Below are 144,179 nucleotides of genomic sequence, written 5' to 3' on the forward strand. Positions count from 1 at the left end.
GTCTTTGCATAAAGCGCATTTTCAACTTAGTGGTATCACCTAGACGCCCACCAGGTGTAGCTCCATTGTGCTAGGTGCTGTACAAACATGTAGCAAATGACAATTGCTGCCTAGAGGTGCTTACATTGTTAGCACTTATCCAATAGCAAATACTAAGCAAGGGGATCTTTCCTCTTTGATGCATATGCATATCAAGAGGTGAATAGACTCCTAAAATAATGGGCTAAACCTAAAGAGGTTGCACCTGCAACTCTCACTAACCTTGGGTCAATACGTCAGGGAATTGTGTTTTATTTCCATGTGGAGCCAAGTGAATCGTATTTGTCAGATACTGTATTTGATGAACATTGTGATGGTTTTTGGACAGTTCTGTTCATTTGTCCAGCTCGTTTTCCTTACAGTAACTGACTTTTTAAAACCAACTTATTTTACCCACTTACTTTAAAAAAAAAAAAAAAAAGTACTAATTATGGCTATTTTTGTACATTGCAATCCACTGGTACACAGCTTTTTGTTACTATAATGTCTGCTACTTGCATGAAGTTTACTTTTAGACAGTATTTTTTGTACAACAGTACTTGAATCACGTGGGCATGTGAAATGTATTAATTTCGGGCTTAAATATAACTGTATTCCTGGTTGCAGTGGTATACATGGACCAGTACTTTCTTGCATTAAATATTTCCCAGAAAAAGAACAATGGGCTATATTTTTAGCTTGGGAAAGTGAACGTTCCTTGCTTGCAAATGCAATTTCCGCATGCTAAATGCACTGAATATCTGCACCTCTGCCTGATCTGCACTTACAATCAGTTGATTAGAGGAGCCATTTTTTATATTTGTACCCACAACAGAACTGTGCAAAAAAAAAAAAAAAGTATGCAAATAACACACTTTCAAATGCAAAGCCACCCTCCTGGAAACACTTTTTATAAACCACTTATGCCAATATTTAAGGTATTCAATCCCTGCACTGGATACAGTGCAAGGTTGCACTGGATACAGTGCAAGGTTACACTGAAGTCAGCCAAGTTCTGTTCCTTACAATGACACGGATTGTGAAACAAGGTGGGTGAGGAAATATCTTTTATTGGACCAACTTCTGTTGGTGAGAGATGCAAGCTTTTGAGCTTACACAGTGCTCTTCTTCGGCGTATTGTGTCACTGGGGGAGTCATTTGACCTCTCGTTGCATCAGTATCCCTATTTATGTAATAGGTAGGTTAATATATACCTCACCTGGGTATTCTGAGAATTCTTTGTTTGTAAACGCTTCAAAATGTTCAGATAATATATAAGTGCAAACTATTATCTAGAAGAGGGAAGATTTACTTGGACTAGAAGAAAGCACACATGGATGCACAAAATCACTCCTCTGCCTTTTACAATAGGGTGGAATACCTACAATGCCATGTTAGGATCCACTCACTGTCAGTTTATTTTGTGATGCAAAATATACTGTGGATGATAGGAAATCTCCTCCTTGATCCCATGTATGCTGCCCAGCAGATTTGTCATGACTGCTGCGCAAGATTAAAAAGTGTGGCTAATTTTGCTATGGGAAATGTTATTTCTGCTTTAAACCCTGTTGTCTGTCTACCCGTCACATGACCCTCAGCCGTAATGTGCACCTGCCTCCGTAGAATGGTAATAGTTTCCATTGTTTGTATTCTCCTGGAGCAGGAACATAGTCGCCCCATCTTGTGTGTCACAGCTATCTCCATGTGTCCGTCTACTTTAATCTTTTACCACCTCCTTTCCCTGGGCAAACATTGTTAGGTTTTCAATAGAGATGGGCTCAAGCTGCAAGATGTAGATAGCAACAGAGGGTCCTGTGGCACCTTTAAGACTAACAGAAGTATTGGGAGCATAAGCTTTCGTGGGTAAGAACCTCACTTCTTCAGATGCAAGATGTAGATAGGCATGCAGATTTCAGAGGGTCTAAAGTAGACATGTGTGAATCTGAGTCTATGGATAGGGGCCATTTCTGGTTTTAAATAGGACCTAGGAAGATTTCTTTTTTAAATGGTTAAAAAAAGTTGCTGTCAAATTTTTTACATATTTTACAAATTGCACCTTTATCCAAAACCTTTTCAGTTTTGATAATTGAAGTTATTAAACTTTCTCAATGTATGTCCCTTAATCACTCCGGCGTTTCTCTCAGATCAGAGAGTGAGCATAACACTTCTGTTCCAATCAGTTTCTCTGTCGAGCTCTCCTTCACTAGTGCCATGCTGCAATAGCTGAATTGCTGGAAAACTGTTGTTTGTTTTGGAATTACCTTTTCCCCTAAATTAATGGAAAAATTCCTATGGGGCTTGGGCTTCCTAGAGATTTATTCTGACATAATTTAAACTTGAAGCCAGACTTGATTGGAATGCCTCGTTAACAAATATTTTTAATTAAATCACTTTTTTTGTGTTTCAGAGGAATAGTTATAGGAAAGTTATGAGTAAGCAGCTAGGCACACACATTATACCTAAGGTTATACAGGTAAGTAAAGAATGCAAAAAGGAATGAACACAAAGATGGTCCCTGTGCATTATGATATTTGGTACAAAAAATCATTAGTAAAAAATACGTATGTGTTGTGGGCGGGAGGAAATGTACCCTGTTTGTAATGATCTCTTTTTAATCATGCATAATTGAATTCCTATTTAGGTGAGTTGCATGATGATAATAAACAATATGCAATCTTAATGCTAGGATGCATCTTTGGTGGGAGGCATAAAACATCATGCATCACAATGAAATGCCCATCCACTGGTTTTTCCTGTGTTATCACCTGGCCTGCACTTTCCTTCCGTACTTTTACTGGCCGACTGTACCCACTGTTTGCAATTGCCTTTCCCCTCTTTCTCTAATGGTGATCCGGAGGTGGCTGCTGCTTTGGGTGATACAAGGGCTGCATGCTTCTTGTGCAGTGAAGGATGAGAAGTTCATGCAAAACTGGCACAAATATACAATGGATAAATAGGCCCTTTAAGTAGAAGGAAGATTCAAATGGGGGCGGGGGGGAAGAGCAGGAGCGAAAGGTGGTGGTGGTAGAACGTCACCCTGTTGTGGCATGACATGGAATGTAACCTGGGAAATCCAAGCATGATTGGTGGGATTAATCAGTCGTACATGAGCTGTTGCAATATGTGAAGCCCAAGGCTGGAGCTTTGCAAATAAAACAGTGATGATCTGTGTGTGTACAGTACTCAGAAAGAAAAGCCATGAAGCTCTCTGGTGGAATCTGTGAATCTGAGGTTGGGAGGTAGAGGGGAAGGAGCTTAATGTCTGGTATTATTCACACTGAAGTCAGTGGTAAATTTCCCTTTGACTGCAACGAGGGAAGGATCAGGCATTTTTAGGATGCTCATAGGAATTACATTGTACCCCTTCCCCCCAACTGTACATTGTGTAAGCACGGGAATGGTCCCGCTATTGTGGGGAACTTTCCTGGCTTCTGCACTACCCCGGTGAAGTGGGCTAGCGAAAGGATCTGAGTCCTTGCTCCCACTTCCTTTACCCAGAGGCCTCCCTGCCCTTGAGGACTCCCCTTCCACTCTCCTGTCTGGCAGAGTCCTCGTAAACCCCGACAAGGCTGGGCCCAGGATTCCTGGGGGGCTCGACCCCCAACCCTGCTGTGGTCACCCAGGACAGGGGCTAGGGTGTCCCCACTCCGGGGTACTCTCTCTGCACTGGGCACCTCCCTGACCCACTGATCATTTCATACAATTTAAAGCAAATACAAGTTGTTTAATTAACAATTAATTTTAAAAAGAGAATAGGGAAAAATGGGAAAGGTTAAAGGAAACACATCACCCTGCTTTGTGGCAGGGAACATCACAAACAGTGTCTCTGGAACGTCAGGGCAGGTCACAGTCTGTTCCTTGTAGGTCCCAGGCCTCCTTCTCAGGCCCCGGCTGTGCTGCAGAGACGCTGCGGGTTGGACACTTGCTCTGGCGGTGGCCACACGCTCTCAGGCTCTAGGTGGCAGGACCCTTTTTTCCAGCGTCGCCCCTGCCCGATCGGGGTTATGATCCCCCTCCAAGTCTGGCCTGCAGAGCCTCTTGGCTGAGGCGTCTCCCTGTGCTGGGCCCACTGCCCAGGGTCCCCCTCACTCTCCCCAGCTGCTCACCGCACCCAGCTCCGGACTGCTCCAGCCCCAGCCCCAGCTCCAGCTCCAGCTCCACTCTGCCTCAGCACGGCTGCTGCTGCTGCTCTGCCTTCAGCTCCCTGGGCTGCTTGTCTGGCCCCTCTGGCTCTGGTTGCTGCAGCTCTGCCCCCAGGACAGGTCTGCTCTGCAGGCTGCTTCTGTGACTCTGCTCCCAGCTCTGACCTGCTTCCTGGCTGCTTGTCTGGCCCCTCTGGCTCTGGTTGCTGCAGCTCTCCTCCCAGGGCAGGTCTGCTCTCTCTGGGCTGTGCTCTGCCTTTTGGGCTGCAGCTCTGCTTCCAGCAGCTTAGCTCGGGCCCCTGCTCTCTCTTTAGCTGGCCCCACTCTGTCTGACCCAGGCAATTCCAGTTTACACGGAGGATGGGACCCCCCCTGGCCTCCTGACTCTCTGATTAGCCTGCCCGCCCTGTCAATCAGGCTGATCTGGAGCATTGGCCTCTCCCCATTGTTCCTGGGGACTGTCAGTCTCAGGCTCCTGATTTGCCATCGACCCTTCCCCTTTCAGTGCTGGGAGCTAGCCAACCAAAACACCCCCACTGAGTGTTAGTAAGGGGGCAACAGTCCCCTTACAATTGCACTGAAAAGTCATGGGGGAGGGTTGCTATTGTTTTAAATGCACTTGGATGGTAAAGGCATCTTTTCATTTGGAAAGAGTTCTGGAGTAAGGACTGTGGCAGATTGTGATATTCTGGGCTATATTCTCCAATCTGGATTGAACAGTTTGTGACAGTCAATGCTGCAGTGTGTCCCACTTTCTGGGGAGGAAAACCTAGCACCAACCAGTCTGAGACATGCACTTGTTTTGAACTCTGGAAGAGTATTTGAGGAAATGTAAAAAAATAAATGTTCCATCTCGTTGTTCGTTTTCTAGTTGGGCTGGAGAAGTGGTGTGATGATACGGATGATGCTGGAGTCAGAGCTATGCTTCAGTAGGTTAGATTCCTGTTTAATGGAATCAAAATGTTGCAAGAGCAGCTGATGTCATCAGATTTCTGCAGTCTTAAGCCAAGATCTCACAAACAGCAGATGGGATGTTTGGCCCAGTCTAATCTGGAACCAGAGATACAGAGTCTGGCTGCCTGGACCATGTGCTGGCTTCCAAGATTTGGCCTAGGGGCTTAACACTTGAGAGGGTGTAAGGCCACCCTACAGTGGAAATGACAGGAATTCCCATCCCAAGCATGCCTCCTACAATGGGGGACAATTGCTGAATTTTATGGGTCCTGGTTTTGCAAATGTAGCTTGGGTGGTGTCATGACCAGGATACCAGCCAACATGGCCAGCCCTGGGAAAGAAAGACTAATAGATTTAAGGTTTGTGGACTTGCCCAGCTTTTTTGATGGGAGCCAAACCCTTTTAGTTTCACAGTGCAGTAATGCTTCATAGTGATGTATCATGCAATGTTGTGACCTAAAGGTTTAGTGTCATGGCATGGCATTAAACTGTAATATGACGGGTTTATATTTTTGGTCCGGTAACGAAGGTTAAAAAGCTCTAGGACGGAACTGAATACAAGGAGGAGGAAGAGCTCATACTCCCTTGCCTTAAGAGTAGTGATTTACATGCCAGAGCCCCATTCTCAATTAATTTCCAGCACAGCAATGTAATTGGGATGTTTCAAAAGTCTCTTGTTTAAAATTTCAACCCATAGATTCCTTGAGTCACTCATTGAGGTGGATTTGAAACATCGGAGAGTCACATGGCCAATAGCATCTCCATGCGTGCGGGTGTGTGCTTGCGTGCGCGTGTACGCCTGAATGCAACTCCATTCCTTTGCATTAGTGACATTCTCTCCACGCTTTCTGTCCCAGTGAGAGGAAAGGTTGTGACAATGTGGGCTGTGTTCTGCTCTGACATATAGCCGTGGGCATGCAGCAGCACTGTGTGTCCTGAACAACCCACCCACACGCACAAGCACGGCAGCAGAGGTTTCGAGATGCACGGTGAGTCATGCCCACATACCTTGGCTAACAATGGGGCTCTCGGGGATCGTGGCTTTAATGCAGGTTTTGTGAATGTGGGGATAATTTTGGTGGTGTTTGCTTATTCGCTGAGTGTTCCTGGAAGCGCTCGATGAATAGCACTGGCAATGCTGTGCCGCCTCGTTCCACGCAGTTCTCCGCATGCCGCTCGATCCAGACGTGCAGTAACTTTTGCTGTACTTCAGTGCTCTGACAACACACCACTGTCATCCTTACTCCGAACACACCCCCTGGCACCTCTTACCCCTCCCCCCGCCGACATAATTCTACCTATGCATCTCAGTCCAGAACTGTCACATCATTTGCTGGCTTCAGTGTATGATGGAAGTCCTGCACTTGTGCCATTTCTGACCCTGTCCTATAATGACTCTTTATTTCTAGCTAGAGCTGGATCAGAAAATCCTGAGAATGAGTTGAAAAAGATCAAATCTAAACAGCAAAACAAAATAAAAAACCTTTAACAATCTGTAATCTGATTGGTGGAGTTGGGACACAGAGGGGACTTACTGGTGTAGGCAGAGCAGCAGGCAGAGAACAGGGTTGCAATGCCCATAATGGAATCAGAACACTGGCCAGAGGGACGCAAAATTGCCAGCCCCAAATGTTCCAAAACCATAAATCCAGCTCCCCAAAATCATGAGTCTGGCTTAAAAGCCATGAGATCTAAATAATAATTTCGGGGGGGGGGGTTGCCTTCTGATTTCTGAGTCTGTAGCGTTCATATTTCTCAAGCTTTGCTTTGCAAGCACAAAGACTAGCAATTCTTTTTACTTTTTAAATGTAAGCAGAGATTCTCATCATCATAGGACTCCAAGAGCTGAAGCTTTAAGAAAACCACCAAATATGTGGAGACTTGTGAAAAACTTGGGCACACTAGCAATAGCGAAGGTGGAAGAGAGGAATACAGGATCTGTACTTGCCTTTATAAGTGTCAGATACCCAGATACACAGCAACTATGTGCTGAAAATTTAGGTGATGACCCTGCAACTGGATCTGCCTCTACCGAAGTCAGTCGGGCTCTGCATAGTTGCGGGTTATGAACCCAAGGAGAGCAGTTTGCAGGATTGGGACATTAAAATCTTCAATGCATCTGCGCAGGAACAACCTAACAAATCCATAAGAAGTGCCTTACTGAAAATCCCTGGCTCTTACCTAGTGCTTTCAATCGGTAGATCTTGCTCGAAGCCCTTTATAAAGGAGGTCAGTATCGTTATCCCCATCGTGTAGATGTGGAGACTGAGGCACACGGAGGGGGAAGTGATTTACCGAAGGTCCCCCAGCAAGCCAGTAGCAGAGCAGGAAATAGAATCCAGTGTTCCTGAGTCCTAGTTCAGGGTTGTTGCCATTCGACCACACTGCCTTGAATTTACCAGAGGTGGGAGTATATGCAACGTTTAATGGGCCGTACATAGCTGATGTATCACTATTGACAGCCATGGAGTTACACCAGGAATGGATTGGGACCAGTATGCTTGTCATACTTGGAAAATAAAGCATTTTTCTTGAGACTGGGATTTTCAGGGGCACTTAAGGGATTTATAAAAGCAGCAAAGAGTCCTGTGGCTTTTACAGATCCAGACTAACATGGCTACCCCTCTGATACTTAAGGGATTTAAGTACCCAACTGCCATTGAATCCCAGTGACTGTCCGTCTCCTCGCTCCCTTAAGAGTGTTTGAAATCCCAAATGTTTAATCTTCTTCGAGATGATGATATTGATCCACTTGGCCTTTCCCACTGTCATTCTGCTTAATAAACAACTTGGGTTAGTAGATACTTACATGGTAATGGGGGCCAATCCGTGCTTAATTTTTTTTAATAATGGAGATATCCTATCTCCTGGAACTGGAAGGGACGGGTCATCGAGTCCAGGCCCCTGCCTTCACTAGCAGGACCAAGTACTGATTTTGCCCCAGATCCCTAAGTGGCCCCCCTCAAGGATTGAACTCACAACCCTGGGTTTAACAGGCCAATGCTCAAACCACTGAGCTATCCAGGGCTGAGCACCAGCACCTCTAGGTTTGGCAGTTCATAGCCCTGGCACCTCTGCTTGCCACATCACTTATGAAAGTTTAAAGAAAAAAAAATTGCTTGAGCCCTGGCACTTCTTTCACTACAAATTAAGCCCTAGGGCCAATACACTACCTTTTATTTGCTCTGAGGGTGAAATTCAATTCTGTGCTGGTGGCACCGGACCTGCACATTGCTAGTCTTGCCAGGGCTTTTTTAAAATTGGGCTTTTCTTGGTTTTTAGTTCTTTGGTGGCTAAAGATATCCTACGGTGAGTGCTGGGGTGCTGGTGGAGATTCACGTTTTGTGTAAAAAAAAAAAAAACAAAAAAAACCCTATCAGGCATGTGGAGGCTGATTTTTCTCTGGTTTTGCTGGTAGGTCTCAGATGTTTGTTCATCGTGAGCTCTGTAGTAGTTGCTGCTAACAAAGTTTGGGAGACATATGCAACCTCATGCTTAAGGGTTTAATATTATCTTTATTAGAGCTTAGGAGGAGACCTGATGTGGGGAGAAGGCAGGGCTGCCCAGAGGATTCAGGGGGCCTGGGGCAAAGCAATTTCGGGGGCCCCTTCCATTAAAAAAAAGTTGCAATACTATAGAATACTATATTCTTGTGGGGGCCTGGGGCAAATTGCCCCACTTGCCCTTCCTCCCCACCCCCCCGGGTGGCCCTGGGAGAAGGTCATCCCATCACTGCCTCATGCAAGGTTTCATACACCTCTTAAGCGGCTGGTGCTGGCCACGTCTTGAGAGAGGATACTGGCCTCGATGGACAATGGGTTTCGTATCGTCTGGCAGTTATGTTCTTAACACCTTTGCCAGGAAGGTGGTGGGATCTCTGCACAAGGGGTGAATTTCATAGGTGACTATGGCACAGTACTATGAATGCCCTACATTTGAAAGCTTTCCTCTGAGAAAATGGTAGTAGCTACTTGGAGCCAGATAATCCCATGCTATATTAGAAGGAGGAGTGCTTTCAGTGGGAGTGGCTAGTACATTGGTATCAGGCAATACCAAGGCTGATGTAACACTGCAGATTGCAGTGCTGTGAGGGGAATGGAAAGATCCTGCATGGCTGCTCCTGTTGTTTACTAGTGTATTTTTCAGTGGTGTTTTCCCACATGTACTGCCCTGTACAAGCAGTTAGCAAGTCAACGTAATCATAGCTCATGAATATTCTTCCGTTTAGCAGCTGCTTTTTCTGTGGGCGGTTAGTCGTGGTATCTAGAACTACAGAAATTAGAGGTTGTCCTCTCCATTGCCTGTGGCTGGATTGTTCCTTGTGTTGGCATTCTCCGGGACAGTGCAGTTTAGCTTTAATTCACCCAAGGATGAAGCCTCCCCCATTTCCCTGGGGAGACTAGTCTGTGGATTAAACCCAGGCATTGCTCCCCCTCCCCTCCCCCCCCGATGGACTTTGCTTTTTACAACATTCAGGGACAGTTGAAGTCTTAGCAGCATCCAGAGCTGCAGCAGCTTATTTATCTTTCATGAATCTGGGCTTTCCTTGTCTGCCAGATGACCTGCCCTTGCACCACTCTCTCATCTGGTTACATGCGGGGGGGAACCCTTGTGCAAAGAGAGAGGAAATATCACATAGAAATAAGTCTGGAGATATTCTGCTATTTGCTGCCCTGTCTTAATGTTGGGTAACAGCTAAGAGAGAGCTGTCTGCACGTCTACCACTGATGCCGAATATTTATAACGCTATTAAAGACACCGTCATAACTCAAGCATGATGCAATCTCCGATGAATTATGAAAGCCCAGTTAAAGGGATAATTTATCCTCCTTTGCCTTGTCTTTTAATCCATGTTACTGATTTTTAAAAAAGCAACAAAAGACCAAACACGGGTGGGGTTGAAATGTTTCACATCGTGAAAACGCCAGAGGGTGCTGGATTTGTTGATGTGACAGTGTATGGTTGCGTCTCACAGATGTACCCTGTGTGCCTCAAAAGACTCTTATGTATGGGAAGATGAAGCAGACCTAAATAGTTAGCATGCTGATCTCTCACATGCAGAGCCGAATTCTGCCACCATTTATATCAGGGCAACCCAGATGACTTCAGTATGGTTCTTAGGTGTGACTGAAGGGAAAGGAGGAAATGTGTCTACCCATGCAGAGGTTCGACACCAGGCCTAAGCACAGTTTACGCCCTCCAAACAGGACTGGTGCATAGGCCCCTGTGCTGGCCCTCTGCACAGGGGGCAGATTTTTCCGTTTTGAAGTCTGATCTAGCTCCTATTGAAGTTACGGGAGTTTTTTCCATCACCTTTAATGGGAGCAAGATCAGACCCTTACTCTTTATATACTTGTCAACCCCAGGTGGGCCAGTTCTTTCTTCCACTCTATCTGTATAACTCACATTGGAGTTACTGAGAGCTCTGCTTGCCTTTCAGGGCAGAACTGGGCCTACTGACTTCAGTAATAGGGCTGTTAGGGAGGACAGGATTTATCTCATGAGTAAAACTCCTCTGTGTGTCATAAGCATCATAAGAAGAGGGCCATGTGGTGTAGTGCTTAGAACAAAGAAGTAGGAGCCAGAAGGCTCCCAGCTAAGACATTGACTCACTGCATGACCCCAGGCAAGTCTCTTGACCTTCAGTACCTCAGCCAGTCCAGCTGGAAAATTGAGTAAAAAGCAGAAAGCTTCCTGACACAGAGATGCTACAGCTGAGCTCAGCTTTCCTTGATCCATAAATGACCAAAAGTATTCCTGTTATCTTGTAACATACAATATGGTATTAACACAGCATAATGGTAGAAGAATAATTGTTACTGTCAATCAGCTCTGCCGAAGCATGGGATTTCCTTAGAGCTTCGAACTGTTCCCAGCATAGTTTTCTTCAGTGAAAAGTAGCACTTCTTTGATATTTACAAATAGACATTGATTTTTATTTATTTATTTAATGTGGTTGGTTGAGGGGGTGTTTGGTTTTTTTTTTTTTGTTTTTTTTTTTTGAGGCATCTTCTGTATTTTTACACAGGCCTTTTTTAATCCTATTGATTTTCCTTCACAAAATTGTTGGTTTCACTCTTCTTTATTCATTAGTTCTGAGTAACTTACAATTAGTCACCAGGCACAGCATGATTTTCCTGTTTCCATCCTGAAATGAATATCTGATTTCTCTGTATTATTCCTGATCAGAGTTGAGTTAGGATGAATGTTTATAAAGAAAATGATCAGTGGGATTGTGAACATAACAAAACCTGAGTTTGGTATCTAATTCATCAGGGTTTGTGAAAATTGTTTGCCACTATTCATCTATCTCTAGCCTTCGCATCAGAGTAACTGCGTACAAACAGAATGTTTTCCTTGAAGTGTTTGGAATTCTCTTACTTTGGATTTGATCATTGCTTGGGTTTTGAATTCTAAGTACAGTGGACATATGCTACAGTAATAGTTTGCACGATCCTCTATCTGATACTCAGGGCCACATTTTCAAGAGTTCAGTACTCGCCATTTAGCCATAAGGGTCACAACAGGAGCTGCTGACTGCTGAAGATTAGAACTCATGGGTGCTGAGCACTTGAAAATCTATCCCCCATATTTCTGAGTGACTCTATTAAGGTACTCTAAGGCCCCAATCCTGCAGTTGGATCCGTGCATAAGGCATCAGGGCTAGTCAGTGTAGATCCGATTGCAGGAGCACAGTCTGCTTTTGGTTCAGTGTGTATCTCTGGGAAATACACCTCTACCTCGATATAACGCTGTCCTTGGGAGCCAAAAATCTTACCGCGTTATAGGTGAAACCGCGTTATATCGAACTTGCTTTGATCCACTGTAGTGCGCAGCCCGCCCCCCCCCCCCCCGCCCTCCCGAGCACTGCTTTACTGCGTTCTATCCGAATTCATGTTATATTGGGTCACGTTATATCGGGGTAGAGGTGTATTCCTTGGTTGCATACAGAGAGGATGCTTTAGTTAAGTTGCTCCAGATTTGTACCCGTGTAATGGAGAGCAGAATTTGATCATTGATGCATTTTTTTAAAAGGTGCTCCAGGTTTTAAATCTGTATATTTTATTATCTCTGGTTAGGGCAATTCTTATAGCAAATTAGGCAACTCCTATTAAAGGGGGATTCTGCTGCAAGATTGGAGATGCAGATTCCTTGACTATCAAATTATTTAAGAGGAGCAGCGTGATCTGATGGAGCACAGGCCAGGAAGCCAGGACTTCTGGAGTTCTAATCCTGGCTCTGACACTGACTCATGGTGTGGCTTTGGACCGGTTTCTTGTCTTCCTCTGTGTCTGCTTTCCCCCATCTGTAAAGTGGGGAAGATGTGACTAACCTATCTCATGGAGGTGTGTTGTGAAGATGAAGTGACTGTTGATGTAAAGCGCTTTGAATAGGTTAAATTCTAAATCTTTAGTTCATATACATTTTTCCGAGTATTCTGATGATATGTCATCGAATGACTGGAAGTCAGTGAAGATACAAGAGGACTCTGTAGGGCTAACATCTCTGGAGCACTCCAATATTAAGACTGTAAGCTCTTTGGGGCAAAAACTCTCTCTTACTATGTGTATGTACAGTGCCTAGCACGATGGGACTCAGATCTCTGATTGGAGCCTCTAGGAGCTACCCCAATACAAACAATTACAGATGAAAATTGCTTCTCTCCTCGGCCCAAAAAAATAAGAAAATGAGGAATACAGAGCGCTCTATAATCAGCTCATTAATTTGTGGCTTGTGTTTATTTTGCAGTTAAGAATCCGAGGAGTACAGCTACTGTGGCAAGAGGCCAGCCTGCCCTATTGAAGGAAAGTGGAAGCATAATACTATCCAAACATTCAAAATGGTAATGCAACAGTACCTCCTAACCTACACAGGAGTAGTGTTTGCTCTGTACCTTCATCATATCATCAGAGCCATCGAAGTTCCCCTGGATCGTAAGTTTCTAGATTTATTTTCGGCTTTCTCTAAAAATCTCCATTCGGGGAGCCATGTGGTGTAATGGTTGGAGCGAAGGACTCGGGAGCCAGAGAGACCCTGGGATTTCCAATCTGGGCTGAGCCATTCACTCACTGTATGACCTTGGGCAAGTCTCTTGAGCTCTTTGTGCTTTAGGCAACTTTATTGGCTAAGGATTGGAAACTGCAGTGAATGCTGCATCTAAGCTAAGCTTTTCCTGGTAAGGAATTAATGTCACAATCAATATTAGCGCAGGATTCCTAGCCTTTTCCTGGAACGTGTCCCATGAGAACGCTGATCATTTTTGCGGGCTAAGGGACTGGAGAGTAGTTGCAAAGAGGGAAGAACAGGAGTCAAAGTGACCCCCCCCCCCCAGCGTCAACACCTAAAGTCCCGTTCCAGTGCCAACATGTACCTCCTATTTGGTTGGTTGCTTAGCTAAACTGTTCTGATTTTGAAGCTATTGGAGCCCTTGTTTAGGGGAGGATCTGATGCGACCTGGGGCTCCAATCCTGCAATAAATACACATGGTAAGACCCTTGTGCGCACCTGCAAGTGCTGCTTTGTACAATTCCCACAGGGATGATGGTCTTGGGAGAGGAGTTGAACAGGGCGTATAGACATTGTCCGTAGGTGAGAAGGAGGGGATAACCCTCTCCCTCTGAGTAGGTGAAGGTGCAGATGTCTGCAGAGATGTGCAGGGTAAGTAACTCACTGTTCTCCCTAGCGTGATATAAGAGGGGTGAGAAGTGGGGCTCATTTTGGCAGTCAGGGAAGAAGCGTGCTGGAGCTGAGAGGAGAGCCAGGGGAGAAGAGGGTTTCCTCCTCTTTATTTCCACTTAATTGAAGACCCTTATGTTGTACTGGGCTGAGGAAAACCCTGTCATATTTGTTTGGCTCTGATAGGTGTTTGAACTCCACCAAGGTGCACAGAATCCTCTCCTGCCTTTCTTAGGTACTGTGCTGCTGTGTAATTACCCTTCATTGCCAGCAGAAACATGAATTCACCCTAATGGGCTTTACTTGAAGATGAGGGAACTTCCATCCTACAGGTTGCTGCTGTGTTAAGGAAGCCAGTAGCTGACATGCCACTGATAATTAAGAGACTCTGAAGATGTATGATATGGGCAATTACTATGGAGACTGTGTATGGGGTGCTCCTTCATGGAGGAGAGAATCTCATTAGCAGTCCTTTCAGGAAGATGCTGTCACCAAGATGTAGATAGGTCTGGTCCCAACGGGAGGAGGAAACTGGGTTATATCGGGAAGGTTGCATGTACAACTCTGCAATTTTTATCTCCCTCCATCAGGCCGTTTGGGGTGAGTTATTGGGCAGGTTTTATATTCTATTCAGGAGGATAAACATGGAGGGGAAATTCAGGGTAAAGAAATTGCTGCTGAATGATTTTGTTAAGCCACCTTAACACACCAGTGCTTAGAAAATGTCTGACCTTGTGTTGTCATATTCTAGACCGTGTCGTCTAAGTGGTTAGAGCATAGCAAAGGCATTGTTGGCTCAGATTCTATTCCAGACTCAGCCACTTGGGTCACTTACTTAACCTCTCTGTGCCTCTGTTTCCCCCTCTGTAAAAGCGGGTGTTAATAACCACCCCACCCCCTCACAGAATTCATTGCAGCTCTGAGGCACATGGAAATCCTTTTATGAAAGGTGTTAGAGAAGGGTACAGTATTATTAAGGCCTAACTTCAGGCTAAGGGAGCATGACACTTCCTGATATGGGAGGTATAATATTGGTCTGTCTTAGACACTCTAGTCATACAAACTGGGCTCAAATGCTTTCCTGACTTCAATGACCAAGGAGGGGCAGGGGACTGAAAGGTTATGGGCAAGAGACAAGAGAGGTGCTTTTACGCAAAGTTTGGAAATAGGTGGAAAGATGTAGGTTGGCTCCAGGAGCTGCAATGGATGAGGCTCTCGCGCCAACTGGGTGGGTGGGTGAATGCATGGCCCCCATTCAGCAAGGTGCTTAAGCACGTGTGTACCTTGAAGCATGGAAACAGTCATGACTTCTGTGGGACTGTTTACATGCTTTAAGTTAGTCACATGCTTAAGTCTGTTGCTGAAACAGAGCCTAGATGTGGAGAGAGACTGGACAGGAGAAGAAAGAGAGAAAAGGTGTATGAGGAAGGCTTGGAGTGAATTCATAAATAAGGCAATTCATAATGGGATCTTTAAATGGACAAAAGTCAGTGATGGATGGCAGGGATGCTTGCTCTTTCTGAGAGTTTCAGAATGAGAGATGTGGGTCTGAGCTCCCAAGGATGGACCCACAGCTGAGCTTTCACGCAGGTCCCACACAGGTCGCTGCTGCCAGCTGGTCGGTGGTGAAATAGGCTGTTTGATCTAAATGTATCAGTTTTGACAACAGTTTTTGTCGGGAAGGTTTGAGAGCGAAAGAGAGTTGGACAGGCACACTCTTCTCTCGTTGTCTTCTGGAGCCTGGTGAATAGGGTCCTAGCCTGGGACCAGGGCCCAGTGCTCAAGTCCCTGCTCCACCTAATTCAGAGTGATCTGGGATGAAAAACTCTGTGTAGCTGCAGTTGGTGGTGGTGTAACATGCTCACTGTACTTTGTTGTTCCCAACAATGAGAATGTATTTTGCGCACACGATTTGATTGCGACACTTATCAGGCCCTGCTTTGTTAAGAACTTAGAGCCCTTTAAGAAATGTAAGCTCCCTGAAATGGAAGGAGAAGCAGCACGGTCAGACAAAACCTAATTGATTTTAAAAGAGCTTCCTGCTGCTGTTCCTTGTGCCTTGGATGGAGGAATCATCATTTTGCCTACTCAAGTGTAATGCGACCTTAGAAAAGTAGAGAGAAATGCTTATAACTTGTGCTGTGGAATATTACTTTCTATTTCTACACTACCTCCCATCTAAGGAACTTAAAGCGCCTGTCGCTTGTTCCTCACACCACCACCCCGGGAGGTAGGAAAGTATTGACATCTCTCGGTGAGAAGTGCGGAAGCAGATGTAGTTTTAAATACCTTGTTTTACTTTTATGATTTTTTACTTTGCTATGTTCAATGCCTATGTACAAAGGTGACTGGCACTCTATAAATACCTAAGATCGATACTAAAGTGAGTTGCCATTTGCTGATAGGGAACAGCATCCATTTACACTAGCAAAACTATGTCTAGGGATGGTGTCATAAGCCAGTTTGATATTGCTTGTGTAGACATGACCAAACTCTGCTTACTGCCCTGATTGTTAATATACTCTTGTCCTAGCTATACTGGCAGGGACAAACTCTGTTATCTATCATAAATATCCTTGGACAATAAATTATAACACCAGGTCCTTCTCCAACTCCACTGATACGATAGTTTTGCTAGTGTAGATGGTGCCTTGCCCATAGTGCCTCTGGCAGAGCAAGGAAAAGAGCCAAGGATACCCCACTGGTGTGCCTTAACCATAAAGCTGCCCCCGCTCTTGAGGGACAGCATTTCCCTTTCTGACCCTGTCCAGGCTTCGTTTGAAACCAACAACCATATTTTACTACCGTAACCACCATTTAGACAGGACCCTTGTGTGACTGCATGTAGCCAGATGAGAAAACAAAGGGGAAGCCAGGCTCTGGGGCAGGGTGTGCCTTTCTTCGCCTAATTTATCCTCTTTTAAGGAAATTCAAATGAACTCTGCACAATGTAGCAAACTTCAAAGTGTTGTCGCTCATCACAGTGACTTGCGGTGGGATGAAATCCAAAAGTGGGGTGTCCCAAATCAATGCAGGAGTTAAAGGTCTTGCCAACATCTGTCCCACCCAGCTGAGCCCATTTCAAATAGTTTCATTTAACTCTTTGAAGGCATCAAGCGTGAGCTCCATTCTCCTTCTGATGAAGCTTTTAGAGCTGCTGGGGAGTTGGCGTTTTAATCTCACTTTTAACCCAGTCAGTGATCAGGTCTCGCTAGCCCTTTTGTGGCTTCCCATTGTTGAGCTCCAAGACTTAACTAATGAATTCATCACTCCCATCTTGAATGTGAAAGGTTACAGGTTTTACTAAGTCGAGCAGGTGGTGCATAAATGGCCACAGCTGCTCCTGGGTTGTGCTGGGCCCTGATAAGTGTGCAAATTGCGAGCTGTCTGAGCAGATGAGCTTTATTCCCTGTGTATTACAAACTGCACAGGACTTCCCTCCATCATGGGGATAAGCTCTTTCTACAGGTGCATGGATGTGTATTGTAGGAAATCTCCATAGATGGGGAACACTGCCTCTTTAACTGGGAAGCTCCCTCTCAGAGAGCTTGCAAACACAGCTACTAGTGGGTTGGGTGTCCAGTTTGAGCATCCCTTGCAGTCAAGTTTGAGAAGGTGCAAAGGGAATCGTGGAGAGGTAAAGTATTTCACTTTTCAGCCTTTATAGCAATAGGGAGGCAGTGCTTGCTAGTGGTTAGCTCAGCAGACTGGGAGTCAGGCAGGGGTAAAAGTAACTCCGAAGACTTACCGGTACGGGGCTAGGGCCGGCTCCGGCCTGCGGAAGGGGTAGGGTTGGGGGGGTCAGCACACCCCAGCCAGCCCTTCCAGGCCGCCTGGCTCACGCCGGCCAGGGCTCTAGTAGCAATTTAAAAGGGCCTGGGGCTCTGGCCACTGCTGCGCGGCCGGAGCCCCGGGCCCTTTTAAATCGCCAGCCCCGGGGCAGCTGCTCCTTTTGTCCACCCCCCCGTCGGCGGCCGGGTGGGGGGCAAAAGGGACAATGATGCTAAAGTGCTGCCACAGCAGCGCTTTAAGCAAGGTTCTTTGCCATGGCAGTGCCTTAACATTGCTGCCCCTTCCCCCCACCATCGGCGGCCCTGCCGGTAGGGACCGTACCAGCAGGGCCACCGATGGGGGGGGGCGCAAAAGGGGCAGCGACGTTAAAGCGCTTTAATGTGGCAGCGCTTTAATGTGGGCTGCGTACGGGCTGGTACCGGCTTCTTACCGGTACCCCGTACTGGCTCACTTTCACCCCTGGAGTCAGGAGACCGATGTTCTTTTCCCAACTCTATTACTGACTCGCTGTGACTTTGGGCAAGTCACTGCCCCTGTCTGCCTCAGTTTCCCCATCTGTAATATCGGGGATAATACTCTTACTGTGTGACGAGTGTTGTAAACAAATTAGTGGGTTTTGAAGATTCAAAGCACCATAAAGAGGAAAGTTTTATTAACATATGTCTTTTATTATCTAGCTGCGTTAGAATAGTTACATTACTGCATTTAGAGATCCTGGGGTGAACTGTTTAATAATGCATAGCTCATGCAATCAATCAATGAACCACTGTGGCACTGAAGGGTCTTAACGCTACCAAACTATGGCTCTATAATTTAAAATATGTTTTTTGCACGTCGTCTTCTCACCCCTCCAAATTATTTCTTAAACCAATTTTGTTTTTGTATTATAGGCAATGTTGTTAATTTTTATTTGTTGGAAAAGACATAGCATATATTGGAATAATACTTGTCTTTAGTTTAAATGAATTCTAACCTTATAATGTTAATAGAATTGTATTGTTTAACCCTTTGTTAACTTAACAAAAGGTATAATAGTTTAGCCTTAATAATGTTTTATTTTTACCTGCTTATTGCTTTCAATAAAATGTGTAAAGAAATATAACAAGTTACGATAAGCAACTAAACCAAGACCATTAAAAATCCAAATAAATCAGTGACTCTCCTTAAAAGCCTAACTAGGTCCCTCTAAAATGAACCCTGTGGTTCTCACCCTGTGTTCAGGGCCGGCTCTGGCTTTTTTGCCGCCCCAGGCAAAAAAGCCTCCGGCCGCCCCCCCCCCTGCGGGGGGGGGAAGGGAGGGCGGCCGGAGCCCTGGGAGGAGGGCGGCGAGCCCCGGACGGGGCTCCGCTCTCCCCCCGGCGGCCAGAGCGCCGGGGGCAGGGCGGCGAGCCCCGGACGGGGCTCCGCTCTCCCCCCGGCGGCCGGGCGTAGGGCGGCCGGAGCCCTGGGAGGAGGGCCGCGATCCCCGGCTGGGGCTCCGCTCTCCCCCCCGCGGCCAGAGCACCGGGGGCAGGGCGGCGAGCCCCGGACGGGGCTCCGCTCTCCCCCCGGCGGCCAGAGCGCTGGGGGCAGGGCGGCGAGCCCCGGACGGGGCTCCGCTCTCCCCCCGGCGGCCAGAGCGCAAGAGGCAGGGCGGCGAGCCCGGCCGTGGCCCCGCTCTCCCCGGCGGCCGGAGCGCCGCGCCGCCCCCCTCCAGGTGCCGCCCCAAGCACAAGCTTGGTGGGCTGGTGCCTGGAGCCGGCCCTGCTTGTGTTGCAGTAGTGTCCAGAGGCCCGTCCAGGATCAGTGCCTCATTGTGTTAGGTGCTCTACAAACATGTCTATCACAAGGAAAAGTCTCCCTGCTATTAAGTAACTTGGTTATTTTGCACAGGATTATTTTTCTTCCACTTTTTTTCCTAAACAAAAGCTTTGCTAGACTCTTCTGCTCCTTTCTTCTATCGAATCTTGCTCACTGAGCCCAAAGTCTCGTGTGGGCATTGCTGAATATGGAGCTGGAGCTTCCCGCTATGATGTGTGGACAGTGCAAGTGTCACATCTCAGCGCAACAGTGATGCACCATGGGGAGGAAGGAAGTTGTCCATGGACTAGGGTGACCAGATAGCAAGTGTCAAAAATTGGGGCGGGGGGTGTAATTAGGTGCCTATATAAGAAAAAGCCCCAAAATATCAGGACTGCCCCTATAAAATCAGGACATGTGGTCACCCTACCATGGACCATTCTGCTAGCACTCATTTCCTCCTGCTTGGAATCAGTATCTTCCATATGCTTGGCTGGCCAGTCAGCGGTTTGTTCCCCATGTGCTGTGTTCAGCTTTCTCTTTACATTGGGAAAGCTTCTGGTGGTTCAGCTCTTACAACCAGGCGACGAAACTGCCTCCTTGTCCCCCTTCACCCCTGCCCCGGTGGTCCATCAGGTCTTGGCAGAGAGCCAGCTGCTAACAGCTTAAAGTATCTGTTTAAACAGCTAAATGAAGAACTTAACAGACCTCTCATGGTTCAACTCTGGAAATAAACACTAGTACCTGGAGGCAGACCCTGACGCAGGGCTGTGAGGAGGCAGGTACATTAGGCATGATGTCTCCCTTGGCAGTTAAGATGCCTTATGATCTCTTGGTCAGACACTACGTCTTACAGGTGCCTGGGTTGCTTTGGGCTTTTACTTAGTTAGCCAAATCAAGACTTATTAAACCCTACACCTGCTCCCTGATTGCCTGGAGGGCTGGCCTAAGGGGCTCAGTAACTGGCTTTTGAATTTGCCACCAGTTCAAGCCCAGACCTGGTTAGGGATCACAAGTTACCACTATCTGATAAGTATCCTGATGTGCGGTCATTGGTTTGCAGTCTAGTGCCTAGCGGAAAAGTATCTCTCTAACCCACCACCACCACAGTCGGCACCTGCGGCCTCCTTGTTGGCAGTCACAGCAGTCGAGGCCAAGGATGGAATTTGCCCAGAGAGACTGAACTGCTTTCTTATCCTTAAAGGCGATCCATCCAACTCTGGGATAGGGCATATTGGTGGCAGTGGGATAAGACATTTGCTCTGGCAGTGCCCATTCTGCGCTGATCTCATGAACAAGCTTAGCCCATCAGTCTCCAGAGCTGCCGATCTGTCACCATTCAACCTCACTAAATTCACATGTGCAGTTTTTAAAAGGCAGGTTGGGGGCAAGTGGCCTGGGACACACAATCCTCATTGTGAACATGTAATCCTCATTGTGAATATGAAAGAATCATGTTTTTGATGGAGGAATTTCCCCATGTTTAAATGAAGGTAAGTGGGCTAGAAGGCATTTGCGTTGTTTACTCTAAAGTGGCCATGTTTGGATATTGATATATTTGTAGTCCCTCTGATAGCCATGTTGCGTATGTAATCCGTTGGATTCTTTTTCAATTAACCTTTTTTGTTTCTTTTTTTATAATGCTTACACTTCGGAACTAACAGCAAATATTCAGAATGAATGTAAGTCCTACCCTGTCTTGTTTTTTGTATATTAGTCCTGCTGGTGGGCAGCAGAGGTTATGCATGGGGCTGCAGCAGGAGCAATCTGAATGGCTTGTGATGGCAAGGCAGGAACAGAATCCACGAAAGCAGACTCTGTTGCAAGATTCAGATTTTAAGAGCATGAGCTGTTCCTTGGAGGTTGGGGGAGTCTGGCCACCCCCCTGCCTCCTCGGACTGTCTGATCGACTGCATCCGTGTGTTGGCCAGTTGGCTGAGACATCTGCAAATGGTTGGACAATTCTAAACCAGGGCCCCCTCCTAGGACCATATTCTGATCTGCATTATGCCAACATAAGTGCATTGACTCTAACAGAGTTATTCTGGATTTACACTAGATCAGAGTCTGGCTCCTAATTTTAAATCGGGGCCAGTACATAACTGGAACCTGATGCCCTAATTTGCAGATGCTCCTAATGGCTCTTGCAGATGAGTGGATTCACAATGTAGGTCAGAGCTGCAAATATGGGCCACAGCTAGACACAGCAGACCTTCTTCCGAGGCAACGGTTCTCAAACTGTAGGTGGAGACCTTCAGAGAGGTTATCCTTTTTTAATGGTGGTTTATAAGGACTCATTTCCAATTCTATCCTTCAATGAGATTCTCACTTTTTTTCCCCACTATCCTCCTACCACCATTTGTCTGCTTCCAACCTAACTCCCTACCTTCCCCCTTCCTGTCCAACATAGCTCTCCTCTTTCCCTTTCAGCGGTGGGCAGTTGGTGCCTTTGAATTTGAAAACTGCCTGCAGTTCTCCTGGCATGCACAATGTCTCCTTTGAATTGTTGTGTGTTCAGAGGGCATGAACTCTGGATTGTGGGGAATAGATCTGCTGTAAGGGCAGCAATAGAATTTCCTCTGTCTCATTGCGTAGCTCAGAGATGATTGTGTATCTCAGCTCCTAAGCAGCCTGGCTCTTCCCCCTCCTTTGGCACCTTCAGAAAGGAATGGGAAGGTAAGAAGCCAGGTTGTGCTGTTAGCTGAAGGGAAGGGGATAGGGAGTCTGCTGTACTCTATCCTACACCCTGCCTTAGATTCACTGCCCCCCATACTCCATCTGACACTGGAATTAAGATTAAGAGGAATCCGGCCTTAGTTAGCCCCATGTCGATTCCTTTTCTGTACATAAGGGATGTGCGGACAGGAAATAAGCTCAACCAGAACCAGAGAGGACAGTAGCAAAACAGATATGCTCAGAAGTGTCCCCTGCAAGATGATCTGCTACAGGGAATAGCAGCAAAGAGAAGATGGAGTCAGAAATGTTCTGCAGGGGGAAAGAGGGGAAGCTAACCTTGAGTTGCATCCTGTTGTGAGGGAAGTGGACCTTAGACTGGAGGGAAATTGTAATCCATAATGTGGGGATCGTGTTGTGGGAATGTTTGAGAACCGCTGCTCTAAGGAGATTTCAGTTCTAATAAAGCGGCTATCATGTCCCAGCAAAAGCTTAATCTTGCAACACAAACACTAACTCTGTGGAGAATTATTGCTAAAAGTCTGTTTCAGAGGAGAACTGCATCTGTTGTTTTGCCGACCCTACTAAATAATGGACATGCATGTCAGATCAATTTCCTATACCAAATTAGTAATGAACAAGTATCTCCTCTTTAAGCTATTTCCAGTTCCTGGGGTAAGAGACAAGGGTTCAGATTCTGATCCCCAGTTATCCTGGTGCAAATCAGGGATAAATCTGTTGAAGTCTCTGGAGCTACACTGATGTTAAACATACAGTAATGGCTCAGAACCTGACCCTAAACTGGTCATTGGTATGTTCTTTAGTCTTTCCAAACCCTTCGCTCCTAGATACCAATCTGGAACTATCTCTGGCTAAACATGGAAGTTTTCAAACCATTGTCTTGAATGTGTTCTACCTTGATGGCTCCTTGCAGGAACTTTTATGTAAAACACGTACATTTGTGTTCTGTCTTTGAAAGCTCTTAGCTAAGATTTGCTGTCATGTTCAGTCTCTTTCATAAAGAGTTTTTTTTTTTAATTTTTAGTTCACATCAGATGGCCTGCTGGTGGCGGGGAACTGCCTGACCAGGGAGCTTAAGTCATTTAGATGAGAAATATGCGGCTCTTACATTTTGAAGGGTCTTTTTACTGACACCTGAAATTTCAAAGATAATGAATATAAACAGTGAATCCCCCTACGGGAAGTCTCAATTCCCAGGAGGATTCCGTTGCAGGACAATGAGTAAAGGGTTTCTCCTCATTCTTTTTTCCTTTCTGTGTCCTTTGCAGTGCCTCAACCTCCCACGATTACAAAGCAGTCTGTGAAGGATTATATTGTAGACCCAAGGGATAACATCTTCATTGACTGTGAAGCCAAAGGGAACCCCATTCCTACGTGAGTGCATTTTAAAGTTCTCATGACCAGTGAGTCTTTCTGGGTACCTCGGGCCAAACTCTCCACTGGTGTAAATTGGCACAGCTCCATTATACCAGCAGAGAATTTGGCTCCTTACCTTCCACAGTACAGCACTTAGCTCTGGAATTTAGACACTATAGTGACAAGGGCCATATAAATACCCAAATAGATTTAATGTGGGAATACACGAGGGGGGCGAAAGCCTGGCACTCAATGAGAGCTTGGCCCTGGCAGACTCTATGGAAGAACAACCATCTCCATCTCGTGTCTCTCTTATTAGGTAGGAAAGTTAATGGATCATACGTTAAATGTAACTGTATTGTAGCTAGTAAGGCTCTTCCTGTGCGGACACGGCACGTGGTTACATAATACTTGCAATGTCCAACGTTGGCAGTTTTTCTTGGACACGGAATGGGAAGTTCTTCAACGTGGCCAAGGACCCGAAGGTCTCGATGCAGCGCAGGTCGGGGACGCTGGTCATCGACTTCCGCGGCGGTGGGAGGCCAGAGGATTATGAGGGGGAATACCAGTGCTCTGCTCGAAACGAGTACGGGACAGCGCTCTCCAGCAAAATCCTCCTGCAGGTTTCCAGTGAGTAATGCAGACTTGTTGCTTCAAGGCTGAGCCAGGCAGTCTACAGCCTCAGGTAGCTGAGTGGCTCTGGTTTGGGTTAAAAAAGATGTTTGCATGACATAGGGTTTGCAGAAGCTGGGAAGGAAATATTTGCCACGCAAATGCCACATCTTGCTTCACTTGCAGTATGTGTGTCTGTTTTGTTTTATTAATTCGGCCTTGCAAATGGACTAGAGATATATAGTGGTAATAGAATACCCATTATCTGCATTGGCTGGTAGGCTGATCTTTTCCTTCCCACCACTTCCACCCCTGTATCCAACAACCCAACTGCAATAACTGTATCCTGACTAACTTCTAATGGGCCTGTCACTGTGTCATCTGGGTGCATCACACACACAAACATCAGTTTGTAACTGATCACAGTGGATCGCAATCTCAGCTGCTAGAGAAGGCCGCATAGTCTGGTGGCTAGGAAGCAGAACAGAGAGTCAAGAGACCTGGGTTCTCGTCCCTTCTGTGCCACTAACCTGCTGTGTGACTGTGCCCAAGTTACTTTGTCTCTCTGTGCCCCAGTTTCCCTATATGTAATATAGGGGTAATGACACCCACCTTAGAGAGGGTGTTGTCGTGAAGCTTAATTCATTAGTCATGTTTGTACAACACTTAGAGACCCTCCAATGTAAGTAGTTTTTGGAGGGAGAAATATCATCATGGAGCAGGAACACATGGACCCTGCAAGAAACCTGTGTGTATAAAAATTAAATTGCATCAGGGCCTTTCCATTGAAACCAGGCCAGGTCCTCGGAGAGGGCGATGTGATTTAAAAAACAAATCTCTCCCAGTATATTCCCTTCAACTCAACGTCCGCTATGTGTCTCACATCTTCTGATTACAGGGTCTCCCTTGTGGCCAAAGGAACATTTGGACCTTGTAGAGATCGATGAAGGATCCCCACTGACTTTAAAATGCAACCCACCCCCTGGGCTGCCGCCTCCTGTTGTCTTCTGGATGAGCAGCTGTAAGTTGGGACAGTGGTCGGGTGGCCAGGGCTCCCTGGACCATTCATTTCACTGAGGGAAATCTTTTGACCGATCGCAATATGTATTTTAATGCAGAACTTCAACCTTTTTTCCCCCCTGTTTTAATTACAGCAGAAGTGGAGCTGATGCTTTCTGGCATAGGCCAAGTGTTCTCAACCTCCTATTTTTTTTTGTTTCGTTTTGTCCTGTGACCCACAAACTGGTGAGAAATCCTGTCACAGCCCACAATCCTCTGCAGGCAGGAATTGTGGGAGTTAGATCATGGCATGAGTTTTTAGCCACTTTGTGGTTCACGGGTTTTAAAAAGGTTGGAATGGAAAGGGAGGGGAGGGATTGGCTGGGAGCTGAAGCTGGACAAATTCAGCCTAGAAATAAGGTTCACATTTTTAACAGTGTCAGTAATTAACCATTGGAACCGCTTACTGAAGGTGGTGGGTGATTGGATGTTTTTGCTAGAAGATCTGTTCTACTTCAATCACAACCTGTTGGATGTGAAGCAGGGAAGTCCCATGGCTGATGTTATGCAGGAGGTCTGACTAGGCGACAATGGTTTCTTCTGACCTTAAAATATATGAAACCGTAGAGGTTCGGTGTTGCGAGGGTAGAATGGGGAGCTGTTGCTCTGGGGGTAGCTGGGTGAGGGGAGTGTGGGGCCAGTGTGTGCTGCTGGATGGAGTAGCAGGCCTGCGATTTGGCCCAAGAACATGAGCCTCTGCTGTAACCAGGCATGGGGATGGCAGCAGCTTGAAAACAAAGCTATGGGGCAAATCACATTTTACATCGATGAGAAATGCCTAGCTCTTTAAAATCCCTCCCATCCCGCGTCATTGGTTCCATTGGAAACCAGTGAGTTCTTATAATCCAACGAGTCCCTTCCAGCAGGCCAGGAAGGCTGTGTGTTGCTCCAAAGTCCATGAGGGGCGTGGCAGCCTCCAGTCGTATTTTGTTTTCTTCATGGAGTGTTTCATGCCACTAATTACAAGAACTGGTTTGTACTCATCAGCTCTTGTTGGACTTCAGTGACCCTGCGTCAGTTATGCATTTGCTGCCCCCTCCGGATGCTTTGCCAGAAGACACACCAGTTGTTTGAAGGCAGATGTTAAGGAGTCCAGCAGCGCGATGGCTTTTGTTTTGAATTCCTGTTTTCTCTCTCTCAGCCATGGAGCCAATCCACCAAGACAAGCGTGTCTCCCAGGGCCAGAACGGCGACTTATACTTCTCCAACGTTATGCTGCAAGACGCCCAAACTGACTACAGCTGTAACGCGCGCTTCCACTTCACCCACACCATCCAGCAGAAAAACCCTTACACGCTCAAGATCCAAACCAGTAAGTGTCGCCTTGACCGGTTGAGTGGTGCTTCTTTAAGTCTTTCTGCAAGGACTTCCCTCCAGATCGTGCTGTCAGTATCGTGCAGAGAAGGCATTCCGTGCAGCTCTGAGATCTCTCCGAGGGAGGGCACTTCCTTCCATAACAGGGTTTAGAATAACCTAAGAATTGGTGGTTGAAGGTAACCGTAGCAGTTGGACCAATAACATAAAGGCGGGGTATTGATGTCTCTCTAATGCTTCAGAACTTCACTGCTAAGCAGGCCTATAGCTCATGCTATAACTGTGTGTGTGTGTGTGTGTGTGTGTACGAACCCAAAACCAGCTTCAACAGAGGTGAGACGTGTCTGCGCTTTGTAGGGGAGCTTTTATATACGTAGTTAGTGGGTGATCAATCTGTTTAATTTCCAGGCTTCTTATGTGAGAAATAGCCTGGGTTTGCTCAGAGCTGCTCCTGATGAGCCCAGGGTTAGGGTTATTAACTGTGCTGTGGCCCTCGGTTCTTTTACATTTGCATTGTATCTCCATAGCACTTTCCTGAACAAGTCTGAAATAATGCAGAAATATACGCAAGAATGCGGTAATGAGCCCCAGGCAGCCAGGGATCCTTAAAACATTCTGCGTCCAATTTTGTTCTTGGTGCTATCTCATTGAGATTTCACCAGCGTAACTGAGAGCAGAATTATACTGGGCCCAATTCAGATCCATTCTAAGTTGGTGCAACTCCTTTGATTCCACTGGAGTTTCACTTGCTTAGGGCAGGTCTACACTACCCGCCTGAATCGGCGGGTAGAAATCGATCTCTCGGGGATCGAATTATCGCGTCTCGTCGGGACGCGACAATCGATCCCCGAATCGACGCTTCTACTCCACCAGCGGAGGTAGGAGTAAGCGCCGTCGACGGGGGAGCCGCGGAAGTCGATTTGCCGCCATCCTCACAGCGGGGTAAGTCGGCTCCGATACGTCGAATTCAGCTACGCTATTCACGTAGCTGAATTTGCGTATCTTAAATCGACCCCCCCCCCCCCCCGTAGTGAGGACGTAGCCTCAGGCCTGGCCTGAATTTAAGCCCATTGTTGCTCTCATTGGATAGAGAAGATATTGTGCTTGTGAACACTGAGGCGACTGGCACATGTAGTCTCCTCGCTTAACTCACGAGCTGCACAGCACAGGGCTAAATTATTTATAAACAACCATCTGTTGTTTAGCTGTGTGACTCCCACTCACGTTAACAGGAAAATTAACCCTATGGAGCCCAAGCGATTGCATCGAAAACTTGTGCTGGCTTGCAGGTGACCTCAGTTTCAACCCAGAGAAGGGCATCCTCTCTAGGGGCAAGAGGATCCGTTTATAATTCACTCTCACTACATAATGAGAAGTCTCCTGAGATGACATTGAGGCTGGAGATGGACAAACCAGATTATGTCTCTAATCTCATTCAGAGTCCTTTGCTGACTGCAAAATCCTTTCGCCACTGCAGTGATAGTAGGATAGGCAGTCCTGGATTTGTTTCTGAATATTTATTTTATTTCTAGGTGTACGGGATGCACATCTATCTAGTAACTCAGCATGTCCAAGGAGCCAGGGGATGAGATGGAGAGTATACATGCTAGTTCCTGGCACCAGTATTCTCTTCTGTGGTCTAAAAGTAGATTTATGGAGGAAGGCAGGTATCCAATGCTGATGGATTTCACTGGGGGTCTACTGGAGGAAATTTGGAGAGAGATCATAGTTCCGATCACCAGTGGATGTGGAAACTTTGTAAGGGGGGGGTAAGAGAGAGGATGAGGAAAGGAGATAATACTTACGTTCTAAACCCGCAAGGCAGGGACTTTTGCTATGTATATGTACAGCACCTAGGACAATGTTGGTTGAGGCAAGCACAATGTCACATTACTTTGAGAGCAAGAAGCTTAGCTGCCCCCTGTGTATATTTTACACTGTGGTATAAATTGGAGTATAAATCTAAAGACCGAAGGCCTAAGCCCTTGTAACTATAATTTGAGGGGAAGAGATAATCAAAGAAAGCGGGCATTGTGTTTGAAAATGCCTGGTCAGGGCAGGCTCTCCCAGATGCCGCTCTGTATTAAGAAATAGTGAGAACAGCATTACCCGGCTGCAAGTCTAATGCCGTGAGAGTTCAGGGCTATAGACTGCGGGAGTTAGGAGGAGGACCACACAAGCAATGGTTCAGAGACTTTGCTGTATATTTCTGTTCTCATTACACTGGATAATGAACATCCCAGGTAAAAGCAGCTAGCATTATACCTCTCTGCATAGCTTCACCTTACACGTTTGCCCCTTGTCTCAGTTCAGAGTCAGCAGAAGCTGAGTCCAATCCCTCCCTGCTGCCCATTTGTTTTCTCAACAACGTCTCCATTCCGTCTCCTTTTTATTTCAACTTCCCTGTTGCAGCAGCTTGGCAACTTTTCCCATAGCCAGAGAGTCTATGTTTGAATGTCTCCGCACACCCTTCCAGGAGATGAGAACTTGGAATGGTACAGCACGCCTTGAACACGTGATTGGAGGGTCATGTTATGCTAGGCAAGCTGCCACCTAGTTAGAGGAACAGGAGCTCTGTTAAAGAAGCATTTGCCGTAGTTGGAGAGGAGGAGGACTATGGCTTTTAAATAGGTACCATGCTACACATTGTGGAACAGGTTGAGTGTATTTAGAGCTCTGCAAAGTGAGTGTAGAACACTCCCAAACCAGGACGGTAGGGCCTGACTGTGATCTCACATCAGTGCACGTTGAAATTAGTGGAGCCCCAGTGGCATAAAACTTGATATGAGAATCAAAACAGGCGGAGAGCATTCTACCCGCTTTGTTGTGCTCTCTCCCCCATGTGGGCTTAGGAATAAGACTGAGGCATGCTGGGACAGACAAAGGCTAAATACATAGATTCTTGGCCGATCGATGGGACAGGGTGACCCGATGTCCCGATTTTATAGGGACAGTCCCGATTTTTGGGTCTTTTTCTTATATAGGCTCCTATTGCCCCCCCCACACACACTCCCGTCCCGATTTTTCACACTTGCTGTCCAGTCACACTATGATGAGAATATTCACAGATGAATAACATTCAGATAAATTATCCACTTACAGAGCTGGTCAAAGAATGAAAACATTTATCTGCAAATAAAGGGCCAGGTTCTCAGTTGGCGTAAATGGGTGTAGCAGCACCGAAGACAATGGAACTGGGCTCATTGGCACCAGCTGAGGATGTGGCTGCATATATTAATTGACTGAAGGAAAGAATGTGCAGAACAAACTATTGATGAATTGACGAGCTCTAAGAAGTCTCTGCTTAGCTAACCCATGTAGGATAGCTATTCTTCATCTAGATGTCTCTACAGCATCCATTCTCTCAGGCCCTTTAAAAGGCTCATTAAGGCTGCTGCACTGTGGCTTCCAATTATACTGGACTCTCTCTTAAGTCTTCCCATGGAAATGTCAGCTTTATTATAGCATGCAAATTCCATCCCAGGAGCCCCTGGAGGCCCCTGTATAGAAGGTGGACTGAAGCGCTGATTTTCTGGCTGTTAAGATAATAAATTCTTTGTCTATATCACATTCAAAGTGGTTGAATTTAGTTTTTTTTTGTCTAAAGCTGTTGAGTGATATGTGCCTTAAACTATGGGTGTTGGCTACTTTAAGAAATGGGTAATCCAGCTGCTGAAAAATGATTACATTCAATTTCCATTATTTACGTTCCATATGGGAGGGAAGAAAATTGCCCTTGCAGTTTGTAAAGATGCAGTAAAAACATAAGGCTGTACTTTTCCCTATAGCGGAATGAGGTCAGACTGTGTTGATCTGGCCGCCGGGGAGAGCGGAGCCCCGGCTGGGCTCTCCGCCCTCCCCCCGGCGCTCCGGCTGGTCGGGGAGAGCGGGCCCGCGGCCCGGCTCAGCGCCCTCCCCTGCCGTGCTCCCCTGCCGTGCTCCCCACGGGGGGGGGGGGGGGCGGCGGGAGGCTTTTTTGCCTGGGGCGGCAAAAAAGCCAGAGCCGGCCCTGTCTCCGCCCTCCTCCCGGCGCTCTGGCCGCCTGGGAGAGCGGTGTCCCGGCCGGGCTCTCCGCCCTCCCCCCGGCGCTCTGGACGCCGGGGAGAGCGGAGCCCCGGCCGGGCTCTCCGCCCTCCCCCGGGGGCTCTGGACGCCGGGGAGAGCGGAGCCCCGGCCGGGCTCTCCGCCCTCCTCCTGGGGCTCCGGCCGCCAGCAGAGCCGCGGCAGGCTCGCCGCCCTCCCCCCGGCGCTCCGGCCGGTCGGGGAGAGCGGTCCGCGGCCGGGCTCGGCGCCCTCCCTGCCGCGCTCCGGGGGGGGGGGGGGGGCGGCGGCGGGAGGCTTTTTTGCCTGGGGCGGCAAAAAAGCCAGAGCTGGCCCTGGTCTTAACCCTTCTGAAAAAAGATGATGTATGTTGTTGATGTTTAAGCTTCAGGGCAATGACTTTTCTTGTAACCAATGTACCCAGTTTTTAAATGTTCTAAAACTTTCTGTTCATTAGATGATGTCGTAAGATGGCTGTGTAGCATCCCTTTTTAAAATCTGATCACTCTTAGCAGATCCCAAATCAGCATTTAAAATATAAGAGGCATTTTAAAAACGTGAAGACAGAACCTCAGGTGGTGTATATCAGCATTGTTCATTGGAATGATGCTGATTTACCCCAGCTGTGGACCTTGGCCCATGGTTCTATCTATCATCCAGCAATCCTGTAATGCCAATTAATGTTCTCCATAAAATAGAGTTGTTAGATCTGAGTGCCTGTCACCGAATGATGGATATGTGTTAGTGAATAGTGGATTTTTATGAGACACAATGCACTTTAAAATCCTTTTAATTAAAAGGATTTTACAGTTAACTACTTTTAAATCCTAATTTTGTTCATTTTTATCACACCTTTCTGTGTGGTTGTGCTGTTGCTTAGCCAACCTATGTTTTATACTGACATAAAATAGCAAGAAACATGCTTCCCTCATATGTTCAAGGAATCAAGAGCAAAATAGCCACTTGTCTCACATTGGAACTGGATTTTTCAAAGATACAGACACTCTCTTTATACCAAAAGAATCAAACACTTAAATTGCAGAAAGTGTTTATGAAACCTTTAGTTGATATTTTATTTTTATATTTTGATTTGATTATACATCTTGTAGGAATGAAGCAGCCCTTTCTCCTTTCATTGCTGTCTTATGTTGCTGTTTCTTTCTTTCTGGACTGTTGTTCTTTTCAGAATATTTTGTGTGCTTGTGTTGCATAGCTGCAGTATTTTTACGTTTTCAAAATAATTTTGTGTTCTGGTCTTGGTATTTCATTCCTGCTTTCTTGCATTCCTCCGTTACGCCTTCCGTTACTCAGTGCTTGCTTTGTTGCCTTTGGTGCGCTCATGTTCTTTTGTTTATTACAGAGAATCCCCATAATGAAACGTCTTTTCGAAATCACACTGACATGTACAGTGGTGAGTCAACACTGACTTCTGGAGAACTTCATGTTCTAACTCCTTTCTACCTAACCCAACTTACTCTTGTGTTAACACCCACTAGTTGGTTGGTCATTGAAACTGACAAGGCAATTGAGCAGTCAAGTTAGCAATATATATATATATATAATATGTGTGCACATACACGCCATATATATGTAGTCCTGTTTCTGATTTTGTACTTATAGTCTCAACTTCATAAATACTGGACGTGGGGGGGGACCCCTACAATATCATCCGGTGTCCAAATTATTGAAAATTAAAGCTAATCAATGCTCTGAACCCCCAGATTAGGGGCATTTGGATTAATTGAATATGATCCAAAACAAAGCCCAAACAGCAAGGAGGTTTGGCCAAATTGAATCCAAATCCTCATTTCTACCGCAAATAAGATCCTCTTTCCAAAGAGCAGAAAACTTAAAAAGAAAATCCAAGATTTCTTACCATTCAGAAAGAGCATCTATTATATTTGCAGCTAAACATAGGCATTGAGAAGGGAAAAGAGGTGTATGGTTTTCTGAAAAGCATGGTAATGTGTTTCTTTGTAGTGGTGTTATGCATGTGTTGAATGCTTTTTGAAGATTCTTTCTCTCCCCTTTGTCTGAGCAGAAAAACTACCTCAGGAGAATACATCTGTTGGGGGAAGCCCACAGCATACTCATAAACTATGCTTCAGAGGCACAATCGCTGAGGTCCCCAGGGCATGATCTTCCTTCTGAAATGAATTGAAAGTGTCATGGAAGTGATGTGATAATGTAAATAATAGTGGGGGGCCACGGTGGGTTTATTTCATTCAGTGGTGTAGTGAGGGAGGATGTTTGCGTAAAGTGCTGGAAACTGAATCATAACAAAGTGTTCGTAAGCTCCGGCAGATATACCCCAAGATATTGTTGCTGAGGAAGGGGGAGCATGTACCCAAATGCAGTGAATTCAGTGTATGCCTTTCATGATTATGTTCCGGCTGCTTGGGGGGGGGATGTGCTGGTGCAGCCTGTATCGTTCCCTCCTCATAAGACTATTCAAGGATGAAACTGACTCCAAAATAATGAGAAAGATTCCATTTGCCCTGAAACCATGAGAGGACTTTTGCTTAACACAAGGGACTGTGGTCTGCCCGCAGATATGCACAGGCAAACCCTATTGGAGTCCTCGTGCTCAGGTAGCTAGAATAGCAGTCGGGCCTCACATATGTTTTAAAATGCAAAGATCTTTGTGCTTTCAGTCTGAGCCCTCTTCAGACCCTCCCTCCTCAAGGTGTCTGCTCAGGCAGTGCAAAGCAAGAGGGGGGACAGACCTTTCACCCCCAGCAAAGGAGAACCCTGCCATTGGGGAGTCCCTGGTAGGCATACAGCCAGCATAGCTGACTCTTATGCTGAAGCTCTTATCCTCCCCCTCTGCACCCCCCAGCAGGATGTGCATTGCAGGAGGGATAGACACTGTCTACAGGATACCCCAGCCATCCCTAGCTGGCATACAGTTCCTTGGTGCATGGCAGAGCAGCCCCCAGTGCATTCAAGGCTGGGCAGGAAATCAGGGAGCAGTAACCAGCTCACTCGTGGCCCCAGCACCACATCTGCTGCACCTAAATTGAGTGCAGCAGAGAATCTGGACCAAAGAGGGTCTTCCACCTTATAATCAGATCACCATTTCATTGGCATCAAGCAAAGGAGGGAAATAGCAGTAATATGGGCATGTTATTGTGAAGCTCTCATCCTAGTAATGGCTCGGAGAATTAGCTAGATCAGAAAGGTAGGAAAGCTCTGCAAAGCAAATGAATCCCAAATCAGATAGAAGCTTTGCGCTATCAGGAAGAATAGGGAATACTGCTGCTTAAGCAACTGAAAGCCTTGCAGGGTTTTTTTTGGCAACATATTGCCTGACTGCAGAAGTCTAAGCAAGTTGGATAAAATCTTGCAGGAGCATTGAAATGTGTTTTCTGCCATGATTTGCTGCCAAATGAAATGGCCAAAAGAGGATTTTTTCCGCCTTTTGTGTCGCCCCGTATGAGACTAGCTGAGAATGCTCTGAGTAATAGGGATGCCATATGGGCTAGGGAGGGAACTCCTTCTTGAAATGTGGATTTTTATTTTTTTTTAGTGAAAACTGTCTCGAGGACTATTGAGGGGGATTTGGCATGTTAGAAACCCAGAACAGTGCTGGCAGTGTAACCACCCTGCTAAGCAAGTAGCAGTGTCAGAAGATGTGCTGTGTTTAACTGAAGTCAGGGATGCCCTTGAAATGAGAGAAGATTAGTTATGCCCAGTCTGGATGGCTTTGAACGGTCAAGAGTGAAATTAGCTCCAATAGGAGCAGTGGTTGTCACATCAACTGATTCAAGTCTCCATGCGATGGAAGTGGAAGGAGATTTCTCCTCTGTGCCTGTGAGTAGGTGTAAATCCATGGGAAAATGGAGAGAGAATCCTATAGAGAATTATCCTTTAAAATGTTTCTGGTTAATATTCATTTGCTAATGAAGCTGGGCAAATGCTGTTTAAATAAATAGAAGTTTGAATTTCTAAGTGAATCCCTTTACACCGTTTGCACTATTTTTGTGTTCACTCTCCTCAAATAATCTAGGGACAGAACTTTTTCTGCCAGGAAGGTAACAAACACTGCATATCAGGAACAGAATTTTGAATTCCTCCCAGGACAACTGAATATGAGGGTCCCTCTGCACCTTGAGCTGGGGATTGTAATTTCCAGCCCAGGTAGATGGCTGTACTTTAGCTCTGAGTGACCTAGCCACAGCGGCAGGCTAGCTGCTCTGAGTACATTCCTGCCCAGGACTGTAGGTACTGGGGGCAGCTAGCCCATTGTCCTGTCCAAGCCATTGCTCTTCCTAGTGAACTAGCACCCAAACTGGACATCACATCTCCAGCTTGAAGTGTAGAGTTTGGCTCATTCAACCAGGGGAAAAGAAACATACTAGGTGACCTTGTGTGTCCAATCCAACAGCTCAAACTTTCCGTGCCAGGCCCTCCCAACCAACTGTAAACATGTGAACTACAGACCAAGACTTGTTCTTAGAAATTATTCTGAACATTATTTTAATAACTAATCGATTTGAGAAAATCATGCTAAATTAACGAACAGAAAAATGTGTCTAATTAGTAATTCAGCTTGGATTATTTGCCCACACCGGTTTCATGTAGCAAGTAAACCTTCAGAGAAAAGTTTTATAGCTGAAACTTCTTTCTGCAGTGCAAATTGCCATAAGTAAAAGTCGGACACTTGGCTGAACGTGACTGCAGAAACTTTAGGGATTCTTTAAATGGCCATTCAAAAGTTGGGAAAAGGAACGGAGGAGTACCTGCTGCACTTGTGGATCCTTAGTGCAGGTTTCATTGTATTGGAGTAACGGAGTTGACACCAGTCACGTATGTGTGTTGGCTTTTTTTCCCTTCCTCCACCTCCTCCCCCCACCTTCAGTTGATTCTTAAAGTCAAGAGACCCGTCTGCTCCAGCCTACTGTATAAACCCTTTCCTGCTGCCAACCTTACCACCAAACAGTAGCTGTTTAAGGCACGGGAGGAGTTTTATAGGCACTCAGTTACTGCATGTGGACTCAGATCAAAACATTGTGCCGGTGTATCTAGCTGTGGTACTTAGGTTCCCATTTTGGGTGCACAAACCTGCATCCCTTACTCATGCAAGGAGTTCCATTTGCATCAGTGGGTTTACTTGCATGAGTAAGGGCTATGTATGAGAGGAAAAATTGCCAAGATGACTGCTCAGTAAATGGAACATCCAGCTGCACCACGAACGTCCATAGAGGCTCGGGAAGAACAGTAGCTGGACATAAAGCAATGTCCTGTTCAGATGAACAAGGGAAGTGCATACCTCTTAGTGCTGTGTCTGAGTTTGTATAGAGGCTCAATGAGACAGCAGTAGATTGGCCTCCTTCACAGCTAGCAGCACCACTTTGTATTGAATAGAAGCTTAGATCTTGAAGAATCCAACAGCAAAGCCCTAAACCCAGGCCCATTGGTCCTCCCTCAGCACAGATTTGAATTGCTGCTCCCTCTATGGATAACTTACAATCTGCAGAAGCATAAAATGTAGTGAAAAGCATCTACTCCTGAGACACACGTATCAATCCAGTTAACAGGACACGTGGATCTGCATCTGAGCCGCAAAAATGGTCTGCAGATATCCGCGGATTTGCAGGGCTCTAGATACAAAATTTGTATCCGCATCCGATCTGCACAAATGGTCCACGGCTATAAAGCGGATCTCCACAGATTTGCAGGGCTCTAGCCGTGCACCAAGGAGGGAATGGATGCTCCAGCATCTTCTGAATGCTTAGATGACCACCAGCGGAGATCCTGTTGCGTTCAAAAGTCCTTGGCAACCTCCTCAGCAGCCCAGTGCCATAGGAAGCTTGTGAAGAGCTTTCCAGAGTACAGCCTGTAGACAGTGTGTTGGGATGGAGCTTACAGAGCAAACTTGCCATGCATGTGCTACAGCGAAGCCTCTGGAGGCTGCTTCCTCTCCCCTCCCCCCAACAATCTCACTGCACGCGACCATGCTGGAGGCAGGAGCTGTCAACAGAGCAGCTCTCCGAGGAGCCAGATATCTAGGTCTATGCTACTTTGCATGTGGATCCTGAGATTGCAGTTAGACACTGAACAGTCCCGGGAGCTGACCTGCCATTGAAGGAAGCAGCTAAAGAGTAGAGGGGTGTTTTCACCTTGATATTTGGGGCGTGGCATTATATGCATATATGAAAAGCCTCATTCATATAAAACTTCGCTATCAGGGGTGTCCTAAAAATCCCGCCAACTTTCATGCAGCTAGAGCCCTGATGCAGCAGTGCCTGCTCTCTCCCCCCCCCCCCCCCCGAGTTGGTGACTAAAAGAACACCTTGCTTCAATTTCCATTCCCCTGCATCTCTCTTATATCACACCCACCTGCAACCCAGATAATAGAAGAGGGGATGCCTGTTACCATTTGCAATAAACCTAAAATAGTTATGTTCTGTCTGCTTTGAATATTAAATTACAGAACAGCCAATTGGAACCATCCTGAAAGCCTCTGATTAGAATCCCAGACTCCAAATGCTTAGACTTGAACTCTCCCTAGAGTTTTTTGTTCTGGGTCAGATCCAAAACATATAGAGGGTCAGTATTTTCAGTTCTGATACAGTTAAAATTGCAGCAGGTGCATCTTCTGAAACTTTACCTTAATATGGTGGAAATGTAATAAGATCAGCTGATCTTAAGGTAAAAATGTTATGGGAGCAATTCCTGAGATTTTAGCATCATCTAATCCAGACCTGAATGCTAGCCCCATATCAGTCTCGAACCTAAACCCCAGGCTGATAATGAGTAAGATCTAACCACCACCCATCATCTTCTCAAAGCCTATTTAGTGGGTGGCCTTAAAGTGTCTGAACTTTGGTTTCCCTTTCAGTAAAAAGGAGCTGATGATATTTAACATCCTTTGTAAAATACTTTGAGATCTTTGGATGAGAAGTGCTATATAAGAGCTAAGTATCATCATAATTAACGTTCTACTAGTTGGAAAGATTTACCAGCGCCAGAAATTTCTTGTCTTTAAGATAAGGAACGCCACTGGAAATGATAGAATTTTTTCAAAACAGTGGAAAACTTTTTAAAGGTGGCTCACTGTAGAGAAAGCAAATGAATACAGTGTCTGAATATGTATATAACTCCTCTTTCAAGGTTCTTAGTAGAAATTAAATGTTCTGCCAGCTGTTTCCCAATTTTAAAATCTGTAATCTGTAATATATGAAAAAAACAAAAATGCCTTTGATTAGCACTTCAGTGCTCAGGGCTGCAGGCACTGGAGTTAAGTGGATGTTTTAAACTATCCTGATCACACCTGCTTAAGGTTTCTTTTATATAGACAAATAACGGTGTCAATAACAGGGGTGTATGATCAGCAGAGCAGGTATAAAAATCCACTTCCAATTAATTTATTTATTTCCGTGTTCCAACCAAAGAAATGGACTGAGACTTTTCTAGCAGCCTGACATTTTCTGTCTGTCATCGTCACAAAGCTGGAATTGGAATTTTTTGTCTGCCTGGAATGATTTCTGCTGCTCCCTAATGTTAAATGGCAAATGTTTATCAGTAGTTTGTACTAAGATAGAACCTTTATTATGAGGTACCCAGTATGTTTGTAGGGTGCTTTAAAAGAACTGGAACAGGATACTAATTTCCCTTCCTTTATTTTTAAATGTCATCATTAATATATGGCTGGTAAAATTGCTTGTACTGCTTCTTTTCCCTGACTGATCCCTTCCCTGGCTCCTGAAGAAACAAAATTGTTATTGAAGTGAGATGTGCAGCCTGTTCAGACATGTACCATACAGTGGTTGCCATTAAAATGACATTTGCCTACGGAGTAGAATCGAAGAGGATGTATTTCCTGCATCTCTGTGCATAAAATAGGAAATACCTGCAGAAATGCTGTTACCATGGTGTGGTAGCTGTACACAAGTATTGCCTTCATAACACCAGCCACTATGTTTGCAATCTAGCCTTCATACACTAGTGTTGGGTTGGTATTGTAGGGCTGCCTTCCCTAGGAAAGGGAGCTCATCAAGTGGTAGGAAAGACGTTAAATATCTGTCTACTGCATTGGTAAATGTACCATATCGTCAAGGTAAGGTCAAGACTTGTACATGGTGGTAATCCATTAACCGAATAATTGACTAACATTCTCACCAGCACTTGTTGACCATTAATCATTTTGTATTTTAAAAGTCATGTGATGTGTGTGCACAGCTGTGGTGTGGTAGACTCAGAGCCAATTGTGAATCTGTGGTTTGGGCTGCAAGTAGCTTTTCTTTTGAGGGGCCTGATCACAAACCTTTCCTGATGTCTTAATGGAGTGAACTCCACAAATTGTTTTCCCTTCTCATCCCAGCTCCTCCCCTTAAGAAACAAACAAAAACAAAAGGTTACTAGCCTGTTAGATAGGATGCTCCTCAGATATGTGTGACCCTACGGGTACCACAGAATTCCCCCCTCTTGCTCTCATGGGCACACACTGGGCATAACTGACTTGAGCTGTATTTCTGATGGGTACTAGTTATTGAGCTAAAGGGTCTTTTGGGTCAGAGGGGGCCAGCTACTTCCACCCCTACTCATCCATCATAGCACAGTTGGGCCCATTATCCCCTTCTAAATCAATATCTCCTCTAGCCTTGAATGTCTCCCATTGTTGACAATCCATCACCTACCCTTGGCCATTTTGTTCCACTTCCTAAAGTATAACTCCATTTTCACTACTGCTGTTCTAAGCCCATTGCATCTTATGTCCTTTTGGTTGTAAGTTAAAAACTACAGTTGTCTTAACAGAGAGACCTTTAAGTATCTGTAGACAGTGGTCATGTCTCTTCTCAGTTGCCTTCTCTCTAACCTTTCCCTAGTTCTCTTAAATTTTCCTCTTAGGTTGCCTTTTCTGATTGTTTGTAGTTTTTGTCACTGTCCTCTGAGCTCTCCAGTTTCATTTTGTTTTTTAAAGCACAATACCCATTTTAGGCCTAAAAGTTACCAAATAGAGCAGAATAATCACCTTACCCTTATTACAGGCCTAGACAACACTGTCACTCCAACTTATTTTCATGCTAATACCCACATCCTCTTGTGTGGTACTACTGCCTGGCCAGTACAGTAAATGCCTCCATTTGTGTGTTGGATTATTATGTCCTACATGAAGCACTTTGTCTTTCGTTATTTTAATATCTCATTTGATTTCAGCCGTTTCCTTCCAAGATTCTGCTCTTTTAATTCCATCCACCAAATTGTTTGTGAGCTCCAATTAATCTACAAAATTGAGTACTGTACTCATCTACTGCATCAAAAACCTATTGAGGACTGGGTCAAATCCTACAATCCTTATGCAGGCAAAATTCCCAATGAGCAGACCCAGAACACACACTAGTAGAATACAACTCAATATCTCTTCCTAAACTAACCCTAAATTGTTAATCTTGTTTCTGAGCTGCACTTTTGTTTTAGCCAGTTTTGTACCTTTTCATATAGTGATTCCGTGTAAGTCTCATGTCTCTGGTTTCCTTATTGAAATGGTATATGGAACCATGTCAGATGCCCAAGTACAGATGAGATATCGTATACTCTGTCCACATAATTTCCTTTAACAACTTTTTCCTTTGTTAACCATATCAAAGAGAGAAATTAAGGGCCAAATTCTGCCCTGATTTACACTTATACGGCCAATATACCACAGTAAGGTCTTGCACTGGGATAACTGAGGTGCTCATCCTGCAGTGCACTTAAACATGTGAGTGTGCAATGGTGCTAAAGTTACACATTTTCTTAAGTGCTTTGCCGGATCAAGGCCTGAATGCCAAATCTGGCCTTAATTTGGTTTGGCGTGGATTGTATTTCATAACTAACATTGCTTAAAATTCATCACCGGATTTCCCTCTAGATGCTTTGAGATGGAGCACTTTATTAATTGAACATAAATCCTTCTGAGCTCAGTGTTGGCAAACCCTTGTGCGGTAACTGGTCCCATAACACTGATACTTCAGAAGGGAAGTTTTATGGTTCTATTGTGGGAGCCCAGAAAGGGGTCGTTCAGCTTGATGTGGGACATTGGTGCAGCCACATGAGTCCGAGTAGAACCAGCTTTATTGGGATGATGGTCTGATGACCTACTACAGTCCTGCAAGATGGTCGTGAAAACCAACTAACTGGACATGCAATCTGCCTGTTTGCCCTTTGCCATGATAACTGAAGGTCGTTCACCCACCCCTCAAAAGTAATTACGTGGCTGGGGCAAGTTAATTTATAGGCCGGTGCGAAGGGCACTGTCATGCCGTAGAATTAGCGTTTGGCACTGCATCAAATTCAAGCTCCTTGTGCTCATCTTCAGGGCCTTGTATTATACACTCCTCCCATAATTGCCTGCTCTTCTCTCTCTTCCCCCCCCCAGCAATTCCTTTCTCCTTACTGTCCTTCTCTGTCTTCCTCCCACTCTCAGCTTTGCACCTTCTCCCATTTCCTGCCTATCAAACATCTTCTCTTTTTCAGATCCCTCCTTTAAAAACCTCCTCACCTCTCCAAAGAGCTGTCCACCTTGTCATGTCTTTCCGGTCTTAGATTGGCTCTTCCAGGCAGAGAACATGCCTTCCTCTCTTAGTAAAGTACCATGTGCATTCGTGATGCTACAGATACATCCTACCCCTGTTGCTATATCGCTGCTCTCAACTCAGGCAGCTCTGTGTGTTGCTGGTAGAAACAACATGGAGGAGGAGATTTTAAAAGTGGTCTGTTTTTTCTTTTCTGCTGATTTCAGCCCGAGGGGTTATGGAAACGACCCCCAGCTTCATGTATCCCTACGGGACCTCAAGCAACCAGATAGTGCTGAGAGGGGTGGACCTCTTACTCGAGTGCATTGCTTCAGGAGTGTACGTACCACTTGCCGCGGGGAGGGAGGGGGAATGGTTTCTGGCATCTCCTTATCTGCTCTGCTCTGAGTAGTAAGCAAATTGTACAGTCCCTGATGCTCCACCCTTGAAATCACTGGGAATTTTGTTATTAACTTCGGTGGAAGTTGGATCAAGTCCACAGTGCCTTGCTCCCCAGTGGAAGGACAGGTAACTGCAAATGTACTATGGGCAAGGGGTGGAAAGATGCATCACAAAAGTAGAAGCTGGTGACGCTGTGTTACTATTTTCTCTGGGTTGGATCAGTTTCCTTTTGTTTGTCCACGTTGGGGATGTAGTGGCACATGATATAGTGTCCTACCAAATATAGGGAAACGGGCCCCACTGCAGTCCTTGTGAGCACCCAACTGGCCAGCTCTGGCTACAGGAGTGTGCACCAGCTAAAACTATGCAGAAAAGATTGAGTAGCATCCATGAGTCTGAAATTCACTCCTAGTGGTGTTAGTGAAGGTCAGGATCCTTGATCAAGATCCTGGTGTAAGTCAGGAAGGAAGGAGAGTGAGTCATCTGTGGAAACCATTGGGAGGATGAAATCTAAGGGGACTGGTTTAAGTGGTTCTGAATTTGGAGTAATCTGTTTGTTTCCTGTACAGTACATGGCTCAACGAGCCTTCCTTTCAGATATGACCCCTAATCTGTCCTCCCCTCCTTAGACCAGCACCAGACATCATGTGGCACAAGAAAGGAGGAGAGCTCCCAACAGACAAAACCAAGTTGGAAAATTTTAACAAGGCCCTTCGCATCACCAACGTCTCTGAGGAAGACTCTGGGGAATACTTCTGCTTAGCGTCCAACAAAATGGGCAGCATCCGCCACACTATCTCAGTGAGAGTGAAGGGTACGTCATTTTATCCTACCATTTGAATTACTTGAGCCATTCGAATTCCAGAGCCATGCGGAGGGTGAGAGGGGGCTGCTCTTGTTTGCTCAGACCTATGCTAATGGGATGATCTGTGCTTTGCAGAACTAAGCTGGATGTTTGCCTAAACCCACACACATCTGCATCTCGACCAGCCTGATCTCCTGATCCAGGTCCTCAGTTGGTGTAAATCAGCATCGCTCAGTGGATTTTTTTTTTTTTTTTAAATAGAGCTACATTAATTTACACCACGTAGTAGAAAAAATTCTATCGCTGCTTTTTTAGCTCATGTAGGAGTGCATGGCCATCCCTCCCCATCAATCTCAGAGGGAGGCCATGCCCCCTCGCGCTCAGGTCTCTCCCTAGGCCAAGATTGTTGGGAGATTGGCAGTCTCTGAGGCCCTGGCACACTAGGCAGGGCCAAGTGGCAGGTAATCCAGCGTTCTGACCGCAGGCAGGGCAGAGTAACCAAGAGTTTATAGGCTCAGGCCATTCGGCAGGGCGGAGCCCCCCAACAGTCTAGGGCTCAGGCAGGGCAGAGCTCCCAAACAGTCTAGGGGCTCAGGGCAGTCTGACATCCTTGTTCTGGCAGACAGCAGACAAACGTAGGCCTCTAGGCCTATGGTGGGGAGGCTGCCACTCCAGGGTTAGGATTGGCTAGGAATGTTAGGCAAAGATCGACTGTAGAGATTTTAGTCTTCAATACTCAGCATAGCCAATGCCTATCTGTTTTCTAGCGGCTAAAATATAGGACTTGACTTACAGCGACATCACTTCCGCATTGGTGAAGGGTCCATTTCCCACAAGTGGCATCTGGTGGGGAACTTTTTCAATGGGGTCAGCTTCAACAACTAATTAGTGGAGAGGAATTCAGTGGAGGTAACCGCAATGCATGTATAACTTGTCTGTATACATATTCCTGTCATTAAAGCGGCCCCTTACTGGTTGGACGAACCACAAAACCTTATTTTGGCCCCCGCTGAGGATGGTAGACTCGTGTGTCGAGCCAACGGGAACCCGAAGCCTACAATCCAGTGGCTGGTGAACGGAGAGCCCATAGAATGTAAGCAAGCTCATGGCTTTGGGACTCCCTAGCAGGGATTGAATTATGTTCATCATAGAATCACGCACCAAAACATGAGGAATTTCATATAAATTGCTTCTCTTTTCAGGGTGGAAAAATAATAAGCATGAGCCATGCTAAGGGTGTTTTCAAGATCGTAGTTATTTGAGATGTCCCAAGCACAAATGCCTTCCTCATGGTGTCTTCCATCAGCCTTTCCATGAGTGGAAGATCTAGTTATGGCAGTGTTATAACTGGGACACCAAAGGTCACTTTAAAACAAAAAATAAAAGTTTTTGGTGTATTTAAAAATGACCAGTAGCAATGGTGAGAGCCAAGAAGAGTGCAGGCAGGTGTCCATCAAGCTGGTAGCTCTCCCGTTACCCTTCAGTCCCATCGAGGTACACTCCCCTCCATTCATGAGGAGATGAAATACTAAAATGAGGATTAGAATGAAATTCACATTGGACTGGACAAACCAAGACTAACAAGGATAAATCCAATATTTGTGTTGAACAGAGAAGTCTTCATTTAAAATTAAATGTGTGTATAGGTGTGAGAGTTCAGGCAACTAAATGACTGGATATCTATGTGTGTTATGTAATGTCTAGCTCTTGCTATTTTAGGATTAGTTCCTAAAAACAATGGATTTTTTTTTTAAATTTCCCTCACTAAAAGTAATTTGTCATGGAATCATTGAAGAATCTTATCAATGCCTAGCTTAATGTAACATTTGCTTCTGCATCAGAATCCTTCTGTAATGCTCATTGGCTTTAGATGCATGGTTATGAATTTTGGAGCAATCGCATTTCAACAAGACCCTTCTAAAAAGAAACCGAAAATGGCTCTGGAACTAATCCTGCTAAACTCTTTTGGTCACTTCAGATAAAGTAGAGAGAAAGGTCATCTAACTGTTAATTCTTCGAGGAGTGTCCCTGTGGGTGCTCCACTTTAGGTGTCTTGGGGTCCTGCGCTTGTAATTGGAAATTTGTAGGAGCAGTGCCCGGTTGGGCCGCATGTGCGCCGTAGCCATCTCACGCCGCTCCGAGCAGTTACATAGTGGTGCACAGCCAACCGTCCCCCAGTTCCTTCTCTACCCCAGAGAATCGGTGTGAAACTCTGAAGTAGAGGGGAGGAGGGAGGATAGTGGAGCACCCAGAGGGACAAGCATCTCGAAGAACCTCAGTTACTGCACAAGGTGAGTAACCTTCTCATCTGTCAGGTAAATAAGGTCTAGGTCACATAAAAGACCCTAATCCATGGCCCATATGATTACCATAAATAATAATTTTCATTCTCCCACCATCACTAATCACTCACTACAGAGTGGATGGCAGAGAGGAGCAGGTTGAGACTGAAATTGACTCTATAAATCCTCCTCAGTGATGAACTCAACATTTTCCAGGCATTACCACCCTGCTTTGTGCTCCGGTTAGAGAGTCTGTGCCATAGGGGCCAGTGTCTGAACACGAGCACTATTGGCAGCATGCCAGGCCAGACACCTGGCATAGCCCCTACTGATCTTGGTCTGTAGATAAGCAGAGGACTTCACAGACTCCCATGCTGGCACTTTGAAAAGCTTTACTCCATCCTCAGCTTGCTCTCTTGGATATGTTCAGTGGGATGACCCATTGTAAGCGGGGTGAGGGTTTTGGATGTCTCGGGGAGGGGGGTTAATGGGATTTGGAGCCTTTCACCCAAGTAAAGTTTAATAGCAAACCGAAGAGCTCTCTCTTCTTCCTTCTGTTTGTTCTGAAGCTGCTCCTCCCAACCCAAGTCGGGAAGTGGCCGGAGACACCATTGTATTTCGGGATACCCAGATTGGCAGCAGTGCCGTGTACCAATGTAACGCTTCCAACGAACATGGCTACCTTCTGGCTAATGCCTTCGTCAGCGTTCTGGGTAACTATCTAATGCTACAGATGGTCTGCTGATATCTGTGTTATGGAGGTGGATTGGGAAGGTCTTTACAGTGAACATAGGAGTTCCTTAACTGCCCAGCCTAGAGGTGTCCATAAGAAAACAGTAATCTCTGAATTCATGGGTGAAATCACCATCTCCCATAGAACAACATTCCCCAAATCTCTGGCTAATTTAAGTCATGATAGATAGCAACTGTAGTGGCTTAAGATTGTTAAGGATGCTGGTGTTGGCAAGAAGGCCAAGCATCAGGGCTGGTGTTGATAGGAAGGCCAGAAATAGAAGGTAGTAAGAGACAGAGAGAACAGTGGGAGGGTAAAAGTGAAGGGAGGGGATAGGAGGAAATACGGGAGCTTTGCAAAGCCTTGAAGAAGGAACTTGAACTTGAGGTACAAGAAAAAGAGGGAGTCCCATGACTAGAGAGGAGAGGTGGGGAGATGGTGTGGTTCCAGCACACAGGATTTTAAAAAACACTATGTTCTTTGTTGTTTAAGATGTGCCTCCCCGGATTCTTTCCCCACGGAACCAGCTGATCAAAGTGATTCAGTACAACAGGACCCGCCTTGACTGCCCATTCTTTGGCTCCCCGATCCCCACTTTGCGCTGGTAAGGATTCTAACACTCAGAACTGCTGATTGCAATGGACTTTGAAATGAGCCACTTCCTGCTGCTGCTGCTTCCTCTTACAATAGTTTCTTGTATTGTTGTGAGGTTTAAGAATGGTCAGGGAAGCGCCCTGGATGGAGAGAACTACCAGAGGCATGAAAATGGGAGCTTGGAAATAAACATGGCTCGGAAGGAGGACCAGGGAATCTACACCTGCGTCGCCACCAACATTCTGGGTAAAGCAGAGAACCAGGTTCGTTTGGAGATCAAAGGTAAGACACAGTGCTGTCAAAGCGTTGCACATACAGGGCCTTCTCCTCACAAGCACCCATAATTTTACATGTGCAATAGTTTACACCCACAAGTCGGGTAGTTAGCTGGCTAAATCCAGTGCTGGGCAGCACAAGTCACTGTGCATCAGCACAAACTTATCAGCTGAGTACAGGCCCCTTTTGAAAACACGTGGCCAATGAGTGGCTTGGGTGCATAAAAGTGGGTGAAATTATTACTGTGCAGATAATGGAGTGTAGATCTCAGTGCCTTGACTCAGTGGTCGGTGTAATGGGTTTGGGCCCTTTGGGGTGTTACCTGATCTGCCGGGATGCCACTGAGTCAGCCTATTCTGCCAGCCTGGGTCCACTTTACCTGCCCTTGGTGGCTAGACTCACAAGCCTCTGCACATAGGCAGGCCACACCCAGATGCACAGAGAGAGACGGATCCACTCTGGAAAGATTCAGCCTTAAGGGCTTGCCCCAGCACTCTGGTGCCCACTCCCTTTAAGAGGTACAAACCCAAAGGTTTTATGAAATTCGCCGCCTCCCTCAATGTGGAAGAGGATATGCACAACTTCTTGCCCCCAGCCCCCCCTTTAGAAATTACATAAACATGGTTATATTATAAACAAGAAAGAAGTTTATTAACTACAAAAAGATTAATTTAAAGTGAATAAAAGAGATGACTGAACAAAGCAGATTACTGACCAAATAAAACAAAGTACACAAGCTAAGCTCAATATACTTAAGAAACAGGTTACAAGATGTAATTCCTCACCCTAGATCACAGACCAGATACCTTTCCAGCCTGGGTCAAGCAGTTCTTCTCTCCCGACTCCCCAGTTCCAGTCCTTTTGTTTCCAGGTGTTTTCAAGTATCTCTTTGCACGGGGAGGTGGAGCAGAAAAGAACTGAAAACCTTGATTGTTTTCCTCCCACACCTTATATAGGATTTCCATAAGGCGGGAATCCTTTGTTTGATTCCCCCACCTCCCAGTGGAAAAATTCAGCAGTCCAAGATGAAGTTTAGTATCAGGTGACCAGGTCACCTGACTCTGTAGTATCACAGTGTCCATGAGTCACTGGCAGTATGGAGCGTCCTGCAGGAAAGACAAGCCTTTTCACAGTCCATTGTCCTCGCCGATGGGCCATCAGCCCTGTCTGGCTTTTCCATTGTTGTACCTGAAGTGTTAGCTGTGGGTGTCACCCAAAGTAGTATAGTTGAAATATAGATACATAGTCAATATTCCTAACTTCAGATACAGAAACGATACAGACATACAAATTGGATAATCACATTTAGTAAATTATAACCTTTCCAATGATATCTTACAAGACCCATCTTGCATAAAGTACATCTGTTATATCATATTCCTATCATGAGCATATTTTCATAAAGAATATGGAATGCAGCACACAGTCGGCAGTCAGATACTGTTTGAAATATAAACTGTTTGGCTAAAGGACAGTTGTCTCCCACGGGGTTCAAGATCATAACCTGTTGCATTAAGACATAAAAATATTTGTACCTGAATAGTTACTGGCATTTGCACATCCTGCTTTTCAAGGAGGCCCGTGTACACAACCTTTCCAGATCAGGCTGTGCTGGAAACAGCAGTCTGTGATAACAGAGCTGTTACACACCAGGGCACTATATTGCGCAACTGGACAATTTGGGCTGTATTTAGTTTTGTGGTCAGTTGGGGAAAATGCGTGTTTTTAAGACAAAGGGAGTGGGAACGGAGACGGTAAAACACTTCTTGCTCCCTGCAGTGCTACTATATAGATATTACATATATACACACACTACAATAGAGATATAAAGTAATCTTGGCTTTTTCATTCAAGCGCTCTAAACACTGGCTTAAAAATAACTCGCTCAATCTTTTCTTCACAGATGTGCATTTCTTCCTAAAAATATGACTTTTCTGTAAAACTACATAGACCAAACTCTGCTCTACCTTACAGCCATGTAATCCCCATTGAGTCCAGTGAAGTCATACAAGTATAACTGGGAGCCCAACACATTTAGTTTCCATTAAATGCAAGACTGATTTTCAAAGAAGCCTAAAAGAATTCAGTGGTGGCTGGTGCCTAACTCCCTCCGGCTCCATTGAAAATCACAGCATAAAGGATTTATTTTTCCTTTACCAATTTTTTTGTTACACACTTCCATAGTCTATTGGCAAAGCAGCAGATCTTAGGAGCTGGAGTATGGTGTAGTTTAATATCACAGAATTATGTGGTTGGATACTTGAAGATCTGAATGATGGTCTGAGGACTTTATTTTGTTTTTTTAAACATGAACCGCCTAGAGCATAAGATAAATATCAGGCACACTGAAACACATAAAAGGTGCGCAGCAGTAGTGGCAAGGTCACAGTTCAAGCAGCAATAAAATGTTTGAGTAAAGCGAACAGTTTCTGTTGGGGCTTCGCTTTCCTAGTGAAATGCCCTTTGACTCAAAAATACTGTTTTAGATAATGTCCGTGTGTATTAAAGGTAGGATGCATTGCTGAGTGTAAGATAGGTGGAGTAATACTAAATTACCCAGCTTATAAGCAGGTACTTGTATGTATCGGAGACAACTGAGTGTGGCCAGCTGGATGGCTTGTGGCATTTGACACATGTCCACCTATGCCTGACTTTTACAAGTCACACTATGTCTCCCCTTTTCCAATGTTTGGTTTGGGTACCGAGCTATAGACCCTGCTGTTATATGCCTACAAGTGACATCATGTGATTCTTTGCAGACCCAACTAGGATCGTGAGAGGGCCAGAAGATCTGACTGTAAAGAGGGGCTCCCTGGTTCGATTAGACTGCCGTATAAAACATGACTCTACGCTGAAACTCACAGTCACCTGGCTGAAAGATGATACGCCTCTGTACATTGGAAACAGGTCTGTGCACTGCCATATGACTGTATGTCTGTAGTTACATGTGCCTTCTGTCTCCCAAGATAGCACTACTCTTCACTCTGTCTTTATAGGATGCTCGTTTCAAGAGCCAGTGCATATAAACAATTTGTCTGGTTTCACAGCCCAGACGGCATTTCCCCCATTCAACCAGGAGAGGGAGAGTATGCATAGAATAACCAGTGTCCCTGTGATTCAACACTGAGTGGTACTACACTTTTGTGGTGTTAGTTACTTCAAATGGAAAGTGACTAGCTAGTTACACAAGACTCTTTGATCTCAGGTTTCAATATAAAAAAGATGGAAATCAGTGGGTTTTTTTTTTTTTAAAGAATCGCAATAAAGCATTTTGGTTTAATAACTACAGATTATTTCAGAATTAATACTTGTCTGCTTTGACCTACTGTGCCAGTACAATTGCAGTTCCCCTTTCCCAATCTCTGTCTCCCATCTGGAGAAAAGGAAATGAGCTTTTGATCATGGGACTCAGACTGTTCCCTGGTCGCAACTTTGTTCCCAGAGAAGAATCTGATTTTATCTCCTGGCCTGCTATGATTATTTCATCTACTTAGTATGTGTAGCTACACACCACTGTAGAGATGCTGATGCCGTGGGAATAAGTTCAGTATGAATACCTGGTTAGATCAATTATGCATCTGCCCTGGACAAAATATACAAAAAACAACAAACAGAATGAAAAGTACATCCCTGCCCTGAAAAATTTAAAACATGAGTCAAACCCAGCTAGACTTACTCATGCAAATAGTCCTATGGAATCCAATGGAACTATTCACATAGGTTAGGACGAAATCCTTCAACACTATATGTTTTTGTTATCAATTGTATCCTTTCCAGGATGAAGAAGGAAGATGACGGTTTGATAATCTATGGCGTGGCTGAAAAAGATCAAGGAGATTATACGTGTGTAGCCAGTACTGAACTGGACAAAGACTCTGCCAAAGCATTCCTCACCGTGCTAGGTAACCATTCTTCCACCTGAATTTACTACTAACCCAGAGATTGGAGCCTCGTCAAAAACAAAGTAGTAGAACTAAAGGCATTGGTTTGTTAGTACAGACTGATTTTTAGTGTCATGTTCTCACAGCCAAACTTGGGTAATGCATAATCAGACACCGCGAAATTTAAAAAATGTTTAACATTTAACGTAATCTAATACGTTTGTAGGTCAAGCCCTTGTTGTCATAGCTGTTGGTGGTTTTACGTAGGTTTGCTGTGAGCTTCTTAAGCAAAGTGGCGTAATAAAAATGGTTAGTTTCTCCACCAGTGTCTTAATGGGGCTCAGTGAATACATGCAGCCTCATTTCAAACCTGCTCTAATGTTGCAATTGAACCTTCCAGTTCAGCAGATACTGAAAATAAAGGAGTAGCGAGGAAAAGACAGAATACATAAGGAGAATAAGCCAAGTTGAAATTGTCGTGGAAAAAGTCACCCACGCATTGATTTTAGTTCAGACTCAAGCCTGAGGCCAGTTTATTGCAATACAAACCAACGCGTTGGGGTAGCAGGCCGAAAACTACCACCCCTAGCACAGCACGCAGGCTGCTTTTATTCCTTCAAACCGCAAGCATAGTACAAATAATATGTCATTTGCGAGTAATAAGAGTTGGGGGTCTGTCCTCTTTTCCCAATACCTTCCTAATCATTTTACGAGAATTGGGTGCATATTGGGTGGGGGGTTTCTTGGTGGTTTTCCGCTATGGGTGGTACTTGGCACCAATTGGGGATGTTTTTCTTGTCAAGGTACATATTATTTTCCGGGGTTTTACGGCTAAGGGCATAGGGGTTTATCACAGGACGCCCAAAGAAGATATATGAGTGGCTAGTTTGGCAGTTAGCTGGAACTACAGGAGAAGTTAGCCTTTACTAGAAGCAATTTCTTCATGAAAGCGGTTATTATATTTCATAAACAAGCGGTTATTATGTTGCTGAGGCCTTCCGCATTGCTCCCTCCCCTGGTCATAACCCTTGACCGAATTTGGCAGGGAATTGTACAGCTTAGTCGTTCAGGCCCTGGCCTTTACTGCCTTTTGTAAGGGCAGTCAGTATATCGAGCCTCTGTCAGAGGGCCTGATTTTGGGCCTTCGGTGTTACTTTGGCTGTCATAAAGAAGGCCACCCAATTCTTTTTCTACAGAAAGACTGAGCTGAAAGGAGCTGAGAGGGAAAGAAAGCAATTCTTATATGGAGCCAACAATGTTCAAACATGGGTGCCTAAGGTTAGGCACCCAAATAAGAGGTCTGCTATTCAGAGGAGTTAGACATCTGCCATTCCAATTGAAGTCAACAGGAATTCAGGCTGCTCATGACCTTTGAAAATCAGGCCCCTTATTTAGATGCTAAGCTATAGTGGGAGAGAGAGGAAACATGTCCTGTCCCTACAGGCTTTGCTCTAGGTGGAAGTGGTAATGAATCTCTCCCTTTTTGGCAGGGGAAGGAATGGATTTAAACTACAGGGGAAATGGGTTTTATAGACTGGAACTGGGTTTGTGGCCGTTAGACCTACTCTCAAACTTTAAACTCCATGTGGAGGCTCATCTACCTTTAGTTCTCAACTACCAGAAACCTCTTGAAGAGCCTGTTTAAATCAATGTTGAATGTATTGCTGGCTCAGGCCTCACAATGCCCTACTACACTCAGCATGCCATAAGAATCCTGCATCCCTAATAGCTCAGCTAAATTTGATTTTTCCATTTTTTAACACAATTGTATTTAAGCTAATTAACTCATTTGTTTCTCCCATGCGCAGCCAGCACAAAATGGATTAGAGATTATGGGAGCCCTTTGGGGTCTCTAGGGGAGCAGGCTATAAATACTGATGCTCACTAGGTCCCACACTGGAAGGGAAATCCTGGTGGAATTGGCCTCTGTAACTTGTTTTTACTACATGCCCCTTTGATAAGCCAAGTTTAATCACTAAACTAACTCCATTAACAGCCACTCTCTTACCTTGCAGCTGTCGTGTCTGCTCCAACTAATCGTATGACAGCCTTACCCAAAGGTAATCACTACTAATCAGTTTGGTTTATTGAAACCCTTTTATTTGTATATGCTTTTTGTTTTGTTTGGCCTTTGCAATAACTCCAATGGGAAATGTAGGGGTTGAAAAGCCAGAGTCTGATGCTCCAAAGCCTGCTATGGTAAGTTATTTCTAAGAGTTGTCACAACTAACCATGAGCAGAAAGCTGCTGTGGTATGTTTGTAATGGTTGTCTGGGTGTCAAGGTGCAGTATGGTATAGCACAAGAATATCACTCACTACGGGCAAGGTGGCAGTGGCAGAGTGAGTAAGACCCTGAAGGGGAGGTAGGAAACCTGGTTCTGCCACTGATCTTCTGGGATGTTGGCCAAGTCTCTGCCTCGGTTTCCCTTTCAGTAAAATGGGGATGAAAACAGTTAGTTGCTTGCATGGCTTCTCTTAATTAATGGCTCTCTCTAAAGGGAAGGTGACCCAAGAGTGTAGTGTCTTATGACATGACCTTGCTCTACAAGAAAAAACATGGTTTGTTTTCCTTGTCTTTTTGTTAATCCACCAGCCGTACTGTATATAACCCAGCATGTTTTTCCTTAGGTTTGATGCCTTTGTTCTATATGCGCACACCTCTTTCTACATTTGAATGTAGTGGTTGGGCATTGCCAGTCCCACCAATATAACCTGGAAAGGCCACCTGCACTCCCCCAAAGGGTCCTGATGAAGGGCACAAGAGTGCTACATTTGTTCAGATTAAGAAAACACACTTGTCTGCTAAGAACTGAATGGAAACAACTCCTGTCACATGCAGCCACTTCCCAAAGAGCCATCAGCTGGCAATGACTTTCTCACTGCTGCCTATGAGAGTTAGGCAGAACTCTCAAAGGCACCCAAGGCATTAGGTGTTCAGTTCTCATTGACTTTCTGTGGGATTGCCCAAGGAGCCAAACTTTGGTTGTTACTTTGCCAATAGAACGACCTGAGCGGCCTCGTGACCTGGAGCTGACAGACCTGGCGGAAAGGAGTGTGCGCTTGACATGGATACCCGGTGATGACAATAACAGCCCGATCACAGGTTGGTGCTCACCTCTCCCCTCTGTAACCAGGCTGTATTCATCAAGCTATTGTTTTCGTTAACAAAAGTCTGTCTTCCTCTGGGAGTTGGGCGAAACCCTGCCATTAACCTGACCTCCCACCTCTCTCCTGTCTAGATTACGTGGTTCAGTTTGAAGAGGACAAGTTCCAACCTGGGTTGTGGCATAACCATTCCCGTTACCCAGGGAGCGTGAACTCAGCTGTTCTGCGCCTCTCGCCCTATGTCAACTACCAGTTCCGAGTGATAGCTGTGAATGAAGTGGGGAGCAGCCTCCCCAGCCTTCCCTCTGAACGATACCATACTATTGGGGCAAGTAAGTACTTGGAGTCAAGTTCCAAGTAACTCACCGTTGGGGCTTTGCTCTCTGATTGGCTTTCATCTGTCGTGTCAGAACTCAGACACTAGGCGAGGGTTGGCTAGAGTTTCTATTACAAGCCCATTTTCCATGGGTGTTGAACTCACAGGGCCTGGTACTGTAAAGCCAGAGTAATGTGACTGAGAGCAGAACTTGGTCCATGTACTAACAGGTTGGGATGAATCTTGATGTATTTGGTTAAGCCCTGTGCACAGTGGCAAAATTCAAGATGAAAGAGCGAAGGTGGGTAATTTTTCCAGTGTAAGCCGCTTAAAGGGGGGTATTCCTCAAACAAATCAATCTTTCCATGATGCTGCAACTGCAGAGGAGGAAAATCCTTCATCCCCTCCTCCTGGAGGAAGCTTAGAAGCATATTTGAAAGTTTGACACTAGGGCTGTTTTCACTGCAGCTGGCAGTGTCTTCCCCCAGCCCAGGTAGACAAGCACATGCTAGCTCCCCTCAAGAGAGCACACTGAAAAATAAGCAGTGTGGACCCTGCAGAATGGGCTGACCAGGGAGGCATGCTCCCAGGAACAGTGTAGATATACCCTCAAGGATCTATTATTGTAAGCTGCCAAAACTGCCAACTCCCTCCACTATTCCCAAGTATTGGCAGAGATCCCAGAACAGGCTGGGTGTGCAATGCAGATCAGTACAGCTCATTTTTGAGTGCCCTGTGTGTGTTTTCAGTGCTGCAGAGAAAAAAAATCATATTTCTAGTACAAGGTACTTATGAACCTAAATCTCTGGGTTTTTGGAGTGTTAAGCAAAATGGAGTGCCCACAAAATATGGCTCCCTTCTAATAGCTGCCTGGGACCTGCTCTTTTCAATTACATCCCTCAGCTTCTGATTCACAGATGTCATCGATTACTCTTGTTCAGATTTACTTTACTTAACACCGAAGGCACCTTCTAAATGGATAGAACTAGACCTTTGAAAACAACCAAACTACATGGCCTAACTTTGAAAACTGCTGAGAAACCTGCAGCTTTCCACCTTCCATTGACCTGAATGGAAGCCAATTTGGGCAAATTAGCCAACTCAGTTGTTGTTTTCAATTGTCTTTTAATAACCAGTTTGCTCTGTGCATGGCTTTTAAATGCCTACATTGTCAACATTGTAAGGCAAGGTTTTTATGTGGATTTCAGGTCCAGAAATCAACCCAACAGGAGTTCAAGGAGCAGGGACTCAGAAAAACAACATGGAGATAACTTGGACCGTGAGTTTAATTTTTTTACTACCCCTTAGCTGAGGGTGCCAGGGTCTGTAAAGCCAGAGCCTATTTAGATCGAGAAAACATTTTATTTCAATGGGGTTAGTTAAAACTTTCAACTTCTGGCTACTTTTAAGTCAAGATGATCCTGCTTATTCTTTCCCCTTAACCACCAAGGGCTATTACCATTCAGAATAGTTAGAGTGAGGAAGTGTCACATGAATGCTAGGATTACTCTGTGCTTCAGCCCTTTTAAGGTGAGCATATTTAAATCACACCTCATGGTCTCCCCCTTACATTCTAGGTAGCTGCCAGAATAAATCAATTCTCATGCAATTTTGATCGGTGTTTATTTTAATAGCCCCCAGAAAGACATTCCAAAGAGCTTACTCATTTTAAGACATGAGTCTAAGGTGAAGGTTACACAAGTACAAGCATGTGATTACTCAGTTCAGAAACAGTGACAATATATATAATTTTTAAACACCATTGTTGACTCACTCCTTGCAGGCACAAGTGATAGACAGTGACTTCTTCATCCATATAGTGAATGAGGACTACTTTAGTCTTCCTGCAGAAGCCTGCTCATACAGTGTACTCAAGTGTTAGCATTAGGGATGAGGTTGGTCTCCAAGATCTGTTCACAGGAGTGGAAGCAAAAGAAAAGTTGTTAGATTACACCTGATCCTCAAGGAACTGCCCCTCTCTTGCCTAAACACTGCTTCCAATTATTCTTTCTGATGTTGTTCATTAAGAGTGACACTTGAAGGCAAAGTGTCACTCTTAAATTTTCCAGGGTACATAAAAAATTACTCTGTGGCTTGCTTCTTGAAGGAAGCCTGAGAGGAGGATAATTATATAGAAGTTTTCAGAGGACAGACTTTCATTCCTGAAGCAGCTGTACATCCTGCCTGGACCTACACAGCTGTCACCAGGAATTAAGCCAAAGTCTGGTGTGAGGAAGGGATATATTGCAACTTTTTATTCATGTCTGTATTATGCAGTGTAAATATACATAATACCTTATTTATCTTTTTGTCCATTAAGCCACTGAATGCAACTCAAGCTTATGGGCCCAACCTCAGGTACATAGTGAAGTGGAGGCAAAGGGATACACGGGAGAGCTGGAGCAATGAGACAGTGAGAACCACAAGGCATGTTGTCTGGAATACACCCATCTATGTGCCCTATGAGATCAAAGTGCAAGCAGAGAATGACTTCGGGAGAGCTCCAGAGCCTGACATTATCATCGGCTACTCAGGGGAAGATTGTGAGTATTTTCCTACCCAGAGCTATTAAGTATTACTGGGTGGGGGGGAAGAGAAAAGTGAAAGTTGTCAAGCTACCCTCTCCTACTGGAGATAGAAAAGCTACACTGCAGCTCAGGGGGACACCCTTAGAGCCATGCTTGGTGTCGCAGCAATCCAGTTCCTGGTGATTGGAGGAGGAGGAGACGACGCCTCTTCAGGTTCCATTCCTAGCTCCGGCACCAAATATCTGTGCAGTCCCAAGCCAAATTACTTACAGTCCAGTTTGCACAAATGGAGGTCATCACTTCTGAGAGCGATGCGGGCAAGGAGGTTTGAGTTTGGGTATTTTGGCCCTTGGATGAAAGGTACAGCTGGGCAAAGTACTGTGTTGAACTTAGAGGTGTGATTGCAGCTCTGGTAGGCTTTACCCAGGGTTCTGAGAGGACTTGTGCAGTCACATCTGTATTTAGCCACACTAGCAAGATTAGAGCTAGTATGGGTGCCTACTTGAGCTGCAAGTAACTCCTCCCCTCTGCTCTGAGGGAAGCATAGTTTAATTACATGATAATCTTGCATGCTGGTCAGAGGGAAATCCTGGATTAGATTGCTGTGCCATGGCTTTAGAGAATTAAAACATACCACTATAGCTACTTGTATGTTTATCTCCTATTCCTTTCCTCTGGGCTACTGGTTTCATTGCCTGCAACAGATAGGGGCTCTGAACTGTAACAAATTATTATAGGGTTTATTTTTTAAAGAGAAAGTATTTTAGTTCCATCTCTACTGCACCACATGACTGGGAGTCTCTTGGCTTGAACTCCTGCTGGGATTGTTGTTGGGGCTATGGGTTCAGCACTTCTGAAAAGGAGCCCCATAAGAGGTCACCTGGAATAGCACAAGGACCACCTCCCACTGACTAGATGAGCTCAGAGCACAAAATATGGGTACTACTACTACCACGAAAGGGAAAATAAATAACTCAAAATCCTACTGTCCCTGGGTCTGCCTCTTGAAGCTTGTGGCTAAGAGCAGGGAATAGATAAAGAACTTAAAAAGAATACAGCTATTGTGTTACACACACATTACGGCAGTGCTGTGATGCTGCACAGTTGACAGCTTTCAATGCCTTAAGGTATTTCTCTCAGTTTAAAGTAGATATTGGGGACTGTGCATTTAGGTTCCACAGGGACCCAAATACACCTGAATGTGTGTCTTGCTGGAGCTAAACTAAAGTGAGATTTGGCCTTGAAGAGAATTCTCCAGTTCTTGGAAACAGATCTCACATTATTTAGCTCCCTAAATGACTGGGATAATTATAAAAAGATGGGAAACAATCTAAGTATGAACACTAGATCCTGAACATGCCCCTAGAGAATACAACGTGCAATGGGCTAAACTACTGGATAGGTTTGTTCCAATCGTTTCCCCTCTAAAGATGCTAACCTTATAAGTGCTTTTACTTCGCTCCCAAGCCTCCCTGATAACAGTACATTTACCTTCAGCTTACTGTTCTTCTGTGTGATTCAGAGTGGCCAACATCTGCTTTTGACCTAGGATGAAAGACAAAAAAACAAGCAGTTATCCTGAACATTCTTGGGGGTTAATACATGGATAAGCTGAGCAACATCTTCGTGGGCTAGTGTGGCCTTAGTTTTTTCAAAGGCTTCTCAGGCACATAGCTGGGGCTGCTTTAACAATAGCAAATTAAATTTTGGGTTTTGTGGCCATGCTGCTGAAAGACTTTTGTACAGCTTAGCCATTGCAGGGTTAGCTCTGTATACCCGGCAACCATTAGAGGCCATCAGAGTTTAGTTGCATCACTCCCTGGGTGAGCACACTAGAAAGAGCTGATTCCCCTGGTATTGTGTAACTAAATGGTGGTGCAGAAGAGTTTCCTCTGACCCAACTACCCTGTGCTAAGTACCATTTATAATGTTACTTTGTTCCACAGGCTTTTTGACTGACATGCTGCAGTGCCAATCAATATTAGAGCTGTGCAAACTCTGTGCGTAGGATCTGCAAGCTAGATCCTCAGGCACTTCACCCATTGCTAGAAGCAAATGAGTCACAGCATGGTTGCTTGGAGGCATCTTCAACCAATTCAAACCTCCAAGGGACCATACCACTCCCTCCCTGGGATAGGCCTTAGGAATCTCTACTTACCTTAGGGGTTTTCAGGGAAGTATTAGACATTCACACATTTTCAATTTCCTCTCCTACTGCAAAGTGCACTAGTGAAAAATGTTTCTAGAGGGGGGGGGGGAAATCCTATTGGCCTTTAAGGGCTGCTCTGTCCTTGGTCCTGAAATGAACAGACTATCTTGTCTAAAGCTTCACATAACTGAATTCCTATTGCAAAAGTCTTTAACCAGCAGTTTCTTTCTGGCAAACTAAACTTGGCTCTTGCTTTGTTGGAGTGGCATCTGTAGTTCAGGGATGGCTTTACTGTGAGTTATGTATTGTCTTTGATTGTTTTACAATGTCTTATTGCCTGGTTTCCCCTCCCCCCCCCCATAAACTGGTTGTTTGGGGGAGCAGTTTCTGCCACAAGAAAAGATACAGTACGTTTTTCCAGTGTTTGCAACAAGCTCTCCTGTTCTAGTGATTTTTGTAAACTGTTAACGCTTGCATGTTAAATACATAACCTACTAGATTAAGGCTAGATGACCATAATGATCTTTTGTAGTTTGACCTCTAGCATGGAAACTTGCCCAGTGACTCCTGCATCTAGCCCTAATTTATTACAAATTTTCTTCCTCCAATAATTTCCAGCTGAGATTTTCAACAGTGACTAGTGATTGGGGTGTCTCACTTAACACCTTTAAAAGAACCTGATTTTCAGAGGATAGGTATGCTCCATCCTTTCTGAATCTAATCTCTTCTAGATCCAATAAGACATCCCTAATCACTTTTGAAAATCTTTGCTAGGGATGTCTGTTGTGATACGACAATGGGTGGGTGCAGTAGCTTCAAATGAGTATTCCAGAAATCAGAAGTTCTTATACAAGCTACAGTGAAACCAAAGCAAGTGCACTTCCCCATTAGAAAGCTAGTCTGTACTGAGTGAACAACCAGATCTACTGCAGGCTCTGGCCATTCTTTATCACTACGTGAAAGCAAAGGGTTGTTCTGCTATTGTGTAGTGTGGTGGCAGTTGTCCCTTCCCCTCTGGGTCCTAGTAAGGCCGGATTACTGCCTCATATCAGGGGAATTAGTGAATCAGGTGCTAGCCCCTGACCCTCTTGGCAGGGAAGAGCACCCAACAGTCTAGGGGCTTAGAGCCTCAGGCAGGGCAGAGCAGAGCACCAAGCAGCCTGTTGTCCTAGCTCTGGCAGACAAATGTAGGCCTCTTGGCCTATGGTGGGGAGGCTGCCACCCCAGGCCCATCCTACTCCACCAGGTCCCTGCCCAGGGCCCTAACAGTGGAGGAGTGTCTACCACTAGGTTAGTGGAGATCTGCCCAAAACACCCTGGCCTGGATTCAGGCAAACCCAACCCAAAATCAGTCTAGTGTCTATGGGCTACTTCCTATTTCCCCTTTAGTTCCTCAGCTCGCTGGGTGTCCTATGTCTCCCTGGGGTAGATAGCCAGCAGCTCCTCTGGGGTCAGCAGTGAAGTCGGAGGCCTAGCAGCAAGCAAGATACATCTGTCTCCTTCCCAAGCTCAGCTCCAAGTGAGCTGGAGGCTCTAGCTTTTATACTTCCTGTCCCACCTTTCAACTTCCTGTGAGAGGGGTAAGCCAGGCCTGACTCCACCCATCCAGGCAGAGGGTTCCTCCCCCTCTGGGTCAGAGGAGTCCACATGGCCTCACTACATTTTAGTACACAAAGCGAGTGCTGCAGGAGGCAGCTAAGTTTGTGGCAGACTGTCACAGTCCTAACCATTAATTGGAGCAGAGAGGTGTGACAGATCGCTTGCTCCTCAAAGTAGCTAATCCATTGTAGAGGCCTGAGAGAAGTGCTGATGTTAAATGGATCAGGAGCGACCGCACAGCAATACCAAGAATGGCTAACAGATTGTAACACCTTTCTTTCCCTCCTGGGGAGGCACTGCCAGGAGCAACCCATGTATCCCATAGATTCAGAACGTACCTGGTCAGAAAATCTCAGGTGTATCAGATTAGCCTAGATGGTGAAGAGGACAATCACTTAAGGACACTGTGCCAGATCCTCTGCTGGTGTAAATCAGCGTAGCTTTATAGACTTCACTGGAGTTCCAGTTGACACCAGCTGAGAAGCTGGACTCCTATTCATTTGCACTGCTCTATCATGCAAGTCAACTTGCACCTCATTCTGTTGGTTTCTGAATAGAGCACACAATTTAGACAGACATGCTTCCAAGCTGTGCTACAGCAGTAGCTGCATTCAAGGCATAAAGGAGTGGAGATTCTTTAAAACTAGGAGGGGAGAGGGCTAGCCAGTTTAAAAACATATGCAAACATATGTCTGGAAGATGGAGCCAGCTAAAGTGTGGCTACATCAGGGTTTACCGGGTAATTGTTAAATGGTCAACGTGTTGCACTACCGCTAGATGCACTGACCCAATGTTGCTGCTTCCAAACTGCATAGTCTTGTTGGATTGTGGACACACTGGATCAGCTCCTCAGCTGGTGTGTAAATCTGAATAGCTCCATTGGCTTCAGTGAAGCAATACCAGATTACACCAGCTGAGAATCTGGCCCATGGTGTTTCATCATGGTTGAACATGAGCTATTGCCCTTTTCAAAATCTAAAACTCCTAAAATTAGCAAGCTCTTGTTAAACAAGGAGGTAATTCCTGTATCTGGCCAAAAAAAGAATACTAGCACATCATGGGAAACATTTTTAAACCATTCTCTTTAGAAAGTTGGCTGTACTGACTAATGGGTAGAGCAGAAGTCTCTGAACAGAGATTCTTGGACTGGATTCCCAACTCTGCCACTGACTGTGTGTGTGTGTGTGCGGGGGGGAGGAGGGTGCACCTGAAGTGGATTTTGACCTCTGTGCCTTGGATATGTAATACTTCACATATCACAGCTCCCTGCTAGTGTAGGAAAATACTTTGAGATCTTCAACTGAAAGGTGTTAGGGAGGTAAATATGTTCTGGATATTGCTTCTCCAATTGCATTATCTGGGTATACGTGGGACCCACATTCATCCCTTGAGTAAATAAGTAGTTTATCCAAGAACTCTAGAATTGACTGGCTCCTGCTCTTTTGTTGCATCAGCTGTGGAAATCCTTGAAGTGTGACAAGCTTGTGACTACGTTGGGATAACTGCACAAGTGAGATCCTGTCTTCCTGCAAATATTCTAACATAGACAGAACTGCTCCTGAATGCCACAAGGTGGCAGCAGGGCCTTTTGAGAGTCTGATGAGATTTACCCCAGGACAACTATAGAATGAAAAACAAAATGCCCCAAAAACCTGCCTAGCAGGAATCGCAGGAGGTAAACTTCAGAAAAAAACGGGGTGTAGACTACTGTTGGAATTAAAAACAAACAACCCAATGTGTGCCTAATCTACACTTTGCTTTATTCCTGAATGCTTAGATCCCAAGGCTCCCCCCACTGATATTAAGCTAAAAGTAATAAACAGCACAGCAGTCAGTCTCCAATGGAGCCGAGTATACCCGGATACCGTCCAGGGACAACTTAAGGAATACAGAGTGAGCAAAACCAAATCGTTTGGATACTGACTATTAATACAGCTAACCTTGCTCACAAAGGGTGACCTGGAAACATGGCCAGTATGCAGTGGGGATGACATAAAACAGTAAATTGGGCCTAATAACCTTGGGTGCCATCATTCTGTGGGCACATTAGTGATCATGCCTCGCCGTTCTGGAAGAACACCTGTGTGTTGAAGACTAAAACACCCAGGCTCACTTTTGTTTAATGACTGGAAAACAAGATCTACGGAGATCTTGTTTGCAGGGGCTGATTTAGAGCCAGATTCTGCTCCCATTGAAGTTCAATGGCAAAACTCAGGACTTGAATGAAAGTAGGATTGGGCCTTCTAATGAGACTTTGTCCTGCCTATGCAAACATGCACAGCCTAATGTGTGCTATTGATTGGAGTCTTTGCTCTTAGTCAGAAAAGAGTCTGTTTGGTGCCCACATCACTGAGCCCCATACTAGGGTTCAAGGACTACATGGGCCATATAAACAGCACTACCTTCCCGCACCCCTAAAGGTAGCCTCTGCTAAGCAAGGTTGGGGCATTGCTGCTGCTTGTATTCTACCTAATTAAGACAACTCCTGTCTCTAGAACTGTTAAGTTCCATCCTTTCATCATTATGCAATGTGCATGGTTTTCATGGGAGAAGGGAGAGGAGAAAGAACCCTCTGATACCCACACACTGATTTTTGTGTCATCCCTAATGTACACACAGTCTTAATAAATGCTATCTGGATTTGCCCTGGTCAAGATTTAAAACAAAACCATACTAACTGAAAACTAAAGAAAGTATAGAGCTAAATATACTGTATACTCATTGCAACAACTGTTCTTTATCAAATGTATGCGCTGCTAATAATCTCACATGTGCCAGTTGGAGTGCCTGATCACAACAAGCAAAAGTCTGGACTTAAGCAAAAATCTGATAGAAAGAGCTTTTGAGAATTTAGCGATCTATGTTGGTGGCATATTCTGTACATGTTCATACTTTTCAAATCCAAGAATTCAGTATTCATAGAAAATTCTTTGAATTCTGCCTTTGTTTTCATTACTCTTGTGCACCACTGTATATCTATTTTCTATCTCAAAAAAAAAAATCTATATTTGTAGGGATTTGAATCAGCATCTTTTCAAGTTCAGACTTTTAATTGTGCCTGGACATATTAAGCCTCTTCCTTTCTTTATAGTTAAAATTTACTAATTCATCTGGAGGGGTAATGCTCTCTGCCTAGAGCGGAGGACTGGGAACCAGAACTGTTGGGTTCCATCCTGATCTCTGCAGCTGACACACTCTGCGACCTTGGGCAAATCACTTAGCCTGACCGTTCCTCAGTTTCTGCATCTGTAAAACGGAGATAATATTACTGACCTACTTCCTGGGCAGTTATGAGGCTTAATTAATTGTTCTAAAGCACTTTGAGAGGCAAAGAATTGTTATGCTTTATTAATGAAAACCAATTGTACCTGAATGGGAAAAGCTTCACTTGCCCTACATATTTCTTGAAGGCCTATTTCTGGAGAGAAAGTAGTTTGCTGAAGAACCTGTGGGTCTCCAAAAAAAGGCAGTCTGTGGGTTTTGTTGGAGACCGACCAAGGGGCATAGTGTCCCGGCTGTTTCCTTACAGCAACTACAAACTGGAGATGGTTGTAGTCAACGGGAGAGGAGATGGGCCTCGGAGTGAAATTAAGGAGTTCACAACACCTGAAGGAGGTAGGTTCTTCTGGAATTTTCGCAGGCATACGCTGTTATATGCTTTGTGCACATGCTGGGGAAACTCTGCTCCACAGTACAGACCTAGAGCCTTAAAATTCCTCCTGCCCTGTATGGAAATTCCATAGAATGACACCGATCCTGTTTAAAAATGAACAGAACCACCTATCCTGTGCAGGACAGGTGCAGCTCTAAGGCTCCAAAGCTGTTTCTCTGCCTGGAGCACAGGTATGTACATCTTGCTGTAGCTCCTAATGGCAGAGCTACCCATAGAATCATAGGGTTAGAAGGGACCGTAAGGGTCATCTAGTCTAACCCCCTGCCAAGATGCAGGATTTGTTGTGTCTAAACCATCTGAGACAGATGGCTCCAGCTTCCTTTTGGAAACCTACAGTGAAGCAGCTTCCACAAGCTCCTGAGGCCTCTGTTCCATTGTCCTGCTATTCTTTATAGTTAGGAAGTTCTCCTCCGATTTAATCTAAATCCACTACACTGTAATTTGAAGCCATTGTCTCCTCCTGTGGCAAAACAACTTTTCTCCATTTTTTTGTAGCAGCCTTTCAAGTATTTGAAGACCGCTATCATGTCCCCTCTTAGTCTCCTCTTTTCCAAACTAAAGAGACCCAGTTCCTTCAAGCTTTGCTCATATGACTGCATTCTATCCCTTTGATCGTCTGTCACTCATTTCTGGATCCTTTCTCTACATCCTTTTTATACATTGGTGACCAAAACTGGACACTGTACTCCAGCTGAGGCCTACCCAGGGCTGAGCAGTACTACCACCTCCTGTGACTTGCATGCTATGCCTCTGTTAATTCAATCTAAAACTTTATATTTTTTGCAGCAGCAGCACAATGCTGACTTATGTTGAGGTTGTGATCCACCACAACTCACCAATCCTTGCCAGCAGTACTGCTGAAAAGACAATTACCACCTATTCTATATTTGTGCTTTTGTTTTTTCTTCCCTAAGTGTAGCACCTTACATTTATCTTCACTGAATTGCATTTTGTTGTTTATAGCCCAATTCTCCAATGTATCAAGATCCCTTTGAATTTTAGCTCTGTCCTCCAGAGTGTTGACACCCCCCATAAGCTTTGCATCATCTGCAACTCTGATCAGTATGCTCTCTATTCCTACATCCAGGTCATTTATAAATGTTAAACACCCAACCCAGACCAGATCCCCGTGGAATCCCTCTTGAGACCTCCCTCCAGTCTGACATCATTCCTTTAATAGTTACTCATCTGTATGATGAGTTATTCCAGAATAGCTGTTCCTGATTAACACCAGGCGTGGATGCTCTTATCCCAGAGTAACTGTATCTTACTCCTAATTAGTTAATCCATTTCCAGAGTGGATTAAAACTAGTTCAGAATAAGAGCATCCACCCATGGAGTTAATCCGAAATAGATGATCCACATTAAATTTACACTCTACCTGAGTCTGAATGAACTTCTATGTGTAGACAAGTCCTTAGTTCTTTTTATCTGTAAATTCAAGACAACTTTTCTAAGGACTTTGGTGCCTGGGAGGAGAGGTGCTGGGCTGACTTCCCTGGAGACTGAAATGCTCTATTTATCCCCACACAGGTATGTGCTGCACCATACAAGTGTTCCAACCCTGATTAGGAAGGACCATCCCCAGTAGGGGAGATAGTAGTTTAGTCTCCATGTGATTTGATTCTTGGCTTCTCTTTCAAGGTTGCCTACAAGGGGATCAGTTAGGACCAGTTGTGGTGAGATTAAGGATGGGGACACCATCACAGCTGGACTGAAACCCAGCAAGTTTATTTCACACAAACCTGAGCAGGATTTGAACAGAGACTAGCCCTGTTTCTCTCATAAAAGGAAGCTGTACAGGGCCAAAGGGCTGGCATGCTCCACCATGGGAGCTTTGACTGTTTGCAGAGGGGTTGTCTGTCCCAGTGCTATACTTTGCCCTCAGGAGTGGCAAGGAAGGGGGCCAAGGTTTTGAGGTACTGACGTTTCCAAAGGCCAGCAGCACTGAGTCAAAGTACAAGAACATCCCAAAAAGGATGAAAAATAGGCCAAAGCCCACAACACCCATGCCACTCTCTGCAACAGATGGAGGGTTAGTGATTAGAAGTGCAGCAGCCAGAGGAACAATGTAGTTACTACAAAGGAAGGGTTGGATGGTGCCAGCTTAGGTCACCAAATTCTCCCCTGTGGCAGATTATCCCAAGACTGATGGTTCACGCTGTAGTTAGATTCACCAACCAGTCAAACTGTGCTCTTGATCCCCCCGCACTGGTTATCAAGAGGCTAAAAAAATTACTCCCACCAGCAAATTGGTCCAGTAAAGTGAGAAGTTAATTTAAAACTCACTACGTTCTTCTGATCCCCAAGTGGCCAGCCACGTTACCAGATCAATACTAGTTTGGATCTTACCCAAAATACCACACTGCCAGCCAGTCCTTTAGTATCTAAAGCTAAAGGTTTATTATAAAAGAAAAGGAAGACCAGGGTTGTTAAATGGTCAAAGCAATCAGATACATACATATGACTTCAGAGTCCATATATCAGGTTCTTAGCAGTATTGGTGAGTTTGCTGGCTTGTAAAGTCCCCCTGGAACACATCCAAAGTTTGGATGGGTCTATCAGTCCTTTGTTCAAAGCTTCAGTTTATAGAGAAGTTACTGCAGAGATGAGAAGCAGGATTGAAAACAAAATAGAGACGATGCAGCTACCTTTTTATAGCCTTTGCTATGTGGCTTGTAGATCCTCTGTCCCAAACACAAGCTCACAGTACATGGACACAGAAAAGCACGGGAGTCCCCTGTCCACAGGCATGGCCCTAGTACAGGTCCTGCTGACTCATAGGCATAGCCCCTGCCTTCTCTCAATGGCTTCATTGTATAGCTGATAGGCAATTAAGCAGGATAGTTAGTGCTGATGCCAATCTGTCTGGGAGTTTCACCCAGATACAGTACAAGTTTCAGATACAGATATCACATATTAACTCCCAATACAAAGATGATAGATAGATAGATATATGAACAAGATCATACTTAGCAAATTACAACTTTTCCATTGATACTTTCCATGGCATATCTTGTAAGATTCATTGCAATGGGTAATATCGGTATCAATATTATAAATGGTCACCTATATTCCATAAAGGTTAAGGGCACACCTGTCTCTCTCTATGGGTATCTAAGGAGGGAGAAGGAGACAGTCTGAAAAACCAGCTGGAAAATGATTTCCTGAAAACCTGTGAAGTGGTTTCCATGTGGCAGGGGTCACCTCCTAATCCCCTCCCTTTTCAAAATGGAGCTGAGCCAAAGCTCTGGACTCACTAAGAGTCTTCCCATTGCCTTGAATGGGCTTTGGGTCAGGTCCAGGGCTCTCCAACTTATCTATCAGCCAAACAGCAGCCAAGGATGGGATGTCGTAGGGGTTTAGAGCAATGAGAAGCTGGTCTGAAAACCCAGGACACATCTGCAAACTTTGTGTATATCAGGGCATGAGTTACTCACTTATTGTCTTCTGCAGGGAGATTTGGCGCTCACTAACAGTGCTCAGAGAAGAGCAGGCAAGCAGTCAGCAAACCTCCCACATACCCAGCTCTGCCAATGGCCCTCACCCATAACCCCCCTCTGCTATTCCAGTCCGGAGCTCCCCACCCACATCCCAGCTGTATCAATGCCCCATAGTCCTGACCCACAGCCCCCCCTCTGCTATTCCAGTCCTGAGCTCCCCACACACACCCCCAGCTGTGCCAATGCCCCATAGTCCTGACCCACAGCCCTCCTCTGCTATTCCAGTCCTGAGCTCCCCACACACACCCCCAGCTGTGCCAATGCCCCATAGTCCTGACCTACAGCCCCCTCTCTGCTATTCCAGTCCTGAGCTCCCCCCACACACCCCCAGCTGTGCCAATGCCCCATAGTCCTGACCTACAGCCCCCTCTCTGCTATTCCAGTCCTGAGCTCCCCCAGCCAGCTCTGCCAGTGGCTCTCCATCCTGACCCACAGCCCACTGCTATGCCAGTCCTGGGCTCCCCCACTCCAAACCTCAAGAACTGGCAGCTCACCCTTGACTTATATTCCCTCACCTTGGCGTTGTAGACCCAGACCTCATGTGAGCAGACACTGCCAGTTGTGGTGAGTTATGAGTTCTGCAGAGCTGTGAAATGCATGTTTCTGTGGTGTTAAACACCCATTGGGTTTTGCATGGACAGTACCAGACTCAGGGCCAGGACAGTAGTTCACTCTGCCTCTGACACTCCCTGATCTGCTGTGACTGGTGCTGACAGAGCAACCTCCAGCTCCAGCCCAGACTTGGCTCTGAGCGCCAGTGGTTGCAGCTTTGCACACCAGATGGAGGAGAAAAGCCAGCATCTTGAAGCTTTTCAACTTCAATTAATTACCAGTTGGGCCAGTAAAAGGCTCTGAATTGCTCTATAGACTGGAGGTTAGGCTGCTGCCCTTGATGCGGGAGACCCTGCTTCACCTCTTCCCTCTGCCTGTTAAGAACAGGTTTGAAGAGGAAGCTTCTTTCCCCTGGAAGCTGTTCCACTGTAACTATTAATTGAGCCAAAACAAGACTCATTTGCAAGAAGCCTTCTATAGCCAGCCCTAGGGGTTAGGGTACTTACCTGAGATGCTGGTTTAATCCCCCCTTTACTGGAGGAGAAGAAAGGACTTGAGCAGCAAGATTTTTTCTGTGCTGGTTTCAGAGAGGGGACCTAGTAGGGAAGGGTGCCCCCCTTCACAGCTGGGCCTTTTAAAGTTATTGCCCCTGTTGGGGTGTTAATGATTTGCAGGATGAGGAGGTGGGGATTAAGACCTTCCCAAGGTTCACTGGTTGGGAGCAGGTGGAAGCTGTGGGTTCCCCCTCCCACACACACACACCTGATTTCACTCCAGGCTTATGCCAGGGCATATCACAGAGTTTGAGCAAGTAAGGGATGCAGTGTCACGGGGTGAGTTGTTAACTATTCAGCGATACTCAGTGAACCCAGGGAAACAGCCTGGCTCAGAGGTGGGGGTTTATCTACTCCAGCTGGTGTGGCTGGAAAGAAACAACTTTTCTTTTGCACAAAGTCGGGGAGGGAGCAGTATTCCCATAGAACATATCTTGCCTTCCCCTAAGCTGACCAACACGCAGCTCCAAAACCCAATAAGCCTAGCATTACTAGACTTTTATTTTGGGTCTGTGAGCAAGACCTGGAATATCAATAGGTGCCAGAGATGCACAAAGCCTGCAGTAGTATTTGTTTAAAGGCAAACAATGCTAGTAGCAGGCCTTGGGTATCATTGGCGGTGCAAAATTGGAGGTGTAAGTGGGAGGCGGGAGGTCTCCTGGAAGGTGGGAGAGCCTTGGCACAACCCCTTGCAGAGGATGGGTTGGGCCTGGGTCTCCCACAGCCTGGGCGGGTAGCCTAGCTGCAGGGGACAAAAGAGTGACTTGTTTTTTAAGCAGGACACCGCCCCCCCCCATTTAAGTAAAAGGCCCCAGAGGCAGCTGATACATGTTGTAAACCCCTTCCCCACCACAAGGATTGAACCAGGGCCCTCAGCATCCCAGGGGAGTGCCCAAACCTCTACACCAGAGAAGGCAGCTCTTTAGAAGAGCTTGCTTTGGAGCAATTCATAGTTAATTAAAGTGGAAGCAGCTGCAACAGGAAAGGTTAAGGGCACTCCCTTTTCAAAGGCCTGCTCCTCCAGACATAGGAACTGAACCCACATCCTCAACCTCCCAGGGAAATACCCCAACCTCTGAGCTACAGATGGTGTCTCCTTTTCATATCTTGCTTTGGCCCAATTAATGGTTAATTAAAATGGAACAGCTTCAATAAGAACCACTGCTCTAGATCATAGTTGGAGACAGCTCAGTTGATTTTCATTGGCGCTGCATCTTTTAGCAACTGGCAATGAATCTTTTAAGGTTTACGTTTATGGTCCTGTACATTATAAGTAACAATGTGGGGTGGAGAGGCATGATGGAGGCTGTAACTCTTCCTGTATTGTCTTTTTAAAAGCTTACTTTTAGTCAAAGTATCATCATTCATTGAAATTTGTAATTAAAGGGGGAAATAAAGCCATTAGGCCAAATCCTGAAGCCCTTCAGAATGCAAAACTCCTACAATGGGTTTGCCCAAGAAAGGAAGAGCTTTTCTAGATGTGCTCCATTCCCTGTGTGTTATGGTTCTGTACCATTTGGCCTAGATTTGTGCATATACAAATCCCAGCAAGCTGTGGTGGTTTTATAACTCCCTTCAGCACAAAACCAGGTCTGATAATGCTCTCAAGAGGTGCAGCTTGTCAGGAAATTGTTTAAGCAGCTCTTCTCTTGTTCTAATGGGGGTAAATTGATATGTATTAGCGTCAAAGCTTCCATTTAAAAAACAAACACCGTTCAGTAGCCCAGCTCAGTGACAGAATCCGATTCACGTTCTGCAGTTATGACCAAAGCTGAGAGCAGGATTTGGCCCACACTACGTAACAAGTTATTGCTTTGCCAGCTCCGAACATTTTGGCCTTATGCTCTTCAGGACAAGGCCTATGGTATGTGTGCTGTGCCTAGCACAATGGGGCGTCCCTGGCCTTACCCTAAAACTGTTCTGTGCTAAGGAGCAGTGAAGTCGCCATGCAGTTTGTCCAGTTTCAATAGGACATATCAAATACCAGTGAGACAAACACACCACCAACAAATGCATCGATACACCTATTCAGTTGCCCTGCTGAGCTGCTCTGTTGTTTTGAACAAAGGGTGACTGACAGGTTACCCATTGTGCCTCTGGGTGCACCATGTGCCACTCTGATCCCTGGGAAGTCACATGCACATCTCATAGGACGGAGCCACCCCCATCGACTGGCAGTACACCTTGAATCAGTCTTTGCATTTGGAAAGCAAGCCACATCACCATAACCGCGTATTTCAAAGCGCCAAATGGGACCTGCCAACCAGTCCCCTCTACACAAAGCTCTAGGATTTAAGGGCAAAATCTTGTCCCTAGTGCTGTACGCAAACAAGTTGTACATTCCAAGAGCCATCCAGGTTGTGTGGCTTGGCCCCACGTGGGCAAGAATGCATGGGGGGGTGGGGAGTGCAGGCTGCTGCATATATGCACATCCTAGCCAAAAGACACTCTTGGGGAGCTGGGTGATCTTCCGAGTTCTCACAAAAGCTAGGCAGGAGCACTGGAACAAGGGGGCCCAGGTCCCCATCACTTTTAAAAGTGATAGCCCTCCCACTTTTTACCGGCTGTAAGGGCAAGCGAAACGGGGGAGGGGAGTGAGCGGAGGGCAGGGTCTTGGGGGGAAAAGGCAGCATGGGAGTGGGGCCTTGGGGGAAGGGGCAGCGCTAGGGCAGGGGCTCAGAGTGCCATGAGGGTGGGGCCTCGGGGGAAGGGGCAGTGCAGAGGGCAGGGTTTGGGTACCGGTGCCGCCCCTTCCCCCTTTAGGGAGCCTCCGCCATTCCTGACTCTAGGGAGTCTCCTGCTGCCACAGGAGATACGCTAAAGGTGGAAAAACCCTTCCTGTACCTCCAAGCATACCCATGCAGTGCAGGTGTTAGAAATCCCTGTACACTGAAGACTGTTTCCTCTGATTGCTAGGAGCAAAACGGATATCCTAACAAGGGGGTTGACAGGTTTGGAAGAAAATTAGGTAAAATTGCAAAATATCCCAGGGCAACCTGTTCAGTAACCGCACCTCATACTGGCTCGTCCATGTGTAGCCTTCCTGCCAAAAGATGAATTAATGCCAGCCAGGTGCTTGGCCTTATGTGGTTTTATTGTATTATCATGTTAGTAAACCAGGCCCTCTCTGCTCTGCAGTAGATTACAAGGTAGCAGTGGCAGGATATCTTACTGGACATTGTTATAAACAGAACAGCAGTTGCAGTTTTTCTTTGGTGGGGGAAAGACCTTGACCAGCCTCTCTATATAACAGGAAACAGACTTCAGGGGTGCAAGCGCAGAGGGTTGGTGTAATGATACCCACAAAAGGTATCTTGGTAGATAAACTACACATACAAGTTATGAAATTGGGTCAAGAACACTAGTTCTTCGTCTCCAAAACACAAGTGTCTACCACGTGAGCCAAAGGAGATCGCCTGTTACAAACTGTGGTGGTAAGTCTAGCCCCCACAGAGCAAATATCTCCGACAGCTAGTGATGGGACACTACTTCGGGAGGTCTGAGAGTTACTACAGAGAATTCTTGGGCAGGTGCCTAGCTGGTGGGTCTTGTCCACATTCTCAGGGTCTAATTGATCACCACATTTAGGGTCGAGAAGCAATTTCCCCCCAGCTCAGATTTCCAGAGAGCCTGGGGTTTTTCACAGCATGGGGCCCGAGCCCCTTGCAGGTTTAAACTAGTGTAAATGGTGGAGTCACTGTAACTTAAGTCTTTATACCATGATTTGAGGACTTCAGTCACTTGGCGAGAAGTTATGGGTCTATTACAGGAAGAGGTGGGTAGGTGAGGTTCTGTTGTCTGCAATTTGCAGGAGGTCAGACTAGCTGACAGTCCCTTCTGACAGTAGGTATGATATCCACAGTGCACTGGTCTGGTTCCCATGAGCAGAGAATTATCAAACTGCAGTACACGCATCTCAGTTAATGAATAGACATGATTCTGTTGCATCCAGTGTTGGATTCACATGCAGAATTGTTCTGAGTTTTAATGTGCTTATGAAACCCCCAGTGCTGGTGCATGGTTTTTAATGCAGTTTTTGTTCCATCAGCATCTGAGCTTTGTGTGTGTATCTTTATTATGTCAGCCACCCTGCAACATGAACCATGTTGTAAGGTATGTTGTCTTTTCTTTCCTTCTCCATCCTGGCCCCATCCTCCTCCCAAGTACCCAGTGTCCCCAGGTATTTCAGAATCCGACAGCCTAACCTGGAAACCATCACTTTGGAATGGGGCCACCCTGAACATCCCAATGGAATTCTCACTGGATACAACCTTAGATACCAAGCCTGTACGTTCCACACCTGTTTGTTTTTCTCAACTGATCAGTGATTTTTAACTCATCAAGAGTTCTCTTGGGTGAGTAGGTTATTCAGCGCCAAATCCAGAAAGAGTTCCTCCTCCCAGGTGCTAAAAGGTATTTTCCAAAATATGACGGCACAAGAGTAGCCTTTAAAGAATTAGAGACTTCCATGACAAGGTAAAACATTTGCTATTTCTGAAGGCGACAAGTCCTGCTGCAGTGCTGAGTGCCTGCACCATTTCAGTGTAAGCCGGTAGGGGTTGCGGGTGCTCAGCATCTCCCAGGACTTGGCCAGAGGGGGAGAAATAAGGTTTAGCCCCAGACTGCAATAATAAATTGCAAGCAAAGTCTAAATACAGTGAAATTGGTACAGCAGATTCTTTCTCTCTCACTCATACACACACACCTGGAAGATTACTGCAGAAAGAGTCAAGTATCAGAGAGGTAGCCGTGTCTGGATCTGTAAAAGCAGCAAAGAGTCCTGTGGCACCTTATAGACTAACAGACGTATTGGAGCATGAGCTTTCGTGGGTGAATACCCACTTCGTCGGATGCTCCAATACGTCTGTTAGTCTATAAGGTGCCACAGGACTCTTTGCTGCTTTTGCAGAAAGAGTGAAACTGCCCCCACAATATCCCCAAACAGTATGGAATTCAGCGCAATGCAGATGGCCAAATATCAGGGCTGTGCACAACACAAAAGTCTTATTGTGAGAGCTTAAGCAGGACACGTACCAGCCCTCTGCATGGGTGTGAATCTCATCTCTAGCCTGCAGGGGTGCTGGAAAAATTTGTATAGTTGGGGGGGGTGGAGGGTTGAGAGCCATTGAACCGAACTGTAAACCCTGGATATAGTGGAAACCACTTCAAGCCAGAGGGTGCAGCAGCGCCCTCCGCACCCTAGTTCCAGCACCTATGCTAGCCAGTACAGTTCAGCTGCACCATTACTCAATGCACATCCCCCTAGGAGGCAGCTGGCTGCTGTTGCTCTCTCAGACAGGTTTTGTTGCATCTCCACAAATCTTTCTATTGAGCATAGTCAATAGAAAGAAGCATATTGGACCATCAGCTGATTTTCTAGGGTGGGAGGAGATGAAATGTGTAACATAGCATGTGTCTGAAACAAAGCTGAAGCCTACACAGCTTGCCTTTCTCCCCAGTTAATGGAACCAAAACGGGCAGAACGCTGGTAGAGACCTTCTCCCCCAACCAAACAAGGTTTACGCTCCAGAGGACAGACCCCATATCGCGCTATAGATTCTTCCTGCGTGCTAGGACACAGGTGGGAGATGGAGAATCCATTGTGGAAGAGTCGCCAGCCCCACTGAATGAAGGTAGGTGGAGGACAGCGTTGCTGTGACTTTGGGGGTGGGATACATGCTCCCAGAGGAGTTAACACACAAGGAGCATTATGCATGTCTTCCAAAACTACAGACTACACTGAAAATCACATACAGAATGTGGTTTTACTAAGGGAACGGGTAACTTTCTCACCATGACATAAGCAGAGCTAATAGTCCCTAAGCAAGAAAGTTCTACTCTGTGCCTCAGTTACCCATCTGTAAAATGGGGATAGCACTGTTAAGGATGTTGTGCAGATAAAATCCATTCATGATTGTGAAGTGCTCAGATACTACATTAATGAGGGCCATATGAGTACCTAGTTAGATAGGCAAATGTAGTGACTGCTTTTCCAAATTGAGGCACTTAGGGACTGCCATAGTGCATCAGAATAATGGTCCATCTAGCTCAGTATCTTATCTCCAACAATGGCCAGCATCTGATGCTTCAGAGGAAAGTGCAAGACCCCTCAGAGAGGACAATTATGAAACAATAACCTGCCCTTATGGGAAGTTTCTTCCTGACCCCAGGCAGTTAGTGGTTGTCTTATGCCCTGAAGCAGGAGGGTTTATCTCTTTTACAACTACAGAGAGATGCTTGCTGTATTCACAGCAGTAAACTCTGTCTTCCTGATGGCACTCTGCCTGCCCCTTCACGTGCTGTGTAGTATCACTTACATATATCCTCTATGGGGAAACAGCGTATGCAGAGAGAGAGACTCTCTAGTAGGCCTTTTCCTCCTTAAAGAAGATTTAGGTCAGATATTAAGAAAACTTTTTAACTACAAAGATAATTAAGCACCGGAAAGGGTTACCTAGGGGAGTAGTGGAATCCCTGACACTGGAAATTTTAAAGACCGGCTCAGACAAAATTCCCATCAGGGATGGTCTAGAACCAATTTTACTTGGTCCTGCCTCAGTGTGGGAGGCTGGATTAAATGACCTCTTGAGATCCCTTCCAGCCCTACATTTCTATGACCCTTTTACTGTAGCTCCACATAGAGTTCACCACAGAAATGTTTAGTGCAGATTCCAGAAATGGTATTTACATTGAAAAACCTCTTTGAACAATACTGCCGTGTCGATGTTACGCCTGGGAGACAATGGGCCAGAGTGATCCAGTGAGGACGTATCAGTGGGATACAAAAACGTAGCTGGGTGATCTAACCATTGGCAGGCTGCTAGGGAATCCCTGCAGTTTGACAAGCTGCTAGATCTAACGAGAAGCAGCACCTCCACTGGATTTCATTGCCCGACCTGGTACGCTGTCAGGGTATATTGGGAATGTTGGTCCCTAGCTACTAGCCCACAGACAGGAAGAGGAGGCTGTTGGGGCTTTGCACTCAATCTGGCAAAAGAAATGAAGGGAGTGAGGAAAAGATCCAAGTTAATTAATGGGTTTTGGCCATCGCTGTGTGTTTAGTCATTAACAGTGGGATTTATACCAGGATATTTATAACTGACCTTCAAAAGCTACAACATACACGTATTTTGGCATTTGCCCGAGGAGGGTACAGCAAAGAGGAGAAAACTTTGACCCAGCCAGTGTCAGGAGATCTAGTTTATCAGTATAACTAGGAAGACAATCAAAGGGACACAGCACTGTTGTCTAGTGGTTAGAATCAGAGCTGACAGGGTTTAAATTTGGGGTGGGAGGGTCCACTTAATCCATCCCCCAAAGGAACTGTGCCATTGATCCACAGAGGTGCTTCTACTGAGCTGAGCTCTCTCTTTTTCCTGGAAGAGAGTGTACACTTCAGATAGCCACCAGAGGGAACTATCGAACAGCATTTGCCCGGGTCTTGGAATTCCTCTGAAATAGCTTTGTATCTTCCTTGCCGTTACAAAGTGCATTTCTGAGACTATGCCAGTATGTAGAACATGGGGAACAGCCTCTCTTACTTTTAAGGTGCCCAAACTCTGAAGTAGAATAGCTCACTACTGTATAACTCTGGGTAGGGTTCTGTTGACAGAGAAACAAGGTGGGTTGGCACTCTTGGACTGAGCTATTGCCAGTCTAGAAAGAGAAAGTGTAGTCAACAACTGTGCCCAATAATTGGCATCCTGTGTTCTTTGCGAGGCCTACTGCATGCTACAGCTTGACCCAGTCTAGCAACAACCATCTTCAGATACAGATGTTAAGTACAGTTCTTCTTCGAGTGATTGCACATGTCCATTCTAATATAGGTGTGCGCACACCCCAAGCACGGTTGATGGAAATCTCTCTCTCAGTGGTGACTTGTTGGCTCTGGTGCTCCATAGTGTAGGTAGAAAGGGCCAGGCTAGCCCTGCACCCCATCAGTTCTTTCTGAACGCGGTGATGGTCACTGGAACTACTCTCCTTGCTGCAGCAAGCTTTTCTCAGTGGTCTTCATTTTTTCCTCCATTTTTCTTCATACTGTACATAGAGTGTAAATAGTTATTAGTTTTGTTGGCGCTTCTCCGTAACTTAGTGCAGTTTTGGCCTGTCCCCGGTGCTGAGGCATGCCTTTGTCACCAGGCTTCAAGCCGAGGCATTTGCTGGGCCAGAGATCTGCTGGTGCTCTCGGTACCATCATTGCCAGCTGTACAAGAGTTGGCAGCCTTGGTGCCGGCGGGCAGGAGGGAATGGGTAACCTCCAGCTGCTATCCGGTTCCGGGCTCCGCGGTACCACCTAGAGGGAAACCGTCCTTGCTGGTCCTGGCGCAAGCTTCCCCACCCCAGCACCCATCTCCAGCACTGGTGGGAAGTGCACCTCCATGGATCCCGGAGGAAGGCTCGTCAGAGTCGGCGGTTGGCTGGTACTCTTCTTGTCTGAGGAGCCCTCAGTATCCCTCCTGCCATCCCTACCCCGCTGTGGATCCTGGACAGGAGTGCCATGGAGCGCTTGGCCTAGCAGTCATAGGCCTATACAGTGGCCCTTTTGGAACCTCTGGGGGTTCCCCCTGATGCCAGGGCCCCATTCTCTGCCTCATCGTCCCAGTCAAGACCTGCAGCGGAAACGGAGTAGGGGTTTTAGGCACAGTCACTCCTATCTACCTCACTGTCAATATCTGCCCCTCCCAGACACCCAGGGGGTTCAAAGCAGACCCCTTGATGGGACACTCAAGGGTGTTATACCAGTTCCCGTCTCAACGGATCCTGTGTCCCCATAGGTGCTGGAACTAGGGGTGCTGCAGTACTCCCTGGCTTGAAGTGGTTTCCATCATATGCAGGGTTTACAGTTTGGTTCACTGGCTCTCAGTACCCACACTATACAAATGGTTCCAGCACACCTGTCTGTCCCCCTTCAGCACAGCGTGGTCTCATATCACCAAGGATCATTAGGTGCTGAACACGGTGGAAGCGGGTTATACGCTCCAATTTATTTCTACCCGCTCACCCTGTCCCTTTTCAGGGACCCCTCTCACAAGCAGTTTCTAGTCTAGGAGGTACAAGCCCTCCTCAGAGTGGGAGCTGTGCAAAAGGTTCCACAGAATTTAAGAGGGAAGGGGGTTTACTCCCATTCTTCCCTAATTCCAAAAGCAAAGAGTGGTCTCAGACCTAGTCTAAACCTCCACTGTCTTAACAGCTACCTCAAGAAACTGAAGTTCCCCATGGTCTCTCTGGCTTCCATTATCCCCTCCTAGTATGTTGCCCCTGATTTAAGAGAGGCCTATTTTCACGTTTCGATTTTCCAAGTCCACAGAAGGTTTCTCAGATTTGTCATCAGCCAGGCCCACTAACCAAGTCATGGTTCATCCATTCGGCCTGTTGGCGGCCCCACAGGTGTTTGCAAAGTGCATGGCGGTAGTGGTGACCTTCCTGAGAAGACAGGAAGCGCAAGTCTTCTCGTATCTGGATGACTGGCTAGTCAGGTCGGTCCAAGGTTCAGGTAAAGTCCAGTATCCACCTCATTTCAGTCAACTTTCCAGGCCCTGCGTCTGCTAATGAACAAGCAGAAATCTATCCTCACTCCAGTGCTGAAGATAGAGTTTATCAAAGCGATGTTTGACTTCGCCCAGGCCATGGCCTCCCTCCCAGAATGCTGGTTTCAGGCAATCGCGTGACTAGTAGCGCACGTCAAGGTCCACCTCATTATGACAGCCCATTTCTGTCTCAGGCTTTTAGGTCACATGGCCTCATGTACGTATGTGGTGCAGCATGCCAGACTACACCTCAGGCGCATTCAGGCTTGGCTGGCCTCAGCGTACTTGCCGAATCACCACCATCTAGACTCGGTTCTCACATGTGTTCCCCAATCCTTGTTTCCCCTCAATCAGTGGCTGGATCCTCTGATGGTTTGCACAGGCATTCCCTTCGCCCAGCCCCAACCTTCGTTATCCCTGATCTCGGATGCATCAGAGCTAGGCTGAGGAGCTCACGTGGGGCTACTTATGACCTCAGGCCAATGGTCCCTGGAAAAGCATCAGCGTCAGAGAGCTCAGAGCAGTCACCTCGCATTGCAGGCAGGAGCATACTAGTGCTCATGGATAACACTGCAGCCATGCTCAATCTCGACAGACAGGGAAGAGCTCACCCTTCCCCCCGTGTCAGGAAGCAATTTGCTTATGGGAGTTTTGCATAGTCCACTCAATCCAGCTTGAGGCTTCTCGCCTTCCGGGAGCGCAGAACAAGCTGGCAGATCACCTCAGCAGATCTTTCTCCAATCACCATAAGTGGCTCCCTTGCCCAGACATCGTGAGGGATATTTTCCAGCGGTGTAGGACTCCCCCATTTACCTATTTGCGACCAGACTCAACAGAAAGCGTCACTAGTTTTGCTCCCTGCAAGGTCACAGCCCAGGGTTCACTTACGGGATGCCTTCTTGCTCCTGTGGACAGGGCACCTGTTCTACACTTTCCCTCCTATCCCGCTCATGCACAAGGTTCTGCTGAAAATCAAGCTGGACAGGATGTGGGTCATTCTCATAGCCTCAGCCTGGCCCCGTCAGCACTAGTTCGCCACGCTGCTAGGCCTTTCCTTAGCAACTCCGATGCTGCTCCCTGTACTCCCCAACCTGATATTCCAGGACCACAGTTGACTGCTTCACCCGAACTTCAGCGCCCTCCACCTGACAGCGTGGAAGCTACATGGCTAAATACCATAGAGCTGGCCTGCTCGGAACAGGTCTGCTAGGTCCTGTTAGGTAACAAGAAGCCCTCTCCCAGGGCTACATACCTCTCCAAATGGAAGCGGTTCTCCATTTGGCTTCCCAACACGGTCTCTTACCCATGCAGTCATCACTACAGGCCATGCTTGAGTACTTGTTACACCTGAAACAATAGGAGTTAACGATTTCATCGATTAAGGTACACCTCACAACGATTTCAGCATTCCATCCCCCGCTGGATAACCATTCCGTTTTCTTACATGAGAGGTCTCTTCGTTTCCTCAAGGGCCTAGAAAGATTTTACCCACAAATACGAGAGCCAGTCCCTCCCTGGGAACTAAGCCTGGTCCTATCAAAACTTTCAGACCCTCCGTTTGAACCGCTCACAATGTGCCACCTGTCGTACCTTTCCCAGAAGGTGGCCTTTCTGGTGACTAATACTTCAGCCAAGAAGGGTCTCAGACAGCCGCACTCTTACATCAGAACCCCCATACACAATCTTCTTTAAGGATAAGGTGCAGCTGCACCCTCACCCTGCCTTCCTCCTGAAGGTGGTTTTGCAGGTTCACAGTAATCAGTCAGTCCTCTTGCCGGTTTTCTACCTGAAACCACACATGAACAGGGAGGAGCAACATCTCCACCCTCTGGACCTCAGAAGTGCCCAAGCATTCTACATAGAGACGACCAAACCATTCCGTAGATCCACCCAACTCTTCCTAGTGGTAGCTGACAGGATGAAAGGCCTCCCCATCTCGACTCAGAGGATCTCATCCTGGATCACACTGTGCATTCGCACATGCTACGAGCAGGCAGGTGTTCCACCACAAGCTATCCTGACTCCACAAGGGCACAAGCATAATCAGCGGTGTTCCTGGTCCATGTCCCTATGGAGGACATCTGCAGAGCAGTGACTTGGACATCAGTGCATACATTTTCTACTCATGACACCATCATTCAACAGGCCAGAGATGATGCCAGTTTCGCTCGAGCTGTGTTGCAGTCAGGATGTCTGTGAACTGCGAGTCCACCACCTATACAACTGCTTGGGAGTCACCTACATTGGAATGGACATGTGCAATCACTCAAAGAAGAAAGAAGGGTTACTAACCCTTCCATAACTGTTGTTCTTCGAGACATGTTGCACATATCCATTCCAAGACCCACCCTCCTGCCCTTTTTTCAGAGTTGGCCAGAAAGAAGGAACTGAGGGGGAGCGAGATCAGCTGGGACCTTTATACCAGTGCCATGAGCGCACTGCACCAGAGGGCGCTAGAGCCAACCCGACGAGTACCACTGAGGGAAAAATTTCTGGTGACTATGCTTGGGGTGTTCACACACCTACATTGGAATGGACATATGCAACACGTTGCGAAGAACAACAGTTACGGAAAGGCTAGTAACCGTTTTTTCCACCAAAACCATGCTGCTTGACAACCCTTTATCAATATCCCTCGTCCAACAGGGATTTCATTTATTGTGGTGAGCTATCATAACCCACGTTAGGTTAGGCCCCATGCTTATCTGGATAAAGCACTTTCTGAATATAAACCCCCTACTGTATTACGTTTTTAGGTCTTTGGAATGTTCAAATCACAGCACCAACAGTAGCTATTTCACCCTAGCAACTCCCCTGTGCTAAGCATCACACAACAGTGCCCATATATTTTCTGCCAATCTTAAATTGTTTTTATTGGTGCAAGGAGAGTTATAAAACAAATGCATTCTCCAGTCCACAAAACCCTAAGAGCCACTGCAGAGACAGGCTGGGGGAGGCATGGTGCCACTTTCCCATCACCCCAGCAATCAACAGACGACCCGCAGAAGGAAACAGCCACAACTCACAGATTCATAATAGGATAAAACGCCCATTGTGAGACATCGATCAAATGGAGTGAAAGGTCAGGAGCCCTTAGGGATGGAAGACAGACAAAGCTGGCTCTTTCCCTTCTATAGCATTTGCTAACAGACATACAATTCAATTAAACTTCCGATTTTATTTAATGGGTGTTTGCTTTTCTTTTTCCTCCTTAATTGTGGTGGGTGGGAAAAGTATCCTATTGAAAATACAGTAAAAATGAAAGGCTTTCTACATGTCTTTAAGCAGACAGGCTCCAGAACTGTTACACAGTATTGTAATATTGGCAAAACTGACGTTCAGTGGCATGGGTCCCTGCCATACACTGTATTTTTCTGATGCAGCGGCTTCCATGAATGCCCTGCTTAGAGGACAGGTACTGGATATGGATAACAACATCCAGTAAGTTTGTTCCACATACGCTTGTTATTCACTTTGCTGGGTCACGGATAGTTATACTTTCTTAACAGATCTGTGGTGTTTGCCCACAGCTATCCCACAGTGCTAGCTGAGATGCACTGCATTTCCTTTCCATTACTCAGAATGAGAAATAACTCTCAGCTGTAAATACAGGCCGTGAATTGTCAGCCCAAAAAAGGCAAGTTTCCCTTTCCTTGGTAAAGGCAGACAATGGCACTCATTGAGAGTGAGCTTTGACAGCTCAACCAATCCATTATCCATTAGTGAAAAAGAGTAAGGGTGAGATCTGCTCATCTCACTTACTTATGCAGTCTCACTGAAGCCGCATGAGTAAGGCGAGCAGGATTTGGCCCTAGAACATGAGAGCTGGTATGTATCTAACACAAGGCTAGGTTGGGCAGGATTTTATTAATGAATGGTATGTAACCCCAGTACGCAGAATGTTGTTTAGCAGCTTTAAATGAATTTGGTTTGATTTTTTACATACCTGCTGTAGACCCCCTAAAAAGAACTTGGAACTCAATGGAAGAAGGTTCAGAAAACCAACCCTTGAAATCAACTGCTTTAGTTCTGTCTTCAGAGATGGATACTAGACTCAATCATAAATAAATGTATCCAGATGTTGCTTCCATTTCTGTCAAGCTGCATCCAACCACAAGGGTAAAATTAAACACAGTTCTGTTTGATTCATTGATTACAACAGCTTGGGTCAGTTTCACAGTATGTACATAATACGCCCTGAAGTTGGGTTTTACAGCAAGCTGAACGTGGAGGGTCCAATTTTGTTCTCCCTAGAATGAGATGTAAGCACATGCTTGAATGCTTTACTTAATCAAAGCCGCACACCAGGACAGAACCTGACCATTAGCATCCATTTGCTGGCGAGGTGGGGTGTGTTTAACTGGGAATGACTATTCATCTCTGACTCAAAGGGAATCCTCCTTCTCTTTATCCTATGCAAATAGCTATAGTTATTATGCACAGAAAGGTGATTGCTGGGGGGCAGCTAATGCATTTTCTTTCTCTCTTAAAACCTTTGGTGACTCTGTGTATGACTGATCACCAGTCTCACTAATGTGCTGTGGTTTTATATATTCCTTTGTTTTCTCTTCCCCTCTCTTCTCTGCTGTCCTTGTATTCCCCTCCCTATACCTGGCGCTGCACTCTGAAGCCACTCCAACCCCAGGTACCGTACCAACTGGAGGAGGAGGTAACAGGCATGGAGCAATGCACAGTCAAGGGCTGTCTCTAGGGTGTGCTGGCACTTAAGCATGCACTATGTTAACCCTTTCAATGAGCAAACTAAGCTATCAGAGGATAAATTGGCTGTAAGAAACACTGGTGTGGAGAACAAAGCACCACAGGCAGAGAGAAGAAAATATTATGGTACTACAATTAAGGTTGCAAGCATCAATGTATCTCTGCACAGTACTCAACCCCTGTTAATGGTCTGCAAGATCTAGCATCAGAAAACTAAATGAAACCCACTTAATCCTGCTTTTGCTGCAGAAGGGCCCAACACAGAGAAAACAGTGTGCAGTCTTGTCGTTAGAGCACGGCAGTGGGACAACCAGGGTTGTAGTCCCAACTCTGCACCAACTGCTTCACCTTTCTGCATCTCCATCCTCCATTCTGTCCAATGGGGACAATACGTTGCATTCATACTGCCTGAGGGTGTTACGTGCAGCTTAATTAATATTTATCCTTAGAATGCATGTGACAATGCTCAGTAGTATCATATATAAACACACCCCCAGGTACTGAGGGTGTAATTCACCTTTCTTTATGCAGCATTTTACACAAACAATGGCACTACACACTGAAAATTCCTGTACAACTCTTTGGCAGCTGTTACTCCCTTCTAGAAATACAGGGGTGCGTTACTTGCGGGTATGCTTGGCGCAGCCAAAGTTCTACATGCGAACACTGCAATGTACATGACACACTGTATTTCTCCAATGGCCAGCAGCTATATAGTTCTCTCTTTCCCAGGCTTCCATTGAAAGGGTTAATAATAATGTTTGTGCAGCAGCTATGCATGTTTGCATGTTAGGCTATTTGCTGGCTTTGCCCTCTACTACATATTTCCGTAACAACACTGAGATACAGAGAAACCCTGTTCTTTTGAAAGGGAGTCTCTGCCTGCTTTCTAGGAAACCTAAATCCCCAACTACCCAAAATGTGTCAACATAGTAAACGCCAAAGCATAACTTCTGAAACCTTTTTTTTTTTTGGTACAAATGAGGGGTTTTCCCCTCTGTAAATGCAACAGCATCACTGGCGTGCAACTTTCAGAGAAATGGCTTTTTCAGAGCAGGGCATTTTCAGCAGATTTTTGCAGCAGCTGTTGCAGCCAGGCTGATCAAGCCTGGGCGATTCAGCTGAGCAGCACATGGGATCATGTCTGCCAGCAAATGCATCTCAAATGCCCTGTGCCAATGAAGAGCTATTGATCTGAGATGACAGCACCCATTTTTGCATGCACTAAAGGGATCTATAAGAAGCCATGCTTTATCTTCGTGGACACAGCACTAAGGAGTGGATAGGGGCATTTGGTTTTCCTTGTAAGGAAATGGGATTTCAATGGGAGATTTGCCTGTGTGATGACTGCAAACACAGGGCCTGTTTTCAGTCACAAAATGGTGTATTTTAGGTTCTGCTTTTCTACTTCACAGATGTCCCCCTCCCCCCTCTATTTTGTTACAGCAGTGTTTGTTTAATCAATATTATTTTGCAAACTTCCCTCACTTACAGACCTTTCTTTCTTTTACTGTATTGTCACTTCCTAAAACAAAGGGTACCAGATTGGTCTGCTTTGAAGAACTGAATATAAAACATACGTAACTTTTCCCATATAGTTTCACAGCACCAATGAAACAGGGAACATCTCATTTCAACCCTAGTTTAACAGAGTTCACAGGGATCTAAAATTCCTGTCTGGGCCAGGGCCAACGTTTCTAGCTTTGGTGGATCCTGCTGAATCTTTAAATCACATCTTTCTTCTTATTGCATCCAGCAGTTTCATCGTGATTTTAGCAGTTCATATTTCTCAAACTGCTGAAGTTAGATGGAATGCCTTGCCATTTGAATAGTGTGTTCCAAGCTCTCACTGACCAAAGGGACTGACAGAGTTTGGGTTGTATTCTACCAATATAAGCAATAAATGGCCACTAAGGCCTGGTCCACACTAACCTCCCACTTCGGACTAAGGTACGCAAATTCAGCTACGTTAATAACGTAGCTGAATTCGAAGTACCTTAGTCCGAACTTACCGCGGGTCCAGACACGGCAGGCAGGCTCCCCCGTCGATGCCGTGTACTCCTCTCGCCGAGCTGGAGTACCGGCGTCGACGGCGAGCACTTCTGGGATCGATCCGGAATCGATTTATCGCGTCTAGACAAGACGCGATAAATCGATCCCAGAAGATCGATTGCCTGCCGCCGAACCAGGAAGTAAGTGTAGACGTACCCTAGGATTATGTTTGAACTGAAATGAGGAGAAATGTTAGTAATTGAAATGATGTGCTTGTTAAGCTCAGATTCCTTGTAGACTGCATTCCTGGCTTTTCAATGGCAAACAGTATTTGTTTCTTCCCGTAACAGTTTGTGATATACTGGTCTGTAATGGGACCACTTGTCCCTTAGTCTAATGTAACTAGTAGTGATACATAAGATTGACTAGAACAAATCCCTGCCTTTGTATCAGTTAAAAATTTCACTCCACCTTGCGCCAGTGTACGATTAGTAGTTCCATGCTAGCAAGGAGTAGATTGTTGGAGTCACCTGATTTAAATTGCATTTGACCTAGAAGGCTCATTATCTTCCTAACGAGTACAGGTTTCTAGTATAATTTTGTTTGACCTTCTTCTAAAGACTCGTCTCTCTGCTCAGCGACCTGGATTTTGCAGGTCCCTTAGGTGCTCTGTTACAGTGAAATTTGTCTTTAACTACTACTAATCTCAAGCTGTTTTCACTCAAAAATGGTCCTTTTGGGGTGGGATTGGGGGAGGGGGATGACCAACACACCAGTTTTCATGTTTGTTGTGAGTGTGTATGGGAAAATCAGACAAATTTGATGAAATCAAACCAAAACCCCAAAATTTCACCTTGTGAGGTTTACATTTCATTACCAAGCCAAATCTAGAGATGGGCAAAGCAAAAGGAAAGGATTTACTTTATAAAACCCAAAGGGTCTCATTTACACAATGAAGGAAGGAAATATTTGATAGGTCACATAGAGCTGGATTCTGTAGCACTATTGTCAATAGCAAAGCTTCAGTCGTACAAGATTGGGACCATAAATAATTTTTGTTCCTCCATATAACACAGTCTGTACATTGTACAGGTTAGAACTGGAAGCTTTTACCAGGCTTGGAAGGATTATATTTTAAATGGCTAAATGCTGATATTTGTTGGTTTCTCCTTTTTCTCTTCCATAAAAGGAGCGGGGTTGGGGAGAACTCCATCATTAACACTCGACATTGACAGAAATGTAGCACTTGTGGAGAACTGCTGACTTCTCTTTTTTTGCAGTCCATTCAATCTGGCAATCTAATATGCAAACCCATCACTTGATTGTCCTTCTGAATCTTCTAGAGTTATTACATTTGGAACAAATTAGTATAATTCTTTTTCTTTGTACAATTTCCTCCTGTTGCAAAAAAAAAAAAATCATGAGGAAAGAAAAATCTCTTGGCAATACATTTGGCAATCCATCCAAATTCATAAAAAATTCATGAACTCCCTCTGAGCCTACTGATGCTATATACATGCTCAGGGATAAAGCAGTTATTACAGCCTAACAGCACATTAAAAGCTTCCCTAAATAATTAAAGAGCAATATGGGTGTGCATTGTTTTGTCATATTTCACCGCACATGCAGAACTGCACCCCCAGCTTTCAAATGACTTGAATTCACAGTGGAGTTGGAGGGAGCCATGAATCTCTAGCCTAGTGCTGGAGCACAAAAGGAGGCAAAGAGTGGGGGAGTCGTAAATAAAACCCACTCTCGTGTGGTGATTGTAGCACAGAACACGGCCCATCTGCCTAATGACAAACTTTCTCCTCACATGGGTTTGTCACGTGGGGTGCAGGCTCCTGTCAAGGATCCATCCCTGCTGATGATCTGAATAATCCTGGGAGCAAACAGTGGTGGGTTTATTAGCGTATGCAGGTTCCAACAAAGAGCATAAGTGGAGCCAGCGTGCCATGAAGAAACCATTATGTACCGGTCTCTCTCTCTCGTTTACTTTGGATTAATTAGCCTATTAACTCCAGCAGCCAGTGTGTCTGCTGCATTTTCCATCTATTTTACTTGAGCAACTGTGCCACACCCCTGGGACTCCATCCTCTGACCATATCTTTAGTATCCATAGAGGGAAGTGGCAGTGCACGGCTTTAGAGAGAAAGAGCCTGGGTCACAAAACTCAGGGTCTATTTGGATCAGAGCCTAGTTTGTCCTCAGATGAGTTGGCGGTGAGGTGACTTTGCAGGGCTGGTTTACAGATTATTAATCCCATGTTTTAGGGAGAGTGAGTTGTCTAATGGTTTAGAGCAAGGGGAATGGAAATGGGGGACTAGAGGGACTCTTGTGTTTTATTCCTGATTTGCTGTGTGAACTTGGGCAAATCAGCACTAGATTTTCATACGTTGGCTTCCAGATTTGGTGGGTGCAATTTTGTCCTGCCATTTAAGTAGCTTACACAGCAAACTTTTCAAAAGTGGCCTCTGATTTCAGAGAACCTGCAGTTCCCATTAACCTGAGCAGTCGATGCTCAGCACTTGAAAGCCGGACCTAAAGTGTCTCCCATTGGGCATTGAACATCAGAGGCTCCACTTGAAATTGTTGGCCTTAGTAGCTAAAATCCTTGACTGAGTCTGCAAATTGGGACCATACATAGGTGGCTAAATAAGGTAAGCTGCCAAGTTTCATAATTTTGTGCTGGCTAAAATGTATAGTAGAGTTTTCAAAAGCACCTGTGTGACTTAAGAACACGGGTCCTATTGGAAGGTCTTTGAAAGTTAATGGGACTTGTGCTCCTACATCAATTAGGTGCTTCTAAAAATCCCAACCCTGGACTCTTAATTTCCCTGTGGCTCCGTTTACGTATCTGCCAACTGGGTACAATGATATATTCTCAATCAGGACAGGATTAGTTAAAGTGTTAAAGCGTTTTGAGATCCCCAAGAGCCTGACACTTGTAAAGGTTTAATACTTGAGTGTAGCTTTTAATGCCCCCTTGCCACTCATTTCAGACTCACTCCCTGTCTGCCCATCACCTGACAGTGTCTTTAATGTTCCTGATATTCAGAGAAGCTCTGATTCTCTGTCAAAGTCACCCTTTATCCTTCTTCAGTCTGGAGTCAGCCCTCATTAAGGGCTAGAATTCAAAGGACAGAAAATGTCCCCTTTCCCCCTCCCTCCCAAATTACCAGCTGAGCTATTCTTTAAGATTCATTTCATATTAAAAACCAAATGAGGTGTTCGCTTTGTATCGTCGGTCCTATCACGGGCGGATTAAGGCTAAATCCCCCAAACCTGGGGATGTGCTCTCCTTCCCAGCTCCTCCAGCTGGATTCTCGCCTTCCTCTCACTTTTGATCTTAGTGGTGCAGCATGGGGTTGCTGCCTGATAGCCTGCTTCTTTCTCACAGCTCCATCTGGGGCCCCTTTGAGCTATGGGGTTTCAGGATCAAAGCATCTTGCATTTACCTGTCCCTAGTCTGCCACAGGCTTGACATGATGATTCATTTTTGTAAGCACTGCAAACACACCCCGAATCTCTCTCACTGACTTTTATGGCAGTTGCATACTGCATTATCCTGATGCAAGGTGATGGCGCTACCCTGGGGTATTGTTTCCAATGGAGCTATCACGGATTTGGGGCAAATACTTCATGTCATCACTGTCGGCCGAAGCTGAGAGGCACAGCTCAGACTGTTATTAACTAGACCATCACCCTGGCATGTGAAGGACACCTCCAGCAGCAGGAGCACTCTAATAACTGCACTCCACCTGTTTGTTTTTTAAATACATGAGGATCATAGCCTAATGTGAGGATTAGTAAATAAACACACACCAGCCAGCGTAATACAGTGTTAGCCATTCATACAAGGTCAGTAACCCAAGCACCAAGAAAGGGGCATTGAGGGGACCAGACCCTAAATCCCTGGAAGTGCATTGGGTGCAAAATAGACCTTTAAGAATTTAGCAGGAGGCACACTTTAGTGATATGAAAGCAGCACCGGGAGGCAGGAACTTCCGAGTTCTAATGCCAGCTTTGCCACTGACTCCTCTGTCCTTGAGCAAGTTACTTCTTTCTGCCTTGATTTCCCCCTGAGTAAAATGGGATAAGGGTGCCTTCACAGGGAAGTTGTGAGAATTCATTAGCTAATATTGGTTCCTACTCTGGATGTTTTCATTGGGTGTGTTCAAAACTCTGTATTCAGAAGGTTGTCCTTTTAGGGACAATTGAGTTAATATTGCCAGTAGCCACACTGTTCTCTTGAGCTTCAGAAAAATGCAAGGAATTTGCAGGGATAGTGCTGTTAATTTTTCTCAGCCCAATTCAGGCTTTTGTACCTTATAGCCACAGGGCATAAGAAACACCCCTGATCTTATAATTGGCTAAGAGGAAGAACTGCAGGATAGCAGTCCTCTCCTCTCAAAGAGGCACTTGTATTGTGGTGGCCTAATCAAATAAGAAAGGGCTTTGTTATTCTGTGTCTCATACACACCAAGCAAGTTCTGTGGTTCTTTGACTTGAGCTCTGTTTCTGACACACTGTATTTTCTCTGGATTGTCTCACATGTTGTTTGGCATTCTTGCTTCTTCATCAACATCAATCAAACCTTTGACAAGGGGGTGGCAGGAGGCTTTCGATGGCTGTGCTTGTGCATGATGCTGGCTGTCATTCTGTTTGTATCTGAGTGCTAAAGGTCTGTTGCTGACACGATATTGTGAAAAGGGAAGCCATGCTGTCTTGCTTGCTTACTGTAAACAGTTTCATTTTCTGTTTGAGTGGGTTACTGGGATTTTCAATGTCTGTTTGGTATTTATTCAGCGACATGCTGTAAGGGGAAATTGGCAGGGAGATGCACTGAGAGATTTAACGGTTCTATTCCATCTCTGAGCTCTAAGAGTCTAATTTTTGGACCACCGGAAATGTTCTGGTTTTACAAATATTTTGTGGGTGGGACTCTTTGGGTCTAGCTGCTTTGAAACCAACAAGATACACAATATGTGCACACAACCCTTCTATGGGTCTCTGGGAAGCCCACTGAGGCACATGCTGATTCTTAAGCAATGAGGGACCCTGGAATGCAGCAGAGTCATGTGCAAAGAAGCATCTCTTTCAAGAACCAAAATAAGGCCCTAGTCCTGCAGTCAGGCCCTCAGGGAGCCCCTCTGAAATCAGTTGGGGTCTACTTGGGCACAAGACCTGCCAAACTGCAGACCCAGGTAAAGTGAAAACGAGGAAGTGGCAAAGATCTGGTTTTGTTCTGGGCTGTCTTTTTAGACTCCTCCCCTAAAGTTGGTTTTATTTGGATAAAGGTCATATTTAAAATAGGTCCTCTACTAATTCTCACTCATAACCAGGAGAGGCATTGCATGTCACCAGATCACAAGAATAAGCAAAGCAGAATTTTATAAAAACCTAGGATACTTCAGTACAGGGATCGCAAAGCAAATTTTTGATGAATTATTCTGACAATTGCTGTTTAATTTTAGACCAAATCCAAATTTAGCCAAAGGCAATAACCCTTTGAGGGTTAGGTTATCCAGTGCAGGTGCAAATATTTCACATGGCCTGACCTTCATTCATAGCTAGAAGCATTTGGACAAGCGTCTCCAAATAGCAAAATAACCCTCATATCTACCTTTGTAATAGATTTTAAGGCCAGAAGGGACCATTGTGATCAACTTGTCTGATCTCTTGCGCAACACAAGCCATAGGATTTCACCCAGTGAGTCCTATTAACAAGGACCATCTACTGTCATCTACCTAGCTAAAGGCACTGGCTCCTATTCTCCGGCCTGGTCTACACTAACCCCCAAATTCGAACTAAGGTACGCAACTTCAGCTACGTGAATAACGTAGCTGAAGTCGACATACCTTAGTTCGAACTTACCACGGTTCAGACGCGGTCCACACGCGGCAGGAAGGCTCCCTGTCGACTCCGCGGTACTCCTCTCGCCGAGCTGGAGTACCGCAGTCGACGGCGAGCGCTTCCGGGATCGATATATCGCGTCCAGACCAGACGCGATAAATCGAACCCGGAATTTCGATTGCCAGCTGTCGAACTACCGCGGTAGTGTAGTTCGACAGCTACTAGAATGGACCCTAATCCATTCAAATCTTTTGAGGATTAGGGTCCTGATTTATCCAAAGTGTGTCGACAAATCCAAAAAGTGAAAGGATTTCTTAAATACCGTAACTCAGCCTGTGGTGTCAAGCACAGAAAAAAACACCACTCTCCACCTACTGGACCATCAGTCGATAGGGTTCAGTATTCTTTAGATTTGCATCACAACCATTGAGGGACTAGGAGAGAAAGGGGTGGATCCTTCCTTGCTGGGTATGTGCATTATATCTGTCTAGATCCCCTTTTCTCTCCTGAAATATAGCATAAGGGGGATCTGGATGGAGTGAGGGGGAAATGGGTTTATAGAAAACCTAGACTATGCAAGCCTCATCTTAAATAAATAAATAGAAAAGGCAGGTGAGGGGAGGCAAAGCTGAAGCCATCCCCCACCAGATTAAAACAGAAAGCTGCATCCCCGTCCTACAAATGCCTCTTCAGCCCCAACAGGCTCCAGCATCTTTAAGACGAGCTAGAATGGAAACTGTTAAAGTGTCTGCTGGCAGAATGCTGTCAGCTCAGAAATGCTGTTGGTCTAGTTCAGGGGTGGGCTACGCTAATTGAATTTTGCTTTGCCTAGTCTGTGACAAACTGGATTATTATATTTTGTAAAGAGTTAAATCTTATTTAAAGGGCACTTGACTGCTCTGAGCAAACGTCTCTTCTCAGTTACATTGGGTGTAAAGTGGGGAGCAGAAACTGGCCCTTCTGTTCATCGTCCAAGAGGACATAAGTAGGTCACTTTTTTTTTGTTTTTCCTGTCGTTCCAATGATGTCAGTTCTTGCTGTTTAAATCCAAAAGGGGTAGAGGTGGTGGTAGAGATTTAAGGCAGAGCAGCCGAAAAGAGAGGCAAGTTGTTAAGCATGGGAAAGGGAATAAAACCAACAGCCAGCCCAGAACAATACTGGGGGCTATTTGTTTGGGGCCTGAGCTCACCCACTTCCTGCTGCGTTTCACGTGTTTGTTCTCACTCACCTACGGAATTTTTTGCGTGTCCCTTTATCCAAGAGATTCCAGGCACCCCCACACACCCGCCTCTGCTGGCGCTGAAGTGCATGACTGTCGCTAAAAATGTGCACTTGGAAAGACAATGAAAACTAAGCTTCATTCTCTCATTTCAGATGGTTCGGTTTGTTCCCCCTCTCCCACCAACTCCTGTTTTTCTCTCTGTGTCGTGCCGCGCCACTCTGCTTTCTCTCTCGTGCGTGCGTTTAGCCTTTGGGGATGGCAAGAGTTAAGGATATAACCTCTTCTAAAACTGCAGTTTTTACATTTCCCTCTCCCAGCTGCAACCTCGTTGCCTACAACTACAGTCAGTCTAACCAGCACTACAACCATCGCCACAACCACCACCACAGCTGCCACAACCACTACAACCGTCGCCAGCACTACAACCACTACGGAGAGTGCTCCGACAGCCACCACTAAGCAGGACTTTGGTACTACACTTTCCTATTTCCTCTAACCCACCTAACTGTAGCTGGGCCTTTCACCTATTTCATGTCCATACTCAGGTTTAAACGACAAGCCAAGGATGGAATTTAACCCAACAAGTGGGGGACTTCTTAGTGCTTTGGGGATGGCTTAGCAAGAAATCAGAGGAAATGGGACATAGGTGTCAAAGCACAGGACTAGTTTACAGGCGTTTGGGTTCTAATCCAACTCACTGTGCCTCAGTTTCTCCATCTTTACAATGGGGATAATATCACGCTCCCAGGAGTGGTGTGATTTTAATTAACAAATGCAAAACATTTGAAATAATTAGGTGGAAGACAATACAGAAGGTCACAAAGTATTATTAAATCTTCTATTACCATCTCAGAAAAGGGATTCTATTATTATTATTATTATTATAATAAAGAATTCCACTTCAAGTCAAGCACAGCAACTGAGGTAGCAGACCCGTTATTGTGCATGGGATTCCTTTGGTTTATGCTTACCGCTCTCTTTGTAGTACAATCTAGATATATAGCCCATGGGAAATTTGGGGAAGTATTTAAAATTGCAAGATGCAGACAAGTTCCATCTTTGGGCCAGGATCAATTTATCATGTGTCTCTGCTGGGAGGACTACATCCTGCATTTACATGGGGATGGACTCTCTAATGTAACAGGATTCTAAATATCCTTAATCTATTGACAGGGAAAATGGAGAGAGGTCTCTGTTGCTTTTTAAAAGAGAAGTTACAGTAATTGCATCTCTGGTAAATAGACTGGTACTTACGGATAAATCACTACATTATCATTTGTATTCACTAATCCAAAGAGTGCACTAAGCTTGTGGCAGAAGCTAATACAATCAAAATAGTTCATAGTTAAGACTCAGCTCCTGTAGACAACTGTACAGGTAAGAATCACATGTGTATGTTGTTCCTCTTCATAGAGGAAAAACATCACACTGATTAGTAATGAAAATAAAGAGGATTCTTTATTGGGGCTGCTAGATGCAGACAGAACCTATGCTTCTCTCTAGCTCCTAGAGTAGCTAAATGCCTTGTCTACATGATAAAGTTACACCAGTTTAACTCAAGATGTTAAACCAATACAAACCCCTGTCTATTCACCCACATATCAGTTGAGCTGAAATTGATTAGGAACATGTTTAAGCTAAACTGCAATAAGCTACTCAAACTGAAGTAAGAACATCCATAAGGGGTTTGGACTAGTTTAACCAGATCAATTTATACACCAATTTAAGTTGAAGAGATGCAACTTTCTCATGCAGACCAGGCCAAAGAGACTCGGCTGCCTAGTGTTGCTACGCAGGATTTCCACAACTAAGCAGCATAAAAGGATCTGCTACCAGAAAGGTCTCAGACAAATTACTACATGAGAAATGTTCTCAGTAATTGAAAATAGGCAGTATCACAGAAGCAGTATGTACTACCACAATACAGAAAAGGCGACACTGAAAAAGACTCATACCAACACAACCAGCTAAAGAAATCAGCAGCGTTCATCTCAAACCATGCACCAGAACATAAGCTGAGAGGTCATGTATTAATGCAGTTAGCCCAACTAATTTTATTACCAGTGTCGTGACAAAATAATGCAACGTTTTTTTTTAGAGGAGGGAAACAAATTCTGGGCCATCATCTCATGCTTTGAAATTATGTGGTTTTGGTTAGATATCCACAAAATGACCAAATCAGCATTTTTGCAAGTTTTTGTTTTGTTTTCAGTGAATCGATTTTCAGCTGAAATGAATTTTGAATTATGAAATTCAAAACTGGAGAACATTTGAAGCTGTATGCTCAGAATGCAAACCATTTTAAAGTGAAAAATTGTGAAAATGGGCCATTATCGCCAACTCAGCGTGAAATGCAGAAACTTCACATTTAAAAAAAAATGTAAAGCCTTTTACAACATTCTTCTGCTTCTGGGAAGTCATTCAATAAGACAAATGGGGCCCAGTATGCTCCACCGTCAGTACAAGAACACACCCACACAATGATCCTTGAAGCATTAACAATCCTCTCCTATGCTGCCCCAATAACCTCACTGGTTACTGATGCTCTGGTTGAATTTATCTCACTATGTAGCAATCAATAGAAACTGCTGTGTTCTGAAACAGGAACATGTTGAAAAACTGTTCTCTCAGTTGACTCCATCCTCTTATTCCTTGGCCAAAGCCCAAATTTTACTTGCTATGCTCCCAAAATTGTCAGTCCCAACCGTTCAAAAATCTTGCGTGAGACTCCTCTCCCCCCCCCACCTCAAATCATGAGGATTTTATTTAAATAATAAATTTGGGGATCTTTTTCGTTTGCCTTTTTGGTTTTGGAATCTTTAGGCTGCACTCGGTGCATGTTTTCAAGCTTTTCTTGGCAACAAGAAGGGTAAGAAACTCACTTGCAATCACCTGACTACAGCAGCTGGGCTTTTTATTAAAAAAAAAATCAATAAATGATAAAATGATGGGAGTTAGCAACACTATGCAGCATTGTAACAGCTATGACAGCATATCACTTGAACCCCAATGTCACAAAAACACTTATGTACATGAGTAGTCTCATTGACTTCCATGGGTCTACACACCCACACACATAAAGCTAACAACATGTAGGAGTCTTCACAGACTTGAGGCCTTGATTGTGATTTCTTGGGGTAGGTTCCTGCAGCAGTCTCTAGTTACTCCATTTGTCATGGCTGCACATTGTGCATCCAATGGGATTGCATGGCCCTGAAGAATCAGATAAAGAGATGCCCTTTTGCAATCCATTTATATTATGGAAAAATCTTCCATTTTTTAAGAATGAGTTTTTTTCTGCCGAGTACAGGAACGGAGTCAGAACTCACTAGCATTTACTTTGCTACACCAAAGTCTGTGCAACTGTGTCATGTAAATATCACAATGTAATTTCTGCTAAGGGCTAGTCTCAGGGCCGGCTCCAGCATTTCTGCCGCCCTAAGCAAAAAAAAAAAAAAGCCGCGATCGGCGGCGGCAGTTCAGCGGCAGGTCCTTCGCTCTTAGAGGGAGTGAGGGACCTGCCGCCCCCGAATTGCCGCAGGTGCCGCCCCTCTCCCTTGGCCGCCCCAAGCACCTGCTTGTTAAGCTGGTGCCCGGAGCCAGCCCTAGCTAGTCTACACTGGCAACGCTAAAGAGCTGCCACGGGAAATGCTTTAACGTGGCTTGTGTGGTTGCAGCAGAGCGCTGGGAGAGAGCTCTAAAAAAATCACCTCCACGAGGGGCGTAGCTCACAGCGCTGGGAGGTGCACTGTCTACACTGGTGCTTTATAGCGCTGAAACTTGCTCCGCTCAGGGTGTGTGTTTTTTCACTCCCCTGACAAGCCCTAAGTCACTTTGCAAGTGCAAGCTACAGTAACTGGCTCTACTTTAACATAAAGAGGTATTTACTCACTCTCCAAAGTAATATTGACATTGCTCAACTTGAAAGTCACTTGTGGTTTTGCTAGGAACAGCTTGATTGCATTATCCAACATGTAGTTTGTAGACTATTAACATGGAAATGTTCTTTCCCAGTCCCTCCTCTAGATTGTGGTAGTGAGCGTGTGCTTCTCTCACCTTGGGTTAGGCACTCTTTTAGCTAGACCATAGTAGTTATGATACAGCCATTAGTCTATCAATAGTGTAAGGCAGAGCCTCTCTGAATTTAAGAACTGAGTTACCTAAATACACAAGCTGTGATGCACTCTTGATTTTAAACTCACCCATAAGGCTGAAGGTTCAGAGTTAAGAACCTGCCAGGTTCTGAATTTGCCAATGAATAAAACATGCCTTAAGCATTGTAGCATACTTAGCTAGGAGGGCATATCCTCCAACTAATGCAAGGGGCTTTAACTTTTGTAATTCTTAATAACTTTGAAATAGTTTGTCAAACCCAGATGTGAGGTTAAGATCCATGTGTGTATAATCCAAAGTACTAACTCCTGTTCTAACCTGTCCACCAGCCACGAATGGATCATCCATATGGAACGTAAAAGCTTTCACTAACAGTAACTGGGCAAACATCACCTGGAGCCACAATTTTTCTGCTGGAACTGACTTTGTGGTTGAGTACATCACCAGTAAGCATCAGACCGCGTGGAGATACTGCAGGGCTGTTATGCCATTAGAGATCCTGTCAGGTCTCAGGTTTTCAAAGTGCCCCTTTAAGCAATATTAACTGCAGTGTATTGAAACCTACTGTCCAGCCTGTTCATGGGGGGAAATATGCAAAGGATTCTCTTTGCCACTAAGAATGCATTGGAATCGTGTGTTTTGCCATTCTTCTAAATGCAATTACCTCCTCCTTTCATTTCTTGCAATGGAGGGTTCAGGTCCATGCATTCTGAATTAACAGGGCTGCTCATTTGGGAGTCCAAAGGAAGCTGTAAAGGCTGCAGCTTGTCATGAGATTAAGGGCTATAGAGAAAGACCAACCAAATTGGGAACAAATGCTTAAGGAGAGGAAAATGAATACTTTTAATAGATAACCTATGGCGCAACAGTCAAAAAAAAAAATGTACCTGCTTTTGGATGAAAAGGGTAGAATCATCTGTGATCAGTAACTCCTGTATAATAGATTTCGTTGTCTCTTAAAATTACAGGGCTCTATCTGGCCTGGAAATTCAAAGCTGGCACCTGTCACGGTTTTGGGTTGTTGTTTTTTAAATATTGCTTTTGTGGTGTCAATAGGCAGATAGATGCAAACAGTGTTCATTACTATTTCCCAAACATTTCATAATGTCTGGTATGAATTTAAACAGTCTGTGATTCTTGACAGTGATCCAACTTTGTTTACAACATTGTTCTAGAGATGAACTCACATGCTACTTAGAATCCCTTCGATTGCCGGACAGTACCTGTTCCCTCTGTAAGGCTTCCACACCTTTAATTAGTAGGCAAAGCAATATTTGCAATTCTCAGCACTGATTTAAGGAAATTACTTTATCTTCTTCCCTTCTGCATCATTCTCCAGAATTTGAAATACTCATCAGGCTCTCAACTCCCTGATGCTTGCTCTTAACATAGTAGAATGCAAAGCTTTTCTCTGAGCTTCGGATGCTGGTCTCTTCCATCCCTAGTACTCCCTTTCACTGCAGAGAAATCTTAAACACATACAGCTTGTGCCTAACATGAGGCCAGATGAAGAAGTCCCTCCTCAGGACAGGCTCCAATGGGAGTTGTGCCTGAGTAAGGATTTCAGGATCTGGGATATTCACATCATCAGACGATGCCTCCCAAATCGCCTTTCAGGAAAACTCCCCAGACCACCTCTTATTGTTGATCCCCAAAAGGGTCTAAAGATGCTCCTATATCTTGGAAAGCTGCACCTATTCAATTGCCATTTGCAAACCGCAGTGGAGTTGAACTGCTCATACAAACTGTAGTGCTGGTTTCCATTTAATTCTTTCAGATTGCCTCGCCACTGGAGCAACCATACCCCTTCTGTCTTTGGTCAGAAGGTTCTCAAAGAGCTTTCCCGCCTCTTTATACTAGTGCCAGGCATCTAACACAAAGACTGAAAATTGTCACCTCCCACCGTCTTGGCTGCAGCATATACCACAAGCACCCCTAGAGGGAAGGGCTGTCTGAGTTTGGGCTATCAGACTTTCACCAATCTGTTCATTCTGTGCTAACACAGTCTCACCTACTCGTTTAAATCGCCTGCACCCTGATACGTTTCAAGCCAAGGGTACAGTGTGGTATTCACCATGCAGCCAACAGGCTTTTCCATAACTCCTGCCTCAATTTAAACTGGACACGAGTGCTGAGCCTCCATGTAGCATCCCCTTTCCCCTGCTAGACCACCACAGCGGTAGGCATTTACTCATTTGTGATACAGGTTGTCCCAATTTTCTATAATCCCCAAGCAAAAAAATACCCTTTTCTCTGCTGAGTGCTGCAGATTTTATTTAAAGGTATAAAATATGCCCCACACATGGTCCCAGGTTCAATCCTCATGTATGGCCGGAATTGGGTTTATTACACATGCACTAGGGACTATCAGCAGCACAAGACCCTGCCCATTTGAGCTGAAGGAGCAGCTTCCCAACCTGCAAGATGGTAGCTTCCCTACCACCACAGCGGTAGGCATTTACTCATTTGTGATACAGGTTGTCCCAATTTTCTATAATCCCCAAGCAAAAAAATACCCTTTTCTCTGCTGAGTTCTGCAGATTTTATTTAAAGGTATAAAATATGCCCCACACATGGTCCCAGGTTCAATCCTCGTGTATGGCCGGAATTGGGTTTATTACACATGCACTAGGGACTATCAGCAGCACAAGACCCTGCCCATTTGAGCTGAAGGAGCAGCTTCCCAACCTGCAAGAGGATCTATGTGGGCCCACCACTAGCAGGGTCACAATCATGCACATCGAGCCAGTCTTTCAAAATGCTTACAATCCTCAGCGATTCATTAACCAACAAACATGAACAGATGTAGATTTCCATCCTGCAAATAAAACTGGTGTGAAGATCCTGCTATCAACCCCTTCTTCTCAAAGGCTTGAGAGACGGCCTCTAACCCCGTACCCTGTAAGTGGGCAGACTGGCTTTATCAGATCAGCGGGGGTAGACAAATTCCAGACCCCTCCTCTGTGAATACACTGCTCTGATTCCCCCAGACACCCAAACCTAAAGACTGGTTAGCAAAAGAGCTCCACCGGGTTCTAACAATAGAGAGAGGTCTCCTGGGTGTTTACGAAGGCATTTTCAATGCAACAAATAGAGGTGCTATTAAAGCACTGTCATTTACCTGTATCACTGCATTTTCTATATTCCCAAATGGGCAGTAATCACAGACACTGAGGACATTAAGATGTTATGGCCCCGGTCCATCAAATTATATTATTTCTGCTCCACAGAGAGGTGTAGCATAATGCAGTCGACACTAATATGTCTGAGCTTCCTGCCTCCTGGTTTTGATATGAGGTTTCTGTTTCTCAGGTAACAATACAGTGAGATCTATCCCTGTTAAAGCTCAGACCCCTTCCTCTGTGCAGCTGGCTGACCTGACCCCCGGGATGACGTACCAGTTGTGGGTTTTTCCCAAATGGTCTAGCCCCAGCGAAAACTCTTACATAACCTTTACGACAAGCTCAGGTGAGACGGGTTCCAGCTCCACTGTGTGATGCCTTTCCAAGACATTTCATTCCATCCTGAGCTTTACCACTTGTGTGCTGTATCTTCTTGCTGGGGAGGCTTGGCCATGACCATGCATGGAGCAAATTTCATTCACTCCACCGACATTGTGCCCTCTCTGCCCTTATTATAGCTCTGGCTCAAGAAGCAATAAAATTTCCACGGTCAGATAACGTTGTCTCAACTGCAAGTTATGAAAACCAAAAACCCTGGTGCGGCCAATAATGTAACAAGCTCCATTTGAAACAAGGAATCCTACAATAAGGGTAGAGACCATGCACTTGTCACGCAGCTATGCTTAAAACATTAAGACAGACTCCTGCAAAGGATCCTGCTTGTTACTGCAGGCTCTGTGTTTGCACTTTCACTTGTGTGCTGCTTCTTGTGGTGGTGGTGGTGGTTCTGGTTCTGGCACAGCAAAGCGTCTGTGTCTTTATACCTGGGTTATTGCAGTAATGGGTGTTCATACATTCATGACAAGATATGGATGAGGAATAATGCCAGGGGAATGTAATGTTTGTAGAAGGCCCACAGAGATGGTCACAGAGGGGTATGTGCATAGGACTTTACAGATGTATAAGAAGGCAGGTATAGTACTCCAGGAACGACATGTTCAATTGCATGAGCAATTTTCCAGGTTTATCACCTGACTGCATTTTATAGAATGCTAATTATGGGCTTGATACAGAGCCCACTGAAGCTAATGGAAAGACGCCTATTGACTTCCATGGTTGTTGGATCAGGCCTCATTTATTTTAAACCTCTGTGTTATCATTCCATGAGTTTTGGTAGAGCCATAATAGGGATAACATGGTCAGCCATGGATTTTGTGGCAGGCACCTCTCTGTGATGCCTGTTGAAATTTGGCCCTAAATATTTATTTGAAAAACAAACAATAACCAACCTTTATGTAGGACCTTGAAAGCAAAATATAGTGCTCTACAATCTCTCTTTAAGTAGGAAACCCTGAAACAAATTCTGTTTGCACTTACATCATGCAGTGCTCCAGACAGAGATGGGGAGGAGAATTTGGCCTTTCTGTATCTTATTTGTGAGGTTCAAAGTATTGGTGTCCTTAACTATATCGAGTTATCCTTATACCATAAGATGCTAACAGAACGTGACAGATGGAAAATGCTAATATTCATGCAGCGTCTTTGTATAACAATGCACAACTCTGATAAAATACTAGCAAGTATACGGTACCTTGGAAGTACAGCCTGACCTTGCCTGGGAACTGACTCAGTCTGATCTGCCTCTTTCATCTCTAACCATTATCATCCTGTGAAAAATGGTGAAACCCACACCACAGTGTTCCTCTTATCACCATCTTTGTAAAGAATCCTTTAAGGACAGCCTTGGGGGGAGGAGGGTTAGTTTGACTTGGGTTTTTCCTATTTCTATACTACTTTATATTATGTGGTGCATGGAGTACGGGTGTTCCTAGCTAGGGTCATTTTTGTGGCTATGCTTTTAGAACTGGAACCTCAAATCCAAAAAATCCTAATTTTGAGCATTTTGGCTTCAAGTCCCTAAATCTGAGCTTGCCTCTACAGTTTCGGGTTTTGTTTGGATCCAGAATTGAAAGGAGGCTATTTTCCAGTTCAGATGTGGCCTGAAAGGTTTCCAGAACACCTCCAGTTGCCATACCTTAGCCTTGATTTTGTCTCTTAATTCTGAATCCCAAACCTAATCCAGATCCCAACACTATCTCCTTCGCCCCCTCACCGTTTCTAGAAGATGTTCCTATTTTCTTCTTTGTGAATAGCTGTAAGTTGCCAATTTTAAACAGACATATCTCTTTTCCTGCCTGCCTCTTTACCCCTTCTTGCGGGGCTCTCATGCATAGGAACTAAAAGGGAAATCAAGGTCCAAGGAATCCAAAAAGCAAGTAGTTTGGTTGATTTTGATATGCACTATGCATTTATTTTTGTTATTCCAAAGTCCACATTTTCTATATTTGAAGGGCTCCTTATTATATTGGCATTAAAATTCAAGGATTCACCATCTTTATTCCTCTGATAAAGTCCAGATGACAACCCTCGCCCTATCACCATGGGATCCACCAAGCTATCAATCGTTTATGCATGCATGCATGCTGCAGTTTCATTTGTATCCTGGCTGGATGCTATTGACGTGAGGGTTGACAGCCCACTGCCCCATCATGTGCCATCATTAATGTTTTATGACAAGAAAGCACTGTCCATTTTTTTTGGTTATGTTTTGCAAATATCTATTCTAGAGGTTGCTGCTTATTTATCTGCATTCAAATTGAAATAGCCCACCTGCACCGCGGCTGCAGTATACTGCACTCTGACTTCTCTGCCGACGCTATTGAGCTTTTGGTTAATCAGAACAGTGCTTTCCAGTTGTAAGTGATGCTTAACTACAAATGTAGCTTGATTTAAAAAGAAGGGGGGGGTTTCCTTTTTTCACCCCTTAAAAACGTGGGAAGGAGGATGCAAGTTTCACAAAATGTACCAGTTACATTGGTACCTAGAAATCAACAGTGTATAAAAATCAAACTAGCACTGGATGCATATTTTTGCTGCATGTCTTTCTGTGCGCAGTATTTTCTCTCTCTATATATATACACACCTCTCTATATAAATATGTATGCATGCGTACGTATGAACACACACACACACACACACACCATTGTCTACAAAAATGATCAAATACGATAGCTTACAGTACTGTAAGGACAACATGTGGCATCATTACCATACAATTAACGTAGTATTTTTCATACAGTATAATTATAAGATGAGATTTTTCAAGACCACCTAGAGGGCTTGGATGCTCAATCCCTGTTCATTTTAATGAGAATTGGTTTCCTGGTTCTGGGCAGCTTTGAAAATCCTACCCACAGTTAACCCCACATGCAAATTTTGGGAGCAAATTAGCTGCCATACAAGCAACAGTACAGTGAAGCCGACTCTAAAGACCACCTACAACATGAAGCACAGTGTCGTGAGCTACCTCTTTAAACCCAGTCCAAGATTCAGCCTTCAGAGAAACGGCACGTGAGTTTTGCTAATCGCCCGGTCAACGGTTTACGACCGATTTCTCTGTCAGTTCATAAACTTGTCATTTTTAGTCAAAGCATGTTTTGAATCACAGTTTATAATTAATTCAGGAAATCCACAGTCAGCACAATGGTGTTTCAAATCGATTCCTGTTGGATTACCCGGCTTCTTTCTTTTATTTAGCTAAATTGCTGGCCTTGCATAAAGGCAGATCAAAACATCCTGTCAAATTACAGCCACCCACCTATTCCCTTTTTTCCAAACGCTGTGATCAGTCACTCTGTTTACTCTAAATACAGGTTTGCTGTAGGTGTAATTTTGGCATCACATGATTTTTTGGGGGCTAGGGATGGCAATTATAAGCCTACTTTGACAGTAGCCCAGTTCCACTATCCTAGTGAGAGACCCTCCTGTTACAGTCTGTTTAAAACACTCCCTGCGGTGGCAAATCTGGCCCCATTCCACATAGTGGCATGATGCTTTTCTTTCAGGCGGTTTTTGCTTTCAGTTAAGAACCACTCCATTTCTCAGCATTGTTTCCCTGTAGAAATCCCATCCTGTTAGCATTGCTAATACAATTTCCTTTCATTTCAAAGCTCTTCAGTATAATTTTACTTCCCCCACCTCCACCACGAACATTGTTACTCTAATTCAATTCTCAACTCCATTGAATTATCTCACCCCTTTCATTATAAAAACTTGCATCTTTAAAGAGGGTTCAGCTCCCAGAGTGGGTCCTTTAGTAGAAAAGGAGCATGCACAGAATACCAGCTGACAGTGTTAAAGGGGGAAATATTTAAGCTGGCAGCTGACTCCCATTGAAAGTCAATGAGAACTGGACACCTAAGGACAGATCTACGCTACAGAAGGTTTGTCAACACAGCTATACCAGCAAACCCTCCTAGTGAAGTTGCAGCTTCTACTGACAAAAATGTGCTATTTCCGGTATATCTTATACCAGTTTCCCAACTGAAATCAGCTATACCAGAAAAAGTCACTTATGTTGGTGTAACTGTGTCTACACTAGGGTTTTGGCTGTATAATAATGTTGCAGTTTTTTTTTTTTAAAAAGCAGCGCGCTCAACCAACACTACCAGCTAAAGTTTCTAGGGTACAACTGGCCTGACTCCCTTTTGTGCCATTGAAAATCTCCTCCTAAAAATCTTGGGCCAGACCCTCAGCTGGCATAAATCCGTAATAGAGCTATGCCAATTCACCGCGCAAGGTTCTAATTCCATTTTCATTAGTAAAAACTCCTTTTTTCCCCCCCCTTGAACTATCCTAATTTTTGTAGCAGTTTAGCTAGAAACATCCACTCACTAACATCGGGGTTTCAATTTGATCAGGGTTCAATTTTTAGGGAAAGCATGAATTGTCATGGCAAAAAAAGATATGGAACATCCTGAAGTTGTGTTTAAAGGTATGGAACGCCCTGGATCTGGAATGTTTAAAATTAAACCCATTTTTGACAGTGTTGACCAGTATATCATGCCTCTTTTAGATAGGCTTTTATGTGTAGGTTTCAGAGTGTATTTTTATGGTGTTACTTTGTATAGTATCTCTAAAAACATCATGTTACCATGTTTGAGTACAATCCAAAAATGATCAGTTTGGGGAATATATTAAGATGGAATTAAAGTCTGATTCTGTGGCTTTTGCTCGTATGAGTAGTCCCATGGACTTCAACTGGAACAGCGATGCAAGCAAGGCTTGCAGAACCTAATCAGGGATCATCCTAAGAGAGCTTCCCAACAGAACATGCTTTTCCCCACGTTGTTCATATTCTGTATCTTCATCTAAAATAGCTGATATAACATCAGCACTATTTGGCAGAGCAAGTCCTCCGTGACCACTGGTCATGAAAGAATTGGGTGATTCTAAAATGTGGGTAACTTCAAAGTTCTCAGGCATTATTTGCTGCTGACATTCTGAATAAGGACATTAGATGTGGTTTGTCACCGCATGCACACAGTTCCCATTCACCTTACTTTGAACTGAATGCATTCAAGTGGAAATACCCAAAGGGAAAATATCCTTCCCACCCCTCCTGACTTGAAAGCCATGGCATCGATTTTGCAGTCCTTCGTGGAATTTTGGCCTGAGTAAAAAATTGCAGGATGGGGCCCACATACACTCGGTGCAATGGCGCTTTTGCCTAACTGCGTGAAGGTTGGTCCAAAGTAGAGTTGATTAAGTGTCTAACTGTATGAGTGTGTTTCACTGCTTACGATGATCTGTGCCTATGGAAGATGGTACTGAGCACTAGATAAACTGGGTGGCTCTGAGCCCTTGTTCACATTAGAATTTGATATTGTTTACCTACCTAGGTGATATTAAACAAATGTAGCATATGAAGGATTCTGGTACTGCTTCCTCATAGCCAATGTCAGATGAACAAAACCAATCTAGTTGAGGATGTTTTCTTTATTACAAGAGAATTAACAGAGGGCATTCGCTATCTTAGTCCTGTCAGAATGAACCCTAGTAAATTCTGGCTCAGATTTTTGATCCCATCAGAGTCAGAACCTGGCAGTCCCCCATCTCTCTTGCCATGAATATCTGTATTTACACTGCAGTCTGGTTACGTTTAGCCCGCTGATGCACTGAAGGTTATTCTCTGCTCTGTTTTGCTGAATACCAGGTGCATGTTGATTAGGAGAGCCAGGAAATAACAGTGAGTTGGTATTTATAGGCTAGAGCTTTGTTTGTCCTACTGTGCTTAGGAGCTGCAAATAACCATTGCCCGAACGTTGTAGGAGGTGGCTCAGGGATTGGAGTTAAGTGTTGGGATACTTTTCCTTGCTTAATATTAAATTCTGATGGATGGCCTTGTCGTATGAAATAAGCTGTGTAATACAGAGCCCCCTCCAGCGAGGAGACATACCATCTTTCAGGGCTCTAGGGCCAAGACTCTTCTTGGAATCCAAGGATTGCTCATCAAGGATCTGCCATCAGGGATCTCCACTAGGAAATCTGCCTAGGAAAATTCTTGGGTGCTAGATATAGCTCCCTGACCTCCTCACTGGCCTGGACAGGGTCAACCGAGTTCAGCACCCATTGTGGCAGCGCCTGGTCACCACGTTTCCTCACATCAGCGGGGATGGCTCTTTTCAACCCGGACTGGCAGAGAATTTGACACCTTATCAAACAAGATAGGTTGTACCACCTAGGTCCTGGTCTATACTTGGGCATTGCCCAGAGTGAGCAAGAGCGGTGGAGCTACACCAGAGCTGCCTTCTAAGCAAGGAGTTAAAAGTAGGGGTAGCCTGATTAATGGAAACTCTGGCTTGTCCTAGTTTAAGAACCAGTGCTGGAGCAACTGTACCAAGTGCTGACCTGGGGCTATTCCCTAAGAGATTCTCCCCAACTCTGCCACTGCATGCACAGAGCACAGCAGAGTCAGGGAACTTTCTATATTTAGTGCTTTGTTCTAACTGTGTGCCAGGAAAATAAAAGCTTTTAGCTACTTCTTGGATGAATTTCACACCCCATTTATGGGGGCCACCTGAAATATAGCGTTCTGCCTATTTCCCCAGCACTGTAAATGGATGATCAAATCTGTTACCCAGCTTCTTTTGCCTTTATTTTTAAACACCCTTCATTGGTCTGTACTAGATCCATTTTATTTGTGTTGGTTGTGATCCTCTGCCGTGCACAGCTCCTGCCAGAATTTTGAGTTGACAAAGCATTAAAAAAAAAACCCAGCCCATATTCCCATGTAATCTCAGATCCCAAACTGATCAATACACACACAATGCAGAAACGTGGTTGTAGAGATGGATCGTTTGTGAACTGGTGAATTGGGTTTTCCTAGCCACTTGGCTCAGTTTTTTAGTCCTCTCGGCTGTTAGATTCTGCCCTTTTTAACTAGTTTTCTTGAAATTCCTCTTACCAGCTTATACCAAGAACCACGTGGACATTGCAACCCAGGGCTGGTTTATTGGGCTGATGTGTGCCATTGCGCTTCTGGTTCTGATTTTGTTGATAGTGTGCTTCATTAAGAGAAGCAGAGGCGGGAAATATCCAGGTAAGAGCAACATCCAGCACTACCTTATTCACACTGTTGAGTTTAAAGAAACCCCTAAGCTTTCCGGAGCTAAGTCAGCTTTACTCATCTCAGCCAACCCTCTTCTGAGTCAAAGGGTTTTTATTCCTCCCTGGGATGAAAATTAGTGGTACCAGAAAGAATTTCAGTTAATTAAAGATGAGATGAGCGCTCTGTGCTATGCTTGCTACGCAGGAGAAAGGTTGCATAGTTCATTGCTCTTGTTAAGAGTGACCTGACATCTGCTCAACAAATAGGCTTCTCTCTCTCTGCAAAAGGATCTCTTCCTGCAAACACCTCATTGAAATCTTCCCAAGGCAGAGACAGGGCTTAGGAGAATTCACCCAGTGATGCCCCCTCTATAGCCATTTGAGTTGCTACACCTTGGTATCCAAGCCCCGTGGTAACGCTCAGTACCCGATTCTGCAAGCCCCTCCACATGTAGGATTCCTATCCCAGTCAACACAGCCCTGTAAGCAGAAAGCTTGCAGGACTGGGCCCCAGGTAAGATACAGGGCAAACATCCTGCAGTTACTTCATAGGAGATGAGAGAGAGAGACAGACACGCGAGGTCAAATTGCAGTATTAATATGGCCTGTGTTCTGATCCCAATGCAGATAATTCCTTCCAGGAAAGAGAATAATACTGACCCCTGGGGTTAATGTAGGGCACACTGAGCTGCTCAGATGAAAGACTACTGTGCATGAAGCACAATAGCCAGCATTTGCCAACAGCTACCCCACGGTAATATTATCAGATCATTACTTCCCCTATACTTAGAATGGGATGTATCTGTTTACTGTGTGGCAACAGCTGGCAAATGTTGACTCTTTAAATTGCTTCATCTGTACAACACTGGAGTCTCATTAGAAAGAATTAAAACCACGAGCATAATAATTGTATCTCATACACCACTTTAAACCCACGCTTAAGGCTTGATAAAGAAATGGATACAATTGGCACCCTTAAAATCCTAGTGTGTCCCATTCCCGATAAAATCTTTCACGGTATTTGCAACATTCCTCATTCTGGGTCTAATTCACCTTTGTAACACTCCACTTTTACATCAGTAAAATCAAGGGAGTCATGCCGGAGTAGCGGTGGCGAATCAGGCGCCCTTAACGCAGGAAATAAACACAGGGAAATACATTGCCCTACCAGTGGCAAGGTAGATACTGCAGTGTGAGATTTTACTAGTACCCACTGTAGACACAGGTGAACCCAAGGGGCCCTTTCTGGCGGGGATTGTGATATACTTCTCTCCACTGACCCCTACAAAGTTATTCTTTGATTTCTAAATAAACCCATCCTAATAGAATGACAGCTCTTTTGGAGATTAAAAACATGAAATGATTTATAATGACTTTCCCAGTACATTTGCCAAGGGCTCCTGATCAGATGTGTGAGAGCATTGTCTCAATCAGTTTCCATGTCAGTTACTGTCCTCGCTTTGTATTCTCCTCATCCACATTCCTTAGCAAAAAAACCCAAAAACAAAACAAACAAAAAAACACACCCATGAAAGGAGGTCGTCCTTGAAACTATGCAACTAAATTTTTTAAATCTATCATATTTAACTTAACTTTTGCTTGGTGGTGTGCTTCTTTATCACAGTGCGTGAAAAAGTTGAAGTCCTGGATCATGAAGACCACAAAGTAGATGATCCATCATTTGACTACAGGTATGTCTCTACTTGGCATGTGTGTTCAATAAGCCACTTCTATCCCACCACCTGCCCGACTCAAGTTTCACCCCTCTCTATTCTTCCCCACCCCACATAACTATCACCAAGGCACCGCACTGTCTCATGAATTACTTTTCACCTTCCTTTTCCTCCTCCTCCTGTCTCCCACTGTCCAAGATCTCTACAAAAGGAGACATTCCCGCCTAAATTTCCAGAAAAGCAACCAAACTAGAATGTTCTAATAAGGTGTCCTTTCTCCACCCTCTGCATTCTCGAGGCAGAGAATGCTCTGACAACAATCACTTGGGACAAGATCATTCTCCTTGGGAGGAAACTGGCTTCAGACACACACAGTGACACACCAAGAGCCAAAGATCCTCAGACAGTGCAAGGCTATTACAGCCATTTGACACTCTGTTGCTCAGTCTTTTTCTTAGCGTTAGTGCGCTATCTAGAAAAGAGATGTCCAAATGCTGTTCAGATTAGCCCTCAGAGCCTGTAAGAACTCCATAATACATACAGGGTGACCTGTATGGATTCAGATGCCAGGCCTTACCCTAGAGGATCCCAACAAACTCCATTGAAATATGCCTTTCACTGCCTAACAGACACTGCTCCAACAGCTGGGACCTACCCCACATCCTATCAGCCCCTCTCAAACTCAATGGCATCCTTGAAAGAACAGCAGCCAGGTCCCCCATCCAGCCACGACAATACTTTAACAAGGGGCTAAGTGAGTTTCTGTGGCTGTCTGCATGTGGTATTGTCTTCATGGCTCCACATTGGTTTCCTCGTTGCTTCCAAAGAAAGAAAAGAGGTAAAATTGCCAGCTCTTTAATTTCCTTGCCTTTTACAGTATTAGTAACTGGGATTTACAGTGTGCCTGCTCCTTAGCATGTCTGTAGCTTGCTTTCACATTATGATTTTCTTTTACTTAAGTAATTGCAGTGAACCTTTCCATATAGGCTTGATCCAAAGCCCACTGCAATCAATGGGAATCTTTCCCCTGATTTAATGAGTTTTTAGATTAAGCCCTGTGCCATAGCACAATATTCCCAGCATTACTTGATAAACTGAAATACCAGAGATGGGAAGGACTTATTTAAAATGCAGAGCGAGCTAGGATGCTTTGGTATCAAGCTGCACAGGACTGTAGCGCCCCAGACAGCTATTAGAATAAAAGGCAAAATAATTGGATTCTTTTGGACAATCATATTTGTGTCATTTAGTAGCAAGTTGCTACAGTAATTATGTTCCAGTCATGGCTGTTTTTCTCAAGAGGATGCCATGTGACCAGAGCTGTTTCGTTTTCTGCATGGCATATGCAAAGATACAGAATGCAAATAAACCCCCAGCAAAAACCCACCTTGGCGGGCCAGACAAATAGAAACTCCTCCTCCAGACTCTCAATCCCTTGCATGTTTGGGCTGTGGATTTAGAGCTCTCATGCCATGACATTGGAACGTCAGTTTGCACCAACTGTTTGCCTAGCCTGTCTTCTGTCGCTGCAGCCACAGTCTGTGCCCCCATAGTTGAATGTTCATTTTGCAAGAGCAGCCTGCTCTGTGCACGCCTGTACGCGGACGCCGAGCCATCTGTCAAGCACGCACTGGTGAGGTTCTGACAAGATAATCACATGGAAGGGACTTGCTTTGTCTATCACCTTTTGCCAGTGCTAAGAAGCCAGCCCAGATGGCTCAGTGGGACATAGCAGGACTGGAACACAATATGGTTTATTAGCCTGCAGACAGCCAGAATGAATTTATTCACTCTGAGAGGCTGTTCTGCTGGTGGGAAATAGTTATTGTGAGAAGGGTAAGCTCACCTTGACAGAACAGCTTACGAAAGTTAATTGCAATTTATATTAATTACTGTAACTTATTTTCCATGCACTGTGTACAAGTCCGAGGACATCCCTGACCAGGACTTGAGAACAACAAAGGAGCAACTAGCGGTTCCATTTCAGGTTTCACCCTGGGCCCAGCACACATGGGACGGACTCTGGGAATTTCATCAGTGTTATTGGAACCCTGTGCAGTGCAGACATGATCCATAAACCCTGTGCAGTGCAGACATGATCCAAATAGCTGTACATCTCACTGTTGGGTCTCGGTCGTTTAATCTAAGTAGCCACTCAGTGACCTGGCACATGCCCTTATAGGTCGCTCCCTTAACAGCTCAAGCTCCTGTTTTTTCTGCATGGACAGGCACCCTATGGCACTTTGTGTAAGAGCAGGGGTTTGTCCTGGAGCCTGAGGCCAAAATTTTCCTTATTTCCACCCCAAGCCGGCTGCATTGCAGGGGTATTTATATAAAGCATTTATGAAGCATTATTGACTGGCACCGTGGCTATTTAAAATGCTATCACCACCCACAGATGGAAGAGGAAAACCCAGCTCTTAGCTTGGCTGCCATCCTTCAGCAAAAGGAACAGTTCTGTAGGGCTCCATTTACTGCCCAAGCACCATCCAGGCAGCAGGACATTTGTCAGGACAATGGAAAGGGATCGGAAATGCCTCTTTATTGCTAATATGTGGTAGCTCCCACTACATGCTGGGTGCTTTCCAAATGCTTAAGGACAGCCCCTGTTCTGAAGAGCTTGCCATCAAAAGGCAGAGGGAGGGAAACAACAGACAACTTAGATGCAATTTATATATAAAAAACCAACAACATAGTCGGTTGTTTGTTTGGGGGGGGGGGGGGGGGTTGCTACCTCAGTGAAGGTATTTTTAAAGGGGGCTGTCTCCTTATAGTGTATCCTAGCGGTCACCTACCTCTCGGCGCTATCAAGGGGTTTAACTGGGGCAGATTCTACCCCAGAGCGAGTATTGACTTCGGCTCTGTCTTCACTACAAACGCTGCTGAAGCACTTCAGTGTAGAAACTCACTCCAGCAATGGGAGGGGCTCTCCCATCGCTCTAGCTAATCCTCCTTCCCGAGAAGCAGTGGCTAGGTGGACAGAAGAATTCTTCCTTCGACCTAGCGCCGTCTACACCTGGGGTTAGGTTAGCTTAACTCCGTCGCTCAGGGGTGTGGATTTTTCACACACCCCGAATGACACAGTTGGGTCAACCTAACTTTTTAGCGTAGGCCTGGCCCGCGTTATGTCAGCTTGTGGAAGAAGGTGCCACTCAGCATATGAGCGTCAGAATCTGGCTTTAGATTAACATTGGTGTAAAGTTCTGAGGTGCTCAAATCACAGGCACCTTGGAAGTGTGAAGTATCATTACTAGCACAGCATTAAGCATGCAGTGCAGAACCAGACATGATAATACCATCTTCTAGCTGGATTCTCTTCCAGAGAATCAGGCCACAATGTCCCAAGGTTACAGAGAAGGGTGGGGGAAACAAGGCCTCCCTTAAGCCGACAGAGAGGAAGGTGAACCTGAAGAATTGGTATGAAGTGTGGTTGGCGGATTAAGATTCAGAATGGTTGTGATGTTAGGCTGAAGGAAAGTAACAAATAGAGTTTAAAAGGAGGACAGAATTTGAGTGGACGGGAGTTCATTGGTTTCCCTCCACACCTCCACATAAGCATGTCTGATATGCGCTCATCATGCCCTCACATCTGTTATGCCCCGTGCATGCTGCTTTCAAATCTCTGCAGCCTGTAATTACGAGATACTGTCACATCTCTCTATTCCACTGAAAGAGCAATGGTCACCCTGCGCAGAGGCTGAGCTGAGGAGCCTATTTTCAAAGTGGGAGACCATTATCTTTGGACAGCGTTCTGTGCCAGTGCCTATGCCTCATTCTACCAAACGATTCCAATGGAACTTGGCGCTGTGGAGGGGGAAGTTGGCTGGAGAGCTCAGGGAACCAGAGCCTTTCACCTGTAAGGCTCCAATTCACTTCCAGCCCAGACTGACTGACTGAGACATGGTGCTCTCTGCCAGCTGTTCAGTGACCTACGTGTAATGAGTTCAGTAGGTCTCATTTCAGTTCCCAGCAACAAAGTGTCGATATCACAAGTACTGCCAGCCCGTCCACTGCAGCCAGTCTACAGCAGAGACCAAGAACGGAATGGCCCACGGAGATAGAACTGTCCTCTTATCCCTAGAGGAGGTCCCACTGAGCCTTTCTGGGAGGAGCCTGCGGTCCCTGGACCAGTGTGGGTCACCTTCAGGTTCCAGGGCCGTCAGTGCACCACCTTTCACCGACATGACATTCAGCTGAAAAATCAAATTGATGAAAGGGGTGAAAAAAAAACCAGGAGATCCACTCGGCTAAGCCTCAGCCAGCTTATTCTAGATGCTGCCACGGACAGCAGTGACTGCAGGCCATCCAGTTGGCTCCCAGGACAGGAACACCCTGTAGCACATCTGCAAATAACCTGTTTTCTGACTGCCTGATACTTGTTTTTTAATTCGGAACTAACTTTTGAGGGGGAGCCAGTGAGGTTCAGCCAGCTAGGAACGTAACACCAATTCCATTTGGTATAACGAGGCAATTGGCCCCTCGAGGAATGCAGTGGTGTTTCAGCGCCTGCCCCTTTAAATGCATACCTCATCATATCTCTCTCTGATCCGGCTCTTTCTGCTTCTCTCTGTTTTATTCCCATTCTTTCTTCTCCTTTCCACCTTGTCTATCCACATGGACCATGAAGGTCTCTTGAAAGGTAGGACCCATGTGCTGCCAGAAGTCCGGCACATTTAGCTTTTTCTTCGAGCTGTTTGTTTCTTTCATAGCTGAAATACTCCTTACCTTTTGTCCCTCTACCTAACATATTAAACAACAGTCATCTCCCTCACACTGAGATTTCGGGCACTTCATGTCCAGCAAGTTGCATTCCTCCTGAAAAACATTCAATGAGTTGGGAGCACCTATCAGAACCAGTTAAATTTTAAGGGCCCAATCTGCAACCTACACTTATGTGACTAATCCTTATTCATACAATAAATCCAACTAGCTTCAGTGGGACCAATTGCACAACTAAGGACTACTCACATAGGCAAAGGTTGGGGGGGTTCAGGTTCTGAGGGAGATGAATTAAGAATCCTCAGGTCAGCTGCTTGCATGATGCACCTCTGATGTATTGACCACAAGAGGCACTCAGTCTATGCACTGTGTGGAGGAGCTGAGGGAGTGAAGACAACAAAACCACAAGCAAAAAGATATTAGGCCTAAACAATCAGTCAGTTATACATATTGAAATCCCACCTCTCTCTCTCTCTCTGACCCATGTCACTTGTGACCACGCTTCCCAAACGGTGCTGAACTGGGTGCTCTTATTTTCTCATCCACACATCCAAAACCATGAAAGGCCATTTTAACGGGATTAAGTTGCATCAATGTGCTAACGACTCTACACATCACCTTCCTAATGTACTAACAGGACACAATAGAACCAAGAGAGAGGCAAAGCCAGGGCGTGGGTTTGGAAAACTTCCTTGCCCTGGCGTCTGGCCCCGCAAACACCACCCGAGGAAAACTTTTGATCCAGATCCATTTTTATCTGAGCCCACCTCAAACCTTGGGAAAGGAGATTTCAGATCAACTGTTCTGGTTTTTGCCACTCTCTGTGTATGTTATTGGGCTTTCTAAAAGGCGGCACTGCTTGCAGATTTAAATTCTTAACAAAGAAGCTGCTTGTAAAGCTACCATGTTAATTCTTAGCGTGATGCCAAGTTAACACAAGGCCACAAGCATTGCTTTTGTTGTGCTACTGGATTTACAAAGTGCTGTTACAAGGTAATATGATAGAGAGCTGCAAAATGCTCTGTGGGACACCGAATCCCTCCTACATTATGGGATGCTGAAACCATCACTTAAATGGCATGGGATAGATTAAATGACCTAATAGGTCATTCCCATTGCTAATCAGCACTAAGCTCTATGGGCCAAACGGCAGCTCCCAATGTCTTCACAAGATGCACAGCTCTGAGGGAGGAAGTTGACTGTCAAATGCTACAACCTGAATCTAAATGATCAGGGGCAGGAATGGGAAGGAAAAGTGAAAATAGCTGTCAATGATTTATTTCCCATCTCTGTATTGAAATGAGTTGCGTTGTGACCGAGCTTTGCCCAACGCTTTACCTGCAGAGTAACCATTTATCGCTCAGTTGCTGCTTTGATGGCTGTAGAGCATTACAAAAGAGTCATGAAACAATAGGTCTTTGAGCTTATTTGCTACAAGTAAGGAAGGTGCATTGTTTCCACCGAGAGCACAGTACCCAAAGCATAGCATAAATGCTGCTTTCAATGAGGTACTGCCCGAGTGTAGGAAAGCTACAAAAAATTCCTCATTTTTCTTTCAAATGCTGGATCATTTTTTAGATTGATGACTCAGCGAAAGCAACTTTGGACCATTCCAATTTTTTCCCTAAATTTTAGCTAGACAGAGACCACACACACACACACACACACACACACACACACACGCAGTAGGCCAAGAAATAGTGTTGCTTATTGTGTAGCCAATTTTGAAGCAGACAGTTCTAAGTTTGAGTCCTCAATTGAAAAGACCCACTAAGAGAAAAATTAAATTTGACATCTAGGATTTCAATAGAGGTAGCCTCTCTACTGGACATAGGAGATCAAATAAGGACACATTATTAACTGATATGAAAGGCATCTCTTTCGTATACTGCAGTCCACTCACATATTATTCATGTGTATGAGACAAACGTCCTTGCTATACAGGGGAAATGCAACTTTTTTCCTGATTTTTGTGAGATACGTCTCTGAAAAGTGTTTTTTCTATGGGCTTGCTTAATCTTTCTGGTAGAAAACAATATAGTTTCATAGTGTAAAATGTCAGAAGTGTTAAGGATGAAGACTCAAACAGATTAGCCTCAAACAGACGAGATGAAATGATTGAAAATAAACTCCGAGAAGTGAATTTCCACAGGTACTTGAGAGATGCACAGATTTTGGCATCCTCCCCATACTCCCCCCCCTGCAGTACTTTGAAAAAACAACCACCCCCAATTGCATGTGGGCGTGGCTATCTAAAGGACAGATTATGTCTGTGCAAGAGAATCTGAAAGTGAAACTCACTAGACAGAAAAGTGGAACCAACTATTTTACTGTCCAAGGATGACTGAAATGCAAAAAGTAAATAGAGAGGATAAACAATTAAAGGGAAAAAAATTGTAATGTTCTTCCCGATTGATTGAGCAAAGGATTATCTATAAACTAGGTAAGGACATTTGTTTTCCTTAAAAAAAATAGAATAAAAATGAGGCTGGGTTTTCAAAAAAGTTAAGTGTGCAAAGTGCATATGCAGCTGTGTGCCTAATATAAGCAGGCAATTACTGCAGCTGTATTTGCATAGCAGGGGAATTGTGACTAGCCATTTGCCGTTACAGCAGCCTGATTTGTTTGTACATTTGAATCTTGTAAGCAAACACACTGGATTTTATTTGAGAAACCAGCCCCCAGTTTTTAACAGTGTCCCTTGAACGCCACACTGTCAATTCTTACTGTGTGTATCTGTCTTCTGCCATCCAGCGATGAAGACAACAAGGAACCACCAGGCAGCCACACCTCCTTGGATGGCACCATAAAGCAGGAAAGCGATGATAGCTTGGTGGATTATGGAGAGGGGGGCGAAGGGCAGTTCAATGAGGACGGCTCCTTTATTGGCCAGTACACAGTCAAGAAGGACAAGGAGGAGACAGAAGGCAACGAGAGTTCAGAAGCCACATCCCCCGTCAATGCTATCTACTCCCTGGCGTAACAAAATACATTGAAACCACAACGACAAATATATACCTAGCCGATGGGGGTAAAACCGCCGCCACCAACAGGAACCCGAGTATGAAAAAAAAAAAACAATGAAAAAAGATCAAACAAAAACAGAACAGTCCAGGTGGTCACCAATGCCATCCTATCCTTAGCAAACAAGTGAATGGCAAGGATTCATGGGGTGCTAACATGTTGTAGCTGAAATCTGAGCTGAACCAAAGGGGCCAGAGGAAGAGCAGGACGCACAGGTTCTACACCCTGGGCTTTAGAACTTGGACCGCCAACCCCTCCCCATGTCTTCTTTTTTAGATAACGCAGCACTCTCTTTGGTTAACCATTTACACTGCTGAGGTTTCTGGTTTTTTCCTTTTTTGGGGTTCAAAGTTATTTTTCTTGGCGAAAGGTCCCAAATCAGAGAAAGGGGGATGGGGATACAAGGCCTATCCAGGTTAACAGCAGCATGAAACCACACAAGGAAGCAGGAGGGGTCAATCAGCTAGGAATAGAAACAACACGTTACTGTATTAACGGGACATTCTCTGGGACTGTATTTGAGATGGACGTCTTTACAGCCAACACCTCGCTCATAACGCCTCCAAAACAAGTCAGCACCGCAAAGACCCTTCCTGTAAGGTGAAGCAGCACTGGGGCCCCAGCGGAAGACTATGCCCGTGAGGTTTTCATTGGTGCGGTTGGATTTGTGTTATACCTCTTATTAATGCTAAACATCCACATTGGGTTCTGTCACCAAGGAACCGATGGGTGAGATTACCCTGCGTCCATGCTACTTAGCAACAGTTTTGGGGGTTTTTTTTAAAGGGATGTTGGGGAAGAAATGTAGGACTTGATTGAAGACAGACAGATGCAGCTCACCTGACTCCAAGCGAGTGCTCAGCCACTGGATAAATGTGGGAGACTCTTATTTTATAAGAGAAAAATATAACCCTGCAAACCCCACTACTTTTAAGGAAAAACCCATAAATCAGTGGGAAGCAAAGAGGAAGGACCAGTATTAACATAGGAAAAAGGGACTAAGGGTTGATATCATATATCCAGTCATGAAAAGATGGCACCTAACAGCCGTGGGGGTGGGTAAAAGAACAAATTATATTAACCCAGCATTGCAGCTGCTGCTAAGCAACTTGAAAGTTTCAGGGATGCCCAGGCCTGTAAATGGCAAAGACGCAGGACATGGGATCTCCTTCCACATTATTCTGATCAATAGGGTGTCATTCAATTTGTTCTCAGTTCGAAATCTCCTCTTAGCCTGGTGCAGCGGCCTTTTCCCCTTCGATCAATCACCCCACAGGAGAAATTTCCATGTGCTTAAGGCTGCATGTGGAACACTCATCCGTTTTGTTATTTACATATCAAGACAACTCAGTTCAGCTAACCTGCTAATACGCTGTAATAACATGTCTTTATAGGAAGTTCTATCATTACAATGCTCTTCCATATGCCTTATACAGCTTCAAACTTCCCCTGAAGTTTAATAAACTAAGAATATTCACCCACAGCTTAAGCCCCTGACGTGAGTCTGTCAGTCCACTAGGAATAAGGATGCCTGTGCAGCCCTTCCAGCTGAGAAAGCATGGATCATTGTAGAAGATAGAGTTTTATAATAGCCCGTACTTAGTGGCAAATGCCGTGTGTCTTCTCCCCATCTCGTGCACTTTTGAAACCAAAGGTACCTTTGCTGAGAGAGATCAGATGACTTCAGACAGTTTCACACTTATACAACGTTAAGCAGGGTTTTTGTTTTTTAACTGAAGAAGATGGTTCTGTTGGACATAATGGACTAAATGCAGTAGGATTCATACAATTGTTTTAGCTTTCAAGCTACTTTGCTACAAAGACATCTTGCTAACAAAGATGTTTCTACTAAAAGGGATAGTTTAGACACAATGTTTGCCACATTCCCTAAAGTTGCCATGATATTTAACAGCTCAACTATTTTGCATTTCTAAGAAAGAAACCCAAACTAGGTCCATTCCTATGTAACACACTCAGTCAAATCAAGCAAAGAAACAGAAGGGAGAGTTTAGCTGTGGCAAAGAAGTTAGCTGCACCATGTGAATCAGAATGGGTCACAGACTGCTGATAAAGGACTGCCAAAGCTGCCTCCTACGCATAGGGTTACTCCTGCTAACATGGTCTAAGCCACAAAGGAAATCACCTGCCATGGTAGTTCACTTTTTCCTTTAGAGGGAGAAAAATCGTAACCATCACTCTCTTACTGTCAATGTAAATGCATTATACCCAGAGGCTTCATTCTAATGGACTCAGCTGGCATTGTTCCATAGCAAGGGGAGACCCATAACACTCACTTCCAGGGAAGAAAGCAGCCACCTCTGAACAGTTTATAACACACTAAGCCAAATTTCAAATAGTGCTGAGTTTAAGAGGGCATGTGGTGTACACGTCTGGGATCATCATTTAAAGCGATGCTGTACAAACAGGCCAAATCACTGGTGTAACAGCCTCCCCACCCACCCACCCAGGAACATCACAGGGAATGTACCTAGGAACCACCAAAAGCACATGCCTCTGTCATTTGATCTAAAGGAATGCCTCCATTGGCGGGTAGCAATAGGAAGTTTTTATCCTCTCTCTGGACCAGCCACTAGAGGGGGATGAGACACAATTAATCACCGTATTACACCTGCACCCCTATGGAGTTGCAAGGGTGTTATTGAGAGCAGCTTGGCCTGTGATTCACACCCACTATGTTCTGTCCCTGTGAATCACTTTACTGAGCCACCTACATAGCATCTGTTTGGAAAAGGAAAGAGAAGTGCTTCGCTTTGTGGCTATTTCACATATTGCTCACTAAAGCCACCATAACATTCCTAGATCAGCAGAGACTAGAGATGGTTACCTCAAAAAGACCAGATGAGTCAGGTTCCTGACACCTCAGCATACAGAACCCTGACACCGTGTTCCTTGCTCCTTGAGTAACCACAAAAGAAAAAAAAACGTAGGAGGAAATGGACAAAATGTATCCCTGGTTTAACTCCACTGAAGTCAATGTTACCCCAGAAATTGATCTGAATCTAAAAAAGAAAGCCAAGCACAGAGCACACATCCTTTATGGAGAAGTCCTGTACCATTTACTAAGGATGAAAATAAGGGTCTATTGAAATGGAGTACGGATCTCTGGAAATTAAAAAGCTATAGGATGTAGTAAAACATTTGTATGGGGTTTTTTTTGTTTGTTTTTTTGAAGCAGCCTCTAAAGCAGGGGTTCTCAACCTTTTTCTTTCTGAGGCCCCTCCCAACACACTATCAAAACTCCACGGCCCAGCTGTGCCACAACTGTTTTTCTGCATACAAAAGCCATGGCTGGCGTAGCAAGCAGGGCAATTGCCTGGGGCCTCACACCACAGGGGAGACCCACAAAGCTAAGTTGCGCAGGCTTTGGCTTCAGCCCCGGGTGGTGGGACTCGGGGCCCCTGGCTGCAGTCCTGTGCAGCGGGGCTTTGATTTTCTGACCTGGGCTTCAGCAAGTCTAACACTGGCCATGCTTGGCGGACCACCAGAAACCTGCCCGTGGCCCCCCAGGGGGGCCCAGACCCCTGGCTGAGAACCACTGCTCTAGAGTTTTGCAGCAAGCACACGTAATTCTCTGTTAAATCTATAGGGAGGTTCACAAACCTACACAGAGCATAACATTTCCTATTATATTCCATAGGTCTTTTCCATAAAGGTTTATTAGGTGTTTCCCCAAAGCCATCTGACTGAAGGCTAGTTAGAATTTTGGTGGCTAAGTTAATACATGTGCATGACTTCTACGAGACCTTACTGTAAAATCACCACAGTGGCCCTAGAGCTATTAATGCTGGCATCAAATATGTTTTTAGTTGGGTAGATAAGCCATTAAGACGACCTATGGAGCTGCACCGCAGGAGACATACTGCAGGAAACAGTCATGCTCTGTCTCCCCCGAGATGGACTGGATGAGCTAATAGGTCTTGTTCATCTATAATACCTGGCTGTCCAAAGAGGTCTGTGCAATGCAAACAATCCAGATTCTCTCTCTTTTGCCCTCATGGGGGATTCATCCAAGTCACCGGGCTGGTCTGTGCACCATGGCCTCAAGTAGGCAGAGCCCATCAGCTACGGAGCACTGTCAGGTGCCCAGGGCATATGCTGCGGTGTGCAGCCAGAGGGGCACACTGCTCCCATTCTGAAGGTCAACCAAGCACCCCACCATGTGGTGTGTCTGACCAACTGAGCCATCCCGCCTACGATGCCAAAAGGGCATAGAAAGAACATACATGTAAACTGGCATTGCACCGTCCACTCCTCTAAGCATGCCCTCTGCTGGTGAAGGCAGCATTTCCCCTAAACAATCTGGTTCTACATCCAGACGCAGGCAGCGCTTTCAACTGCCCTGTCACTCAAGCCCTGTCCTGCTTGAAACTGGCAGCTCTTTTGTTAAAATTTGTAATTGGTGGAAGACATGAGGAACTAGAGAAGGGCCTGAACCAAAATCTCAGATCTGAGCACTCTCAGAAGCCTGGGAAAAGTCCAGATCTAGATCCAAACTTAGCAAGTCTGGACCTACTTCTGTAACATGGCAAACTAAAACCATATATATACTTGGGGAAGCTTAGCTATACACTCCATTGCTAAGGCCCCATTGTACCCAAAGAAAGCCAGGGGAAAAGCTCTGTAGCTGTTTGAAATGTGGCCTTATGAGAGCAAGCTGCTGTTCCTTCTCCAGCAGATCCAGTGTGCATAAACGATGGGAGAGAAACAGGAGCTACATATGCATGATATTGAGGCTGCTCCTAATTTTCCTTAGAGACAGTAAATATAGGAGTTGGATCGATTGTGTTATGGAATGACAGCTCATACTCTTGAAATCCTGTTTTCAGAAATGCTATTGAAGTCTAAATTGCCTGGAAACTACCTAGGTCATCCCACTCCTCACACCCACACATTTCCCCCTTCCCGCATTTCCACCCTGCAAAAAATGACCCGGAGGTTAACTGTTCTACTAAGTTTCTGACCACAGAGATTGATCGGCCTATTATGAATTGTGTTTAAGTGACTAAACAAGATGCAACCCATTACTTGTCAGAGACATCCTGCTGTAGATATTTGGGGGGGACAGCTAAGAAGGTGGGGGAAGCATTATTGACCTTCATTAGGATTTTGTCTCTTGTTACATGCTTTACCTGACCAGCAGCACTCAGTCGATCCATCGTGGCCTTTTCCCATCCACGCTAGCAGCTGTCCTGACCCGGGAAGAATTCTGAGGCACTGAATTCATTTCCTGGAACGTAGCCAGATGCAAAGGGCGTGTCCTAGCACAGCAGTGATTGCCACCTGTAACAATGTGCATTGTACCAGGTTAATTCTGTACTAGCAGTGAAAGATTTCAGTGAAGCAATAAAAAAATAAAACCTTGTACAAATGAAAAACGTCGTGTTTCATGCACTACAACAACCCATTTTATTAAAGGAAATAATAATGCTTTTCCAATTCTTAAACACTCCACTATATCAGTGGCTTTCCCTTTGCCCAGCAATGCCCATCTCTCCATGTGTTCTTTTCAAGTGGGCATTGTTCTCGGATTGTGATGTCAATTGCAGTCCGAACCCATGTCGAATCTGCAAAACAGATTTCTTCCTTTGCACAACGGAGTTTTAAGCATTCATTTCCACAGCTCGTGTTGGAAAGAAAACATTGGACTATGGTTTTCAGTTTTGTTTTGTTTTTCATTTGTAAATATTTAACCCCCATCTCTGTCTAAAACCTCCTGGTCGTTCTAATATATTCTAAGTATTTATTTGCCTTTTTTAAAAAGAAAACACAATTATTTTGTGTTAATCTACTCCCCCACTCCCCCCCCCCCCCCCGTGATAAATGCATATCTGAGGCTGTAAAGAAAGGCTTACAGCAAGACGATTTATGGACTATAGAGAAATGTTTAATATATGGACTTATAAACTGACTGCATGAGCAATGAAAAAGGCCAAAATATTCAGTTATCTTTTTTTGGGGGGGGGGGGGAGGGTAAGAATCACTGTAAAAAACTGATTTTTTTGTATAGAGAACACTAAACATATAATAAAAACATTGTTCAAAACTGAATCTAAGCCTGAGATTTGTTTCCATCCTACTCCAAAGGGGAAACAGGGCCCCCATTATGGCTCAGATGTTGCTCAGTAAGGGTCAGACTGTTACCTGGGATGGGGGAGTGTGTGTAAGAGAGCATCAAGTGTCCCTTATTCCCCTGCACTCTCTACCTTTATTGCTGGTAATAAGAATAATACCACCTAGCTCTTCTATAGTGCTTTTCATCAGTAGAACTCAAACTGTTTTACGAAGCAGGTTGGTGTCATTAGCCCCAGTCTACAGAAGGAGAAACTGAGGCACAGAGTGGAGAAGTGATTTGCCCAAGACTATGCAGCTGGTCGGTAACAGATCTGGGAATAGAATCCAGATCCTCCTGCGGCTCAATCCTGTGCTCGGTCTAGTAGGCCACGCTGCCTACCGGAATGGATGCATGCTCCACAGGGCCACTTCTCTCCTTCCCAAGCGAAGAGAGCAAGCAAGCATGGGGAAAACTCCATCCCCCACAACGTTCCAGCTGGGCTGGCATGGCAGGGAAAGCAATCTGTCCTAAGCAGAGAGCTAGCACAGGGTACTTCCCCCCACGCAGCAAGGAGAAACCAGGCACCAAATAACACTTCTGAATCACACAGCAGGTCTACATTTCAAACGGGGTGATATACCCACGCTGGCTCGGATCAATCTAGCGTACTAAAACCAGAGTGTAGCCACAGCGGTGCGAGCAGCAGGAGGGGCTACCCACCCTGAGTATATGCCTAGCATCTTGGAAAGGAAAGCACTGGAAGCAGCTAGCCTCTCTGCCACTCGCATTGAGCTATTGCACTAAAAGTACTGTAGCCACGGCAGTGCGAGGAGCGCGGGGATGTCTCCTTCAGCTGGGCACCCCCGGATTGACTTGCAGACATACCCACAATCTGCTCTTTGGACAGTGCAACATGACAAAGCTGCAACTGCACCTTAAAGATGGAACTGCGCCACCCCTCGTCCTATTGACTAGTGCCTCATCTCACGGGCAGTCCCAGGGATTCCAGTGGGACTTGCAGTACCCTTAGGTTCAACTCAGCAGGAGCGAAGGGGGCCTAACTGGACCCTACATAACTAGAGCAGGCGAACTGTTCTGTTTGACGAGGCAGGTCACTGTATTAGGATAGCCACGCGTCTTTGGTGGATTTGGGGGCACCACGCCAGAGGCTGTTGAGATTCCATCAGCCAAGAACATCTGCTGCTGTAACCTGCTGTTCCAGGCACTGAAGCCATGACCAAAACAATGTGATGCGCTGCTGGCTGAAGACCCCTCCTAGTCCCTGTAATGCCTAGGTCACTGCTGTGCCTGAGAATGAAACGCATAACAGGAGGCACACGGGAAGCTCCATGTCACGTTGTGTGGCTTATGTTACGTGGACGATCTGAAGGACCATCAGCGCCGTCCTTGTGCTGAAGAGCAGCACGGCTACAGACAGGCAAACCTGACGCTCACCCCGAATGCTCACATCCAGGGGTGCTGCAGTACAGTTTAGCAACAATGCTCCCTGCCCTTCTGCCACGTCAGGGAAGCATTTGCAGGATGCTTTCCCTTCGCTGACAGAAGAAAGTTACAGCACAGGGAAGTTGTTGATGATCCACAACTGAACGGATTACCCCTGGACATATTAGCTACTGGGAGAGCAGGACCCGGGGAATGGTAAATCTGTATAGGCACCAGGGAGAGCTTGGATTAAATTCCACCTCCCATCTGACCTTCCGGAAAATTACATTAAGAGATGTTGAGAAGCCAACAGATTAGAAGGATCCCAGTCCTTTTGAGAACGGGCATTCGCCACAGTGCTGCTCTCTTCAAATTCTTTCATGTGCAGCTGTTGCAGCCCTCGGGCAATTTCCTTTTGCTTGAACAGGCTATTAGTCGCCCACTGACTGAAGTTTTGGAGGAAAGGACAATTCACCTCAGGTTATTGGGAAGATGGTAGAATGGGGCTCTTTATCCAGATTGCAGGGCCCAATCACTTTTAGAGAGTCAGAGCTTTCCCCTGGCACTCATGAGAGGAGCGTCCATAGGCTAAAGCCCAGGAGTGCCATCCCTTGATGATTTGAGGTTGGGAGCAGGGATGAGGGGAGGTCTAGGAAGCCCCGTAAGAACTCTGTTGCACCAGCTTGGTCTATATTGAGGGATTTGCCCCAGTTCCCACCACCAGGGTAGCTGCAAATCTCTAACGTGGATAGGCAAAGATTGCATTTTGCTCTGGTTCCACGCAGCCCGATTTCAAGGTGTGAGCATCACTGGTGCAAATAGCAACTTTGCGGTAAAGGTTTGAGGATTTACACGGGTATAGCTGCTCCAACGGCTGGAATCCCTAGTACACCCAAGGCCTCGGGCACATTTGCAAACTGCACCTCGCCCGGAGGCTTGACGAGTGCATCTGTCCCTGGACGGCAAAAGCTTTTCCTGTGCTGTCTTTTTTAATAGATTTGTTGGTATTTTTGGTTTAAATGGAAGGAAAAACCTCAGCCCAGTTCTCGGGGGACAGGCATCCACACCTCAGCAACCACCACAGCTAAGCCCCTCTGCTGGGCTCAGCAGAGGCCAAGGAATGAATGGGCCATGGAAATTTAACTCTCCATTCGCTCCTGGGGTGATGGGTCTCTCCAGGACAGCAGTGAGGCACGTGGCCAGAGTGGTGCAGTGCTTTGCTCTGCAGCTCCCAAAGCTGGAATAGTTCTGTGGATTTAAAAAAAAAAAAAAAGACGCTCTTATGTGCAGGGCCCAGCACAATGGGACCCCACTCTCAGCTGGGGCCTTTAAGCGCTACCACAATATAAATAATAATACAATAACTTCAGTCCCCAAGGTTACCAAGCCAGTTTCCAGCCTGTCTCAGTCTCACGCTCAATCATAGCAACAGGAAAGGAAACGTCCATTGCTCCTACAGTCACCTCTGTCCCTCATTAAGGGCCCAGTCCCCCAGTCCTCAGTAAAGACACCCACTGAAGTCACCTATTGTAGGACTGAGCTCTGGCTGGTTTGTCTGACAAGGGCGGAGGAGGGAGGGCTGACTGTCCTGTGTGTGTGGTTACTATCCATCAAGACATGGAAGGAGCTGTCAATCACGTGGCAACCCCTTAGGTTGGCTGACTATCCTGCATGTGTGGTTACTATCCATCAAGACATGGAAGGGGCTGTCAATCACGTGACCAAAGGCAGAGTCTTTTCTTTGAGCAGAAATCACTGCACAATATTTATTTGCACAGTGTGGACAATAAAAGGTCTTATTTATGGTGTTCAAGCCCCACCAGCATGGTAAGAATATGTATACCTTGTATGTTATGCTAGCAGCATGAGCATCAGAATTCCCGGCTTTCATAACTGGCTCATGAAATATTATTGTTGGTAAAACTTGGCAGAGAAGACAGATCCAGAAAAAAAAACATACATACATACATAAAACAAAATGGCACAACAACGTTTCCTCATTGTATGTATCCTGGAGAAAGAGCTCCCTGTACTCGTGCAAATGTGGGCAGTGCCTGAGTTTCAGAAAGATTTGTGCCATAAACCAGAGGGAAGGATCAAGCCCTAGAACAATAAACCACTGATGGATACATAGGAAGATGCTGTCTGGCCCTTGCCCAACTTATAGCGGTTTTTGTTTTCAAAGCTTTAACAATTTCCAAATGCTACAGTCCTGCATTATATGGAACGAGAGCCTACAAAATTCAGGGCCAGGTCCTCCGCTGGTGTACATGGGTGTGGTTTTGCTGCCTTCAGTGACTTTCTCCAGGATAGGCAGTGACTTTTATGGAGCTGCTCCCAGCAGAGGACTGGGGCCTGAATTCCTCAGGTAGCCAATCCATATAATGTGAGATTATAGCGTTTTGAAGACGAAACTATACGAAGCATGGTGACAACACAAAACAGAGCAGGAGGCTTTTATCAAAACTTTCCCGTCATCATTAATTGTCCTAATCGCTCCCTCCTGTCCTAAACGGGAGGGAATACTAGAAGTTTAACAGGCATAGTCACCATATTAAACAGACCAATCTAGGTGTCTGCCATCTTTTCTCTGGTGAGAAGTCTCAGGTCAATGCCAAATGCAATGTGGCTACCGATATTTATGCAATAACTTGCCACAAGGGGAAATTACTTCCTGATCCAAGCAGGTGAATATTTAGGCCCTGAAGTATGAGGATTAAGAGCCTCTCTCATTTTATCTAAATTGGGTATGTATTTCATAGCGGGGCATTTCCTCACATTTGTGTGCTTGTCTTTAGTGCCTTAACATTATTTTAATATCATTTTTGTAATATTTGAATATCTACAATATTCCCCCCTTATGGACAAACATTCATGGATCCTGGGGGTTTTTTGCACTCACTTACAGTAGTGCATTCGTGTTTAGGGGGTGTGGGGTCTCATGCTAAATGTTCTGTCAGCTTTTCGTACCGTATCCATCCAAACAAGAATGCAAGTTCCTCAGGGAACGTCTCACTCTGCATTTATAAAGTGACACACACTCTTTTGGCCCCTTATAAACAATGAGTAATAGTTTGGGCATTACTGTGTAAAAGACAGTGAATCCTTTTAGCAGCTCTGTGGTTTGCTCAACTATTCACTGAAATGGATTTGATCAGGCCGTTTAGAAGGCTCAATCCATCCTTTGTTATCCACTAAACTGGCCCCCGTTTTTTCCCAGGCAAAGCAGCGCACACGCTGGCCAAGACTGTCAAGTGACTACACTGACTCAGGCACCTCTATTTTTGGAAGCACTGTAAAGGGCCTTATTTACAGTGGACAGGAGCTCAGCGCTTTCTGAAAAGTGGAGCTCTTTAAGGTGTCTCAGTTTGAGTGCTGTCACAGGACGGGCTGGCCCTTTAAGGGATGCAGGCCCAGCCCCTCCTGTGCCCAGTTAGCCCCATCTGGGAGATGGCTAAGGCCAGGTGATGGCCCTGCAAGTCACCAGGTCCTCAGTTAAAAAGCAGGCAAACAGCTCAGTCAGGAAGGGACCAGCAGGGATATGCCAGGTCAGGGGAAAGGATCTGGGAGGGGGCTAAAGAGGCACAGGTGGGCTGATCCCTTAAAGGGCCAGCCCGCCCTGTGACCCGCACTCACAATCACTTGCCAGTGCTGATAATCTTGGCAGTTGTCTTGATTAGGCCCTGATCCTGTGAGTGGCAGAGTGCCCTCAACTCCTGCTGAGGTCAACAGGAACTGAGAGCACACAGCACCCCACATTCAGCATCTTGCAGGCCTGGGCCCATCTTACAATAGATACCCACCAAGCCATGTGCCCCCTGGTATCTACCTATCCATGCTCCTGCATGGTCCACGGCACCGCGGCGTTGGAGTGTCTGCCAGAGCCACCAGGCCCAGGCAGGGGAGCTCTACTGACGCGTAGTTCTACAGAACAAGCGCCTGAGCCTGGCATCTCCCCTAGTGGGAGCCTTGGTTCATCTCTGAGATGAAGCCATTACAGTCCGGGGGATCTGTGGCATTCAGGTGGGTTGCACAACGAACGAGTCAGCCTAGGGCAGCGTTTCTCCAGGACCGGTCCCGGAGATCTCCCTGACACCATTTAGGAAGGCCCTTCAGAGCACTAGGAGAATAAGTTGTCTTCAAGACAGAGAGCATTGGAGGCATCCTGGGTAAATGGAATGAATTGCCATCTAGGCAAGGAGGAAGCGAGTGCTCCAAATACCAATGCCTGCCCACTCAAGCCAGTCACATCTCATTGCACTTCAGCCTTTCCAGTGCAAGATTCCTCTTTGCAACAGGTAGCCCTTGGATTGGTGACTTGCGCCCTTAATACAGCACCTCCACGTGCTGGATTGGCACCCTGTCAGCTCCTTGGCAGGCAAGCACCATACGAAATGTTTAGCAGGTGGAAAGGCCCGTTTCCCAGAGACGGAATGAAACGAATCCCAGAGAGGCTGTCTTGTGCCCTCTCGGACAGGGAAGGTATTGCGCGAGACGGCTAGTTTCACACTTATTTTCTATCTTGCGCAGTTTTAAACGTTTGTGCCGCACGCACGTTCCAGCCTATAACAAGGGTTTCGTTTTTCCCTTATGGTTCAGAGAAGCCTGGCAATAATGGTGAACAGCATTTTCCAATAATTTGCACAGCTGTGTTACATTTCATCCAACACTCCCAAAGCGCCTCACTAACTACCTTCGTCACAAAAGCCTCTCAATGCCTCTGGGAAATGGGAGCATTATTATCCTCCTTTTACAGGGGACACACTCAGGTGCAGGACAGGATGGAACTCGCTCCTCGTCATACAGCAGCCCTGTGGCAGACCTGGGAGATACCCCAGAGTCCAGACTGCCACATGCTCTTCTCTAACAACGCAGGACTCTCATCTGAGCACCAGCCTGGTGTGTGTTTCTTATACACAGGAGCGTAGGGGCAAACAGCGACTCCTTCAGTGGCACCACAGAGCCGGTGCTTGTAATCCATCCATTGAAGCTCAGGTAAAGGGCACACACGTTAAACAATCAGGCCAAACGTGCCCCCGTGGAGCCGCAGCGGGAGGACAGAGCCCTCCACTCCAGTCCCCACAGCTAACTCTGGTGGGGCAGGGAGAGCGCGGCAGCCCACGGGCTGGGTGCAGGGCAGGGGGTTGCTGGGGAAGGCACTGGGAGCAAGTTTCCTGGCCTCTGCTCAGCCGGAGGTAGGGGCATTGCCTGGGCCCCGGGCCCCCCCTACTGAGTTGTCCGCAAGCTCTGAGGAGACATGGGTGCTGTGAGTCCCCACAGGTTGCGGGGCCCAGAGGCACATGCTCCCCACTCTCGTGACCCCAGCTCCCCAGGAGCTAGTGGGATTGGCTGCCCTGGCCCGGGGAGGTGGGGCTGGAAGTTCCTCCCAGAGGCGACATGTGGGGCAGTCACGTGTCCCCCAGTGTACATTGTGCTCCCCTCCCAGTATCAGGAGTCATGAGGAGGAGGAAACTCGGGCATGTCAGCAAACACATGGAAGAGACAAGAGAGTCAGGGTTTATACTGGCTCCCTCCTCCTCCACACATCAGTCTCTTGGCCCAGGCCTGGCAGATGAGGGGGCGAGCGACGCCTCATCTCCCTCTTGGCCGACACAGTGTTTTTCATCCATTCCTGCCTTGCCTCTCTGGTGCTCTGCAGTGCTCTTAGCAGCAGATCCCCGGTGCAAAGCCTTGAAGTGGGGAGGCGGGGGAGATTATGGGGAGGTGGAGAACTCCATGAACAGAAGAGCCTATTTGGCTAATGAAGTTGTAATTGCTCCAAATCTCGCTAATAGGATGAAAGTATTAGAGCCTCTCATTCCCTCTGTGGCTGCAGTGGGTTCTCTCCCCGCAAACACCTGAACTCTTCCCTTCGCTCTCCACAATCCAGTATCTAAAATACTTGCAGTAGGTGCCCTGATAGCCCAGTGCTGTAGAAACTTAGCCGGACTGGAAGGATCGACTGACCAGCCCAGCTCCCCAAACCTTTTTGGATTTGAGGAGGCAGAAGGGAAAGGAATAGGGGGTCCTCAGCCCTGGACTGCCGAAGTGGAAATGGGATAAAAGCCCAGGAAACCCCAGAACACCACTTTGCACCATCTGTCAGGCAGTGTTTAAAGTGGCCTGGAAGGGTGTCTATCAAAATCTGGGAGCAGCAGCTTTGGTAAGACCCTGTTTAAAGTGCACCTCTCAGGTACTCAGCCCTGTTGTTTATTTAGTTGTTGGATCGCTTATTTTGCAGGGTCTGCTGCAACCCCTGGCAGAGCATAAGGGCAGGGTGCTTAGCCACGCTCCTCACCGCGGCTCAGAAAACACAACCTGGCCTGCACTCCTCCCACCATCTGTTCCAGTATGGCAGCATCCACACAAGAGAACTGGGGCACTGGCAACACCCCAAAGCCAGCCGGCCAGGCCCATGTGGGGTGTTCCTGACAGGGTGGGCCGGACCGCTAATTGACCCTCTTCCCCCATGCCAGGTGGGGTGAACCGGTCCTGGAGGTGCACCAAAGTGCTACAAACCAATGTCACATTTGAGGGGGCCTGGACTCTGAGGGTACATCTACACTGCCAAAAACCCCAAAAAAAACCACGGGAGCAAGTCTCAGAACCTGAGTCAAATGACTCTGGCTCGCACTGCAGGGCTAAAAGTGGCAGTGTAGCATTCCCGCTCAGGCTGGAGCCCAGGCTCTGAGACCCAGATCGGGGGGGGTCTCACAGTCCAAGTTCCGACCTGAGCCCAAACGTCTACACAGCTCTTTTTAGGCCTGTAGCGTGAGCCTGAATCACCTGACTCAAGCTGCGGCGGGGGGATTTCTGTTGTGCTGATGTACCCTCAGTGTAGATGGGCGGAAGAGACAACTGCAGACTGAACCCAGGGTTTCTCTCACTTCCTTTGCATTCAGTTCTGCTCAAGTCAATTTTGACCTTATCCCCTAGCCTCCAGCATCGCTGCTCTCCTCAAGGGCGTTTTGCACTCCCAACAGTGAGGACATGGATAACTGGTGAGAGTCAGCTGCGGGTGGACTGAGTTTGCTCCCTGGAGGGAAAACCACTTGTAAGCTCAGATTTACCATATACCAGATCAGACCACTGGTCCCATCGAGACTGGTAGCAACCTATCGGCAATGTTTCAGGAGAAGGCAGAAGCAACCAGATCCCTCATCTAAAGTGGAGATAATAATTCTTCCTTACTTCACATGGAAGGATAATGGAAGTTAAAGTCATTGATATCTAGTTTCTACAGTGGTGGGGGCCATATGGGAGTGCCTATAAGTCATCCCCTTTTGAGGAGAACTCCCTGGACCCTCCAAAATATCAGATGATCCGAGGCAGCAGATCAGTAAAAAACACTCAGCCCACCTTCTCCTGCTGCCTCCATCATTTATAAAGGAAACACAAAATATTTATTAGCCAGAGGTGACTGATAATGGAACCATTCTTGTCTTTGCAATCAATACTGAGAGAGAGAGACGTGCACACATTAGCCACAGTCACTCTTTATGGCAGGATAACCATACCCACTTCTCCTCTGACCTCTGCCTACCCTCCCGGGAGTCTGGATCAATGTCAGCAGACTGCCTTAAATTACCCCGTTTGGTGTAACGCAGGCCTTAGTCTGTTTCCCATCACGCTAACCAAGAGCCATCCTCTCCGCCCCCCAGTGAGAGAGCATCAGATGACCACCACCTGAACCTCCCCAGCTGATTTGACAGTACTGATAGATTGCCACCTGCATGCCAACCAAAACTTGCTAAGAAAACCAAGCCCTTTGCAGCATGTGGGGAAAACCCTTGGGCAGCACTCATTTGCAGGGAGGAAGCGGGTTGGCTTTTAGCTGTGATAACAGGGGGAAACAATTAGGCGTCTTCTGTATACTGGCTCCAGAACAAATTACAATCTGGGCAAATGCACTCTGCCTGAAATTCCTTCTGCAAAGCCTGCAGTGCCACTAATTTTACCTGCTCTGTGGAGGGAGCGAGAATGCCCATCTTAAAGAGACATGCTCCCCTCCAAAGGAAGGTGCCCAGATACCACAAGGATGGGCTCAATATAGGAAGCTAGACAGACAGGCAGAGTCTGCCTACGCTTGGTAAGCCTCTTCTAGTCTTTGCTGCCCATAAGAGTGGTTTTTCCTGCTCTCTCCATCTGTTCCATCCCCAGAACAAGCAACTCAGACAGCAGCATTAGCATCTCCAACACTGCCTGGCCATTGTGCTTCAAGCTTGACCTGGAGCAATCTCCGTCTCCATGGCCCATTCAAGGCTTTGGCCTCTCTGCTGAGAGGGGGATAATGAGTGATGTGGCCACTAGTCTGCCAGAACCTGAAATGAGACTCAAGAAACGTATTTCACTTGAGCTGGCCTGGGGCGTCCGGTCCCATCCGCTGTCCTAGAGGAGAATATCCCATTGCCAACTCACTAAGACATCCCATTTGTTTTATAGAAGCTTTGCTTGTTCACCTGCCGTGGGCCGAACAAAAGCCCTTTCTACCTCCAGCACTCTCAGCTGTACCGATAACCCCGCTGCCTCACCCGTCACCAGGCTCTCCATCTCTCCCTCCAACTGATTTACAGCCCTGGCTTTTGCGGCACTTGGCTCACGTTTCAAACATTCCGCCTGGGCTTCCTCCAGGCTGGTCCCTCCGTTAACAGTAATCAGTGGCCTTCTGTTGTGGGATACGGTCCCGGCACGGGGAGGTCAACAGATTCCAATCTGTACTTTTCTGTTCTGACCAGCAAAAGTGCCATAGACGATCAGAGAAATCACGTACGCAGCCATGCACGGCACACGTGGCTCACTTGCTGGGACGCCACCAAGCCCTTGCAGCAGGGGAGTGCAAAGCTGTTGCCCTCCAGCACCACGCTTGAGGCTGGATATGAGCGCATGCCAGGCTGATAGCTCAGCGGAACTGAGCGGTAGCACGCCTCAGGGCACCCCTTGCACTCCAGGGTATATGGTATGTGCGGAGAATGGGTACAGCAAAGGAGACCTACTTAGGATGGGATGCTCATCGGGTCAATATGGCAGGTGGCTCCGCACGCCTCTCTCTGAGGTCTCCCTCCTGCTACAAGGCGAAAGTAACTGGTGGCCAGATTCACAGAGTCTGAGGCCAGACGTGCTCATCTAGTCTGACCTCCTGCATAACCCAGGCCAGAGAACTGCCCCACAATAATTCCGAGAGCAGAGCTTCTAGAAAAACATCCCACCTTAATTTAAAAGTTGCCCGTGATGGAGAATTCACCATGACCCTTGGTAAATTGTTCCAGTGGTTAATTACCCTCCCTGTTAAACATTTACATCTTCTAGTCTGAATTTGTCTAGCTTCAGCTTCCAGCAATTGGATCGTGTTACACCTCTCTCTGCTAGACTGAAGAGCCCATTATTAAATATTTACTCCTCATGTAGATACTAATATAATCAAGTCACCCCTTAACCTTCTCTTTGTTAAGCTAAATAGATTGAGCTCCTTGAGTCTAGCACTATAAGGCATGTTTCCTACTCCTCTTATGATTCCTGTGGGTCCTCTTTGACCCCTCTCTAATTATCAACATTCTTCGTGAATTGTGGGCACCAGAACTGGACACAGGAGTCGAGCAGCGGTTGCACCAACGTGGCAGGCAGCTCCACACTAGTCCTGCTACTAGGGCAAGGCTCCCTACTGACCACGTGGCAGCATCAGATCGCTCGCATGCCCCATGTCCTGCTCAGCACTTCTCACTTTGAAGCTGTGTGTGCAACATGCCACACCCGGGCTGGGCCAGGCCAGGCCAGATAAAAGCCCTATTACAGACATCACTAAGCAGAGCTGGCCTCCTTTCTATCCTGTGCTAAGCCTGCTTGCGCCCCTTGTAGTGGCAAAGGCCACAGGTTACTGCATGTCTCTGTGCACGATATGATGCGCCCATTCTGATCTAGTAGCATTTCACATGCACTTTGCACAGAATGACTGCACAAGATGCACGGCCACGGAGAACCAGATCCTGTGTCTGTAAATCACAGTGTAAACTCACGGACTTATATAAATTATTACTATTGACACTGAAGCAATGATTCCCCAGTGGTTAAAAGCAAAGAGAGTGAGCAACCCTCCTCATACTGAGGCTATTAGTGCAAAGCACCAGGGACTGCTGTATGGAATCCACTCGCTGCCAAAAGCATTGACACTGTACGTGTGCAGAGATTAGGGTGACCAGATGTCCCGATTTTATAGGGACAGTCCCGATTATGGGGCCTTTTTCTTATATAGGCTCCTATTACCCCCCCCCCCCCCCACCTCGTCCTGATTTTTCACATTTGCTGTCTGGTCACCCTAGCAGAGATTTACTTCAAATCCAGATTCATCACCCTCCCCTGCTCGCCATGGAATGAAACTTCACTTAGGGTATGTCTACACTACAGGATTAATTCGAATTTATATAATTCGAATTTAGGAAACCGATTTTGTAAATTCGAATGTATTCGGCCACACTAGGCACCATTAATTCGGTGGTGTGCGTCCAAGCTACCATAGTAGCATCGATTTCCAGAGCGTTGCATTGTGGGTAGCTTTTACATAGCTATCCCATAGTTCCCGCAGTCTCCACCCCCCTTGGAATTCTGGGTTGAGACCCCAGTGCATGATGGGGCAAAAAACATTGTCGCAGGTAGTTCTGGGTACAGCCTCCCCCTCCCTCACTGAAAGCAACGGCAGACAACCATTTCGCGCCTTTTTTCCTGAGTGAACTCTGCAGACTCCATTCTGCATCAAGCATGGATCCCGTTGTGCTCCAGAACGCAGTCTTGAACATTATAAACACCTCGCGCTTTCTCGTGGAGTTTATGCTTACACAGGACCAGAAAAAAGAGGCGAGGAGGAGGAGAAGGCGGCGATTGCAGCGCAGCGACCAGCGTGATGAGGACATGGACACGGACACAGAATTCTCTGAGACCGCGGGCCCCGGTGCTTTGGAGATTATGATGTTAATGGGCCAGGTTATAGGCTTTGAACGCCGATTCTGGGCCCGGGAAACAAGCACAGACTGGTGGGACCGCATAGTGTTGCAGGTGTGGGACGATTCCCAGTGGCTGAGAAACTTTCGCATGCGTAAGGGCACTTTCATGGAACTTTGTGACTTGCTTTCCCCTGCCCTGAAGCGCCAGAATACCAAGATGAGAGCAGCCCTCACAGTTGAGAAGCGAGTGGCGATAGCCCTGTGGAAGCTTGCAACGCCAGACAGCTACCGGTCAGTCGGGAATCAATTTGGAGTGGGCAAATCTACTGTGGGGGCTGCTGTGATGCAAGTAGCCAAAGCAATCACGGAGGTGCTGCTACGAAAGGTAGTGACTCTGGGAAATGTGCAGGTCATAGTGGATGGCTTTGCTGCAATGGGATTCCCTAACTGTGGTGGGGCAATAGATGGAACCCATATTCCTATCTTGGCACCGGAGCACCAGGGTACCCAGTACATAAACCGCAAGGGGTACTTCTCAATGGTGCTGCAAGCACTTGTGGATCACAAGGGACGTTTCACCAACATCCATGTGGGCTGGCCGGGAAGGGTTCATGACGCTCGCGTCTTCAGGAACACCAATCTGTTTAAACGGCTGCAGCAAGGGACTTACTTTCCGGACCAGAAAATAACCGTGGGGGATGTTGAAATGCCAATTGTTATTCTTGGGGACCCAGCCTACCCCTTAATGCCATGGCTCATGAAGCCATACACAGGCAGCCTGGACAGGAGTCAGGAGTTGTTCAACTACAGGCTGAGCAAGTGCAGAATGGTGGTAGAATGTGCATTTGGCCGTTTAAAAGGTCGCTGGCGATCCTTATTGACTCGCTCAGACCTCAGCCAAACCAATATCCCCATTGTTATTACTGCTTGCTGTGTGCTTCACAATCTCTGTGAGAGCAAGGGGGAGACCTTTATGGCAGGGTGGGAGGCTGAGGCAAATCGCCTGGCTGCTGATTACTCGCAGCCAGACACCAGGGCGATTAGAAGAGCACACGATGAAGCGCTGCGCATTAGGGAAGCTTTGAAAACCAGTTTCATGACTGGCCAGGCTACAGTGTGAAATTTATGTTTGTTTATCCTTCCTGAAAACCCGCCCCCTTTATTGACTCATTCTCTGTAAGGAACCCACCCTCCCCCTTCCCCCAGCTTGCTTTCAAAGGAAATAAAGTCACCATTGTTTAAAAATCATTTATTCTTTATGAATTGATTATAAAAAGAGGGAGAGAACCTGAGTGGGGTTTGGGAGGAGGATCAGCGGGAAGGAAAAGCCCAGTAAAAAAAGGTTAAGAAAATGGCAGCCTTTTGCTTGGGCTGTCCACTGGGGTGGAATGGGAGGGTGTACGGAGCCTCCCCCCCCGTGTTCTTACACATCTGGGTGTGGAGGCTATGGCAAATGGTGAGGAGGTAGGGGGGTTATACAGGGGCTGTAGCGGCACAGAACCTGAGTGGGGTTTGGGAGGAGGATCTGCGGGAAGGAAAAGCCCAGTAAAAAAAGGTTAAAAAAATGGCAGCCTTTTGCTTGGGCTGTCCACTGGGGTGGAATGGGAGGGTGTACGGAGCCTCCCCCCCCGTGTTCTTACACGTCTGGGTGTGGAGGCTATGGGACATGGTGAGGAGGTAGGGGGGTTATACAGGGGCTGTAGCGGCACTCTGTTCTCCAGCAGCCGTTCCTGAAGCTCCACCAGACGCCGGAGCATGTCTGTTTGCTCACGCAGCAGCCCCAGCGTTGCTTCCCGACTCCTCTGATCTTCCTGCCGCCACCTCTCATCTCGAGCGTCTCTCCTCTCCTCACGTTGGTCCCTTCTGTCCTCACGGTCACTGGCTTCTTTCCTATACTTGCAAACCGTCTCCTTCCACTCATTCAGATGAGCTCTTTCATTCCTGGTGGATTGCATGATTTCGGAAAACATCTCTTCTCTCGTTTTTTTTTTACGACGCCTTATCTGGGATAGCCTTCGGGAAGGAGGAGGGAGGCTTGAAACATTTGCACCTGCTGGAGGGAGTGAAAAAAGGAGAGAATTTTTTTAAAAGATACATTTTTCAGAACAATGCTTATACTCTTTCACGGTGTATACTATTCACATTACATAGCACATGTGATTTCTGTGCAAGGTCGCATTTTGCCTCTTAATATTGAGTGCCTGTGGCTTTGCTGCTAGAGATCACAGACGCAGGTCGGGGCAACAGAATTCACCTTGCATGCTGCCATGGTAAGCCACTGTCTTTAGGCTTCTGCGCCCTGCTTTCCCACATACCAAGCAAAGCCCGTTGTGCTGCAGTTTTCCTGTTAGCTTGTTTTCTGCTGCTGAAGGTTAACACCCCCCCCCCCATCCAATTCTCTGGGATGAGTGCTTTATCCCTCCCCCCACCGCGTGGCTGGTATCAGGGAAGATCCCTGCAGGAACCAAACTAACACCCCCCCCCCCACCCGCCATGAATTCTCTGGGATGAGTGCTTTATCCCTCCCCCCACCGCGTGGCTGGTATCAGGGAAGATCCCTGCAGGAACCAAACTAACACCACCCCCCCCACCCGCCATGAATTCTCTGGGATGAGTGCTTTATCCCTCCCCCACCGCGTGGCTGGTATCAGGGAAGATCCCTGCAGGAACCAAACTAACACACCCCCCCCCCCCACCCGCCATGAATTCTCTGGGATGAGTGCTTTATCCCTCCCCCCACCGCGTGGCTGGTATCAGGGAAGATCCCTGCTAGCAAAACGCGAAAAGCTCTGGGCCAATCCTCCCCCCCCCCCTTGCACTTGGCTAAATGCAGGGAAGGATTTCTTTTCAGCCACAGGCAAACAGCCCAGTAGGAACGGCCACCTCAGTCCCCTTAATTAAATTCCCTTATTTCAACCAGGTTACCCTAAGCGATATCACTCTCCTGAGGATTACACAGCAAGATAAAGAACGGATGTTGCTTGAATGCCAGCAAACACCGGGACCATATGCTGCCAGGCTCTGTCAGGCAATGATACCAGATTACTTGCTACTAGCATGGCGTGGTCAAGTGTCCTACCATGGAGGACGGAATAAGGCTGCACTGCCCAGAAACCTTGTGGCAAGGCTTTTGGAGTACCTCCAGGAGAGCTTCATGGAGATGTCCCTGGAGGATTTCCGCTCCATCCCCAGACATGTTAACAGACTTTTCCAGTAGCTGTACTGGCTGCGAATGCATCCCAAGTGCTCAGGGCAAATTAATCATTAAAAATGCTTGCTTTTAAACCATGTTTTATATTTTAAAAGGTAAACTCACCTGAGGTCCCTTCCATGGGGTCATGGTCTTGGGTGCTGGCTTGGGAGGCTTGGGAGGGTACTTCAGTCAGGGTGAGAAACAGTTCCTGGCTGTTGGGGAGAACGGAGAGCTGGGTGCTCTCTGCCAGCTCGTCCTCCTCCTCCTCCTCTTCCCCTTCCGCGGAATCATCAGGTGTCCCTGATGAGATTATCCCCAGCTCGGAATCCACAGTCAGAGGTGGGGTAGTGGTGGCGGCCCCCCCTAGAAATGCATTTAGCTCAGCGTAGAAGCGGCATGTCCGCGGCTCTGACCCGGAGCGACCGTTTGCCTCCTTTGCTTTTTGATAGGCTTGTCTGAGCTCCTTGACTTTCACGCGGCACTGATCTGTGTCCCTATTGTGGCCTCTCTCCATCATGCCCTTGGAAATTTTTTCATAAGTTTTGGCATTTCGTCTTTTCGAACGCAGTTCAGCTAGCACTGAATCCTCTCCCCATATAGAGATCAAATCCAGTACCTCCTGTACGGTCCATGCTGGTGCTCTTTTTCGATTATCAGCCTGCATGGTTACCTGTGCTGATGAGCTCTCTGTGGTCACCTGTGCTCTCCACGCTGTGCAAACAGGAAATGAAATTCAAATGTTCCCGGGGCTTTTCCTGTCCACCTGGCCAGTGCATGCGAGTTCAGATTGCTGGCCAGAGCGGTCACAATGGTGCACTGTGGGATAGCTCCTGGAGGCCAATAACATCGAATTGCGGCCACACTAACGCTAATTCGAATTGACAAATTCGATTTTGGCGCTACTCCGCTCGTCGGGGTGGAGTACAGAAATCGAATTAAAGGGCCCTTTAATTCGAATTAAATGGCTTCGTTGTGTGGACGGTTCCAGAGTTAATTCGAATTAAAGCCACTAAATCCGAATTAAAGGTGTAGTGTAGACCAGGCCTTATGTGTGGGAGTGGCAACAGTGACAATGTTCATCTGTTTATGTTATTTCTGTGAAGCCCCTCATCATAGTATACAAGCAGCGCCGGCTTTAGGACCTGCGGGGCCCGACTCCACGGTCCGGGTCTTTGACGGCACTTCGGCGGTGGGGGGTCCGCTCCGCGTCTTCCGCGGCACTGAAGGACCCCCCGCCGCCGAAATGCCGAAGACCCCGGAGCTGCCCACACGCGCCGCCGAAATGCCACGAAAGACCTCGGAGTGCCCCCCCCTCCACCACCGAAATGCCGCCAAAGACCCCGGAGCAGATCCCTCCACCACCACCGCCGGGTGAGCCTAAGGCGCGGGGCCCTCTTACCCGCAGGGCACGATTTCGGGGAATTGGCCTAAAGCCGGCCCTATATACAAGTGCCAGCGACAGACAACACCTGTCAGCCTGAAGGGTCCAAAAAGCTCACCCAGAAACTGATAGACCAATTACAGTAGAACCTCAGAGTTACAAACACCTCGGGAATGGAGGTCGTTCCTAACTCTGAACAAAACCTTCTGGTTGTTCATTCAAAACATTACAAATGAACATTCACTTAATACAGCTTTGAAACTTTACTATGCAGAAGAAAAATGCTTTTAACCATCTTAATTTAAAAAGAAACAAGCACAGAAACAGTTTACTTAACTTATCAATCTTTTTTTAAACTTTCCCTTTTTTTATAGTTTACATTTAAGACGGTACTGGACTGTATTTGCCTTTTTGGGGGGATGGTCCCTGCTGTGGCCTGATTGTGTACTTCCAGTTCCAAATGAGGTGTTCGATTGACCAGGCAGTTCGTAACTTTGAGGTTCTACTGTATACCCACCCACCAAGGAAATGCAGCTATATCTTGGGTGAAACGAAGCAGATGCTTAAGTGCACACAGCAACCCGGCACAACAGTTTAGAGCAAGAAGTGAAAAGGAATCTCGTATCCATTTTGAATCTGGAGGGAGAATTTAAGGAGACAGAATGTAGATACTTGTGTTGAAATTTGGTAGAGAAACTGGGTTAACACCACAAAATACTGCAAAAAATGCCAGGGGATTTTCAACACTACCCTTACTGCTCAGATACTACAAAGATGGGCAATACAGTACAGCCAAACCAATCAACCCTGGGTTTACATCTCATCTGAAAGTTAACCTGTGGAATTCACTCTTGCAGGAATTCAGCCAGTCAAACTCTGGCAATTGGCAGGACAAAGGAATGGATAGATACATGAGAGGAATACAGAACAAATGCACTCTTGTTTTGTAACATCTTGTTTTTCCCCTTTGCGAGAGGACCCGCTAAGTTGCAAAACAACTTTCCTCCTTCCCACTCCCACGTGGCTGGAGGACGCCGGACTTCTGGAGCCCCGCCAATCAATACAGAGACACTAATGCATTAATTACTCTTCTGTAATGGCAGGCCATTAATGAATGGACAGACCCAAACCTGGTCTCTACATTATTAATGATCCTACACTGGAGTCAGGGAGGGCCAGAAGGAATGGATAGAAAGTGAGGGGGGGTCTCTGCAACCTTCCCCCGTCTCCCCCGCCCAATCCAGAAACGTGCACAGTCTGAGTTGAGAGCTGTTTGATTAGCCACCCTAAGTTGTGTTGCCATTGGATGGGAGTTGAGGGCATATTCAGCATTGCCCAGCACGCCCCGAGAGCTGTGCGGAGAGTTCCCATCTGGGAGCAGTGTCCAGTTTCACCATGTGCTTTGCAGCATGGTGGAATATATTAATTAGCACAGGGGAGCGGAGGAGGTGGCCAGGCCAAAGTCGTGATGCCGCTCTGGGTGGTAGCGACAGCCAGTGGTTATCATCTACAGCTGCTTGGGGAGGAGGGGTGTGTGAAATGAGTCTGGGATCTCAATCTAACCCCCACAGGGACAAATGTCTACATCACAAAACCAACCAGCACCCATTTGGGCAGTCTCAGCAGAGAGGCCAAGGACGGATGGACCGTGGAGAGTGAATTCCTGTCTCGCCCTGCAGAGGGATCTCTCCAGGGTGGAAGCGAGGTGGGCAGCCCTGCCCTGACGCCTGTGCTACACCTGATGCCTCCCGTCTCCATGGCTTGTGGAGAAAAATCCTGAGCCAAATTCACAGCCTGGTGGAAGCCGACACAGCTCTGTTGAAGTCAACGGCCTCGCACCTGCTTACACCAGGGTCCCAGTGCTCTCTGCCATGCTCTGGCCATGTAAACATATGAACGGAAAGACCTGAATGTGGGGGCAGAGGGATACTCTGCTTTTATTCTCCATATTCATCTTATTTCTGATTTGGGGGAAGATAAATATTTTCAGTTGCTAGCAGAAAAAAAAAAGGTTTGAACCTTAGTTCAACCAGTGACTGTGTGCAGATCCCCGGGACGCAGCATACTTTGAAATCCCCCTCGCTCTGGGGTTTCAGTGCCCTCGGGGCACCGTGGAGCAGATTTGCTAACTCACAGGCATCCCTGCCCCATTACACACAGAACCGTTTTACCGTGATAAACGTCTCACCTCCCCCTTGTATCTCTGACAGCTACAGAGGAGGAAGGATGGGCTCATTGTTAAGGCACTGGGCTGGGAACAGGAGATGTGCATTCAATTCCCAGTTCAGCCACAGCCTCCCTGTAGGACCTTGGGCAAGTCATTTAAATGCTCTGTGCCTCAGTCCCCCATCTGCAGCTTGGGATAGCGATCCTTCCCTCCCAAACTCCCAAGGCTGTTGGGAAGATAAATCCATTGCTGTCTGTGAGGTGCTCAGACACCCCTGCCAGGGGGGGCAGACATACGTCTAGACAGAAATAACATTTCCAAGGACGCCTGTCAGCTGAGATCACTACAGCACCTGCTTCTGGTGCAAAGCGGAGACCCCAGCTTCTGTAGGCAGCAGAAACAATCCCGAACCCCAACCCTCCCGGAACATGAGAGGAAGTTTATGAACTGGGTCCGAGCTTTGACGTTAGCCCTCTCTCTGTAATGGGGCAGAACTGGAACTTGCCCCTCTCCCCCCCCCCCCCATACCTGTGGAAAATTTGGATCTGAATGTATTTAAGAGATGGGCCTGAGATCTACAGTCAATTCCCTTCCTCCCCAACTCCAAGTAAACTTGGCTGCAAGCAGAGTTTCTCCCTCACCAGCAGCATGTCACAAGGTGTTGAGCTGACAAATCAAGGCTTGCATAATTCTGTGCCCTGCTCAGTGGGGTTCCTCAAGATCTCAATCTAAGGGGGTTCCACTGTGTCTATTACCCGGTAATACATTTTGTGAGGCATGACTCTCCCCTGGCAAATTCACCTTCACATCCCAGCCCGGGACACGGAGCCCTTCACTTCCCAGTTCACACCCTGGAATTCTAACCCTTCACTTGCTTCTCCCGCGCACCATGTGCCTCCCTCTGCCCTACTGATGGGGTGAGGAGCCGGAGACAATCAATACAGGGCAGGGGTTTTCTGATCCAGGCTGATGAGAGCAGCAGCAGCTCAGGCTGAGGCAGAGCATGAATTATGTATGATGCTGCAAGTCGCCCTCCCTCTCTGACTGGTCCTTGGACCAAGGCAAATGAGGTAAAGACAGAGAGCGAGTGAGAGACCACTCTCCAGGGACCCAGAGTGTTGGCTGAGAGGGAGAGAGCGAGCAGGGGAGGGCGGGGAGGGAGGAGCACATCCTTATGCAGAGATGCTGCAGTGGCTTTGGGCACACACAGGCAAGCAGCAGCACAAAGCAAGAACTCGCCTGAAGGAGGAGGGCGGGCAGGAGAGAGGAAGGTTGTTGCAGCATCGAGGGCTCTAGGATCTCCCCTGCATACACGCCACGCACACGCGCACACACATCACCACACGTGTCATCCAGCCCAAGGTAAGTGGTCTCTCTCTGCTTCTCTGCGCCTTGATTCGAGGTGAGGGGGGGAGAATTATCTGGATTTCAGGGAACCATTCCTAAGCCAAGCTAACTTTCAGTGACCCCGGGGTGATGCTCATCTTTTCCAGGGAATATGGCATGGGTAACACCTCCTAGGGCACCTGCCAGCCACCCACCAGCTCCATAAGGGGATGGTCTAAGGCTACAGCATGGGGCCGGTTTTGTGCGTTTATCAGATGGTAATCATTTTGCAGGAAATGCAGGCACTGGCTGTGCTGGAAAAGGGATGGGGGTGGAGTGCGTGTGTGTGGGAGGGGGGGAATCCAAAGAACATGTCCAGGAATGTGTCAATTCTGGTGGAGGAATAGAGAGACCCTCGTCCAGCAATTTAAAAACCAACAGGGATGTAAAGCAGAGGCTGCTTGTGTGGAATAGTGCTGGGTTTTACTGCCCTGCTTTCACGGTGTGGTATTACGCTGTGGGTGGCACTTTAAAGAGACCATTGCTTTGATCACAGCTCCTGAATTTCTGATTCAGAGGGCAGGGAGCATAGAGAGCGGCTCACCAAGGCAATGCTCCTGCCCACTCTGTAGAACTCTGTAGGCTTGTACTAGGGTGACCAGATGTCCCGATTTTATAGGGACAGTCCCGATTTTTGGATCTTTTTCTTATAGAGGCTCCTATTATCCCTCACCCCCTGTCCTGATTTTTCACACTTGCTGTCTGGGCACCCTAGCTTGCACCCAAGGCAGCTTGTAAACATAAGCTGGGAGAGATCTGGAGCAGGGTGCAGGCAGAGGGGTGTGGTGAACCTGAGTTCTCCACTGCACTAAAAGGGGATCAGAAAGACCATGGCCACCAGCGTCCCCCCTCCTGTCCCTGCGCCTAATTAGGACCCTCAGGCAGGAGGGCAAAAGTTCAGGCTCTTCTGTGTGCACAGAGGATACTTGTCCATGCTTCAGGCCGGTGAGGGCTTGTGTAACGTGTTTGGGTACTACAAAGTGCTACAGCTGCACAGGGCGCTGGTGGGGCCACAGTGATTTTCAGTGGGGCTTGCCTGAATTAAGTCACTGATAAAAGCCTCAATACTGGGCCTGCAACATCAAGCAGGAGCGAGGACAGAGGGATGGATGACACGCAGGAGATTACAGGCAGCAGGGGCTAAGGCCTCCTTTGCACCCAGCCATTCAGACGGCGTCAGTGCCAGGGTGAATGCGATAGTGGCCGAGGCGGTTTTCTGCAGCTTGTGTTTTAGACTGTGGGTCCTACCCCTTCCCCCATTATCCCATCCAATCCTGTTCCATTGACTTCCCTACAGCTTAAAAGGTTCTCCGGGACTTCAGAATCATGCATTTATTTAATCGGGGGGAGGGGGCGGCTCATTTAAAATTAGCTTATTTTTCTTTAAAGAAAGGAACACTAGTTGATCCCTTGGACAGGAACTAAAACCCTTCCCAGCAGTGTCCTGGGCAATTCCCCTCCCTCGCCAGCCCTGCTCCAGCGCAACTTTGGGCAGGGAACCTCACTTTCTGATGCAACTAGCAAGCATCAGCCAGTGCTACCCAGAGGACAGCAATTTGGAAATGAATCTTTCCTAAATCCAATAAGAGCCACTAATCATTTAGTGACACTGCCTAAGAGCATTGGCACCTGAGAGCGCACACACATGCTAGCCCAACACCAGTGCCTCCTTTTGTTTCAACTGGATTCTTCTTCACTTCCTGTCCTAAACAGCAGTGTCCTGTTAATCAGCTTCTAAGAGCCGACCGAGCAGTGGCTGAGAGTGGGTCAGTGAATCAGTAAAGTGCTGGGTGAAAGGTGCACTCGCAGTAAGGGAATATTGAACTTCAGTGGAAGTCTCATTGTTGAGTCCTCTCCAGTAAACAAGGCAGGGCAAGAAAAGAGGCCATCTGGACTGTTTCCCTGCTACTCCAATTCAGAGAGGGGCTGGGTTTAAAAACTGGCAAACCTTGACTTGTCAGCTGAGGACTGTGATAGCCAAACTCTGGGTTGGCATCATATCCTCCTTTCCAAAGAGCCTGCATCGCTTACACACACAACATGCTCATTCTAATCACTGGGCTACCAGCAGTGTTTCAGGTCACGCGTACTTTAAGAGGAGGCTTTTAAAAGATGTCTAAGGAATTCAGGCACACAAGTCCCATTGACTTTCATTGAGCTCCTTAATACCTAAAGCACTTGTGAAAATCTTTTCCCCCAAGGTGCCCTGCATGTTGCAAAGACAGTATTGAGGCTAACTTTTGAGGGTAACTTTTGAAAGTTACCCTCAAGTAAGTGTATCATAGTATTCTACAGTAAC

The 144,179-nt window shown here is 46.0% G+C and overlaps 1 protein-coding gene across 8 annotated transcripts; it reads left to right on the plus strand.

Moving 5' to 3' along the window:
* The first annotated feature begins 12,954 nt into the window (after nt 1-12,954).
* NFASC (neurofascin) lies at nt 12,955-115,265 on the plus strand. 8 transcript variants are annotated; one of them, XM_065403579.1, is made up of 32 exons: nt 12,955-13,048; nt 21,026-21,043; nt 23,324-23,429; nt 23,845-24,041; nt 24,922-25,044; nt 26,224-26,394; nt 31,798-31,848; nt 41,164-41,275; nt 41,968-42,152; nt 43,105-43,236; nt 44,995-45,138; nt 45,651-45,762; nt 45,868-46,034; nt 48,788-48,935; nt 49,806-49,930; nt 51,925-51,969; nt 52,912-53,013; nt 53,150-53,347; nt 54,540-54,610; nt 55,652-55,874; nt 61,385-61,500; nt 63,018-63,222; nt 72,054-72,176; nt 73,349-73,522; nt 82,047-82,061; nt 91,524-91,676; nt 95,649-95,765; nt 98,632-98,787; nt 105,751-105,882; nt 107,515-107,581; nt 112,191-112,202; nt 115,037-115,265. In XM_065403579.1, the coding sequence occupies exons 1-32, from the start codon at nt 12,955-12,957 to the stop codon at nt 115,263-115,265; spliced, it is 4,023 nt and encodes a 1,340-aa protein (XP_065259651.1). The 8 variants fall into 8 exon arrangements, with proteins under 8 accessions (XP_065259651.1, XP_065259652.1, XP_065259653.1 ...); XM_065403580.1 differs by lacking the exon at nt 112,191-112,202; XM_065403581.1 differs by lacking the exons at nt 21,026-21,043; nt 51,925-51,969; nt 91,524-91,676; nt 95,649-95,765; nt 98,632-98,787.
* Nucleotides 115,266-144,179: the final 28,914 nt, after the last annotated feature.

The sequence above is a fragment of the Emys orbicularis genome, chromosome 4 (genome assembly GCF_028017835.1).
Source record: "Emys orbicularis isolate rEmyOrb1 chromosome 4, rEmyOrb1.hap1, whole genome shotgun sequence".
Lineage (NCBI taxonomy): Eukaryota > Metazoa > Chordata > Testudines > Emydidae > Emys > Emys orbicularis.

Coding starts and splice junctions, on each gene's coding strand:
- NFASC (XM_065403579.1), top strand. CDS start 12,955: ATGGTAATGCAACAGTACCTCCTAACCTACACAGGAGTAGTGTTTGCT. Junction 26,395..31,797: donor CACGCTCAAGATCCAAACCA/GTAAGTGTCGCC, acceptor TGTTTATTACAG/AGAATCCCCATAATGAAACG. Junction 54,611..55,651: donor ACATGGAGATAACTTGGACC/GTGAGTTTAATT, acceptor TTGTCCATTAAG/CCACTGAATGCAACTCAAGC.